The following is a 144179-nucleotide window of genomic DNA, read 5'->3' as shown; positions in this document are numbered from 1 at the left end:
AGAGGCTTCTTAATCTTTTGCTTATAAATTTTGGGAGTGGAGCAGTGTGGTGGAACTTTATAAACGGCCCCCATTAAATTAATAGCAGTCAGATAGACAGTCAGATAGCCAAATAGTCAAAAGTCCCCAGATTAGTCCTCCAGTCAGATTAGCCCCAAATTAGGCTAGTCATTCAAAATATTTTGACATTTGAATGGCGACCACGAAGGGACTTATGGCCCAATTATAATTTCTCTAAACTTATCGTTTTTCATATACTTAAAATTTTTCATAAATACAATTACATAATTTTTTCCAGATTAGATATACTTACTAATAATAATTTTTTTTTACAATCCATATGGAATGGAATGATCAAATTACATTTTATAAAGATTCTGATTGAATGAATAGGCAAAGTGTGCTCAGCAGAAACAATCCTTGCTCTTGGGAGCATTCAGGTCCTTGGTCCTTAGGTGGTCTTTAGGGGTGGCAGCAAAGCAGAGAGTTGGGCCTCTTCTTGGGTGTCATGGTCGTGAATATGACCAGAGTGGTTTTTTATGCTGAATCACTTGGCAAAGCCAAGGACTTTGGTATCAACAATGTTCGTTCTCTCTCTCTCTCTCTCTCTGTCTCTCTCTGTCTCTGTGTCTCTGTCTTTGTCCCTCTCTGTCTCTGTCTCTGTCTCTCTGTCTCTGTCTTCATTAGCTGTGGTGATTGAGGGTTGTTGAGGGTAGGGGCTGCACCATCTGAAAGGAATTTGCCAGGTATCTTCTTTACAAGGGTTATAGGCTTGTGCTGCTGGTTGTTGTCCATCTTGTCCCTGGACCCAGATGGCTCTGGAGGAGAGAGTGGGCTGGTGACCTTGCACAGCCCTGCCTCACTTCAATCGGATTCGCTGCAAGTCATGATATCACCTCCCTGATGTCATGGTCCTCTTCGAGAAGGAAGGACAAACACCAACCAAAGTTCTGTGAGGAACAGCAGAACTACTGGGGATGGAACTGGCCAGCTCCCGTCGGGGAATGCAGCTCCTTCCTTTCCCCTCTCCCATCCTGTCCTGTCCTGTCCTCTCCTCCCCTCTCTTCCCCTCTCCTGTCCTCTCCTTTCCTCTCCTCCCCTCCCCTGTCCTCTCCCTACAAGAGACTTATACCTATATCTTAGGGACTCATACCTACACCTGCGGGTGCTCTGCCCCAAGGAGTTTGCTGAAATCTCACAAGATTTCTTGGGATTTACCCTCTAGATTTCTTCTAAGGACCACTCCTTAAATCCAAATAACTGCCTCTCACTGATTGGCCAACAAGGGTCCTGGCCCAGGGTAGTGCTAGTAAATATTTAATCAATGACTCTGAAAAAAAAGAGGAGGCAAGACATATTTTTAGGTTGAATCGGCAGCATTAACATCTTCTTCATCATTTTAATTCTAGACAACGAACAAAACAATAACTCAAACGTGGATTTGCAGCATTTGCTGACTTCTCCGTTGCAAATGCTCACACTGAAAATTTAATAGTCGGTTCTCAGGAGCCAGGATGGGCCGACTCCAGCACAGCCCTGGTGTTCTCCCTGCACTAAGGCTGTGGGGAACAGGCGAGATGTAGGGCTGCTGTTCTGGGGGTGCAGATACTCCCAAGGTTCTGTCAGTGGCAGCTGGTAGGGTGATGGTCAAGGGTGATGATGGTAGAGATAGGTACAGAAGGTGGGAGCCAGGGCAGGTAATGGAGGCTAAGTACAAAAGTTTGGCATAGTCAGTCCTTTCAAACCAGTGCCCACAGTGCTAAAACTCATAAGCTGAGGCTCGTGAGGAATGCAAAGCATCACGAAAAGGTGATTTTGTTGTTTTGTTTTTTAAAGTTCTGTTTGGAAAAAGAGAGGAAGGCTGCTGCTCAGGGGAGTTGTAATGATGGTGAAAGAGGATAAAAAAAAGCAGAACTGCTCAATTTTCATTTTGCTTTGGCTTCCTTTTTTGTTTTTTGTTTCTGTGGAGCAATGAGGGTTGTGACTTGCCCAGGGTCACACAGCTAATAAGTGTCGAGTGCCTGAGGCCAGATTTGAACTCAGGTCCTTCTGAATCCAGGCTGGTGCTTTATCCACTGAGGCACCTAGCTGACCCCTGCTTTGGCTTCCTTTTTGAAGGAGACTAACGTTTGGTCTGGGAAATGTAGAACATGAACCTAGGAGAAGCAAGAGACCACCTGACTCCCTCTGAGGAGTTCACCAGACCCGGGGAAAATAGAGGAGGGCTGAGATCCACCGTGGAACCAATCTCTGCAAGAGCCGGGGAGGAGGGCTGAGAAGGGGGGCTGAGGCACAGGACAGGGGCCGGTGCTGTCCCCACCAGAGGTGGGCAGTCTGCCAGCTAGGGGAGACTGACCTTGGCTGGATTCCTGGCAGCATTTGTTAGAGGCATTGTTAATGACCACTAGAAAAGTGTCCACAGGGCTTCATCAATGCAGGTCTTGGAACCTCGACTAGGGAATTAGGGGTTTCTGAGTCTGTTCCACACACACACACACACACACCAGAGTGCCCAATAGTTGTTGTTGTTGTTTTTTTTTTGGTGAGGCAATTGGGGTTAAGTGACTTGCCCAGGGTCACACAGCTAGTAAGTGTTAAGTGTCTGAGACCGGATTTGAACTCAGGTACTCCTGACTCCAGGGCCAGTGCTCTATCCACTGTGCCACCTAGCAGCCCCCCAACAGCTCTATGATGTAGTTTTCACTCTGGAAATGCTATTCCCTCTTGGTTCCGACTTTCCTCCACAATTTCCTTTGAGATTTGAGGCTTTTTGTTCCCCTGAATGAGCTTTGCTGTTGTCTAGTTGTGTTTTTTTTTTTGGGGGGGGCGGCAATGAGGGTTAAGTGACTTGCCCAGGGTCACACAACTAGTAAGTGTCAAGTGTCTGAGGTTGGATTTGAACTCATGTCCTCCTGAATCCAGGGCCGCCACTCTATTCACTGCGCCACCTGCCTGCCCCCTTGTCCAGTTTTGTGAAGGAATCCTTTCACGGTTGGGTACAGCGTGCAGGCAGAGCTGCATTCTCGTAAATCTGCCAGTCAGCCAAGAATGCAGCCAGCGATGAGCTACTCCAGGGCAGGGGCTGTGTTGTCTTTCTCTGTCTCGCCGGGCTTCGCTTAGTGCCTGGCGCACACCAGGGGCCTCATCAATGCTTACTGACCGGCTCCCACCCTGCTCATCTCCAGAACGTGTTATCCGTCAACAGGCACATAAGAGCTGACTATGGGCCCGGCACAGTGTCGAGAACTGGGAACACAACCAGAAATGCAGTCCTACCCTCAGAGAGCTTATCTGCTGAAGAGTGGTGGGGTGTGGGGCAGCTAGGTGGCGCAGTAGATAGAGCACTGGCCCTGGAGTCAGGAGTACCTGAGTTCAAATCCGGCCTCAGACACTTGACACTTACTAGCTGTGTGACCTTGGGCAAGTCACTTAACCCTAATTGCCTCACTAAAAAAAAAAAAAAAAAAGAGTGGTGGGGTGAAGATGCTCAGGGTGGAGAGGGGGGAGGCGCGCCAGGCCTGGATGCCCTCATTAAATGGCGGTTCTGGGAGAAGCTCTCCACTCAGTGGAGGACCCCAGGGGCTGCGGGTGCTTCCAAGGGGTGAATTCCAGGCTAGTGGGAGCTGTGGGCATGGAGACGTTGCGGCGGGGAGGGCATCCAGGGGTCTTACCTGCGGCACTGTCTACCTGTCATCACTCACTTTGGCCATGTGCCCATTTGTAAATTATTAATGGTAAATTGGTATATAAATTAAGTAATTTAGGTTGTATTATCATTCTTACTGCACTGACACAGCCTATTGATGAGCAATGTGTAGCTCTCCAATTATTTGTGTTCCCATATTTCCGTAAAGTGTTTTGTAATTGTGTCTATACATACATGCATATACATAGTTATACACAGTATATATACAACATACATAATACTTGTATGTGTACACACACTATATATGTGTGCACACACATGTGTATGTAGATGTGAACACATGTATGTACCAATCTATTGTATATGTGTATATATATAATTTATAAATAGATAAATAAATAAATATGTGTGTGTGTATGGAGAGAGAGAGAGAGAGAGAGAGAGAGAGAGAGAGAGAGAGAGAGAGAGAGAGAGAGGGCATGTGCATGAGTGACCGTCCTGAGTGTGTCATACATAGTAGGTCGATTCCCAGATATGGGGAGACAAGAAGGCAGTTCCCATATATTGGAGATATTGGAGAGGCACGGGAAGACAACACAATCATACCTTGTTAGTGGAGCTATACACTAGTCTTATTATAGTGGCAAATACTTTGAAGTTATGAAATAAATCATGAAAATGTTCCTCTTCCATGATCCAGAGACCGCCTTCTGAAGCCTAGGTCACAGGGAGGTCCCCCCACAGAAAGAGTGGCCACAAGTGGAGGAAGCATCACTTAGGGTCACTGGCTCTACTGTGTGCGTCTCTCCACCCTCTACCATCTGGCTTCTAGCCCTACCATTCAATGTAGATTGCTCCCTCCCAGAAGCCCTGGGCACTGACAGGGGAGCTTCAACCGTGCCTTTCCCAGAGGCAGACCACTCACCGGCCTCCTGTTGTCTTCCCCATTACCAGGTAAGCTACCTGAGGGCAGGCATGGGCTTGCTTGTTTTCAGTGTGTCCGGTGCTATAGCAGTACTGAGTCTGCTGTGCAGTTACTGCTTCGTAAATTCTTTTCCATGCAGGCATTCATACGGTAACCTCTCCTTTACTCTTCAAGGTTATCAAGGCTCTCAGCTGCTAAATCCGGTGGGCTTTTCTCAGCACTCTCCCGTGGGCCCTCTGCGCACAGTGACGCTCTCTGAGCTGCCACAACCCCCTATTTTTGGACATCCTCCCCTCCCTGGGCATCGGGACCCTGCTCTCTCCCGCCCTTCCTCTTACTTGTCCGATGACACCTCAGTCTCCTTGGGTGGCTGCCCTGTCACCATGGGTACTTCCAAACACTTTTTTCCTGGGCCCGAGTCTTTCAGTGCCTGCACTTTCTTATAGAACTCATCCTCTGCGGCAGGTCCCATGATCCTTTCTATGTACATGACTCCCAAATCTTTCTCTCTGGCCCCCTACAACTCTAGTTATATGGTACCAGTTGCCGGTTGGAAGTTCCATAGGCCGTCCAAACCTCCCCTATTTCTGTACAATCTCCCAGGGCAGTATTTTTTTGTTTGTTTGTTTTTTGAGAGGTAATGGGGGTGAAGTGACTTGCCCAGGGTCACACAGCTAGTAAGTGTTAAGTGTCTGAGGCCGAATTTGAACTCGGGTCCTCCCGAATCCAGGGCTGGTGCTTTATCTACTGCACCACCTAGCTGCCCCCCAGGGCAGTATTACAATTCATGTTACTGGTGTGGGGGGTCAAATGAGGCAATGCATGTAAAATACTTTGTAAGCCCTTCATGTACCATATAAACATCGGTTATTATCGTCTCTACTAAATCCCTACACTAGACTTCCCACAGCACCTTCCATAGTCCCTCCTGGTCACTCAGAGTCACAACCTCCTGAGTTGTTTTTACCTCTCTCCTCTTCCCACCTCTGCATCCAATGAGCTGCCAAGTCTTACAGACTCGACCTTTTCCATGCCTCTCTGAACCTGACTGGCCCTGTGACCCTGGGAAAATCCTTTAATCTCCCCAAGTTGCAGCTTCCTTTTCCCAAAGTGGAGGGAATAATACCCGCAGCTCTTAATGCATACAGTTGTACAGGCATCCCTTCCCATTCCGACTTTCCCCATCACGGTGTCAATATATCCCCAGGTGGCATAAGAAATTAAATAGGAATTTGGGGGGAGCTTGGCAGAAGCCACTGATGACAGGTGAAGGTCGGCAGGTGACACAGAAAAAGCTTAGCATCTCGGAAATACATAAAAATGGTATTGTATACTATCAACCCAAATTTTACAATAAGCTTGTAAACACCCCATAAAAGATAAAGAAAAAGAAAAGATTCAGACTCCTTCCCTGGTACAAAGGGAGGGCCAAACATTTTTATGTGGGTTTTCCAGATGGAGGGGGTGCTGCGCCCCCACTTCCTGTGATATGGGACGGATACTACAACAGTATGAAAATCAGACAACCCTGGGCCAGTCCAGCCTTTTGTGATGTCGTGGCACAACAGAAATGCCTGCTACGATGATTAATAACTCCGCTAAAATCTTGGTCCAATGCCCTGTGACAAGGCCTTAATCCAGAGTTCTGGAAGGTCTGCCGGCTGAGCACACTTGGTGGCAGATTCTCCTACTAAGGTGAAGAGGCATGGAATGTTGGTCCAACAATGGACGGCCCGACCAGGCCACTGAGTCAGGCTTGTCACTAGACTGTGGGCAGTTGATGGATTTTTTTTTTTCCTGCAGTTATTCAAGAAGACTTATTCAAGAGGTTTGGGAGCCCACCCACGATGCTTTCCTGAGATCTCTTGGGTCTTTTGAATAAGAACAGAACTGCCCAGGCGTAGGGTACCACTGTCAGGCTGAGCACACTCATCTTGTTAGCTTTTCATAACTCAAAAGCTCACGTTAAGGGTCTTTTCAAGGACCTCAAGAACAACTGCACACAACAGAGCAATCAGCCTCGCAGCCTGCTTACCATGCATCTCCCCAGCACTTGTTGAAAATCGGCAACAACTGTGTTTGGAAGAGGAAAAGGTTCTTGGAACATCACGGGATTTTCAGAATAAGTTCTGCTCACCTAGAGAAAGCAGTGAAAACACTAGTCTATAATTATATCTGCTGAAAAATTACCAAAAGAAAAATAAGGCACATTTCAGGTCTACAGCAAAGGCCTAACGACAAGACTTTTAGCCCTTTAGAAGTATAGTGTCCCTGCTTAAAAATGTTTTCAGATTGCGTGTCTCAGTACTGGCCATCTCAGCTCTATAAAGTGAGGGAACTAGGCTAAAAGATATCCAGTATCCCTTCTGTCTCTAGCAGGCTGAGGTTCCCTCTGGACATAAGGGCTCTTCTCATTTGAATCTCCTTGGATCACAGAATTTTAAAGTTGGAAGTAAGGCTGGGCTGGTAAATGTTTAACAACATACTCTGGTTTAACAACTGGCTCTCTGGAAAAATGTATACGCAGCCCACTTTTCAGTTTGATCTGCATTATTAATCTTTCCTCCATCACTTTCTTACATCTAGATAATCAGCGTAATCACAAATCAAGCTCTGGTTGGTAAAGTTTCCTAATTTTGGAGGTAGAAATGTTCACACTTGAAAATGTTAACAATCACTTTTCTTGAGCTGGTCTGAGATGGGACCAGCCCACCCTTGGCTGGAAGGTACCCTCGAGGTCCCTGGGTACAACTTTATTTTTCTTTTTTGTCTTGTCTCTATGGGCAGCATGCACTTGACCCATGGGGAGGAGAGGCATGAGCTGGTGGCAGCCTCACCTACAAGGGTCGGGGGAAGCCGTTGGTCATCACCCCCCTGGCAGACTAGGGGACTCTGTAGGCACTAGCTCCCGTCTATGTTCCATCTGCCCAGTGAATATTTAAAACTGGATTCCCTGTCGGAATCTCAAGCTCCACTTGTTCAAAACAAATTTCTAATCCTCCCTGCCAAGTCACCCCCCCTCGCCTGCACTTCCCTTTTTTATCAAGGCCCCCCCCCCCCTCCATCTCTACAGTCAGCCGGGCTCACAGCCTTGGTGTGATTAGCCTCACAGATGCCATCAGAAGCCAAATCTGGTCCTTCCCACCCGAATGAATGAAAAGGCATTTATTAAGTGCTTCCTGTATGCCAGGCCCCATGCTGGGGATGCTAATACAATGAGATGGGTCCTGCCACCAGGGAGTTTATGTGTTAGGGCCTGGTGGTGAGGAGGACTGTGTTCTGAATGGGGAAGTCGGGGTGGGGGCGGTGAGTAGAGCCACAAGGCTCCTCCAGGATTGAGATGCTCTTGCCAGGAGGGGTGTGGATTTGATCATTGATGGAGAGCTGATTCACCAGGCGTGACAAGGCAGTGCTGAAGACAAGAGTTGGGGTCCCAGCTATGAAGGGTATGGTCGTCTCAGGCAGCACGGTGGCTCTGGGGCTATTGTTTGTCCTTCATTCTCGAAGAGGATCGTGACATCGGGGTGATGTCATGACTCGCACTGAACTGGATTTCAGTGAGGCGGGGCTGTGCAAGGTCACCAGCCTCACCCCTCCAGAGCCATCTGGGTCCAGTGGCAAGATACACATCAGGACAACAAGAGACGACCCCAGATGTTTGGGGCAATCAGGGTTAAGTGACTTACCCAGGGTCACACAGCTAGTAAATTCTGAGGCTGGATTTGAACTCAGGTCCTCCTGACTTCAGGGCAGTGTTCTATCTACTGCGCCGCCTAGCTGCGGGGCTCTGGGGATGGAGCGCTATCAGCAGGAGCAAACAGTGCCTCTCCAATCTCTCCTGCCCTTTACTCAGTCCCCCTGCCCAAGACAGTCACCACCTCTGGCCAAGAGCATCCCAACTGGCCTCCTTGCGTCGAGGCAACACAGCTGCCCACGTGTCTCCGGCAGCACAGGGAGATTGGTCTGCCTCCCAGTTGCCTCTAGGATCCAGGTAAATCCCCTTCAAAGCCCTTCCAGACTGGCCCTGACCTCCCCGTCTAGTCCTACAGTTTCCTCCGCTTGCTGCCTCCGAGGATCAGCCAAGCGCTCTTCTCCCCGCCCATTTTTAGGCCTCTGCCCTGGCTGTTTCCCAGGCCTGGAGTTCTCTCCTTACTCAGCGCCCCTTCCTAAGGTCGGCCCTGCCAACAGTGGACTTGGTGTCCCCTTTTATCTGTTCTGTTCCACTTCCCTCTCCCCACCCCCCAGTCAGAAATGCTTTCCTTTTGGACTCTGCGCCTCCAGGGCCCACCCCAGCACCTTACACATAGTAGGAGCTTATTCATGCTTGTGGATCCATTACCATATGGGTTCTATGGGTAAGTGGCCTCCCGAATGGCGATTCTGTGGGTGTTTGATTTAGAAATTAAGCCGAAACTTTGGCACATCTGAATCAGCACTAGCAGGAGCTGCATTCAATGTTTGTTTTTGTTTGTTTTGTATTAGTCGAGTCTGACTCTTCTTGACCCCAGTTGGGGTTTTCTTGACAGAGCTACTGGAGTGGTTGGCCATTTCCTTCTCCAGCCCATTTTACAGACGAGGAAACTGAGGTAAACAGGGTGAAGTGACTTGTCCAAGGTCACACAGCTAGCAAGTGTCTGAGGCTGGATTTGAACTCAGGAAGATGAGTGTTCCTGACGCCAGGTCTGGTGCTCTATCCACTGTGGCTGGATAACAAAAATGAGGGTCAATACAAATGACTCATGGATGTAACTTGTGAGTCATGACAGCCTAGCTTATTGATCTTTCTATAAATTCACATTTGTTGAAACCTCTAATTCGAATTCTACATTTGTGAATAAAAATGAAGAATGAGCTTGTCCATACTCATCTCTTGTAAGGAAACCACACAATATTGGAATAGCAGCCTAGTAAGCCTGGGTCCAGTTAGGGATACTCTAGCGATGAGGAGGACACCCTGACCATGAGAAATAATACAGTTGATGAGCTTGCTGGGGTCAGTTAGAGGGTACCCTTTCCTTGGAAAAGCAAAGCAGTTAATTAACCAGATGGTGACTGGTCAAACAGATAACTAAGCAGACATGTCATGGGCACCTTGAAATTTATAGCAGAAGCCTAATTGGGCTGGGTGTGCTTGCTGAGGAATTAGGACCAGGTAGTGACAGTAATCTCAAGTTAGGAATATGATGTATTTACTGTTTCTTGTATCCCACTCCCCAGTAGCTAGCACCCTTACTCCCCAAACAGTTCTAAGTCTGTCTCCCCACCCCTTCTATCCACTATAAAATTATCACCTTTTCCTTTGTTCAGGGAGTTGACGTTCAGACCTCTGTGTGTCAAATAAAAACTTTACCTAAACTTTGATTGGATTGTATGTGCAAGTACTTCTTTGATAGAGGGATATTTTTCAGATCCAGTCTCACTGTGTCAACACTGAACCACTGGGAAGTCAGGATCGTGTGTTTGTCTGTCTCTTTCTTTTTGGCTCACAAATAACACACAACAAATAGTGAATTATGGCCCATAAATGCTTTCCTCTCAGCAACGCTGCAAGATACTTTTGACTAACAACAAACATGGAAAAGCTATTAAAATAATGAAGGTTCTAATAATACTCATAGTATAAGGACATTATGCTATACAATAGCCGCTTGTTAGTTTCAGATGTCTCCGTGTGTGTGTGTGTGTGTGTGTGTGTGTGTGTGTACACATACTTGTTTTCAATAGGTAAAAGGATATATGGGATTTCATCTGTTTAAGTACATCCTCTCAATAAAGATCACAGTCCTTGTATGTCTCAGTGTAGCCAAAAGATTACATCATGTGGTGGTCAATCCTTTGGACCTGAGCCATCGTGAATTCAGCTGGGCTGCTTCTTGGATGACAAATACCCCTCCATCCATTGCCCAGGGGCAGCTAGGTGGTGTTGCAGTGGATTGAGCGCTGGGCCTGAAGTCATGAAGACTCATCTTTCTCACTTCAAATCTGGCCTCAGATACTTCCTAGCTGTGTGACCCTGGGCAAGTCACTTAACCCTGTTTGCCTCAGTTTTCCCATCCATAAAATGAACTGGACAAAGAAATGGCAAACCCCTCTAGTATCTGTGTCAAGAAAACCCCAAACGGGGTCACAAAGAGCCGGACACAACTGAACAATAACCCAGCCCAGCTGAGATTCAAAGCATTTCTAACTTGGTATAGGATTTGCTATAGAACTAGGTCACCTACACAGATATCCACACCAACAGGGATATGCACAGGCACACACACACCCGCTTCCCCGCAGATCTATGATTTCACTGGTGAAGACACCTTCTGATCATGAATTCTCCCCCTGCCAATATACAGCCTGGGGAAGAGAGACGTTAAGTGACCTGCCTGGGTTCAAAAAGCTGGGTCTGTACGAGGACTTGAGCCCAGGTTTTCCTGACCCATAGACCAGCTCTCTGTCCGCTGCTCTGCAGTGCCTCGAATACCCATGCACAGTAGACACGTTAATATTTGTGAAACACTTTGACACAAAAGCTAGTTATCAGTATCATGTCTGCCAGGGAGTGCATTCTTAGCCAATTTTCCAACTGAAAAGTATCCTGATTTTCCTAGAACCCGTCATTTCTTCATGTTTTTTTTTTTTTCATCCACCTAGGGTAATCGAATCAGATTCCATTTTTCAGAAGCATTCTCCAGAAAAAAGAGATACAAAAAACAGGGGAAAAGGTGAAGGGTAAGATCCAGGATTGCCCCAAATCTTTGTGGATCATTACTGTATTGTTCTCATCTCTTCAATGTTCATTTTTACAGTCAGGTTCCTGAGTATTTGTAATTGTGGTCTCTGAGGCTAGACTGCTTGTTTCTTCTCCTTCTTCTTCTCCTTCTCCTTCTCCTTCTCCTTCTTCTTCTCCTTCTCCTTCTTCTTCTTTCTTCTTCTTCCTTCTTCATTTTTTTTTTTTGTTACACTGTTTCACAGATGAATCTAAACACAGAAATCTTTTGGACATTTGATAATCGAAATAAAGTTCTTAAATAGTCTCAAAAATTCCTTACCTCGTCCAGAAATGCACATGGTAAAGTCACATCCAAGGGATTATCTGTAGCACACAAGTAAGTGATTCCATCGATAAAGAGAGTATGGTAGACGTAGCTTTGAAAAGAGATGGACATTTACATCATAATTTTGCAGAAATTAATCTACCTCCCATCTATTTAACAAATCAAATTAAGAGGAGGGCATGTAGCTTAAGCCAGTTGTCCTTGTCTAGGAAACTCTAGCCATGAAATATTTGACATTTTCCCCAGTTAACCCCAAATGGGATATGTGACTTCACACCATCTACAGCACAGAATTATTGGCTTGTCCCAAAGCATGGGTCAGAGCCTTTCCTATTTTTCTTGAAATTACCTTTTAATTTAACTGTGTATATATTGTATCTTCCCCACTATTTCTTCTCTCCCTGCCTCCCATGTAAGCTTCTTAAAGGCAGGGACTACTTATTTCATCTCTGTAGGTCCTTCACTTAGCACAGTGCCTACTAAATCTTTGTTGAAATTAAATTGAATAGATTTGACATTTGAAAATAAATCATTTGTTCTACCCCAAATGCTATCTTTTTTAAAATTTAATTTTTTTTTTTGGATGAGCAATTGGGGTTAAGTGACTTGCCTAGGGTCACACAGCTAGTAAGTATTAAGTGTTGGAGGTCGGATTTGAACTCAGTTCCTCCTGACTCCAGGGCCAGTGCTCTATCCACTCACTGTGCCACCTAGCTGCCCCAGCAAATTTTTTTTTTTTTTGTGAGTCAATTAGGGTTAAGTGACTTGCCCAGGGTCACACAGCTAGTAAGTGTCAAGTATCTGAGGCCGGATTTGAACTCAGGTCCTCCTGAATCCAGGGCCGGTGCTTTATCCACTGCGCCACCTAGCTGCCCCCCTCCCCAAATGCTATCTTAATGTAAGTATCCATTTCAGATGCTACTCATATGCCTTTTGGGTGGGGGTCACGTTTTGTTGATTGTATAGGAAACTGTTCAAAGTTCGTTTGCTTAACCATCTGTTTACTTTCGGAGGGGGAGGTCCCTAGCGCAAAGCACAGGGCTCTCACACAGTAGGTGCTTGACATGAGCTTGCGGACTTGCAGGTTACATTTTGGTACTTGTCTACTGTGGGGATGTGGGAAAACTGGAGGGAGGCCCCTTTGGCACGTCCCCACTGCCCCAGTCTACCAGGACATTCTATCTTTTAATTCCAGTCCAGTTTTTGATAGATTCCCCAGTCTAGGAGGCAGAAGGCAGCCCAGATAATTTAGGAGTAAATCTGTCAAGTCGTGGCCATCATTTTAATGAGGAGCCATTAACACTGCTCAGTCTGGTCCATGCAGGACCAAAGAAGCTGTTACCAAACTATAAATGGCTAGAGCCACATATATGGTCCAGGAGAAATGACAAACGTGTCCTTTCCATGTATAAATTCTCAGCCGTCTTTAGCATTACCGTATACAGTTATCCCTTCTACAGCATCACTTTCCCCATCCTGGTTTTGATATATCTTGGGTCAGCATACAAAATCAAATGGGAATCTGGGGGGGCAGTTTTTGGGAAGCTAAAGATGACACATGAAGATCAGCAAACAGAAAACGTTTAGAAACTCAGAAATGCATAAATAGATGTAGAGCATTGTATAATAGCAACATATCTGATTTTTTTAATACCATAAACACACAATTTCTTCTTCTCTGGTGTGAAGGGAGGGCCAACATCTTTTTCGCAGATTTCCCAGACTGAAGGGACTCCTCCCTCTTTTTTTATTTTTTAAGTGAGGCAATTGGGGTTAAGTGACTTGCCCAGGGTCACACAGCTAGTAAGTGTTAAGTGTCTGAGGCCGGATTTGAACTCAGGTCCTCCTGACTCCAGAGCTGGTGCTCTATCTACTGCGCCACCTAGCTGCCCCCAGGACTCCTCCCTCTTAAGCCCTGCAAGTAGAAGGGATAACTGTACACATGGTTCACTTAATTTTTGTAGATGGTGAATAATAACATGTTATCTTTCCCTCTAAAACATCTTTCTTTCTTTCTTTCTTTCTTTCTTTCTTTCTTTCTTTCTTTCTTTCTTTCTTTCTTCCTTCCTTCCTTCCCTCCTTCCTTTTTTTTTTTTGGCGGGGCTACGGGGGTTAAGTGACTTGCCCAGGGTCACACAGCTACTAAGTGTCAAGTGTCTGAGGCCGGATTTGAACTCAGGTCCTCCTGAATCCAGGGCCGGTGCTATATCCACTGAGCCACCTAGCTGCCCCTAGCCGTCTTTATTTCTAAATCTGGATTTTTGTTGAGAAACAAGGTTCCTAATTTTTCCAGACATCGAGGTAGTTGTTTTGTGAATAAGTGGTATGATATGGAGTAAAGAGCTTGGTAGTTCAAACTGTTTTTAGTACAACTGAGTAAAGCTACATTTAGTCTAATTAAAGTAGTTTTACAGTATCGCCTAATATGTAGCCTCTATTTTTGAGAGTAAGATCATCGAGAGCTGCTGAAAAATAATTTGTGTAGGCCACAACCCTAGGAAGACAACCCTTACCTTCCAATATGTGCTGTGGTCTTCTTCTCAGCTTTCAGAAGCACTAGTTTTAGCACTGATGAAACGGCTTCCTAAAAAGAAACGATTAATGCTCAGGCTGTTGTAGAGAAACAAATAGAAGATGTATAAATATATACTTGTTTTTCCTTAATAAATTAACTGGAGCACAGTAAGTTTAGCCTGGTTTGTGAGTAATAAATATCACATTCATTATAAATATTCATGTCCACTGGAAGAAAAAGGGATATAAATCACAGATATACAAGCCACCCAAGAAAAATCAGTCTCAGTGCATGGTAACCATGTCTTGATACACTTTCTACCACGCAAAAGACCATCTAGTCACGCTGTGGGTTTTCATCAGCACCAGTCACCAGGGGGCCAATTTAAACGGGCACATCATTTTCACAGAATTACTGTAAGACATCTCTGGCTCTCATCTCAGCCTCTCTCCCTGTCCAGACTCAAGGGCTCAGCTGAAACCAGGCAAAAAAGAATATCTATTTATGATTCATTGCTTTCTTCTAGAAAGAGGAAAGATTGTCAAGTACCCTTTCTACTTATCTTTTCTTTCTTTCTTTCTTTCTTTCTTTCTTTCTTTCTTTCTTTCTTTCTTTCTTTCTTTCTTTCTTTCTTTCTTTCTTTCTTTCTTTCTTTCTTTCTTTCTTTCTTTCTTTCTTTTTCTTTCTTTCATTTTTTGGTGGGGCAATGAGGGTTAAGTGACTTGCCCAGGGTCATACAGCTAGTAAGTGTCAAGTGTCTGAGGCCAGATTTGAACTTGAATCCAGGGCCAGTGCTTTATCCACTGCGCCACCTAGCTGCCCCAGAACTATTGTTTTTTTGTTTGTTTGTTTTTTGTTTTTAGGGCAGTGAGGGTTAAGTGACTTGCCCAGGGTCACACAGCTAGTAAGTGTTAAGTGTCCAAGGCCGGATTTGAACTCAGGTCCTCCTGAATCCAGGGCCAGTGCTTTATCCACTGCGCCACCTAGCTGCCCCCAGAACTATTGCTTTTTACAATAATAATAGCTAAGATTTATAAAGGGTTTACTACATCCCAACATAGTGCTAAGCACTTATCATAGCTAACATTTCTATACAGTTTATACGTACTAGCTCAGCACTAAACACTTTACAAACATCTCATCTAATCCTCGCAGCAACCCTGGGATGCAGGTGCTAGGATGATCCCAATTTTACAGATGAGGAAACTGAGGCAGACAGCGTAGAAGTGACTTGGCCAGGGTCACACAGCAAGTGAGTGTCTCCTAAAGTATCTTCATGATTCCTTTCCCTTTTATACCAGTTGGTAAATCCTTGCCCCGACTATGCTGTCACTCAAGGTTTACAGAAGCATAGAAGATGTCCCTCTCCCCAAATTTATTTGTGTTTTCACCTGCATGGGGAACTTCTTTTAGCAAGTCATCTTCTTACCTGCTCTAGAATATACTGTAGTCTTTTTTTTTTCCAAGTGAAAAATTATCTATATATATTTATGATTACATGTAATAATTTCTGATATTCATTAACATTTTGGGGGGGGTTCTAAACTCTCTCCTTCGCTTCCTCCTCCTTGAGAAGACAAGTGATTTGATAGAGATTATACATTATACAATAGATTGCAGTACTAGGAAGCTCCTGGGTCACTTGCAAGGGTCCCGGCCTATCCTGGGTCATGGCAGGACCCGACCTCAGGTCGGCTCTTTCTTAGGCTGCCTGTTCTACACCATAAATAGGAGGAGACTTGTGCTTTTATTCTTTTTTAGGGTCCTTCTTGGGGAGCAAACTCCCCCTAACCAGGACAAGTCCCCTTTATTCTGCAATTTATCATCTCATGAAACTGCCCAGGACACTTAGGCAGGATGGGTCAGAAGGGAGATATGAGGGGCAGCTAGGTGGGGCAGTGGACAAAGCACTGGCCCTGGATTCAGGAGGGCCTAAGTTCAAATCTGGCCTCAGACACTTGACACTTACTAGCTGTATGACCCTGGGCAAGTCACTTAACCCTCATTGCCCACAAAAAAACAAAAACAAAAACAAAAAAGCCCCACACAGATGAATAAGTGAATAATTAAATATATAGAAGGAAGATCTGAACCCCTGTCTTTCCTTCTTGGTGGAAGCTAAGCACTCTGTGGACTGAATGCTAAATGAGATACTCTCTGTAAAGTGCTGAGCCCAGTGCAGGCATACAGTGGGTGCTTAATAAATGCTTGTTTTCTTCTTCCTTTCTCCCTTCCTAATGCAGTGTCCCAGAAGCTTAAAACCGCACCTAGACTTTTGGGACATGAGAGCCTAAGGAAATACAAAGTAAGATCAAGAGCTGGGTGGATCCCATAGGTAAGCATGTTTTGGATAAAAATATACAATAAAATGTTTATTAAATATATAACTATACAATAAAATGTATATTTAATTAAAATAAATTAAGTTAGGGTCTTTTTTTTTTTTTAGGACAGGAGCTGTCAAAGGCTTGGGAGGGAAGTTAAGGGGGATTAACTTTTCCTTTGATTCAGGGGTGATTTCCCTGGCACCCCGACTTTACACTCCGGGCTCTGCGTGTAGCAACAAAGCCTTTCCGCGAAGCAGGATGAACAACCAGGGAAGAAGAGCACGCAGGTCTCAGAGGACCCCTGAAAGCAACACGTGGTGGGGCTGCAGAGTTCCGGCCTAGCAAAGAGCAAGTGGGAGGGCCCAGTGGCCTGGAGGGGTGGCTACCTGATAGGAGCCTCCGGTCAGGGCCAGTTCGGCTAGGATCACTCGGCCATTGGCAATGCAGCTGTACGTGATGGTCATAGCGGCTCTGAGCCTGCTGGCGGCACCAAGGGTGCTCAGCCTCCCCAACCGCCCTCAACGGCTCCGGAGGGAGCCTCCCGCACAGGCGCAGTGCGGCCCAGGTGGGGCCATGGGTGGGGCCAGTGAGGCCAGGAAGAGGGCGGGCCAGCGGTACGAGGGGCGTGACTGCACAGCGAGGGCCGGGCTTAGTCCAGGGCGAAACTACACAGAGTGGCTACACCGTGGGCAGGGGCGGGGCTTCATCATGAGGGGCGGGGCTGAATCAGAAGGCATAAAATTGTCGCTAGAAATGAAAAAAAAAAAATCAATAGGTCAGTTTTTGTGCGGTCTGCGTTCAGTGCCTGACACCTAAAAATCTTTTACTCATCCGCAAAATGAGGAAAATAAATAATATTTGTAAAGTGCATTGCAAACCTTAAAGCGCTATGTAAATGTCAGCCATCATTATTATTAGCTTACCAAATGTTCTGTCTTATCTCTCTATCGATTTCAATCTTTCTCTTTTTCTTTCTCCTCTCTTCTTCCTCCTCTTTTTTTTTTTTTTTTTTTTGGTGAGGCAATTGGGGTTAAGTGACTTGCCCAGGGTCACACAGGTAGTGTCAAGCGTCTGAGGCCAGATTTGAACTCACGTTCACCTGAATCCAGAGCTGGTGCTTTATCCATTGTGCCACCCACTTGTCCCCTTCCTCCTCTTTTTTTTTTTTTTTTTGCTCAGGGCAATGAGGGCTAAGTGACTTGCCCAGGGTCATGCAGCTGGTAAGTATGAAATGTCTGAGGTCATGTTTGAACTTAGGTCCTCCTGAATCCAGGGCCAGTGCTCTATCCACTGCACCACCTAGCTGTCACCTAGTTGCCACCTAGCTGCCCCCTCCTCCTCCTCTTTCTCCTCCTCCTCTTTCTTCTCTTCCTCCTCCTCTCCCTATACTATATAAATATATTTATATGGCATTTATAATATATAAATATAGGCTTATATATTATATTACATAATATGCTATATATATATATATATATATATATATATATATTTGTCCCCCTCAGACATCTCTGGTCCAGGAGTATGATCTTTATGGATTCAGAAGGAAAGTCATTTCCCTGACAGGGGGCAGCTAGGTGGTGCAGTGGATAGAGCACTGGCCCTGAAGTGGGGAGGATCTGAGTTCAAATCTCATCTCAGACACTCACTTAGCTGTGTGATCCTGGGCAAGTCACTTAACCCCCATTGCCTTAAACATCCAAGGTCATTCCCAGTTGCCACTGGGCCCAGATGGCTCTGGGGGAGAAAGTGAGGCTGGTGACTTTGCACAGCCCTCCCTCACTTAAATCCAATTCAGTGCAAGTCATGACATCACCCCATTGTCCTAGTCCTCTCCTAGAATTGAAGGATAAACAAACATTTCCCTGATGGCTCTTATGGTGGGTGTGGGGTATCTTTTACCACCAAAAACTGGTTATATAAAAGACCATCACAAGTACTGAATAGTGAGTAAATCCATTTGTCCAAGAAATGAGCAAACAGAAAGCAGAGCACTTATAGAAATTAGAATATACCAGAAAAGCAAATGAACTCTTTGGCTGAAAGCAGGGTGAAATAAATCTTGGCTCACACTAAGAGTAAAAGTCCCTGAAGTCTCTGGAATGTGGCTATAATATTCCTGGAAGTTTTCTTTTTGGGATCTCTTTCTGGAGGTAGTTGGTGGATTATTTCAATTTCTATTTTACCCTCAGCTTCTAGAATATCAGGGCAATTTTCCCTTACAATTTCTTGGAAGATGATGTCTAAGCTCTTATTTTGGTCATGGTTTTCAGGTAGTCCAATGATTTTCAAATTATCTCTCCTGGATCTATTTTCCAGGTCAGCTGTTTTTCCAAGGAGATATTTCATATCGCTTTCTGTTTTTTCATTCAATTGGATTTCCTGTACTGTGTCTTGGTTTCTATTTGTTCAATCCTAATTCTTAGGCAATTATTTTCTTCTGAGAGCTTTTCTATCTCCTTTCCCATTTGGCTTTTCAAGCTGTTAACTTTTTTCTCATGACTCTCCTGCTTTGCTCTCATTTCTCTTTCCATTCTTTCCTCTCTCTCTCTAAATCTTCCTTCTGTCTCTCCTATTTTCTCTTCAAAGTCCCTTTTGAGAGCTTCCAAGGCCTGAGACAAATTCATATTTTTCTTGGAAGCTTTGGATGTAGGAGCTTTGACTTTGTTATTATCTTCTTCTGAGGGTGTATGCTGGTCTGCCCCTCCCCCAAAGAAACTGTCTATTGTCCGCTGTTTTCTTTGCCGACTCATCTCATGCCAGAAGCAGATGTCTGATTGGAATCTGATTCTCTATGGTCAGAAGCTTGGTGTGCCTGTGCCCCTCCCTCACTGGGCTGCCACCCCTCGATTTGGCCCACTGGTTCAGAACCAGGACACTTCACCCCAACTCCAGCAGAGACTACAGCCCCTTCACCCTGACCAAACGCTGAACCCCCTCACTGGTCTATGAGCCAAGCCTCAGAAGAGGCCGTTGGCGTTGAAGACTTGGAGGCATCTGTTCCTGGGTGGGTGCAGGCTGTGTTGAGCTCCTCTTTCAGCCCGATCAGCAGGTGATCTCAATTGCCATTTTTGGCTGGAAAATAGTCTTACTCTGTTCTTATGTGAATTAGGCTGCTTTTTTTATGGCATTATTTGGGAGTGAGTAGACAGATTTGTCAGGAGCTAGAGGGAGTCACAGCCTCTCCTCTGCCATATTGAGTCCCCAAAGTCTCTAGGAAGACAAATGGAAATCATTGTTGCGTTGAGGAGATATCCTTTTCTATGTATGTACATACAACTGTCAAAGTTTTTTTTTCTCTCCCGAAGAGTCTCTGGAACCACACACACCCCTCTCCCAAGAAGCTCAGTCCACCTCCATCTTCTATGAAGGTGAGCAGTAGGACCTCTGCATTTTCTCTATCAATCTAGTGTCATGTCTCCTCAATATCAGTCACACACAAAACGCTTCAGCCTTGGTTGGGAGCGCAGTTGTATCTAAACAATAGAGGTTCATGGTTTCATATGGCACCCTTTCCTTTTCTGCAATGTACATGGAAATGCTCATTTTATTTAGTTTTTGCTGAGTTCGGAATAAAAACAAACCAAACCAAATATCTAACAAAATATGCTGGTAAATATGATTGAGAAATAAAGATCGAGAGAGGCCATAGACTTTTGGACTCCAGAGAAGACTCATGCAGATAGACGCTGAATCCTTTCTTGAAAAGCAAGAAGAGGGGCAGCTAGGTGGCACAGTGGATAGAGCACCGACCCTGGATTCAGGAGGACCTGAAATCCGGACTCAGACACTTAACACTTACTAGCTGTGTGACCCTGAGCAAGTCACTTAACCCCAATTGCCTCACCAAAAAAAAAAAAAAAGAAAGAAAGAAAGAAAGAAAGAAAGAAAGAAAGAAAGAAAGAAAGAAAGAAAGAAAGAAAGAAGGGAGGTAACCACATCATCCTGGACAGGGTGCTGGATTCGGAGTTAAGAAGTCTTGGGTTCAAATACTGCCTCTCACATGCATGATCATAGGCAAATTACTTAACTTGTCTGAACCTCAGTTTCCTTATTTAGAAAATAAAGGGGTTGGAGCGGATAACCTTTGAGGTCCATTTCAGTTCTAAATTTATGATCATATCATCCTAGGATTCAAGAAAAAGAATCAATAGATGCTAGACATGGTAAGGATGAAATAATATGATAAAAATTGAAATTGATTGTATTTTCACAGATAGAAAATGACTCATAACTAATATGAGAATCATTCCTGAGTTAGCTGGCTCCATACAGTCAATGGAAACAATTCAGTTTTAGGCCATGGTAATGTAAAATAATAATTTAAAAAGAAATATGAATACTAAATATCAACTTATGTGGAGATTAAACAGAGACATTATATTTTGGTCCTTTTTTTTGGTGGGGCAATGAGGGTTAAGTGACTTGCCCAGGGTCACACAGCTAGTAAGTGTCAAGTGTCTGAGGCCAGATTTGAACTCGGGTCCTCCTGAATCCAGGGCTGGTGCTTTATCCACTGTGCCACCTAGCTGCCCCCCAAACAGAGATATTGTGAATAACGAGTAGATCAAACAAAGTATAAAAACAATAAATAAATGTTAAAGAGTATGATAAGAATTACACACTCAAACCTGAGGAATATAGCTAAGACAGTCCTAAAGGGAAAATAATTATATCTCAAGAAACATTTTTAATACAAAATAGAAAAAGAAACGATTGGTGAACTGAGCATAAGACTAACAGATTAATGATTTCCAAATCAAAAGAAGGAAAAAATCTCGAAAATATGAAGAGATAAACTTCAAAATAAAATTAATATAGAATGGCAAAGCAAAACTTAGAGCTAGTTCCTGGAGAAAAAAACCAAAACACCTAAGACAATTGATAAACTACAGGCTAATGAGAGAAAGGAGGGGAGGGGGAGAAAGAGACAGAGATAAGAGAGACAGAAAGAGACAGAGAGACAGAGACAGAGATGTGAATGGATAGGCGAATTCACAACAGGGAGGAAATAGAGAAATTTAATGATTTAATGAGATATTGCTATGTATACTTACATGCCAGGGAGACTGAAAATTCAAAGGAAATGTATGAGATCTATAAAAATATGAAATACCAAGATTACCAAAATAGGAGACAAAGATCTTATACAACACAATGTTAGAAAAAGAAATCTATCAAACAATAAAGGTACTGCAAAATAATAATAACAAAACACCCAAATCCTGACCAGATGGATTTACAAGTGAATGTTATCAAACATTTAAAAAATAGTTAATACCTATGTGGTAAAAATTCCTCACAAAAATTTCTTAAAATGATGACACTCTACCCAGATAACTTTATGAGACAAATATGATTCTGATTTTCAAAACAGGGAGAAAGACGAGAAAGAATTCTAGGCCAATTTCAATAAAGAATATGGATACAAAAATTTAAACAAATAATTCTAGCAAGCAGACTATTGCAAGGAGAGTATAGCTAAAAAATATTTCAGCATGACCAAATTGAGGGTAGCTAGGTGATTCAGTAGATGGAGTGCCTGGTTTGGACTCAGAAAGACTCATCTTCCTGAGTTCAAATATGGCCCAGATACTTACAAGCTGTGTGACCTTGGGCAAGTCACTTAAACTCTGTTTGCTTCAGTTCCCTCATCAGTAAAATGAGCTGGAGAAGGAAATGGCAAACCACTTCAGTATCTCTGCCAAAAAACACAAAAAAACCAAAACCCAAACCCAAATAGGGTCAAGAAGAGTTGGACATGACTGAGACAACTGAACAACAATATCAGCATGACCAAATTGCAGTCATGCCAGTGATATACAAAATGGTTCAATAAGGAAAATATTTGGCAAACTTAATTGTATAAACAACAAAAACCACATGATTATTTTAATAGATTCAGAAAAGCCTTTGAGGAAATATAATATCCATTAAAAAACCCTGAAAAGCATAGGCATGGAAGGATCCTTTTTTAAATGTGCTCAAAAGCTTATATTTAAAACTAAGAGCCAACATTGATTAATTGCAATGGAGAAATACCATAAAATTTCATAGAACAAGAAGGAATAAAGTGGGGATGCCTCTCTTCTTTATTCTTTTTGACATTATTAGACATAGTTTTATAGTAATAAGAAAAGAGAAACTTACAATATAAAAATCTGCAGAAGATAGGATCATATAGATAGAAAGCCCCAGAGAATCATAAAGAAACTAATTGAAATAATTACTAGCTTAAGGAAATAGAAAATCCAGCAAAAGAAATTCATAAAATCATCAGTTTTCTTTATGGTACTAAAAAAACCCAACCTATTAATAAAAGATGAGATAAACTTCTTTCAAAACAACTCTAAGATGTAGAAAATATCTGAGTTAACCTTCCAAGATACTTATGAGATTTATATAAACATGATTTTTTAAAAAATGACAAATAAAGGACAACATATATATGGGAGATGTTCAATGCTCAGGTTTGGACAGTGACATTTTAGTAAAAATGATGATCGGGGCAGCTAGGTGGTGCAGTGGATAGAGCACCGGCCCTGGATTCAGGAGGACCTGAGTTCAAATCCGGCCTCAGACACTTGACACTTACTAGCTGTGTGACTCTGGGCAAGTCACTTAACCCCCATTGCCTAAAAAAAAAAAAATGATGATACTACCTAAATTAATTTACAGGTTTAGTACCATACTGGTCAAATTAGCAAGGGGATACTTTATAAAGTTAGCAAAATAATAACAAATTTCATTTGGAGGAACGAAATAATGAAAGGGAAATAATGGGAAAAGATTTCAAACCATCTTATAAAGCAGTCATCATCAAAATTAGAGGTGGCACAGTGGATAGAGCTCTGGGTCTGGAGTCAGGAAAACCTGAGTACAAATCAAGTTTCAGACCCTTACTATCTGTGTGACCCTGGGCAAGTCACTTAATCTCTGTTTGCCTTAATCTGTTGGAGAAGGAAATGGCAAACCACTGCAATATCATTGGCAAGAAAACCCTGTGGACAGTATGGTCCTTGGGGTCATGAAGAATCAGACACAACTGAATGATGGAACAACAAACAACACAATTATCAAAATAATTTGGTACTAGTTACTGAAAAAAAGTTTGGTAGAACATATTAGATAAGAAAAAATAAGAAGAAATGAAAAGGGGTAGCTCCATGTTTGATCAAACCCATAACATATTTCTGGGGGAAAGACTCTTTGGCAAACTTTTGCGAAAATTGGAAAACAGTTTGGAAATTAGGTTTAGAATGGTACCTTCCACCAAATGCTATAATAACTTACAAATGAATATAAGAGAGGAACATAAAATGGACATAATTAGAAAAGTATAATTTAAAATCATAATTATAATTCATAATTAGGAAAAATTAGAAAATTACAGAATGAAGAACCTTTCATAACTATGGCTAAGGGAGAATTTTCAACTAAATAAGGACAGAAGTGATTGTAAAAAACAAAATTAACAATTCAATTCAATAAATGATGTGCCAGGCATTGTGCTAAGTGCTGGGGATGCAGATAAGAAAATGAAAGATAGTCCCTGTCCTCAAGGTGCTTATAGCCTAAGGGAAGAAGATGATATCTCAAAGGAAGCTGAAAAGAAAGGGACCCAGGGAGTACCCAGAGGCCATGATGTTCCATGGGCAGTGAGGTGACAACAGTGAACAGAGAGATGGATCTGAAGTCAAAAAGACTCATCTTCCTGAGTGCAAATCTGGCCTCAGATACTAGCTGTGTGACCCTGGGCAAGTCACTTAACCCTTTTTGCTTTAGTTTCCTCATCTGTAAAATGAACTAGAGAAGGCAATGGCAAACCATTTTAGCAACTAACCCAAATGGGGGTAAGTAAATGTCTGAGGCTGGATTTGAACTTAGGTCTTCCTGTCTCCAGGCCAGGCACTCTATCTACTGTACCACTTAGCTTCCCTGGTGAGCCAGTCTTAAAGACAGAAGGACTAGTCCTGCTTTTGACACATAGTGGCTGTGTGACTCTGGCTAGCCACTTAGTTCTCAACACACTAAGTAATTCTCTAAATTTCCATATACATTGCAGAGAAGGTGCTGGCCTTCATTGATGGAAGAAATTTCTTCATCTGGCAGTTCCCTATATCAATGACATTATAGGTGTAGTCCCTTTGCAATCCCTACCCCTATGGAAGCCAAAGAGCTAGTATTTGTCTCATAGGTAAGTGGCTAAAGGATATCTTTCTTTTTTATAGTATTTTATAGTATTTTAATTTCCCCCCAATTACACGTGAAGACAATTTTCAACATTCATTTTTTGAATGGCAAAGCAATCAGGTATAGGTTATATATGTCCAATCATGTAAAATATATTTCCATATTAGTCATGTTGTGAAAGAAGAAATAAGAACAAAAAGGAAAAACCATTAAAAATAAAGAAAGTAAAAATTGTATGCTTTGATCTGCATTCAGACTCCATCAATTCTTTCTATGGATATGGAGAGCATTTTCCATTATGAATCCTTTGGAATTGTCTTGGATCATTGTATTGCTGAGAAGAGCTAAGCCAATCATAGCTGGATATCAACTATTTTCAAATGAAGAATTACAAACTATCAATGACCATATGAAAACAACAAGAGAATAATAACAAGAGAAATGCTGGTTAAAACGACCATGAGGGGGGCAGCTAGGTGGCACAGTGGATAGAGCACCGGCCCTGGATTCAGGAGTACGTGAGTTCAAATCCGGCCTCAGACACTTAACACTTACTAGCTGTGTGACCCTGGGCAAGTCACTTAACCCCAATTGCCTCACTTAAAAAAAAAAAAAGACCATGAAATTTTGTGTAAACTCTGCAAATTGGAAAAGATGGGTACACTTGGGGACAACTGAGTGGATCAAAAAAGCCTGTGGTGGCAAATGAACTTTACTCTGAAGGATGCTAGATAGTCTCTGGGCTGGGAATTATAGAAGTTAGAAGAGGTGGGAGGGCATTCCAAGCATAGGTGATGGAACTGAGATGGAATATCATGTAGAGGGAACAGCAGGTGGACCAATCTGGTGGTAACTTAGCACATACAAGGGGAAGTAATGCACAATTTATTCCAGGGAAGTGGTTTGGAGGCAAATTGTGAAGGTCTTTTAACAATAGATGAGGTGGAACAAAAGTTGCAGAGAGAGAGACAGAGAGAGACAGAGAGGCAGAGATAGAGGGAGATAGAGACAGAGACAGAGAGAGACAGAGAGGCAGAGAGAGGGAGAGACAGAGACAGAGACAGAGAGAAAGAACAGTCCTTATTTTAGGGAGATAAATACTTATTTCAAACTAAACCTGGGGCCTTGGAGTTAAAACAGCTGGGCAAAGTGGAAAGGTTAGTATTAGTATTATACTGTACAAATTCGGCAATGAATTCAAAGTTCAGATAGTCTTCAAAATAGAACAGATCTGGAAAGAACATTAGACTGTATAGGAAGAGGGGCAGGAATTCTGCTTTCTTTCCATTTTTCCTGGGTGGCCATCTGCGGCACCAGGCTTTGCAAAGAAAGCCACACTCCTCAGAGGAGGAAGAGATGTACAGGCATGCTTAGTAGGTCTTCTGGTTCAATGAATGACTGATAGTTCAATCACTCCAGCACCACCTGCTTTTTGCAGGTACAACACGTGGGGAGAGCAATTTGAAATTATGCAAAAGAAGTGATGAAACCATTCAAATTCCCTCACTCTACAATTCTACCAATGAACACAGAAGTCAAGGAGAGTGCGGCTAGGTGGCAGAGTGGATAAAGCACTGGCCCTGGATTCGGGAGGAACTGAGTTCAAATACAGCCTAAAGCACTTGACACTTAGTAGCTGTGTGACCCTGGGCAAGTCACTTAACCCTCATTGCCCTGCAAAAAAAAAAAAGTCAAGGAGAGAGATGCCATTCTGGCACATACCAATATATTCACAGCAGCACTTTCCCCCTCTTTGTGGTTGGTAGCAAAGAAGTGGAACCAAAACGAGTGCTTATTAATAAGGGAATGACTCAGCAAGCTGTGGTATGTGAACACAAGGAAACATTGTTGAGCAGTAAGAAATGATGAACAAGAGGAATCTAAATGAAACAAAAGGAGGATGGAATTAGCTAATGCAGAGGGAGCGCAGCAGAACCAGATCCATCCATGTAATAATTACAACAATGTACATTTTAAAGTCCACTAAAAGGAAGCCGAACTCTGAGTAATTAAAAAGCCATTCGGAGGTCAGTTAATGAAATATAGCACCTTCCTCTTGGTAGAGAGGCCAAGGACAGCTAGATTACAACATTGTATGCATCATCAGATATTGTTGCCGTCCTTTCAGTCATGCCTGATTCTCTGTGACTTCATTGGGGGTTTTCTTGGCAAAGATACTGGAGTGGTTTGCCATTTGCTTCCCCAGTTCATTTTTCAGATCAGGAAACTGAGGCAAGCAGAGTAAAGTGACTTGCCCTGGGTCACACAGCTATTAAGTGTCTGTGGCTGGATTTGAACTCAGGAAGATGAGTCTTCCTGATTCCAGGGCCAGCACTCTATCCACTACAGCACCACCTAGCTGCCCCATTTTCAGCTGTTGTTAGTTGTTTCTGCTTAAATATTTGTATGTGCTTCAAGGAAGATTCATTCAATCCTAGGGGGACAGGGTGAAAATATCCATAAAGGAATGTAATATAAAAACAAAAGCATCAATAAAGTTATTAATTTTTTTTAAAGTGAGGTAGTTGGGTTAAGTGACTTGCCCAGGGTCACACAGCTAGTAAGTGTTAAGTGTCTGAGGCCAGATTTGAACTCAGGTACTCCTGAATCCAAGGCCAGTGCTTTATCTACTGCGCCACCTAGCTGCCCAATAAAGTTATTTTTTAAAAAAGGTAAGTGCGTGATAGAATTACAAAACAAAATGCTATGTGGGACCCCCCCCCCCAAGGGGAAAGGAGTATTTATATGGTACCAATTATGTGTCAGAGACTCTGCTAAGTACTTTACCAATATTATTTCCTTAAATCCTCACAACCACCTTATGAACTAAGTGCTTTGATTATCTCCATTTTACAGGTGAGAACATAGAAGCAAACAGAGTTTAAGGGACTCACCCAGGGTCACACAGCTAGTAAGTACCTGAGGCTGGATTTGAACTCGGGTCTTCCTGAATCCAGGCCCAATACACTCTCCACTACGCCACCAACTGCCTCAGAAGAAAGTCTTTATCAATGAATGCACAGGAGGGCTTTATGGAAGATGTGAGATTTGACTTGGGCTCTACTGTATGGATGAAAATTAAGTAAATAAGACTGGGGGAAGGATATTCTGGACCCTGGGAACTAGATGTACAAAGACCTTGGGGCTAGAAAGCACAAAGTGAATGGGGTTGAGAAGAGGATTGACAGAGTCATCTAGTTTGAAGCATGCAATGTATGGATGGAGTAAGATGAAGCGTCAGGAAGGGTAAAATAATGGGGAAAAAGTTCAGAAATAGCTAATGCTTTTCTCATTATTCAGGTCAGTGATTATATAAAGTAATGGATTAGCAGGGAAACAGAAAACAGGAAGCTACAAAGGCTGACATGAAATTGGGAAGTCTTGGGAAGTAAAATGGAAATGACACTCAAAGGAGTGTCATTCAAAGGGCAGGTAGGAGGCACCATAGTGCATAGAGAGCTGAGCCTGGAGTCAGGAAGACTCATCTTCCTGAGTTCAAATCCAGCCTCAGACACTTCCTAGCTATATGACTTTGGGCAAGTCACTTAACCCTGTTTGCCTGAGTTTCCTCTGTAAAAATGAGTTGGAGTAGGAAATGGCAAACCACTCCTGTATCTCTGCCAAGAAAACTCTAAATGGGGTCATGGAGAGTCAGACACGACTGAACAACAACAAAAGAGTTTGAATTTCAGTTGTTAGGCACTGGATATTTTTGAGAAGAAAAATTGATCAGATGTTTGCATTAAAAAGAATATCTGGGGAGCAGCTAGGTGGCACAGTGGATAGAGCACCGGCCCTGGAGTCAGGAGTCCCTGAGTTCAAATCCAGCCTCAGACACTTAATGCTTTATTAGCTGTGTGACCCTGGGCAAGTCACTTAACCGCAATTGCCTCTCTAAAAAAAGAAAAAAAGAATATCTGGGAATAAAGCCTGGATTGAAGAGGGGAGATTATTCTGGTACAAAGGATGAGCTAGAGAGGGGAGGTGGTAGGGAGTCTGTTAGGAGGTAGTGGGAAGAGAAGAGGGAATGGATGTAAGGAATATTACAGAGAGGGAATCTACAGGACATGATGACTGAATATAAGATAAGGCAGTCTAAGATAATGCTAAGGTTATGGGCATTGAATACAGGGGAATAAGTCGATGCTACAGGGAGAATCAATGAAGTCTGAAAATAAAGGCAAGAATGAGGAGTAGAAATTAAGGTCGGTTTTGGATACATTTGCTCTGAGGGCTCAGAGGAAGGAACAGTCAGGTCGAGATGCACTGTGGGCATCCGAATCAAAAGGTCAGGACTGAAAACACAGAACTAACTGGGAGTTAATCACTCAACCGGCATTTATTAAGTGCTTATTATAGGTTCAGCTCTGTTCTGGGTCCTGGAGAGACTAGAACCAAGAATGAAACAACCCCTGCTCAATGAGCTTATACTCTTTCTAATGGAGGAAAAGCGAATATAAAATATAAAGGGAATAAATTAATGTGCTCACACATACATGTGTTTAACACAGGTTTAATACACATATATTTTGTGTAAAGACATGTATGTTTATATATTATATACATATGCACATATGTTAAATCCAAGGTAGTTTGGGAGGGAGGGCACTAGCAGTTGATAGGAATCACAAAAGGCTTTGTGCAAAAGATGATGTTTATCTCTTTGGGCTATATGCAGGGCAAAGTCATGGGGATGGGAGATGGAGTGTCCCATGTGATAAACAGAGAGAAGGCTGTTTTGACTGGATGGAAGAGCATGGGAGAAGGAGTAATGTCCAGTGGGGCTAGAAAGTTAAGTTGGGGTCAGACTGTGGAAGGCTTTAAAAGCTAAAGAGGGGGCAGCTAGGTGGCATAGTAGATAAAGCCCCGGCCCTGGATTCAGGAGGACCTGAGTTCAAAATCTGGCCTCAGACACTTGACACTTACTAGTTGTGTGACCCTGGTCAAGTCACTTAACCCTCACTGCCCCCCCCCCCCAACAAAGCTAAAGAGAAGAGCTTCTATTTTAGGAGAGTCAAAGGGTCAAATCTGGGCTTAAGGAAAATAACTTCAACAATGAAATGGGATGAAATCGAGTGGGGAGAGATTTGAGACAAGAGACCAATTACGAGGCTGCTGCAATAATGTTGGTCAGAGGTGTGAGGACCTGAACTCATGTGGTAGCTCTGTCGGTGGAGGGAAGAAGTCTGAGGTGAGAGATATAGGAAGGTAGGTTTGGCAGCTGATTATTTGATATGCTGCAAATATGTTACACTAGTCCGTTTTAATTTCCAATATGCAAAATGGTCCATATTAGGAAAATGTGTTTATGTAACATCTCAAACACAGCAATAGGTTTGAGTCTAAAAGAAAACTGAATTGCTCCTTTGGAACCAGCAGAGGGAACACAGAGCATATCTTTGAAAAAGAATAAAAAACTGACTTTTAATATCCTTGAAAATGTTTATACAAGACTAGACAGACATTTTAGAGGAGAGGAGGGCAAGTTGGGTGGGAGAGTAAGTGTATCACTTACTTCCTTAGAATTTTATTTTTCCCAAATTACATATAAAAACAAATTTTAAGATCGATTTTTAAAACTTTGTGTTCCAAATTGTCTTCCTCCCTCCCTCCCCACTCCCCTTAAGAACTCTAGCAATTCAATATAAGTTATACATGTATAGTCATGCAAAACATTTATTTATTTAGAATTTTATTTTTCCAAAAAAGTATATCACTTTTTATATCACTCTGAAGCATTTGACACTTGAAAATTTTCTGTCAGGATATTCTTCTCTCTAGCCTTTTATAACACTGCTCTCTCCGGTTCTCTTTTTTATCTGTTGGACAGCTACTCCCCCTCCCACCTCTGCCCCAGGGCAATGAGGGTAAAGTGACTTGCCCAGGGTCACAAAGCTAGTAAATGTCTGAGGTTGTATTTGAACTCAGGTCCTCCTGACTGCAGTGCTTAGCACAGTGCCTAGAAGTTAATAAATACTTATTGACTATTGACTGACTAATGACAAAGTCATTGCAAAGGCTGGACACATCCACCTAAGTAGTGTGGGTGACTAATATTAAATTAATATTAATAAAATTAATATTAAATTAAATAGCAGTAGGTAGCAACCTGCTCACCTGTCATTCGGCAAAGAAGCACAAAACCCAAGAGGCCCAGGCTCATTTGCTTCTCTTCTCCAGCTGTCACTTTGGAACACTGTTCATATGGCCACACTTGGTGGAATGGGGGAAAGCCCCCATCTCTTCCTGGGATAGACTTGAGTAACCCAGAGATGATCTGTAGGTGGGAAGAGAGCCCATGACTGAGAGTGAGAGATCTATGGAGCAAGCTGTTCTACCTGCTCAGTGTTCATTAAGGGGACTCTGTCATCTCAAAGTGCTGAGCCACATGAGGGTGTCTGGAAGCAGGCAGGGAAGCTCTGCACCTGCATGCTGGGGGTTGCTGCAATTCGACCATAATTAAAAAAACTTTTTTTTTTTTTTTTTTTTTTTTTTTTTAGTGAGGCAATTGGGGTTAAGTGACTTGCCCAGGGTCACACAGCTAGTAAGTGTTAAGTGTCTGAGGCCGGATTTGAACTCAGGTCCTCCTGAATCCAGGGCCGGTGCTTTATCCACTATTACAATATCTTTTAATCAAACCCAAACCATCAAGCTCCATTTCCTTTCTTCTGTCCTACTTATTTCTCCTTTCCTTTTCCTCAATGAATTATACTGGCTTGTCATCCTGGCCTGCTGTAAGCTAGCACCTAATCCAGAGGTGGAGCATGGAAGGAAATTTTGTAGATCTAATAGAAAAGTGGATTTCATAGAAAAGAACTTGGGGCAGGGAGATTGAATGAATTTGAGCTGGTTCTCCACTATGGAAGAAAGGAAACTAACTTGGGGATAAAGAGTTAGGAGAAAGGTATGGGGAGAAGAGGAGAATGAATCATTCTATTCTACACTTGAGAGAATGTGAAGTGACAAATGAGCACTGTCTGTAAAGTTGTTTAGAATATGAGCCTTACTTTGGAGAATGGTTTGAGGGTGGTTGGAAATGCCAATTCCCATTAAAATGTCATACATGAGAGGATTCATGGGATACTCAGAATACTCTCTGAACTCTATAGAGGTCAAATAAAGAGATTTTGGTGATCCTCAGGCAATTAGATAGTGATACCCATAAAGTACTCAATTATGTCATGTCACTCACTTAAAGACCTGCAACGATGTCCCATGACCTAGAAGATAAAGTCCAGATCCCTTATGATGACCTTCAGAGATCTCCATAATGTAACCCATATTAATCTTATCTTCCATTGTGCCACTTTTTGGTTTTTTGGCCACTCTTTTTAAATTAGGTTGATCTCACCATCTATATGGAGCCTGGGTGTGGTATAAGACCCACGTGCAAGGGCAATGTAGCCCATGGGCAAGGCTTCTGACCCCCACCCTTCTTTTTTTTTTGTTTTTGTTTTTGGGGGTTTTTTTGCGCAGGGCAATGAGGGTTAAGTGACTCGCCCAGGGTCACACAGCCAGCAAGTGTCAAATGTCTGAGGGCAGACCTGAACTCAGGTCCTCCTGAATCCAGGGCCGGCGCTCCATCCACTGCGCCACCCAGCTGCCCCCCCCCCCTTCTTTGAGAAGATTCACTTATACTGAGGAATACAGAGAAAGAGAAAGTGAGAGAGAAGAGAGACACAGAGAGATTCAGAGAGAGAGAGAGAGAGACAGACTGAGAAACACAGAGACAGAAAGACATAGAGAGAGACTTTCCTTAAAAGAAGGCAAATAGGAGTAATAAAATATCACAACAACTCAATGTTAGTCAAATTTCTTTGACTTATTCATATCATATAGGACAGTAAGAAGGCAACCAGGTATGCCTGGAAAGTTTTCTCTTCCCTCAGGGAGAAGAGGAATAAGGTAGACTGTTTTGTATACCACAGCAGGAACAGCTGAAGAGCTCTCTCAGTGGACCCAGCCGTTTTCCAGCTCATCATCAAAGCTAAACATCTCTTTCAATCAGCAGGCTTCCAGCAAAGCAGCTCGAGTCAGTTATCTCAGCTGGAAGCAGTTTCTCTCTTAGTCTTCTAAGCCTTCTGTCCCTGGCTTCTTGTGAATCCTCTGGTGCTCAGCTTACTTCTCCACTTCTTCATTTGTCAGATTCTTCCTGTAGCTTCATTTCTCTCTTCCTGTATCTTCTCTCTGGTGGAAACCAATATCTACCAATGTCTCAAATCTAGGCATCTTGATGATCAATGATTCCTATGTCCCTTATGAAGTAAAACTCAAGAAATCCACCTTTCAGTCAGGTATGTCCTTATTTAATTTTCCCACAGTTCCTAAATGGTTAGTTGATTTACTATTTCTGTCTTAAATGTCAAAACTCGAAAAGCTGTCACATACAAATGGGCTTTTGGACCATTATGCTTAGTTACTATGGTTACTTCAATCATCACTCCTTCAAACAGTTCATTTGTGGGATAGTTCTTTATCTGGTGCTCAGAACACTCAGTGTTCCTCCTCAACATTTTATATGAGAGACTTGTTTTTTTCACAGATTGATTTGATCAGTTTTGCTCACACAACTTTTTCCTCTTTTCAGCAACCAAGCTGTTTACATAGGAGAGGGGCAGTAATTACTTATAAAATACACACCTACTTTCAGACTTACTCTTTTCTCATGCTGCTCACTTACCAATCCATCCAGAATGTCTATGTTTTTTCCTTCTAATCTGTATCTGTCCAAAAATCCTTTAGTTCATCTCACTTCCTCTGTGTGATCTTCTCTGACTCCTCAGTTTACACAAATCTTTCTCTGAATATTTATAACCTTTAGTGTCTAGTCAGTGTGATTCAAGGCTATAACATGGAATCAGAGGACTTGGGTTTAAATTCTCTAATCTAATATAACACTAGTTGCTTAGGCAAATCACATCCCTTGTCTCACTTTCCTCATCTTAAGGCATAACTGGTCTCTCACACAATGACTTTGATTCAAGGAGATGTACAGGTCCTGTTCACACTTGGTTCTGATTGTTTGATCCAATCAAAATGTGTTTTAAGCTGAGAAAGGTTGTTACCTTTAAGGGGTAGGATAATCATTGGAACCTAACGATTACAATTAAAAAAAATAATCATGCAGCCAAATTTTCTCAGTAGTTGTGTTACTCTCTGATTATGAGATAATACCTAGAAAAGCTCCATTAGCTCTTTGAAGCCATTTGGTATGCTGCATTGTGTCACTACACATAGCTTCCTGTGTCATAGGGGTTATCAGGGAAGACCTCTTGCTGAACTGGAGCCCACTTGTCTGGAAGGATATGTACTCTGGCTAAGCGCTTAAGGGCTTGTGCTTTGAGATAGTACAGCAATTTCTTATTAATCCAGAGGATGCAGGAAGAAACAACTGTGCCAACAATCAAGAAGAGTCCCTGGCTCCCACTTCTCCCACTCTCATTTCCCCTCTACTGAGCATGTCAGGATTGTTTGATTCTCTCCTTTATACTTTCAGTGGGGACATGGTGGGGAGAAGGAGAATCTCTTTTCCCTCTCCACAGGGCAACAATGGTGAGATCTCAGATGCCTAGTTGTTGCTTCTGCTTTGTGTTTTGTTTTGTTCCTCCCACCCTGAGCACAGGTAACCAAACAGCAAGGCTGAAGTGGATATTTCTAGCCTGGGTGGCCACCTCCTGAGTTCCAATGGGTCCAGGTGCTGGTTGTCTAGTAGGGGGTACTTCCTATGGCTGTACCTCCTCAGAGGAGATGACCATTGATGGGATGATTAGCCACTCATGCCAAATTGGGCAGAAGACGTGAACCTTGAATAAGTTGCTTGAGCAGTACAGATCCAAGGTGAAAGTGAAATAGAACAATTGTGCCGGTTGTTCACGTGTTTCCTAGTTTCAGTGTAAACTTCTCAGAAGAATATAATAGGAATGATAAGTTATAGTTTCTGTGTTAAATATGTGCTAATTCATGCGAATGCATCTTTTATGTTTCAAGCATTTCTTTTTCAGGTCAAAGAATGTACACTGAGGATCTTTCTAGAGAGGAACTTGTTATTCTCTTTTGGGCATACCTTAGACACACTTAAACTTTGTTTAAGAGATTATAGTTTATGTTTCAAGTATGTATAAATGCCCACTTATCACCCATCACTCCCACTATATTCTACCAGAAGGTTGATAATTAAAACTTTAAAATATGAAACCCTTTGTGGGACTGCTGCAAAGATATTGTACCTGATCTCCATCTATAATGTGGCTCCCATATGTCCCAAGTTACAAACCTGAACTTCAGCTTATAAATGATCTTTGGGACATTACATAGTGTTAAGTTGGGGAGTCCCTGTATACAGGATCAGTGACTGCAAAGAAAACATTTTGAAACAGGTGTAAAACTAATCAGAAGCAGTAGTTTAATAATTACTACTTAAAGATACTTGAAAGCAGAAGTCTTTTCTATTTGTAACTCAACCTCCCCTCATCCCAAATCAATCCTGAGTGAATAATTATTTTCAAAGATATGTTAAAATGTTCTATTTTCTATTATTCTATAACTGTGGTCTCATGTTGTGGAAATTGAGAATAATTTATTATTATTATTATTATTATTTTTGGTGAGGCAATTGGGGTTAAATGACTTGCCCAGAGTCACACAGCTAGTAAGTGTTAAGTGTCTAAGGCTGGATTTGAACTCAGGCCCTCCTGACTCCAGGGCTGGTGCTCTATCTACTACGCCACCTAGCTGTCCCTTATTATTTTTTTACGTGGGCTTGCTTTTATGATCTTTGTTTACATTTGAGAATTTATCATAATGATAAGTTGCCCTTCAAATGAAGGATGGTTTCATTTATTGCCATGTTATTCTCTGGGAAAAATATTCTCACATCTGTTCTATTAATCCTAGTCTTTATGCATAGTAGAGAAGTTGTGATTTCATAGCCTTTTCCCTCTTATACTTGCTAAGAGATTTTGCTTGTCTGGTGTTTGATGGCCACTTCATAATTGAGGAAACTCAATTTTGGAGTCTGACTGTGCCTTCGGTGAGGAAGATTGTTGGTTAGCTTTGACCTTTTCCATGACGCCTCAAGGGAAATCAATAGATGGAGCATGTGTATAAATTGCTGTGTGAACAAAGTTATGAAAAATAAACAGTCACAGCCCCAAACCATGAACCACAACGTGACAAATCCCAGTGGAAAAAAAATACTTCTGCATGTATCCTCTCTCCTGGCATTTCTAAGAATGGCCAAGCTTGGGACTAAACAGATGCTCGTGGAGACAAGTGACAATGACTGAGGACATACAAAGAAGGAAAATTTAGCACCTGAAAGCATATAGTTTACTTATATGGCTAAATGACTAAGTGGTTCTCAATTAATTGATGGATAGGTAACCTCCTGAATGCTTTTAACTGGCATGACTGACAGGATTCTAGGTGAAGCATCCCCATGGTTCCAAGGGATAGATATAGAAATACTTCACCAAATTCATTTTAAAAACATTTCTAGTGTACTTTTTTTTCTCACTCCCGGAAATTGCAGGAATGAGTTGATATTAACCGGAAGAAATCTCCTATGACTCATATTTTGCTCATTTATTTGTTTATTAATTTCTTTTTTCATAAAAGTATTTTATTATTTTCCTGTTTATTAACTTCTGCTTTACCAGAGCACCCCAGGGGCCATAAGACCTTTCCCTCTGACTTGAAGCTGAAACCTTCTGTATATATTGTCTTTCTCATTAGAATATGAGCTTTTGGGGAGCAAAGACTTGCCTTACTTTTCTACATGTATCCCTAGTGCTTTGCACACAGTAAGCATTTAATCAGCATTTCATTCATTCATTATTCATTTGGGGCTTTCCCTTTACTCTATAATGGTTACTAAGTCAGCATATTTTGCCTGTCTTCTCTGTCAGAGCATTTATTGCTTTGCGTCAAGTTTATTTTTTTTAAAAGTAATGCTTGATGCTGTCAAAATGTCCTAGCATGTTGTATTTCTATGAGGTTTGGGATAATTTAGCCATTTACTTAATTGGGGCATGTGTGCCTCCCTACATGTGCTTTTATTTTATTTTTGGTTGGGCAGTGAGGGTTAAGTGACTTGCCCAAGGTCACACAGCTAGTAAGTGTCAAGTGTCTGAGGTCAAATTTGAACTCAGGTCCTCCTGACTCCAGGGCCGATGCTGTATCCACTGTGCCGCCTAGTCACCCCCTACATGTGCTTTTAGAGAAGAGGTCTTAGACTGTTTTGGAAGAGGCTGGTTTGTTGTCCACTTATGAAACTGTGATGATTGGCTATTAGAAATACATACATATACCCTTCTAGATGGCACAGTGGATAGAGCACCGGCCCTGGAGTCAGGAGTACCTGAGTTCAAATCCAGCTTCAGACACTTAACACTTACTAGCTGTGTGACCCTTTGCAAGTCACTTAAACCCAATTGCCTCACTAAAAAAAAAGGGGAGGGCAGCTAGGTGGCACAGTGGATAGAGCACCGGCCCTAGATTCAGGAGGACCTGAGTTCAAATCCGGCCTCAGACACTTAAAGCTTACTAGCTGTGTGACCCTGGGCAAGTCACTTAACCCCTATTGCCTCACAAAAAAGCCCCCCATAAAACAAAAACAAAAACAAAAAGAAATACATACATAGCTATTTTAGTACTCTGCAATACCATAGTATGAAGTGACTCATCCCCCTGAGTTAATGATTCTCTAGGTGAGTTTTTTACCTCAGGAATCACTGTCTACTATGAGGAATTTAAACAAAGAGCTTCAGCAACAATGATAATAATATTGATACTTTTATGACAATATTGATAATAGTGATAATAAAAACAATAATGATGATATTACTAGTAATAACAACAGTAATGATAATAGGATAATTGTAAAAGTAATAGTGATAGTAATAAGTGTAAGAGCATAAAAATAGTAACAACCACAACCAACAACCACAACCAACCAACAACCAACAATGGAGTGTGGTGAGAATGAAATGAGTTGACATTTATAAAATGCTTAGTATAGTGCCTACCCCATAGTGGGCACTATGTAAATACTATCTATTATTATGATTATGGTCAATTATTATTATTGCTAGAGTAATAGCTAGCACTTAAATAACACATTTATGTTTACAAAAACACTTTGCAGATATTTCATTTTATCACCACAACAACCCTGGGAGGTAAGTGCTATTATTATCTGCATTTTAGAAATAAGGAAACGGATACAGCAGTTAAGTGACTTGCCCAGGGTCACATAGCTAGTAAGTGCAAAATTTGAACTCAGAGCTTCTTGACTCTAGTCTTCAAAGCCACTCAGCAGCAATGCAAGAATGACATATTGCTGGAGTAAAGTTATTAAGTTGACATTGATTTAAAAGAAAAAAAATTATCTTTCTTCGAAATGAAGAAAAGCTCAGTTTGAGTGCTAACTCAGATGTATCCTTTATACTACTTTTTGTTCTTTAAAATAACCACTAAAATGAAAACATTTTCCCCCCAAAAGGCTGAATTCCTCCAAGATCAACTTTTTTTTCCTTATTTCATCAGGCTTTAGTCAATGCTTGGCACCCTACTGGAGACACATTATGAGTTCCATTTTTAGGACTTCTAAATCCACCAGCAGCTATCTTTATCGCTGTAGTAATCTTTGGAGCCAGGATATCCTTTTCTGTTTGAATTAAAATCTACAGGGTGCCTCCAATTATCACATCCAGATTGGAGCTCTTCCTTTCAGTAGCAAACCAAATTAACTATGGAAGAAGAGAGGAATTTTCTCCTACCTGTACCCAAAGACAGCTTTTGAAGCATCTCCTTTGTTAATAGTCAACATTACTGGTGTCTAAAATCACTGATGCAATGAGGTCATTTATATAGGGCTATAATTTTCTCTGCCAAAAAGTGCCTTAGGAAAGATGCAATGGCAGCCTCCCCAAACTCTTGTTACCAGGCCTTGTTGTGATATAGAGGTGACCTCAAGTTCAAGATTATGTCAGAGTAACATAAGTTCTGTCAGGTTGGACCATGTTAGAAAGATTTCAAGGATGGTCCAGGAGTCAGGCTGTTTATTTTCTGAGAGCCAATCTTAGCTATGAACAGACCTGCCAATCAACAAGCATTTAAGCACCTATGATGTAACAGGCACTGTGGTAAGGACTGGGGATACAAAGAAAGACAAAAGATAGTCCCAATACTTGTTTACTTGAGATAATTTGTAACTGAAAAAATTAAAAATTAATTTAAAATAGTCTATGTTCATTTAGTTTGGGCAGACTTAAATTATTCATAGAATTTCCCTAGTGCCTCATTTTTCTGCAACAGATCTTGGCATATAAGTTTGCAATTATTTTTGTAGCAATGGTTTATTCATACCTCCTGGGCATGAATTTGGGCATGGGTTGGAAGACTGCAGCAGGAGGAGGGGGATTGTATTTCACATGCAGGTGCTTGGATTTGGCTGTTTTGCAACCTCATGGTGAGGAAATGATGGTCTTCTGAACCCATTTTGGGGTTTTCTTTCTAAGCAGCTATAAATTATTGGAGGTCACCCTGTCCTACCTCTCCAAGGGTCAAGCAAAGCAGAATGATCAGAACTGATACCACTCCTGGAGCATTGTGGAGTTCTGTGCAGAGACTTGGAAAGTTATGAACCCAGAACAGGCCAGAGCTGGTTTTAGGATGTATAAGGTCCAACAAGGGGTCCATAACCCAGAGTCAAAGTGAGATTCAGCAGAGCTGGCTCCAAGACTCCCTCTCTACCTGTTCCCCTAGAGCTCTTGCTAAGGAAATATTATTTGTGAGTTCTTTTTTAAAAATTATTTATTTAGAATTTTATTTTTCCAAATTACATGTAATGACAAATTTTGACATCAATTAAAAAAAAACCTTTGTGTTCCAACTTTGTGAGTTTCAAAGAAAATGTCAGTTCATTTCCTTTTATCTGCATTGCTCCCTCCTTTCTACTGACTGTCACGGGTGGTAGAGGTGAAAAGAGAATTGAATCAAACTATAATGAACTCTGTAACTTGCTATTTGAAAGTCCCTTTATAGTTTTTTTTTTGTGTGTGTGTGTGTGTGTGTGTGTTTGTTTACATCACACCATCATTAAATGGATCTTGAGAACTTAAGAATGGGATATTGCATGGAGAGAATTCAAACACAAGATGGTGGTTCAAAGAGCAGAGATAATTTCATAGTTTTGGTAAGCTGGATGGGGTGGGGGGTACAATTCCAGATCACATCTTAAGATTTCTATTGAACCTGGCAGCCAACTCAACCATGGCGGGAACTGGGAGAGAAAACAAGTGGTGGAAGGAGAAGGGAGACTATTCAAACATAATTGGAGCACCATCTGGTGGTTAAGTAATATAGTACACCTCTTTGTTGGTGAATGAATTAATCAGGATAGCCATTAACTCACTGCAAATAGTGGAAAAAACAAATGGAACAAGCCAGGTGGGAATGGATACAGCTGTGGCAGTACCATGTGCTTGCACCCACCAAACATGCCACCAATCACCTTTGAATGGTGGTCTTTCTGTAAATGCTTCTCTACATTGCAATATATTTTATTTTATTTTTTTTTAAATTTTAAGTGAGGCAATTGGGGTTAAGTGACTTGCCCAGGGTCACACAGCTAGTAAGTGTCAAGTGTCCGAGGCTGGATTTGAACTCAGGTCCTCCTGAATCCAGGGCTGGTGCTCCATCCACTGCACCACCTAGCTGCCCCCACTATATATTCTTAAAAATAAATAAATTTGTTATTTATAGTTTTGGGTTCCAATTTTTATCCCTCCTTCCTCCCCTCCCTTCCCCCCTCCCTGAAGCAGTGAGCAATCAGATGTAGGTTATACACGTATGATTATGTAAAACATTATTACCATATTAGTCATTTTGTATAAGAAAACTCGAATAAAAGAAAATGAAAGAAAGTGAAAAATAGCATGCTTCAGTCTGTGTTCAGTCAATATTAGTTTTTTCTTTGGAGATGGATAGTATGTTTCATCATTAGTCCTTTGGGATTGTCTTGGATCATTGTATTGTTGAGATTAGTTAAGTCTTTCACAGTTCTTCATCAAACAATATTGCTGTCTCTGTGCACAATGTTCTCTTGGTTCTGCTCTCTTCACTATACATCAGTTCAGATAAGTCTTTCCAGGCCTTTCTGAAATCATCCTGCTTAGACAACTTTTTCAAGATGTTTACAACTTTTTCAAGGTTTCATAATATATTAATAAATGGCTTTATTATTTATTGTGGGAATAGCATCACTGGAAAGACTTTTGTGGAGGTGTATCATCAGTCAACAAGCATTTATTAAGCACCATTAAGAAACAGGCAGCTTGATGAACCCCAGGGAAACAAATACAAGGAAAAAGAAAGACAATCCTTGTCCTCAAAGAGTTTACATTAGCCCATAAGAGCAAGCTGAAAAACAGAGGTGAAAGGAGATGGAGACAGAATGAAGGATGGCTGGCTTGGTACCTTCCTCAAAATGGAGGTTTTTGATGTATAAAGTCATTAAGGAAATAATCAAATAAGGAACAGGGTAGAAAGAAGTCACCATATTTTGAGTGGTTTTCAAATTCTATAATTAACATATTAACAATGATTTAAAAAACATATTCAGAACCACATGTATCAACCTTCATTAGGAAGCAAGGTTAAGAAAATAAGGCTTCCTAAGCAATGATAGAATTACTGAACCATAGAATTTGAAAGTTGGAAGAGACGTCAATGGCTATCTAGTCCCATCCATACTTATTTTTCTTTTTTTGAGTGAGGCAATTGGGGTTAAGTGACTTGCCCAGGGTCACACAGCTAGTAAGTGTTTAGTGTCTGAGGCCGGATTTGAACTCAGGTCCTCCTGAATCCAGGGCTGGAGCTCTATCCACTGTGCAACCTAGCTGCCCCTAAGTCTTCCCTTTTAAGGATCAAATATCTCCTGTCCCTTCAAATGCCCTCAATACCTTTCACCATCATAGTTTCCCTCCTATGGACACTGGATACTGAATAGTTTGTAGCCCATGCTTTGGGGAAAGTAATACTCTATACTTATGATACGCACACGCTTCCAACCAAAACTCCCATCTGCAATGGAAGGCTGGTTCCCCAGGGGGTGGCTGCTACTTCTCCTCTCAGTGTTCTCGGGCAAGCAATAAGTGAGTAATTTTTCTAACAATAGCTCATAAACCCCCACCAATGTACTTTCTTCCACCAATTATCTATTGGTTTTTGGTGGATTTTTTGGTGAGGCAATTGGGGTTAAGTGACTTGCCTAGGGTCACACAGCTAGTAATTGTTAAGTGTCCGAGGCTGGATTTGAACTCAGGTTCCTCCTGAATCCAGGGCCGGTGCTCTATCTACTGTACCACCCAGCTGCCCCCAATTATCTATTGTTACCAACTAGCCAGCCAGACTTGAATTACCTTATAGGAAATGTTGTTACTAAGTTGGTACAGTGATAACAGTTGGTGCAAAACATTCCTCCCCCAAATCTAGGACGTCCTCTCTTACTGGCACATGCGGCGTCCAAGAGAAAATGAACTGAAGCTTATGATGTAGTAAAAGGGGGGGAGGGTGTGAGCTCCTGGATGTTCTTTTGCTAGAAGTCTTTTTCTCCCCAATGTGGGATCCCTATAGGTATTATTAAGCTTCCTGCTAGACTGTCAATAGTGTTGAAGCTGCCTTTCTTCAGTGTCTACTTTGTTCTTAGCTCTGGATATCATTGCCATCACTCATTACAGTTCCCAGAATGCTACTAGAATGCTGATGAGAAGTAAAAGTCACCTGACTCTGACTCTGGAGTTTACAAGGTCCTTCTCTGGTCACAAGGAGGGGAGGATGCAAAGGTTTTACTCCTCCCCTTTTCCAAGTGATTCCCTCTGAGCAGCTTGGCTGGACTTCCTTCTCCTTTCCTTTCTTGATCCTCAGGTGCTGGTTTCTGAACTGGCTTACTATTACATGGTGTGCATTAGTTTAATACCTTTTATTGGTTCATTCAGTAAAGATAGTCTGATCTGACAAAGGGTATCAGGACTAGAGTGTTTGGTTAGCTGTCTCAAATGGGAGTGAGCTGATTGAACCAATCAACTTCCGTTTTTTACATTTCATTTACCCATGTTGCCCTTCTTTCACACATACACACACCCACACAAATGTTATTTGTACATGAGAGGCAACAGGGCATAATGAGTTGAAATCTGGCCAGAGTTGGGAAGGAAGTCCTGTTTTCAAGATCCACATATTGATTATGTAACCCTGGGCAAGTCACTTAATCTCTCTCTCTCTCTCTCTCTCTCTCTCTCTCTCTCTCTCTCTTTTAGTGAGGCAATTAGGGTTAAGTGACTTGCCCAGGGTCACACAGCTAGTAAGTGTTAAGTGTCTGAGGCCGGATTTGCACTCAGTTCCTCCTGACTCCAGGGCCGGTGCTCTATCCACTGCCCACCTAACTGCCCCAAGTCACTTAATTTCTCAATGCCTGAGGAACATATAAAGAAAGGGTGACTAATCTGCTTTGGTGTAGAGAGTTTCCTCCCTGAGAGTTAGTTCTCTTTGCCATTAGGATCTCAGATGTATGTGATATATTTATTTTACACACTTGAAATTTGAATATATTTAATATTTACAGTAGCATGCTTTCCCTGCAGTTTTACCCATATATAAGCCATTCTTTCCTCTATATGCAGCATTCTGAGACTCCTATTTATTTCTTATTAAAGAATTCATCTGACTCTGCATCTCTCCCCTTCTCTGACAGGTTGTTTTCCCAGTTGTCTAAAAGTATCAATTAAGCCATCATTATGTAAGTTATCATTAAGTGATGTTTATCTATATTTTTAAAGATGATTTCCCTTGGCACTAGAGCAGTAATTTCAGAATTGAAAGAAAGGTTTGTTAATTTGTCCTCCCCAGGGTGGAGATGTCATTACATGTTAAGTTTAATTTAAAATGCAATTAGGCCTTCTGAAGGGTCCCACAGGGGAATTTCCATCGGCTGGAATTGAAACTTCTTCCCAACTCTTAACTTCATTTAGTTCAGAAGGTGGAAATTTCCAGGGATCTCTCAGCCCAAGGCAAAGTCAAGCAAACCCTGTGGCCAAATGGCCCCCTTCTTTACTAGGTGTTGGTTGGGAGAAAACAGTCATTATTACAACGAGGAACTTTAAAAGTACCACGAAGAAAAGTGGCATCTGCCATGGTGAATGAAAAGAAAATGCTGATTAGCGTATGTCACCTAAACAAAGAATTTCCCAGCCAATCCAAATGTTCTTGTTCTCCATTAAATATATTCATTGATAAGGTATCCTAAAAATCATAGTGCAGTTTACGCTATCAAAGCGTTCATTTTTGAGGGGGCGGGGCAATGAGGGTTAAGTGACTTGCTTAAGGTCACACAGCTAGTAAATGTCAAGTGTTTGAGATCGGATTTGAACTCAGGTCCTCCTGACTTCAGGGCCGGTGCTTTATCCACTGCGCCACCTAGCTGCCCCAAGCTTTAATTTTTTACTTATTACTCTTGCCTGTTAAATCTTTAATAGCTTAAAACTGCACTAAGACTTTTGAGATATCTTGTATGCACACTTACACATATGTATGTGTCTTTGCATTTATGTGTTTTCTGTATACACACATATTTCAAATATCGAAGTGTTGAAATGCTGAGCTCTGAGGTGCAGTCATTTTCATTTTAATTTTCCAGCGCCTGACTTTCTAAAGATTGTCCTTTGGGCTAAATGCTATAGTTTTGCCCAATATCAGTTTTGTACCTCACCTGAATTCACAGGCTTCCAGGCCATGACTAGTCATGTGTGATGATTACCTTCCCCCTTTAATTTCCTCTGATTTGAGCATTTCTGTCTGTGGCATAACCAATGATGCTCTCTCCCAACTTCAACATCTTGGGGTTATTTTTCAATCTTCCTTCTCCTTCACTTTACAAACTAGTTCTTGCAAATTTCATTTGTATCCCAAATCCTGAATTGATGCCTTTCTTTTGGTTCTCACAAATTCCTTGCCTGTACTCAATAGCCTCTTAGCAGGTTTTTCCAGTGTAAAAAATTAATTGTTATTCGAGGTTTTTATGCCTCAGCGCGCACTGACCTGGGGCTCTGTAAACCGCATGGTGCTCCACCCAATGGTTGTAGCCATTGCCAGGGCTCTGGCACCTCATGTCATCACCACTCGCCGACACCTTACAAGAGCCTGGCAAAATTATAATGATTGGAAGCCTAGTGAGGGCAGTCATGTGACTGTCAGAGAGGCCATCCCATTGGCTGGGGCTGTGTGGGGTGTTTCTAGGTTTGGGGGAGGAGAATTGGGCATTCTAGGTGGAAGCTGGAAAGTGACAGGCGTTCTGCTGTGTATTTTCAGCTGATTCCTGGGTAGTGGTATTTTTCAGGTATTATAATTTCCCTTTCCCCATTTTATTTCCTTTCCCTTGATCCTACTGATACTGTTTGTGTGTTGTTTTTTTTAAGCACATTCTTGTTAAAATAAATCTTGTTCTGTTTTGAGGTAGGCTGCCGGTCTCCTTCCTTGCCCCAATATTGCAGCGAGCCGCTTACTAGCACTCACCAATTAAAAATTGGTCCCCACAGTTTTGCTTCCACTCTCTTCCCCCTTTAACTCATTCTCAGGACAATTGCTAGAATATTTTCTTACACACAGATACATTGCATTTTCATTTTCTTTCATTTTTTCCTTTTAATCAAGTTTTCTTGTACAAAATGACTAATATGGTAATGTCTTACATAATTGTACATGTATAACCCATTTCTGATTGTTTGCCGCCTCTGGGAGGGGAGAGTAGAGGGAGGGAAAGAGGGATAAACATCGGAACCCCAAACTATAAATAAAAATGTTTATTATTTAAAAAAAAACCATTAGGGCAAAGGTTGAGACTAATGCTGAAGCATCACTCATTAGTCCAAATACCAAGAGCTTAAGATAGGAAGCATCTGAAAAAGGCATAAGGTTGACTTTTTTTTGGTGGGGGGGAAGTTTATATCAGTTGTAGACATTAGTATAGTAGAGAGAAGAGAGAATTTTGGGAAGCAGAAAGAAAATGGAAGCAGGCTTCTGGGAGACATTGTTGAGAGGTTCAGTCCAGCTCCAGGACTATAGCAAACAGCTGAATCTACTGGTGGCTGATTGTCAATCAACAACAAATCCACAAGCATTTATTAAACAACTACTGTGTGACAGGCAGGCAGATAGGTGGCACAGTGCCTAGAATGCCAGGGCTGCAGTCAGAAAGACTCATCTTCCTGAATTCATATCTGCCCTCAGGCTATCTATGTGACCCTGGGTAAGTCACTTAACCCTGTTTGGCTCAGTTTCCTCATCTGTAAAATGAGCTGGAGAAGGAAAAAATGGCAAACCAATCCATTGTCTTTGCCAAAAAAACCCTCAAATGGGCTCATGAAGAATTTGGACATGACTGAAATTACTGAATAGCAATAGACCTATAAAAATTTAGGGTGGCTAGGTGGTACAGTGAATAAAGCTCCAGCCCGGGAGTCAGGAGGACCTGAGTTCAAATCTGGCCGCAGACACTTACTAGCTGTGTGACCCTGAGCAGGTCACTTAACCCCATTTACCTCAGTTTACCCATCTGTAAAATAAGCTGTTAACTACTCCAGTATTTTTGCCTAGAACACCCCAAGTGGGGTCACGAAGAGTCGGATGTCCCAGTCTCCCGGGCTTACAACCTAAATGTCACCTTTGACTCCTTACTGTCTCTCATCTTTCATAGCCAATCCATTGCAAAATTCTGTCAATTTTACCTTCATGACAGTTCTGGTATATACCACCTCCTCCCCTCTGACACTGCCACCACCCTGGCAGACGCCATCATCGCCTCATTCCTGGACTATTGCAATAACCTGCTCCTTGGTCTCTCAAGTCTTTCCCCATTGCAGTTTATCTTCACGTCACTCTACCTACTGAATAAACTCTACTGGCTCCCTATTGCTTCCATCTCCCAAATGACCATTTTCTCTGACTATCTCCCATGCCCCCAACTCTCTTCTTATCTCCACCTCCTGGCTTCCTTAAAATTTCAGCTCATATGCTATCTTCTACAAAGAGCTTTTCCCAAGCCCCTTTCGTTCTTGTGACTTCTCTCTCTTCATGATTTCAGATTTTTCTTCTACAGAGCTGGCTTAATGTTGGCATATTGTCGCCCTCTTTAGACTGAGCTCCTTAAGAACCCAGTCTGTCTTTTGTATTTGTTTGCCTTTCTTTATATTGCTAGCTAGCGTTTAGCCGATGCTTGGCTTAACAAATGATTATTGGCTGGCTGGTTGAGGTCAGGTTGCTGCTCTGCTTCTGACATCGAAAGACTCGTTAGCAAAAGCAATTAGAATCTGTTACTTAGGCATGTGGCAATTCCCCATGATTTTTGTGGCATTTTTTCTCAGAAGAAGTTAGTTTGAGATCTCTCCATTGCGTTGTAGTATCTTTTTTATTTGGTGGGAATAGATTAGTAGCATCTGGTTTGGATTCACCACAGGAAAGCTGAGAATTGGTCATGCCTAGTAAAAGGTCTTTGTCAGAAAGGGACTTTTTTGGAGCTCTGCAATGGAGAGTCTATGAGGTCCCCTCCAACATCGAAGTTCTGTGAGCTGCTCACAGAATCCTTTCCATCACATTCCTAACAGATGGTGATCCAGGCTCTTCTTAAACATTTGCAATGACGTGAAAGCTCACTGCTTTCTAAATCACGCTATTGCAGTTCTCAATAGATGTAAGAAAGCACTTGCTTATAACGAGCTGAAATGTGCTTCCCTACAGCTTTTACATTTTCATTGTTCCTAGTTCTTTCTTTTGGAAACCCCATTGACTCTCAGTGGGGGAGGATTCTGTACTTAGAGATAGGGGATTTAGGTCTGGATTCTGAGTTAATTACATGGCCAGGTGTGAACCACTTAAGCTCTTACAGTCTTTTTGCTCATCTGTAAAATGGGGATTAGTGGACTTGTACCACCTCACTGGGTTATTGTGAGAAAACCCCTGTGTGACCCTTCAAGCACTGTCATAGATGAGAGATGTTATTATTTTTCCACATGACCATCCCTCAAATATTTGGATCCTTAAGTCTTCTCCCTAAATCGCTTCTAGATTTCTCATCATCCTAGCCTCCTTTCTTTGGATACTTTCTATTCTGTAAATGATGTCTTTTTAAAAGAACTGGATGCCACATTTGAGATTTGCTCCATCCAGTGAGACAGATCATAGTGTGGGAAGATTCCTCCCTTTAATCTGTAAACTACATTTCTATTCTGCCTATGATTTCATGAGTTTTTAAAAATAGTCACATCTTGTTGAGTTTAATGTCAGACAAAGTCCCCACTTTCTTCCCCATGAACTACTGTTAAGTCAGGTCAAGCCATTTTCTTTCCTTTTGATGTTTATATTTCCTTCATTTTTAATAGTTATAATGTGCCTACTATGTGACAGATGCTGTTCTAAGCTCTGAGGACTTTTGAGTCCTCAGAAAGGCAAAAACCAGTCACTGTTCTCAAGGATTTCACAGTCTAATACCTCTCATAGGTCAGAGTTGTACAAACAAACCTCATACAAGATAAATTGGAGATAATCAACAAATGGAAAACACTAGAATTATGGGGGATGGGGAAAGGCTCCTTGTATAAAGGAAGATTTTAACTGGCCCTTGAAGGAAGCCAGGAAAGTTTGACAGAGGTGGGGAGGAAGAGACTTCCAGGCCTGGGGGACAACCAGTGAAAATGCCCTGAAGTCAGAAATGGGGTGTCTTGTGTGCGGATGAACAAGAAGGTTAATGTCCCTGGTTTTCATAGTACATGGGGATGGGTGGGAGTGGGTGGGTTGTAAGGTGTAAGAAGACTGAAAAGATAGAGGGGAGCAGGTTAGTAAGGGCATTGTATGTGAAACAGAGGGTTTTATATTTAATCCTGACAGTGAAAGGGAACCACTAGAGTTTATCTAGTAGGGGATGTGGGGGTGACATGATCAGACCTGTGTCTTGGGAAGATCACACTGGCAGCTGAGTAGAAAATGCACTGGTGTAAGGAGAGACTTGTGGTGAGGATTGAATATGGGGGGGTGAGAGAGAGTAAGGAATTGAATTTGACACCTAGGTTGTGAGCCTGACTGACTGGGAGGACAAGAATAGAGAAGTTTGGAAGGAGGGAAGGTTTAGGGGGAAAGATAATAAGTTCAGTTTTAGATATGTCGAGTTTAAGATGTCTGTAGGTTTGAGATGTGTCTAATAGGCAGTTGGGGATGAGAGACGAGATCAGCAGAGAGGTTTGGACTGGATAAGTAGATCTGAGAGTCATCAGCACAGAGATGACAATTGAATTCATAAAAGCTGATGACATTGCCAAGAAACAGCATAGAGAGAGAAGTGAAGAGGCCCCAGGCCCCAGACTTATGGGACACCCATGATTAGTGGGCATGTCTTAGACAAAGATATAGCAAAGAAGAGTAAGAAGGAGTGGTTAGATGGGCAAGAAGAGAATCAGGAGAGGGTAGTGCCCCAAAAACCTAGAGATAAAAGATTTTCAAGGAAAAGAGAGTGAGCAAAAATGCCAAAGGCTGCAGAGAGATCAATCAATAAGACTGATGAAGATTGAGAAAAGTCCTATAGGGGCAGCTAGGTGGCGCAGTGGATAGAGCACCGGCCCTGGAGTCAGGAGGACCTGAGTTCAAATCCAGCCTCAGACACTTAACACTTACTAGCTGTGTGACCCTGGGCAAGTCACTTAACCCCAATTGCCTCACTAAAAAAAAAAAAAGAAAAAGAGAAAAGTCCTTTAGATATGAAAGGGATCACTAGTAACTTTGGAGAGAGAAATTTTAGTTGAATGATAAGGTCACAAATCAGACTATAGAGAGTTAAGAAGAGAATGAGAAGAAGGTGGAACCCTTAGTGTAGAAAGAGTTTTCAAGGAGTTTAACCATAAAAGGATGGTATGGATCGAGCAAAGATGAATGGATCAGTTGAGAATTTTTTGTAAACATGGCTGACATGGGCATGTTTATAGGCAGTAGGAAAGCAGCCAGTAGACAAGGACAGAAGAGGGTAATGATAGAGCTGCTGGAGAAGATGGGATGCAGTGGGATTGCTTGTACATGTAGAGAGATTAGCCTTGGCAAAGAGAAGCCACCTCTCCATACGAGTCAGAGGTGAAGGCAGAGATGATGGTATCTCACATCTTGGTGATATGAGATAAGGAGAAAGGGAGAAGAGGAAGATCTTGGAGATTTCCTCAGATTTCAGTGAAATGTAAGACAAAGTTCTCAGCTGAGAGAGTGAGGGAAGAGAGAGTAATGGGAAGATTCAGGAAAGATGAAAAAGTTGCTTTGTGAGTGACATAATAAATCAATTAGGGAGGTAGTCGAGATAATGTAACAAATCTGTAGTGAATTCAGTCAATATAGTTTCTTGATTTTTTTCCCCAATTTTGTTCAATAGCACATGAGTAGGAGTGAAGATAGCAGATGGTAGGAGTAAAAAGATTACCTATCAAAAGCCAAGAGTTGGAATTATATGTAATGGGGAATAGACTAGAGTAATTTCTAGTAAAATCAAGGGTAAAGCAAGGAGGTCCATTGTCATGACTTCTATTTTATATAGTGCTAGAAATACTTGCTATAGTATAAGATAAGAAAAAGAAATTGAGGGAATAAGCACAGACAAAGAAGACAAAGAACTATGTCTTTTTTGCTGATGATTTAGTTAGAAAACCTTGCAAACTACAGTCTGCCACCTCCTGTTTTTGTATAGTTGGTGAGTCTCTTTGAGGAAGTAACTCTTCCCTTTCTCTTTTCTGATCTCCTTTGACCACTAACCCCATTCTCATCTCCATTTTTCATTCCTTCTTATTTCTTTTTTTTCTCCCTACTTTCACTTTGTTGATGTTTTTCTTATATGCCTTTCATTTTTTTTTGGTGGGGCAATGAGGGTTAAGTGACTTGCCCAGGGTCCCAGGGTCACACAGCTAGTAAGTGTCAAGTGTTTGAGGCTAGATTTGAACTCAGGCCCTCCTGAATCCAGGGCTTTATCCACTGCACCAGCTAGCTGCCCCCTATGCCTTTCATTCTTGAAAGGGACCTATGGCATCACAAGGGTCATGTCTTGACTTGTGAGTGAATTGGATTTAGGTGAGGCAATGCTGTGCAAAATGGTCAGTTTTACTCTCTCCTCCAGTCATAGAATTCCAGTAGCAAGACAAAAGTTGAGATAACTGGTGATGGCCCAGGATGCAGTGGATGATCTTGGCATTTCTAAATTAAGGTCTTTCCCAGGTCTTAGTTTGTCTGAGAGCAACAAACGGTGAGAAGAAAGGTGACAGGAAACAATCTGTAAAGCCTTTTAAAAAGCTATGTGGTATTCATTTGCCTGCTTTGTCCTTGCAGGTGCCTATCAGGAGTTTGTATATAGCATATAAAGCATCTAATAAATATTGGATATTCATGTTATAAGTTTTCAAAATATTAATGAATGAGGTAATTGAGTTGTTAGAATGTTTGGGGAAACATGGAATAGCTGTAATAATGTCATAGCAAATAGGTGAGTGCATGTGAATTAATTCAGTGTCACTTCCAAATGCTATCCAAATAAATGTATGTATATTTGTTCCTTGAAGAGGGCTTCACATTTTCTTTATTCTTCTCTCCCTCCCTCTCTCCTTCCTTCCTTCCTTCCCTTTTCCTTCTTTCCTTCCTTTCTTCTTTCCTTTCTTTTTTCCTTCCTTCCTTCCTTCCTTCCTTCCTTCCTTCCTTCCTTCCTTCCTTCCTTCCTTCCTTCCTTCCTTCCTTCCTGCCTTCCTGCCTTCCTGCCTTCCTGCCTTCCTGCCTTCCTGCCTTCCTGCCTTCCTGCCTTCCTGCCTTCCTGCCTTCCTGCCTTCCTGCCTTCCTGCCTTCCTGCCTTCCTGCCTTTCCTAAATGCTAAGGATCACTGTGCCAGTCACTACTGGGGGCCAAAGGTTTATTTCAGTTTTTAAATGTTAGACTCTGGGCAGAAATGCTTGGCCAAGTCTGCTCTTTTGCAAAAAGTTAAAAATGTTAAAGGTGGCTTTTTAATGATATATATTTTTTCTGAATTTGAGAATTCCAGGGATTTTTGTTAATCATAGTACTTTTCCATGCAAACTTAAAGTCTAGTCTCAAATTCTATAACCACTGTGTCTTATAATCCACTTTAATGCCCTTGCCCAGTTCAGAGCCCAAGGTATTAGAGAGAACAAATCTAGTATTATACCCTATTCTTTTTATGAGTGAGGAGCTGCTTAATTGCACTCATTGTGAGTATTACAAAAGCAAAATGACTTTATATTTTCAACATTTCATTATCATTAGGATTCTGACCCCAGAAAATTATTTTTTGTTGGAGGGAAGATCCTAGTGCTGGCTCTTTGCTAACATCGAGAGTTTGGGCAGCAGTGTTTTATGTATCAAATAATTTCAAAATATTATTAATGAATGAGGTAATTGAGCTGTTAGAATGTTTGAGGAAACATGGAATAGCTGTAATAATGTCATAGCAAATAGGTGAGTGCATGTGAATTAATTCAGTGTCCTTCCCTCCCTTCCTTCCTTCCTTCCTTCCTTCCTTCCTTCCTTCCTTCCTTCCTTCCTTCCTTCCTTCCTTCCTTCCTTCCTTCCTTCCTTCCTTCCTTCCTTCCTTCCTTCCTTCCTTCCTTCCTCCCTCCCTCCCTCCCTCCCTCCCTCCCTCCCTCCCTCCCTTCCTTCCTTCCTTCCTTCCTTCCTTCCTTCCTTCCTTCCTTCCTTCCTTCCTTCCTTCCTTCCTTCCTTCCTCCTTCCATTATCTCAGCTCAACTTAGAAAAGAATGATTTTACCCGAGAAAGTTTGCTCTTTCCAGTCTCTGGGTGTAGAGGTGCTGGGAATCATGGAATATGTTGGGATGCCAGTTCTTCTCCACATGCCTCTTGGTTTATGGACCTCCTGTTTTCCATTCACAGTCTCTGCCTCCCCTCGTCTCCTTCTTTCATGCCACCTCATATGGATGTAGATCAGTAGTCCACCATATTTATCAGTTTTGGAGTAGGGCTACATCTACAAATACTTCAAGTCTTAGAGAGTTGCCTAGGGCATTGAAAGGCCAAGCAATTGTCTAAGAGTCACGTAGGCAGCAAATATCAAAGGTGCAACTTGATACCAGGTTTTCCTGGCTTTGTGCAGCCTCCACTATACCATGTTAAGATTATATGTCTCTGGTTCTCTCTCGATAGACATATCCATCCATCTATCCATCTATCTATCTATCCATCCATCCTTCCATCTATTTATCTATCTATCCATCCATCTATCCATCTATCTATCTTCTATGTATCCATCCATCCATCCATCCATCCATCCATCCATCCATCCATCCATCCATCCATCCATCCATCTGTCTGTCTACTGAGAGATATGCATACATGCATACACATATATAAATTATATATGATATATTTTATAAATACACACTTCTAAATATATAGACATATTTATATATTAATATATAATATATTTATTAATATGTACACACATCTATTTAAGTATATATCTATTTTCATACACATCTATGTTTATATAAATATTTCTACCTAGAAGAAATATATACATACACATACCCATTTCATATATGTATATATTATAGATGTATATATAGCCATTATATATTTCAGGTATTCACAGTTTCTTAGGGTTTTTTTTGATGAGGCAATTAGGGTTAAGTGACTTGCCCAAGGTCACACAGCTTGTAAATGTTAACTGTCGGGGCAGCTAGGTGGCACAGTGGATAAAGCACCGGCCCTGGATTCAGTAGTACCTGAGTTCAAATCCGGCCCCAGACACTTGACACTTACTAGCTGTGTGACCCTGGACAAGTCACATAACCCCCATTGCCCTGCAAAAAACAAAAAAAACAACAAAAAAATGTTAACTGTCTAAGGCCAAATTTGAACTCAGGTCATTCTGAATCCAGGGTTCTATCCACTGTGCCACCTAGCTGTCCCCGCAGTTTCTTATATGCTATTATTTCTTATTCTGCTATTTAAATTTGTTTGTTGATGATTAAGGTCATAGTAGAATAAAGGTAACAGAAAAGGGGACCTGGAGATGCAAGTATAGATGCCTCATTATGGCTAAAAGAGACATTTATATTAGAATCCTTTTGCAATTGTATTATATTTCTGTATTGTATTATGTTGTTTTATATTTCTGTAAGGATGCAAATACATTTAGAAAGTGTCAACCATCAACAATGTCAAAGTAGAAATGACAAGCAGGATGATTTCAGAAAAACCTGGAGAGACTCATATGAACTGATGTATAGCGAAGTGAGCAGAACCAGGAGAACATTGTGCACAGTGACAGCAATATTATTCTATGAGCAATTGTGAATGACTTAGCTACTCTCAGCAATACAATGATCCAAGACAATCCCAAAGGATTAATGATGAAGCATACTATCCACCTCCAGAGAAAGAACTGCTATTGATTGAACACACACTGAAGCATGCTATTTTGTGCTTTCTCATTTTTTTTACTTGAATCTTTAGATGTAAAATGACTAATATGGTAACGTTTTACATAAAAACAAAAACAAAACAAAACAACGTCAAAGCCCAAAGTATTTTCTCAGAAAATAGTTCTTAATATTTGTTTAGTGATGGAACTTTGGGCTGCTAGGTAGTGTAGTGGATAATAGTGCCAGGCCTGGAGTCAGGAAGACTCATCTTCCTGAGTTCAAATCTGGCCTCACATTTACTAGCTGTGTGACCCTGTGCAAGTCCTTAACCCTGTTTGCCTCAGTTTCCTTCTCTATAAAATGAGCTGGAGAAGAAATGGTAAACCATTTCAGTATCTTTGCAAAACCAAAAACCAACCAACCAAACTGAAAAAACCCAAATGGGTTCATGAAGAGTTGGGTATGACTGAACTGATGAAGCTTTGGGAAAACTTCTTCCTACCTCCCCCTCCCCCCAATTTTAGACATTTCAATGACTGCATGCTGATAGGAGCTATAAGTGGAGATAACCTAGTTAAGTACTTTTCTTAATTTTAAGACCGAAGAACTGAATGTTTCCAGGTCACATGAGCAAGAAAATGGCAGACTAGACAGTTTCTCCAATCCCTGCAACCTCTCAAACCTCTTTTTTTTTTTTTTGTGAGGCAATTGGGGTTAAGTGACTTGCCCAGGGTCACACAGCTATTAAGTGTTAAGTGTCTGAGGCTGGATTTGAACTCAGGTACTCCTGACTCCAGGGCCAGTGCTCTATCCACTGTGCCACCTAGCTGCCCCTCAAACCTCTTCAAAATAGAAATTGTGTACCAAAGATAAAGCAGCTTTAGCTGCTTCCATAGTCAAGGATACCTAGAACAGGGCTTTTTAAACTTTTCCCACTTTTTGCCCAAGAATTTTTTAGGTAACCTCATGTATATAAAATTGATATAGATAACCTTTTACTGTTGCCAAATTTTTCATAACCCCCACATTCAGTTATGGGTCATGGCCCACAGTTTAGGAAGCTTTGACCTAGAATCCAAAAGAAAGTAAGAACAAACAAACGTACAAAAAACCTCCGGTATTGACTGTCACTTCTGGTGCTAGGTCCCCGTGGATTCACATAGTTGAGGACACTGACGTTCCAGAGCCCTCTGTGGTCTTAGAACATAACGGCTGCCTCTCCTGGCTGCTACCACTTTTGTTCACTCCCACTCCTGATCGTTTCCAAGTTTCCTGAGCATCCTGGGGCTTTCTTGGGGAGACCCTCAACCCTAATTGCCTTTATATACAGTGTTTTGTAGGCTAAAAGTGTCTAGCTTGTCTTTGGTCATACTGTGAGGCTTTCAGGTTTTTTTAAATTTGTAAAAAATTTAAAAAAATATATTTATTTAAAAAAAATTTGGGGGGGGGCAATGAGGGGTTAAATGACTTGCCCAGGGTCACACAGCTAGTAAGTGTCAAGTGTCAGAGGCTGTATTTGAATTCAGGTCCTCCTGAATCCAGGGCCGGTGCTTTATCCATTGGGTCATCTAACTGCCCTGCTTTCAGCTTTTTTGCCTGAGGGTGGACATTGACTTTTAGGATAAATCCCCTTTTACCAACAGGGTTCTGGAAGAAGGCTTGCCAAGCCTCCACTTATATTGCCAGGAGTCAGATAATGCTATGCATGCTTCAAGGATTGAAGTGCTCTAACATGCATTGATGGAATAATAATTTAGGAAGGCAATTCCTATTCAGTCTTCTTTTTTGAGTTGAATAATTTAGCATACTCCGCAAATTTAATAGCTAGCATTGCCGTGACACTCTCCTTGTATTTCTTGGTCCAGTAACTGAAATCACCAGTGTGCAGAATATCTTGCCCATATATTTCTGGTGATGGATTCATTTCCTAATGACACATTTTATTCTCTTACTGTTAAACTGTTACCTTAGTTGAAAGTGTAATCTCTTCCTCTTTGAAATTCTTTTTCTTGCCCCCCCACCCCCTTTTTTTGATGGTTTCACATAATTGCCAGTGAATTACTGAAGTTTACAGATAATAAGAGTTGTGCAATGTTCTTGCTTCGGGCTAGTTTGCATAGCTTTCTGATTAAGCTATACATTGGCCTAGAGCCCTTGGTACTTCCCCTAAGATGCATGATAATTAAGATTGTGCAGTGTGCCGGCATTTGCATCTTATTAAAGTGGGGTTTTGGGTTTTTTTTTTTTTTTGCCTTGTATATTCACTTTTGGAGATATTCTTTTTTTTAAGGTTTTTTTTTTTTTTTTTTTTTTTTTTTAGTGAGGCAATTGGGGTTAAGTGACTTGCCCAGGATCACACAGCTAGTAAGTGTTAAGTGTCTGAGGCCGGATTTGAACTCAGGTACTCCTGACTCCAGGGCCGGTGCTCTATCCACTTAGCAGTGCTTTTTAAAAGCATCTCTATAATTTCCCAGTGAGTCCCTTCTTCCTAAGATATCCTCCCTTCTAACAAAGAATCAGAGTTAAACAAAACAGATTAACACATTGGTGAGGCCTAAAAAATATTCTACTCTTTTAAAAAATGTATTTTTTATTATTTTATTGTATTATTATTATTTTTTATTCCACTCTTAAAGTCTGCCAAGAGGCAAGATATTTTCTTAACACATTGGTGAGACCTGAAAACATATTCTACTCTTTTAAAAAAATTTTATTTTTTATTTAAATTTTTTTCTTTTATTATTATTATTATTATTTATTCCACTCTTAAAGTCTGCCAAGAGGCAAGATATTTTCTTTGCCACCATTTCTCCTTTGAAGGTAGTCTTGATAGTATTTTTCTAGGTGCTTATAAATGAATCCTTTATACTCTAGTAGGACTTACAGCTTTCATAAGTATCTGCACTTTAGTAGGGGAAGTGCTAATTTTTTTTCAAAGCAGGCAGAGATTTAGTCAACAGAAGTCCTTATTAAGTACTTGTTATGTGCCTGGTACTGTGTTAAGCCCCAGGAATACAGAAATATGGTCCCTACCCTCAAGAAGCTTACATTCTGAGGAAGGAAGACAACACATAAAAGAAAGCTGAAAAGTGAGAGTGGGAAAAGATAAAAATCTGGGAGAGGAGTCAGAAATGGTTGGCTTGGGCACAACTCCTTAAATGAAGGTTCGGGGAGAGCCATCCAATCCGAGGGAGAAGGTGTTTCCCTGGGAGAGTGAAGCTTCAGGATGAAGAGCTGGGGTATGGAGGAGAAAGTCCAGAATGAAACCTGGTGATTTTTTTTTTGTTGTTGTTGTTCAGAAGTCTGGCAATTATGGAAAACAAAGTCTCAACCCTCCTGGTTTCACTACATTATTATTTATTTTTTTTTTTGGCGGGGCAATGGAGGGGTTAAGCGACTTGCCCAGGGTCACACAGCTAGTAAGTGTCAAGTGTCTGAGGTCAGATCTGAACTCAGGTACTTCTGAATCCAGGGCTGGTGCTTTATCCACTGCACCACCTAGCTGCCCCCCTACATTATTGTTTAGAGGAAAAAAACTATTAAGGATACCATTATTAGCAAAGAACACTTTATTTTTATATTAGCTTATGAACAGTGTGAAGGGATCGTGGGTATGGTTCCAAGAAAGAAGACAAGCCCTCAAAGGATCACATAACATTCAGTTTATTTCTCATAGGCATGAAGCTTGCTGCTTCTCAGCTTTGCAGTCCCCCTTCCAACTCCCTGTGCATGCACTGTGGCTTGGGCATACAGTGGGTTGCGGGCCATTCCCTTACATCTGATTGTTGGTAGGAAAATTTACAGAGACTGAGGAAGGAGAATCTTAGGGACGTTCAATCAGTGGGCGGTTTGGACTATGGACCTCCCCTTATTGACATCCCTTTATTGATTCCCTCTTATTGAGGTCCTCTCTCAAGCTCAACTGCCAAGCATTCAAACTCTACTGCAGAGACTGCAGTTCAGGTGGGCTGGCCACGATGTTCAAATGCAAATGTAGACTTGCCTAAAAGACTATTTTATGGAGAACTCACAGAAGGCAAGCACTCACATGGAGGTCAGAAAAAGTGAGATAAGAACATTTTCAAGGTCTCTTTAAGAACTCTGGAATTGATGGAATGACATGGGAGACACTGACACAGGACTGCCCAGCGTGGCATGCCCTCATCAGAGAAGGTTCTGTGCTCTATGAGCAAAGTAGAATTGCAATAGCTCAAAAGAAAAGAGAGCTGGGGCAGCTAGGTAGCTCAGTGGATAAAGCACTGGCCCTGGATTCAGGACGACCTGAGTTCAAATCCGGCCTTAGACACTTAACACGTACTAGCTGTGTGACCCTGGGAAAGTCACTTAATCCCAATTGCCTCACCCCCCCCCCCCCCAAAAAAAAAAGAAAAGAAAAGGGAGCTGTGCCCGACCTGTGGTACCGAACTCATATTGGTCTGAGCAGCCATAGTTAGACACACTGTAACTGGACTCTGACATAGTGATGTCATTTTGATCTTCTTCCAAAACGAAGGACAACACCCAACCAACCCCCTTATTGATCACAAGGGCATTGTGATTTGGAAAGTTTGCTAACTTTGCATGTGTGGATTAGACAAGTTTGCTAAAATGATAATGATCAGTAGACTTGCATTCCTTGTCTAAAGGTAGATGGCTCAATCAGTACTGGGTACAAAGGAACTTCCTGGTATGTAGCTGGGTCAATCAGTGGCCAAATGTGGAGTCACTACTGTCAGCTAGGGCATAGCTTGCCTAGCAATAGTCCAATCCTCAGAGATGGATTATGGTATAAAATATAATATTATTATACTCTAAGAAATTATGTTAGGGGCTGTTTCAGAGAGTCTTGATACAATAGGGATTTGGCAAATGCCTAATCTCCTTAAAATGTCATCATTCTCTTAGAAGAGTCTAGGCACTGGCTTCTGGGAGAATAGAAGACTATCATATGCACAAACATTTTTCATTGACCTACCATGTAGCTGGGAGCAGTTCCCCCCCACCCCAATTGGCTGCATGACTAGAAGTTTTTAAAATGGTCTGACTCAGTGGTAGGAAGTCTTTATGGCATTCACATCTCAGGTGTTGGAGAAAATATTTATATGCTTATTCTTGCTATACCTTTGAAGCAAATATCTCATTGTAAAAGCTAATCCAAGGTCAAGTGATTAAATGGGACTGGGGTGCTAAGTATTGGGCTTTAAGAATGGAGATTAAACTGTCAGCGGAGTATTGGGCTGATGGAGAGAGATTATGCAACTTCTTCAAAGTATTAGAAAACCCTGAGGGGGAGTAAAATATAACATGTTTGCTTGGTCCTAAGAGAATGATACCAGTTAAGAGAAAATTTGTATTGTGACCACAAGAGGGCAGTGTAGCCCACAGGTTTGCTGTCCCATGTGGCAGCAGCACCCCACTTCTATCTCTCTCTGAGTTGACTGAATGACCCTTAACCTGTACTCACACTGACAGGTCTGCTTTTTCACCCGTGTGTGTGTGTGTGTGTGTGTGTGTGTGTGTGTGTGTTGTGGTAGCATGGCCCCACCACACATCTATGATTCCAATTTTCCCCGGGGATAACTCTGGTGTGTTGAGGGGGGTACATTTCTGCTACTTGCCTCTAGCTCCTGAGAACTAGCTCCTGAGAATCAATCAATGACCCCAATGATTCTTTTTTAAAAATAAAAGTATTTTATTATTTTCCAGTTACATGTAGAGATAGTTTTCAACATTTGTTTATATATGATTTCAAATTTCAAATTTTTCTTCCTCCCTCCCCCCCTCCCCTAGACAGCAGGTAATCTGATATAGGTTATATATACATAATAACATCAAACATATTTCTGCATTAGTCATGTTATATGAGAAGAATCAGAGCAAAAAGGAAAAACCTCAAGAAAGAAAAACAACAGCACCAAAAACAAAAGAAATAGCATGGTCTGATCAGCGTTCATATTCCACAGTTCCTTTTTTTCCCCTGGATTTGGAGAGCCTTTTCCATCATGAGGCCTTGGAACTTTCTTGTACTGTTGGATTGGAGAGAAGAATCCAGTCTATCACAGTTGATCAACACATAATGTTGATGATACTGTGTATAATGTTCTCCTGGTTCTGCTCATCTCACTCATCATCAGTTCATGCAAGTCCTTCCAGGTTTCTCTGAACTCTTCCTGTTTATCGTTTCTTACAGCACAATAGTATTCCATTACATTCATGTACCACAACTTGTTCAGCCATTCCCCAATTGATAGGCAGCCCCTCAATTTCCAATTCCTTGCCACCACAAAAAGAGTAGCTATAAGTATTTTTGTACATGTGGGTCCTTTTCCCTTTTTTATGATCTCTTTGGGAAAAAGACCCCAAAGTGACCCCAATGAGTCTTTTTTTTTTTTGGCAGGGCAATGGGGGTTAAGTGACTTGCCCAGGGTCACCCAGCTAGTAAGTATCAAGTGTCTGAGGCCGGATTTGAACTCATGTCCTCCTGAATCCAGGGCTGGTGCTTTATCCACTGCAGCACCTAGCTGCCCCTGACCCCAATGATTCTTAAACATAAAGACTTACTAAACAATAAAGATAGCAATAATAAATATAACATTTGCTCAATGGAATGAATGAATGAATGAAAAAGCATTTATCAAGAATTTATTATGTGAGGAGCACTGTGTTATAGTTATAAAGTGGGGCAGCTAGGTGGCACAGTGGATAGAGCACCGGCCCTGGAATCAGGAGTACCTGAGTTCAAATCCAGCCTCAGACACTTAACACTTACTAGCTGTGTGACCTTGGGCAAGTCACTTAACCCCAATTGCCTCACTAAAAAAAAAAAAATTAAAAAATTAAAAGAAAAAATTAAAAAATATAGTTATAAAGCACAGGGGATACAGAAAGAAAAGTATGGCATTCCTTGCTGTAAGGGGGTTGTCATTCTAATAGGGAAAGAGAACGGAGGTTTTAGCTATAAATCACATGGAAAGTTCCCACAATCTTTGGGGTGCAAGTGGCTAAAGAGATGGTTATGTACCTTCTTGAATATTATTGCCATTAATAAAACAAAACATTCTTTTTTTTTTTGTGGGGCGATGAGGGTTAAGTGACTTGCCCAGGGTCACACAGCTAATAAGTGTCAAGTGTCTGAGACAGGATTTGAACTCAGGTCCTCCTGAATCCAGGGCCAGTGCTTTAACCACTGAGCCACCTAGCTACCCAGCAATTTATTAGCATTACATTTGTTCACTGACATGCAGTTCTCTTAAGGCAAAGAACTGAAAGTCTCTTCAGGTCTCTGGGCAATGCGGAAAACCCCAGATAGTTTTCCATTCAACAAGCTGCTCCTTTCTCCAATCATCTTCCAGCAAAGCAAGCTTCTCCAATAAACATAGCTCATAGCAAAATGGATGTGAAGCCTGCCTTTCTCCCTCTAGTTCTCTCCCTGAAACCAAAGAGGAGAGTAGAGAGCAACCAGACAGCCCTGAGAAGTCCCCTCCCTCTTGGGCACTGGAGAGCACCAAACTTAGGCAATTCTTTACTTGGCAGCAAAGTTCAGCTCTACTCTAGTCATCATTGCAGCTGAAGAACTTTCTCAGCTGAAGTGACCTTCTTGTGTACTACAAACCAGCAAAGCAATACATTTCTTCCAATCAGCAAGCTCCCAGCAAATCAGCTGAAGAGCCTGATGGTCAGCAGTCAGCTGTCTCAGCTGGAAACAGCTTCTCTCATTACCTCCTATATATTTTTTCTCTCTGGTTTCTTGTGATTCCTCCAAGCTTACCTTGTTGCTGCTGCTTCTTCCATCTGTCTCTTTCTATAACTTTTTTGGCTTCTAATGCTTCGCATCAGTGCCTCCTCATAAGAAATGACTCATCTCTCACTTAGGATGTGAAAAACAACAATTTCACCTTTCTACCAGATGGTGAGTCCTTATATAACCTTCCTCTAGTTTCCAGTTACTTGATGTGTACTTTCTCAGTTATAAACTTCAAAATGCTAAAAATCAGTCACATCCCAATGAGATGATAGACTAAAATTCCCTGAAGTCATCCTCCGTCATTTGCATTCAAACAGGACCTCTCATTCCATTCAGCTGAAGGAAAGTTCTCTATCTTGTCCTTAAAAGAGAGTATTTCTTTTCAACATTTTATTTGAAAGTCTCTGTTCTTCTTCTGTCCCCTTTACATATGAAAGGGGCTGTTATGGGCTAGCCTTGGCTCAGGCTGCTCTTCTGATAATTTAAGTTTGATGGAAGTTGAAGTCATAGGTCAGCCAACAGTTAACAAAAGAGATTCTTTTAGCATTGGGAAGATATTCCACAAGGACAGGCATTGAGGACATTGGGAAGTTTATTCATCTCAGAGAAGCCCTTCTGAGTTGTCCATTGAGATCCACCAGTCAAGCCTCAGAGTGAGGCTGGAGGTTTTTGTAGTTGTTTTGTACCTAGGCAACCAGGAAGTCATGTTAGTCCCCTGAGCCAATCAAATCTCAAAGATATTCTCAATTCCTTTTCAGGAAAAAAAAAACCTAGCTTAACTTGCATGGGGGGAAGGGGTTAAAATTTTACTTTTACTGCATCATCTATATCTCGCCTTCCTTTCTCAGTCAAATCTTAGGGGAAAAACCCTAACAACTATACATATTTGTTTCTTCTTTCTCATTCTCTTTTCTCTACCTTTTGCATCTGGTTTCCAATGTCAACACTCCACTGAAATTATCCTCTGTAATCTCTTGAATGATCTCTTTTAAAAATTTTTTATTTTTTTAATGGGGCAATGAGGGTTAAGTGACTTGCCCAGCGTCATACAACTAGTAAGTATCAAGTGTCTGAGGCTGGATTTGAACTCAGGTCCTCCTGAATCCAGGGCCAGTGCTCTATCCACTGCGCCACCTAGCTGCCCTGACTCTTGTCTTCTTGAGAAATGATACCGGAGTGGTTTACCATTTCCTTCTCCAGCATGTCCCCATTTTACAGATGAAGAACTGAGTCAAATGGGGTTAAGCAACTTGCCCAGGCCCACACAGCTACTAAGTGCCTGAGCCCAGATTTGAACTCAGATCTTCCTAACTCCAGGTCCACTGTAACACCTAGCTGCTCTACTATTAGTACTTCCTTCCATATATGCCACGGGCCAGACAATCTCTCTTTATTGTTGCTCATATATTATAGTCCATCTCTACCTTTGACCTGGCTGTCTCTCATGCCTACAATGACCTCTTTTTTTCCCTTCAGTTTCTCAGAATTCTTTAGTTTCCTTCAAGCCACAAGGGCAGTGCCACTTTCTTCATGAGGACTCTATCATTCCACCCAACTCTTATTGCCTTTCCCTCAGTAGCACCTTGTATCTGATTTGTGTCTATTTTGTATAGACATTTATGAGTACATCTGGGGTTTGTGCATGCCCAGTTTATCTACCATGGAGGCACCCACGTGGGAGAGGACCTGATTCTGGGAGAAGACATCCCACATTCCCCTGCCACGTGGGCGTAAGGATGAGCAGCCTCTATCAGCTGTGTAGTTGGACCAGGCTGTGTCTTTAAAGCTGCCACATGGGCAAAGTCTTGCTTTCTCTTTCCAGAAGAGTTCAGAGGGTGACGCTTCTGTTCACCCAAGCACAGTGGCTTTGAACTAAGAAGGTGGGAAGAATAACTGCCAACTGTCCCTTCTCCCTCCCCCTCTCCCTAGTTTTAGGTCTTGTGGCTCTGAGAAATAGGCTCTCTATTCTGGTTCATTTCATCTGTCCTTTTCAGTTGTAGGTACTGGCAGTGGGGTCTTTGGACTAGGAAGCTTGAATCATGATGACCTTGGAAGCAAGATTCCAGGTTGGGTGTTGCTGCCAGTTCAGTAGGGATGCCTTAAGAAACTAGGGTGCTAGCATACAATCCCAGGGGAGGGCTGTTTTAGACTGGGAACTTGTGAGGACCATGCACTATAGGAAGAGATTTAAGCCATGAACCTGAATCTCCCTCCCCTCTCCAGAGACTGAGTCTGTGAAAGGGGAAATTATGCAATACACTGCCAGATACTTGGGGAGAGGGAATTTTTCTTCTCATTATACCTTTAAACTGGGATGCATGGGACTCCTAAATTGGAGCAACACAATTGTTGGGGGCTTAAGTCAATGATGGATAGACTGGATACCCCCCAAACCCTTTAAGGATACTGGAGAACTCCATGGGTATGTGTGTCTGTGTAACTTGTACCTATGGTCAAGCTTGGTTGGGAAGCTAATATTTTAAGCCTCATCATCAAAAAATAAAATTGTCATGAACTACTGCTAATTAGGCACTTCCCATTTCATTTGGCCACCAGGCATAGTCTGGTTAAACAGCCAAGCCTGATCTTCTTTCTAGTGACTTTTAATTCTGTTACAGTCTCTTCCTCCAGATGTCAGCCTGCCCTTGCCCTCCACTATACACCCAGCTTGCTGCTGCTTCTGCCACCAATGCCTCTCACACCTCCCAGGCCCCTCCTGACCTTTTGCAGACTGGACACTGCCATCTCAGGATTGCTTCCTCTTCAAGGAAGGAAACACAAAAGAGGCAGCTCAAACTTAGACTAGGGCTTCTTTGGTGTGGACGTGAAGTCATGGCCACCATGTAGCCAGGGAGAGGAATAGGGCCACTTTTTTGGGGGGCAGCTCAAAGGAGTCATTGCACTTGGAAGCCAAAAGGAAGAGAGAAGTAGGGGAGAAGGAATATGCTTTTTCATATTCATGAAGTTCCAGCTCCACGGGTCTCTCAGTGATCCATCATACATGACTGGAAACCTCCACCCCCCCTACCCACAAAAGCTCCCATATAGTGGATTGGAAGTAGGCAGAATACAGCTGCCTTTGCTTTGGATAAGCCCATGTTATGTTTTTCCCATACAAAATAAACAGGTGTAGGAATACCATTTTAGTACTCAACCAATCAGGTGGCGGGGTGGGGGCCATGTCCCCTCTATAGGAAAGCTCACTGGCATTCTGGGAGCAGTGGGGACATTGTCCTTCCAAGTGTTCTCTTGAACTGGCACATTGCATTAAAGAGTTTCTAAATGGTCCACATGACATGAATCCTACACAACCCCAAATTTATAAATACAATCACAATTGCCTCCCCAAACACAGCTTTTGCAAATTCAGCAAGCAAAAAAGACTAATGATTTTTCTTAGTAGGGACTGTCCCTAGCTCAAGCAAATAGAAATGAGGTGGGAAAAAGCCTGGAATAAAATAGTTAGCAGAAAGAAAGGAAGGAAGGAGGGAAGGAAGGAAGGAAAGAAGGAAGGAGGGAAGGAAGGAAGGAAGGAAGAAAGGAAGGAGGGAAGGAGGGAAGGAAGGAAGGAAGGAAGGAAGGAAGGAAGGAAGGAAGGAAGGAAGGAAGAAAGAAAAGTCAGGGCTTCCAATTTCAGGGAAAGGAGCTTGAGTCTCACTGAACTCCTAGAACATGTGGGGCTCTCCTCAGAGGGATTTGGGGTTGGTTGAAAGTCATCCCTCCCACCCCATTATCAGTAGAAACATCAAAATGTCCAGGGTGAAAATTCATCCCCGAGTCCCTGCAGCACAGAGGACTGACTGGAGGTCTGGATAAAATCTGGTGTAGGTCACATCAACATTTCTCTGGGGACATGAGAACCACTGACATTCCGTACCAGATCACCTCTTGGTCACTATTCCAAAGGACATCTGGAATTTCTCCAAAGTATCCCTGCAATGGCCCAGAGCAAACTAAATGGAGTTTGAGGCTCAGCCCACTATAGGGCAGACAGGCACAATTTAAAAACAAACAAAACCAGGGTCAGACAGCCCCAAACTTGTACCAGCCTCCCAAAGGAGATTAAGCAGTCAGGGTTCATTGAAATCAGCCCCGTGTACACTGAGATTATATGTAGGTACCCATTTCTGTAGATAGAAATAGGTTTTTCTCTCTCAGCCAGTAAGCAATTTGAGGACTGGATTGGGGTTTTTTTTGTTTTTGTTTTTAATTTTTCTTTTGTGTTTTGGCACTGCCCAGCATGGTGTCTGACACATAGTAGGTGTTTTACAAATTCGTGTTGAATGATTGATCTGAGTTTAAGTACTGGCTTCAAAGTGTGAAAATAGGCAAGTCACTTAACTTGAACCTCAGTGTCCTCACATTTAAAATAGAGATAATACTAATCCCACAGAATTATTGTGGGGGAAGTACTTATAAACAATAAGTAATAATAATAATGGCCATTTATGTAGTATCTACCATGTGTCCAGTACTCTTTATAATTATTATTTCATTTAATCCTCCCAACAGTCTTGGGAAGTAAGTTGTTATTATTATCTCCATTTTACTGATGAAGAACTGAGGCAAGTGACTTGCCAAGGGTCACCCAGCTAATAGGTCTCAGATTGGAGCTCAGGGCTTCTTGACTCCAAGGCTGGTGCTCTATCTACCCTACTACATAGGTTCAAAGTGAGGAAGAAATACTTGGGCTTAACTTCTTGCTTCTGACAAATCACAGCTGTATGTATGACTTTGGGCAAATGACTTAACTTCTCATTATGTCCAGGCAATCACTCACATGCATTTGTGTATAGGTATGCACACACATGTACATATAGGTGTATGAATGTATGTGTAAGCACATATATATGTAATATATCCGTGTGTGTGTGTGTGTGTGTGTGTGTGTGTGTGTGTGTGTGTGTGTGTGTGTGTGTGTGTAGAATGCCTGGCCTGGAGTTAGAAAGAGTAATCTTCCTGAGTTCAAATCTGGCCTCAGACACTTACTAGCTGTGACTCTGGGCTTGAGTGACTTCCTCAGCCTTATTTGCTTTGGTTTTCTCATTAGTAAAATAAGCTGGATGAGGAAATGGCAAACCACTCCAGTATCTTTGCCAAGAAAACCCCAAATGGGGCAGCTAGGTGGCATAGTGGATAAAGCACCAGCCCTGGATTCAGGAGGACCTGAGTTCAAATCTGGCCTCAGACACTCGACACTTACTAGTTGTGTGACCCCGGGCAAGTCACTTAACCCTCATTGCCCTGCAAAAGAAAGAAAGAAAGAAAGAAAGAAAGAAAGAAAGAAAGAAAGAAAGAAAGAAAGAAAGAAACCCCCCAATGGGGTCATGAAGAGTTGGACATGACTGAAAATAATTGAAAACAATATACGCATGGATTTATCTATTAGTATGTTATCACATGTTTATATATACATATAAATATGTAGAACATAATACAGTGCTGAACAACTGCTTCATCCACTTTGGTAGAGACTTTCTTCACTAGCTGTTCCCAACCGCAATGAAGTAATAGGTTTAGAGTCTTTGACACCTCTTTCCCTCTCCCAAGAGCATGGTATGTAAATATAGGCTATTTTTAGCATAGAAATTCATGTAAATTGGTTTGGAGAGAGGTGTTTCTAAGTAGATTTGATGCATTGTACAGATAGTGTGGCTCAACAGAAGATGAATATGAGCTCAAGTGAAGAATATATCATATATATGAGAAATACACAGAACTGAGTTGGCAAAACCTCCCAGCCCTGCATTTCCTGGTGGTCAGTCTACATAGTATTCTGAAACATGGTGCTGCCAGTTGGGTATACCTTATTATCTCTCTTTACTCTCAAAGAAGCTACGCACAGTGTTTAGTTCAGAAGTTTTCTTCTTCTTCTGCATGTTTTTAGGAGCTAAGGAATGGACTGCAAACTCCATCCCCCTGAGGAATCTCTTAAACCATTTTGGTCCATGGCCTTTTCTGACATGGAAATTACTGGGAGGAGTGAATGGTGCATCCTCTAGTTCTCTAAGCCAGGGGAATCTGACATGGTGGGGATTTTTGTTGCATAGCATGTGACCCTTCTGTCATTCCAGGCCCCCAATAGATGTAATTATCTCTTCTCCTGTATTTAGATTGATTGCATTCCTCGAATGCCCCAGATAAGCTAGAGAGGAGGGCGTCAAAGAGGCGGAGATTGGCAGAGCATGAGCACTGCTTTATCATAGATCTTAGATATGTCTCGAAGCACATTTCATGTCTCTTTTTGACTGACATAAGAGATTAGGCCAAAATTCCTATGAAAAGCTCTGACACATTAACTCCATAGGGCTGGGCTCCTTATGGAAGGGAGAGGCGAATACGGAACATAATTTAGAGTAAATTGCCAGCTTATCAGTATCTCAGGGAAAAGACATGCAAATTCTCTAAGAAAAAACCCATTTAAAAGACCCCACCCCCGCTTTTTGAACAGCTCTCTAAGATTAGGAGTTGTAAAGCAATGTACCTTCATTGGTAGAAGGAATATTCCTTATTATGCCAATAAAATCACAGGTTCCATTCTGGATGGATGAATGGATGGAAAGATAGATAGATAGTTAAAATTACATATAGATAGATGATTGATAATTGATCAATGATAGAATCACATATAGATGGTAGATGGAATCACAAATAAATAGAATTACACACAGATGATTGATAATTGATAGAATCACACATTTATAATAGAATCACAGATAAAATCACAGATACCATTACACACAGATGATTAATAATTGATAGAATCATAGATAAAATTATACAGAAATAGATGATTTATAACTGATAGACAACAGAATCACACATAGATGGTAGATAGAATCACAGATAGAATTACACATAGATGATTAATAATTGATAGACTCATAGATAGTTGATAGATTGATAGATAAGAGAGAGACAGAGAGAGAGAGAGAGGGGAGAGAGAGAGAGAGAGAGAGAGGGAGATATGGATGGATGGAATGATTAAAGTCAAGAGTTCAGTACCTGGATCTCAGATCCTACTTAGGATAATAATAGCTAACATTTATATAACATTTTAAGGTTTGCAAAGTGCTTTGTAACTAATATTCCATCGTATCCTCACAAAAACTCTTCAAGGTAGGTGCAATTTTTATCCCTATCATATAGATGGGGAAACTGAGTCAGAAAGAATTTTTCGGTGGGGCAGGGCAATGAGGGTTAAATGACTTGCCCAGGGTCACACAGCTAGTAAGTTCACTGAGCCACCTAGCTGCCCCCCCAGAAAGAAGTTAAGTGACTGTTGGCACAGTATCTTTTTGACTCCAGGTCAAAAGCTCTAATCATTATGCACTCTACCTTTAGAAGATGAAAGATCCCAGAGCCAAGACTTCTGATCCTCGAGTTTATGGATTCTTGGTATGTTTGTTTATTTCCCATTGAAAGTACATAGCAACATTCTAATCCAGAACTGCTGCTGAGATCAAAGCTGGAGTTGGTGAAGACCATGGCCAAGTGTCAGAACCATATGCCCAGCTTAGAGACCCTGCAGAGATCCTACACCTGCAGAGGGACTCACCCAATAAACATACTACAACCCATGAGGAGCTGTTCGGGTACCTCACAAGAGGGGCCCTGCAGTGTTGGAGGTATAACTTATCTTTGCCACATGCACTCCCTATATCTATACCTCCTTATTTAGAAACTCTACAGATCCCTTCTCCTTCCACTGACCCTGTGTATTTGTGAGGGGGCTTATAGAGTATAGCTCTAGGAATCCAGATCCACAGAGTGCCTGGATTTTGAGATAGTGTTCTCTTGAGGATCCAACCTGTGAGTACAAGTCAGGGGAAGGGGGTGGGTGGCAGCCCAAAGTAGGCACTACATAATTTTAAATCAATGTGTCCTATCCTCTTGTTAGACTCTGAACTACCTGAGGTAGGGATGACTGCTAAACTTTGGAAGACCCCTAGCATCTGCACACAATGAGCACCTACTAATGTAGGTATAATTTAATGAATGTAATTTAAATTGTAATCTGCTTCAGATTTTTTTGCATATTATGCAAGGTAAACAAAATGTCCCTACACACCTGGGCTAAAGAAAGATGCCCCCCCCCCCAAAGAAAGATGCCCAGGGAATTTTGATTCATCTCGTACAAGTCATTCTACTAGTTCCATTTACAGCAGGTGAGAGACTAGGATGGAAGAGCACCAAGACACCAAATTAGAATGTGCCTCCTCTGTACAGTATAAAAGGGCTGATGCTCAGCTAGAGGGCAAAGGATTAGTTGTACTTGGTTGCCCTGAGACAGGCAGCATTGTGCTTGATTGAGCTCTCTCTCTCTGTCTCTGTCTCTGTCTCTGTCTCTGTCTCTCTCTCAATATCTCTTGACATCTCTCTGTCTCTCTGTCTCTCTCTCCCTCCTTTGCCTCAGCCTTCCTCGCCATGCAGTAGTAGATGGAGAAATGACTTCTAATCAGTGGTGACCTGGATTCAAATTCTACACCTGACAGGTGATGGCTACATGACCTTGGGCCAGACACTTTAACCTCTCAATTCCCTAAGCTACTCTGAGACTGATAGATGCAGGGAGCACACTGGACTTCTCTGATGGAATGAGTTTCTTTCCCCTACAAATAAAATACATTCGGTCTTTATTCTTATCATTTCCTGCATAAAGTGGGGACAATTAAACTCTTTACTTCTGGTGAAAGCTGCTTTCTGATGAACCATACTGAACTATTAAAAATTATTTTTAATAAAAAAATTTAAACAAATTTTGTCTCTTATAAATACTCAAATGAATTGTAAAGGACACATGAAGAAAGATCATATCTGCATCCAGAGAAAGAACTGATAAATAGAAGTATGATATGTATAGAATAATTTTACATATCTATACCTATTTGTGTCATAGTAGCCATGGGGGGGGCAGAGAGGGGAAAAAAAATTTACATGATAATTTTGTTGTATATTTGAAAGGAAAAGCAAATTGTACATAGTAGATCTACAATTTCATATGCAATTATCTTTTTATTGTACTATGTTATGGAAATGATTGTTTAATTCCATAAATTAAAAAAAAACCCCAATACTAAAAACATACATTTTTTTTACATAAACATAACAGAACTCAGAAAGAGACTTCTATAACAAATCGTGAGTCTCCATCTCACTCCACTTACTTTTCCCCCCAAGTATATAATGAATTCAACAGGTTACTTTAAAAACTGTCCTTGTCTGGGCTTCCTTTTGAACCTCCTTCTGTTCTCTTCTTTGCATTTTCAAACACATATCAATGACCCTCATTTTATAACATATTTTTTGTACAAAGTGGGTGTAAGGTTGTGTCTTTTGCCTTTTAGAGTATTGCATTTCAAGATCTCCTCTTGTTGATAGGACAAGCTGCCAAATCTTCTGTATTTTGGATCTCCATGGCTCTCTCTGGCATCTTGGGGACAGAATATTAATGACCTCAGAGCTTGGTCTGGCCGTCCTGGTCTGAGCACTATGAGTCTGTGCTGTTTTTTATTCCCCAGTGCTCCAAGGTCTCTATCCTGAAGAATAATGGTCACTCTGGGACTTTCTCAGAAGAGCCCCCTGTTCTTGCTGCCCCCTGGTATAGAGTCTTCCAGAAAACGTGTCTGGCCATGCTGGAAGGTTACCTCTTGCTGGTGGCTGGCTCCCTTTTTCTATCACCCTTGGACTTTTGGCTGACTTTTCATGCAATTCTAGATTAGAAGCCATTGCAACATTGCTTGCTATAGTTTCTCACTGGATTTCTTAATCATTATTCAATCTGGTGTGAACTTCAGGGTTTTGCTGGAGTAATTGGCCTCCCAATCAGTCAGCCATTTTGCTTCAATGTCCCATTCTGACTTATAACTTTAGGATGGATTTAGGTGAATATGATTGAGAAGTCTGAATATCAAAATTTATAACAGAGTAAAGCTAAGGTGAATAATTTCAAACAATGTGAAACTGTTGAGAGGGAAGTAGGTATTTTTAATGATGTTACATGCAGTCACCAAGAATCCATTTTCATATCGAAATACAATATATAATTATTATATTATCTTAAATATAAAGTAATTGTATTTAATAGAATATATTTTATAAGTATCAGATATATCAGAAAATATTAATTAAAAACAGTACTTATGCTGTATTGATGTCCATTTTTGCATTTTATTGGAGAAAAGGGAAAATTCCATATAATTCTTTATATAAAGCATTAACACTATTTTTTCCATGTAATTTTGCACCAATGGAAAGCAGGCATCAATGAGATCACAGCACCATTAACACATCCATTATTACCTCCTGTTCATCCATTTTAAAAAATCAAGGTTTTATTTATTTATTTTATTTTATTTTTGGGGCAATTGGGGTTAAGTGACTTGCCCAGGGTCACACAGCTAGTTAAGTGTTAAGTATCTGAGGCCGGATTTGAACTCAGGTCCTCCTGAATCCAGGGCCGGTGCTCTATCCACTGCGCCACCTGGCTGCCCCAAGGTTTTATTAATTAACAAAATGGAATGAAATAGGCAAAGAAACAACCATAATTTTCATCTTAAAGCATGTGATGGTTTTGTCCATGCAGACAACCATTTGGATGTGACTTTTTTTTTTTTTTTTTTGCTACTCAGGTAGATCCATTTTCTTGGCTATGTGGACAAGTGCAATTGGCAATCCATTCATGCCTTTTCTTCCTGTGTGATTCTTGGGTGTAACCTCCCAACCATGCTTCATTGAGAATCTGTTCAATATGTTGGATGTCTTTCTTCTAAGTCTATTCTATTCCTGGATACTAGATAGTGCCCTTCTTATTCTGTCAAGCTCTCTTCCCAGTGCATGCAGCAAGGAGGCTTTAACCCAATGGGGTAGCAAAAGGGGATCCCAAGTCTATGCCCTCTTGTTTGTGGAGGATCCATGAGTCCTTCCTTGGTCCTGTATTTCTAACTTTTCATCTAAAATGGTGGTTCTCAACCTTTTTTGTGTGTGTCCTGGATCCCTTTGGCTCTCTTATAAAACCCATGTACCATATCACAGAACAATGTTTTTACATGAATAAGACAACATATACAGAACCACAAAAGAACCAATTATATTGAAATACACTTATTGAAATATTTTTTTTAAAAGTTTATGGACTGGGCAGGTAGGTGGCGCAGTGGATAAAGCACTGCCCCTGGATTCAGGAGGACCTGAGTTCAAATCTGGCCTCAGACACTTGACACTGGCTGTGTGACCCTGGGGAAGTCACTTAACCCTCACTGCCCTGCAAAAAAATAGTTTATAGACTTCAGGTTTAAGAACCCCTGATCTAATGACTGATCCTACTAAAAATATGTTGAGTATTAAGTGGGAATTGTATTGTATTGTCTACACTCTCTTCCCCTCTCACAAGAACAGTTTCATGGATAACCAAACAAACTGAAATGGTCTTTCCCCTAGAATTCCTGGATACCAAGTGACTCCCTGGTTTAGATATTAGGGTCATATTTATCTCATAGAGAGGCAGCTAGGTGGCACAGTAGATAGAGCATTGGGACTTCAGTCAGGAAGACCTAAGTTCAAATCTAGCCTTAGACACTTACTAGCTATGTGACATTGAGTAAATCACTTATTCTCAATCTGCCTCAGTTTCCTCATCTGTCAAGTGATGATAATAATAGCACCTACCACCCAAAGTTGTTGTATCAAAGGAGATAATAGATGCAAAGTATGTTGCAAACCTTAAAACACAATATAAATGCTAGTTACTACTACTGCATGTTTGCCTATTTCTATATGAATTGACTCCATCGTGCCAAGGTCACTGGACTAGGGCTTAGTGTAACATGATAAGTTCAAGGTAGAGGTGAGGAGGGTTCAAGAGCTGACTCTACTTTGGCAAATCCACAAACACTTCCTGACATAGAGCAGTTCCCAATATGGTGGGGCCATGTTGCCTTGGAGAGAGAGAGAGAGAGAGAGAGAGAGAGAGAGAGAGAGAGAGAGAGAGAGAGAGAGAGAGAGAGAGAGAGAAGCAAAGCTGAAGGATAGTATGCTGTTCAATCTTTGAGAACTAGAGAGGTTGGTGGGTTGGAAGCAGATACTGAAGCCAGGTTTGGCTCCTTCCTTTTAAAGAAGAAGTTGCCTGTAGCGCCACCTGGTGGTGAATTAGTGTAAGATTCGAGTTGTCCTTCCTCTTGTTCCATCACTGGTCTGCCATTTTTCCAACTCTTGTTCCATCACTGGTCTGCCATTTTTCCAATCATACATGTCCTTTATAATGTCTTTTTCATCACTTTGATACAATGTATCAATGCATCAATGGCATTAGTCCACTCATGCCCTAAATGTGTCTTTCCATTGCCCTTTGTAACATCTACAATTTTGATTCTTTTGAAATTTAAGTGTTCCATGATTTGAAACCTATCATTTCCCATCATGGGAAATATTATACCTTGAATGACCTGAAAAGAACTAATTATTTTCTCCTTTCCTTTCCCCAATGCCCTTCCCCACCCCACCCCCACCAGCCTACTCCTTTTCTAAACTTTCCCCTTATTTTGAGGAAACCATCATTTTTCTAGTCACTCAGGGTCCTCTTCCACTACACACTCTCATCCCATATATCCAGCCATATGGCAAACCTTGTTTTTATCTCCACAAAAGCTTTGCTATACTGTCCCTTCTTTCCATTCACGTAATCATCACCGCAGTTCAGGCTCTCAACCCCCCTTGCCTGGACTATTGTAATAGCTTCCTAATTGATCGGCCTACCTCAAGTCTCTCCCTTCTTCAGTTCTTATCCATCCATGCTGCTACCACAGTTACGTTCTTAAGCCCAAGACTGATCACATCATGCCCCCTGTTAAAAAAAAGTTTCAATGTCTCCTTATGGCCTTGAGGATAAAAATACATACTCCCCTGGCATTCAAAGGGCTTCCCAAGCTGGCTCTGGCTTCCCTTTCTCAACTTATTACACAATACTCCCCTTCATGCACCTTTTCTTCCACCTGGGCTGTCCTACTTATAAATCTTTGTACCTAACATTAGATCTTCTATCTTTATGCCTTTCACAGGCTGGTTCCTATGCCTCATCTAAGAGGTGGAGACCTTTTAGAAACCCTATATCTCTTCAAAGCTCAGATTCGATGCCAGGTTCTACATGAGGCCCTTTCTGTTCTCCCCCCAGTGACTAGTAGCCCTGGAAATTACATGATATCTAATTTGTATATCATTTTTATTTGTTTATATGTGCATGTATTTCTCTATGTGATAGAATACAAATCCTCTGAAGGCAAGAATAGATTTGTTTTTTGTTTGTTTCTGTATTTCTAGTCTTGCACAGTGCCTGGTACTCTTTAGGTCCTTAATAAATGCTTTTGTTTAATTAACTGATTGAAAAAAAAACTGTAAGGATAATCATGTCTGAAAAAAGAAATACTGAAAGGGAAAAAAACCATTTACAATGGATTACATTGTATTCTTACCAGATGTTAATGCCTATCTGTTCTCCCCCTTCTCTGGCTGAAATCCTTATATTTATTATAATTTCTCATCCTTGTATTTATTTCTTATATATTTTGTCTATACTCACATATCTGTCCATTGTCTTCCCCAATAAAGTAAAACCTCCTTGAGGGCAGAAATGGTTTTGTTTTTGTATCACCAGAATTTAGAATAGTCCTGGACACATAGTAGGCATTTCATAAAATGCTTATTGATTGGCTGATCAACCCCCACCCCTGCCCCGAGCAATAGTTGCGTATTTTAGTCAATCTGAGAAAACAAAAATCCCCTGAACATTATTATATTTTAGAATTTTTTTTTTGGTGGGGCAATGAGGGTTAAGTGACTTGCCCAGGGTCACACAGCTAGTAAGTGTCAAGTGTCCTGAGGTCAGATTTAAACTCAGGTCTTCCTGAGTGCAGGGCCAGTGCTTTATCCACTGTGCCACCTAGCTGCCCCCTAGAATATTTCTAATAAGTAATCCTACCCTTTTGGGTATGCAATCCCATTTGATACTTAAACTAGCCCTGTGAGATATTCAGGGTGAGCATTCTTATTTCTAGTCCAAGGTTTCAGAAAGTAGGTCTCAGAAAGTTAAGTGGCTTACTCAAAGATTCAAGGTCAGCCCACCCATCATTGACTATTTGATCTGAAAGGAATATTAGAATTTATCTAGTTCTATCTCCTTACTGTAAAGATTAATAAAATGAATAAGAGGAGAGATTAGAATCTGGATCTGGGGTTCCAATCTAGTGCTCTTTCCAGACTTCCTCTCATTAGAATTATAATTTTCTATTTGAGGAATCAAAATGCATTTGACATGTTGCCATCGACTATGTCTTATACATGTGAACAGGGCCTCTGATGGCAACTCTCTGTGAGGAAGAGGATGGAAACCTTCTTGCTTTGGGGAGAGTCACGGTGAGGGTTAGTGGGTGTAATGCCTCAGGGAGATGTTGGAGCATTCAGAGCATCTGTAGCTGGTATCAGGTGGTAAATGACAGCCTCTTGATTGACTGCAGCTGCTGAGCTGAAGGCACCTTCAAAAGGGCCTTAAGCCGCCTCAGAGTGGTCTCCTCCAGCTGTTCCCTTGGTGGGTGTCTGATCTTGGCTTTGATTTTGTTTCTCAAGGGAAGTTCCTTTGAGATCATGCTGGAAGGGGAAGAGGTTTTTGGTTTTTCCTCTGAGGCAGCATGGGGTCCCACACTCCTGTCTTGCTGTTTGTTTCAGGTGATGGAGGATGTCATCTGGAAGCTCCAACCTTGTGAGTTTCCAAAGATCAGGAGAGAGAGCCTCCCCAGGAGTCCAGCCTTTGTGCATTTCTTTGCACTAGTTCCACAGTGATGTCCCAAGCAACCAGAAGTTTTCTCATGAGTGACATTTGGAATGCAGTCCAGTGGTAGCTGAGAGAAGGATTCATTTAACAGCAATGATGAGTTTGGATTTAAACCTGGTGGGACAAATGCTATCAAGCCCATTGTCCCCAGAGATCCAGGTGCTATAGGGGAAGTGTGCCTCTAAGGTTGTTGAGTTGGGGAGACAGAGGCAATGTTTGGATTTTGTAATGGTAGATCTTTGAACTAACTATCTCTTTGTCAGCTCAAATTAATGCTAGTGATTAAATGGAACTTGACACTATTCAGTTACTAGCAACAAACAGTGGGAGGGGGGGCATAACTGTTGGGGGATTGAATTGATAGCTGTAGTTACAGTAAACTCTAAACTCCTCTGGGTCAGAACCCAGAGATATAGTAGGTTTCAGACTGGGAGGGTAAAGTCAGAGCATACTCTCTTTAGCTAGTTATGCCTGACAGCTTTTTGATATGTCCAGTCAAAAAGTCAACAAGCATTTATTAAGCACTTACTATATGCCAGACATTGTGTTTTAAAGGTTCCTTTGTAGTGCCTTCTCTTATAGTCTTTCCAAAACAGTCCAAAAAGTTATAGTAGTCCTAATGTTTAATTGAGCTAGAAATAATTGAGGAAAGTTAACAACAATCTATGTGGGGCTATCTCATAACCAGAGACTATAATTTCCTGATAATCTCTTGAACCAACTGTTTGAGATTGAATTGGAGGAGTCTATTGCTGGGTTGTTCTTTGCCGGGGTTAAAGAAATGACTCGGGGCCACTACATTTGGGAATAGCCAAACACACTTTATTACTTTTTCAAAGGAAGAACAGGGTTGTACACATGCAAAAGCAATTTTAAAGCCACATTCTTCATTTGAGGAATCTGAGTAAGGCTGAGCAATTTAAACTCACAACAGGATTGAGAAACTGAAGGACAAATTGAGGAAGGTGATGAATTGAATGACAAATGGGGAGGGCTGTGTAATAAAATAGTGGGAAATGGAAGTACAAAGTTAGGAGCCTGGTGAAGGTACAGTTAGTAGTGTTCAGTGGCTAAAGTGTGATTAGAATATGAATACACACATATATGTATATATTTACCAGTGTTGAAGAAATGACTCAATATACTACATTTTTTGGCTTAGGCAACACACTTTATTACTTGTACAAATGGAAGAACAGGATAGTGGACATGCATATAAACACACATATGTATACACCTATACACATAGATATATAATAGGTATACACATATATTTGTATACACACATATTTATATACACATACACACATGTACATGTATACCTACCTACCTATACACATATTTATGTCCACATATTTGTAGTAGAATGTATCCCAAGTTTTTGAAAGACATTTTTTTGCTCCTCTTCTTATTATATTAATTCATTAAGTACTCTTGATTGAATTAATCATGATCTCTGGTTGATTATTAAACAAATTGGCAGGGGCTGTGAACTATGGTTTTTGTTTCAGTCATTACTGATCCCATTTGGGGTTTACTTGGCAAAGATACTGAAGTGATTGGCCATTTCCTTCTCTAGCTCATTTTACAGATGAGAAAACAGGCGAATAGGATTAAGTGATTTGTCCAGGGTCACGCAGCTAGTAAGTGTCTGAAGCCAGATTTGAACTCATGAAGAAGAGTCTTCCTGACTCCAGGCTCAGCACTCTATCCTCTGTGGCACCACCTAACTGCAATAGCATGCATAGTAAATGTTAATAAATGTTGAACTGAATTTGTATGTGTGGTTGCAATGAAGAGTTAATTAAAAAAAACTGATTTCAGTTTAATTTGTGTTAGAATAACACAGGATATATTTCTCTGTGTCACTAAAATGGTAAAAACCCCTGGAAAGCTTCCCTCCTCTTTTTTCTTTTCTTTATTTCTGCAAAGGGCAGGTGTTTTGTGCTCACACAACACTGACCTGTTTCCCTATCACTTTTTCCCTTCTAGGGCTTAGGTAGCCAAAGCTGCTTGCCCTATTTTAACATGACCTAGCAAGATTGACCACCTAGCTGGGATTAGGACCACTGTCCTAACAGTCTTTACAAGGTCTTGCTCACTTTCATTATTTGTGATTTTTTTTTCAGACTGAATCTTCAGGCTGCCCAACAAAGCAACGCATTGAGATCTTATATAGCAGAGATTCTTCATCTGGGGTGCACAGATAGATTTAAGGGGTTCTTTGAGCTTGGATTTGAAAAAATATATTTCACTTATTATTTTATCATTACACATAATTTGTTTTTTTGGTAATCCTATGTATTTCTTTTTATGAATTTAAAAACATGCATCTGAGGAAGGAACCATAGGCTTTGCCAGATTATGGAAGGGTCTATGATACAAAAAATAAGATTACAAAATTGGTATATAGCTTCTGTTTTTGTGATTTAAAAAGATGTCATGTGAATGACTGTAGTGAACCACTTGGACAGAAAGATCATGCTTTTTCAAGTGCCCTCCTTTGTTCCTTGTGCTAATTCAAAAAGCTTGCCCTGTGAGCATTTTTCAGCTCCTACCCATGTCCCCGAGGACACATAAGGCAATGAAAATTGTCCTTGTCTTAGTGGGGTTCCTCTAAGCCTTTGCCTTCCTGTAGCTGCTTCTGTCATTAACTATGAAAGAGTCTTAGGCTAAACAGGATTAATAAAATGAATACTGGCCTGGTTCTCCACCAAAACTCTCATGTATCATTTATTTACAAGAAGTCTCCATTTCTGCTGATGAAATTCTTCAATCAGGGAAGTGTTTGCCATGTCTTTGCCTATACTGGGTGGTACCAATTCCATACCCAGTGCATTGTGAAAGCTTGGAAGCATCTTGGCTGGAAGGATTCTATTTAAGAAACATGGCTGGGGGAAGGGGAGGAGGGGCAGGGCAGAGCCAAGATGGTGTAGTAAAGTGAGCTGTTTTTGCTGAGCTTTTCCCAAATTTCTCTCTTAACTTTAAAATTCTAAGTAGGATAACCAATGAAAAGTCACAAGAAGTCATTTTTATACCCTAAGACAACTTAGGAGGACAGAGAGGTCTGTGGACATTGGGGTGGGGGCTGGTTGGGAGCACAGCATGGCAGAAGTGACACCAGCTTTTGGAGGTGGCCATGGTGGTGGCAAAAGCGGCAGCAATATTGGAAAGTGCTCAGTATCCAGAGATGGTAAGGAGATTGAACATCTGGTTGGAAAGAGATTATAGGGGAAGATGCTAGGACAGGTTACAGGACTGGGTACCATTTGGCAATTCCATTGCCTAGTTCTGAGCCACAGTTCCACTCAGAGAGGAATGCTTGTGGTTGCAAGGGAACAGGAGACTTACATGTGTATGGGTCACAGTTCCACAGTGGAGAAGGGTTGTGGTCCAAGAGAGTAAGGGCCATACCTGGGTAAGGACCAGAGTACAGACCAAGAGGGCAGTGACCAGATCACAGTACCTTGGAAGCACTGAAACTTACAGGCCCCTAGATATAGCTGTGAAAACAGTAGGACAAAAAAGCCTGAAGTTAGGATAGTTACAATTCTCCACTCTCAAAGGTAAGCAGAGTCCAACTCTAATAGAAAGTCCAAAGTCAAGAAATAGGTTAGAAAAATGAGCAAATAAAAAAAGAACATGACCATAAAGAACTATTATGGTGACAGGGAAGCTTGGGACAAATTCAAAAGAAGAAAATGATTAAAAAACATCTACAAGCAAAGTCTCAAAGGAAAAATGCATGTTGTATGCAAGGCCAATGAGAGTTTCCAGAAGAGCTAAAGAAAGAGATTAAAAAAGAGCAAAAAAAGATTTAAAAAATAAAATAAGAATGGCAGACGAAAACTTGGGAAAAGAATTGACATCATAATTTGAGAAATTATAAAGGAAAACTTCCCAGATACTTTTTAACTAGAGGGCAAAATTGACATTGAAAGAATCTGCTGATAACTCCCTGAAAGAGACCCCCAAATGAAAACTCCCAAGAATATTATAAACAAATTCCAGAGCTCTCAGGTCAAGAAGAAAATATTGCAAACAGCCAGAAAGAAACCACACAGGATTTAGTAGCTTCCATGTTAAAGGAGAAGAGATCTTGGTATATGATATTCCAGAAGGCAAAGGAGTTAGGATGACAACTAAGAATAATCTACCCAGCAAAACTGAATATAACCCTAAGGCAGAAAAATGAATATTTAATGAAATAGGGGACATCCAAACATTTCTGATGAAAAGACCAGACCTGAATAGAAAATCTGACATTCAAACACAAGACTTAGGAGAGGGATAGGGGGCAGCTATGTGCCACAGTGGATAAAACATCAGCCCTGGATTTAGGAGCATCTGAATTAAAATATGATCTCAGATACTTGACACTTACTAGCTGTGTGTCCCTGGGCAAGTTACTTAACCCTCATTGCCCCCCCCCCAAAAGAAACACAGACAAAAGAGAAGGATAAAAAGGTAAATTTGGTGAGAAATCATAAGGAAATTAATAAGATTAAACTGTTTACATTTGCAAATGAAAAGATGATACATGTAATCCCTAATAACTATCATTATTAGGTTAGAAGGAGTCTGCTTAGACAGAAGGCATGGATGTGAGTTTAATATGTTGGGATGATTGCAAAAGAAAAATGAAAGGATGAGAAAGAGTGATGCACTGGGAGATGGGTGAAAGTAAAGGAAGAATGGAGAGAATTATCTCACATAAAAGAGTTGTACAAGGAAGATTTTTTTATAATGGGGAAATGAAAGGGAGTGAACTCTCATATGAACTGGTTTAAAAAGAAAAGAATATACATACACATATATACACATATGCATGCATACATATGTGTATATGTGCACACATATGTGTCCATATCTATATACACATACATATATACACATACACAATTGGATTTAGAAATTTATCTTACCCAACAGTTAAGTAGGGAGAGAAGGGACTAAGAGAAAGAGGGGAGTGATAAGAGGGAGGATAGATTAAGGGAAGCAGTGTTCAGGAGCAAAACAGACTTTGGGTATGGGACAAGATCAAAAAGAGAAAGTAAATAAAAGAGAAGAGTATAGAGGGAAATACACAGTTAGCAATCGTAACTATGAATGTATATGGGATGAACTCACCCAAAAAATGGACGTAGATAGCTAACTGAATTAGAAAAAAGAATCCAACAGGATGCTGTTTACATGAAACACACTTGAAAAAGAAAAAATACACACAGTTAAAATGAGAGACTAGAGTAGAATCTATTAAGATTGAGTTGAAATAGAGAATGGAGCCAAATTTATAAAAATACAAGTCATCCTCCAAATGATAAATGGCCAAAGGATATGAACAGGCAGTTTTCAGACAAAGAAATCAAAGCTATCTATAATCATATGAGAAAATGCTCAAGATCACTATTGATCAGAGAAATGCAAACTAAAACAACTCTGAGGTATCACCACACACCTATCGGAGTGGCAAATATAACAAAAATGGAAAATATTGGCTTTTGGGGGGTGTGTGTGGGAAAGCTGGTATGCTAATCCACTGTTGGTAGAGTTGTGAAAAGATTCAACAATTCTGGAGAGCAATTTGGAACTATGCCCAAAAGGCATTTGATGACTTTGGAAGAGAGAGTAAGGCTGAGGACTTTGTGCAACTCTGCCTCCCTAAATCCAATTCACTCACAAGTCAAGACATCACCCATTCATAATGTCATTGGTTTTCTTCAAAACGGATGAACAATCACCTGGTACCACTACCATCACAACATAGTAACAGCCATATTGTAATGATAATCAGCTGTGAAAGTCTTAGGTACTCTGATCAATTACAAAGGACTCATGATGAAAAATGTCCTCCATATCCAAGGAGAGAACTGATTCAGTACAGATTGAAGCATTTTTTCCACTTTATTTTTCTTGTGTTTTTTTCCCCTTTTGCAACATGGCTAATATGGAAAAATGTTTTGTATGACTTCATATGTATAATGGCTACTGTCTTTCTTGTCTTCTCAATGGATGGGGTAGGGGGTGGAGGGAGGGAAAGAATTTGGAACTGAAAATTAAAAAAAAATTAAATGTTTCCTTCCTTCCTTCCTTCCTTCCTTCCTTCCTTCCTTCCTTCCTTCCTTCCTTCCTTCCTTCCTTCCTTCCTTCCTTCCTTCCTTCCTTCCTTCCTTCCTTCCTTCCTTCCTTCCTTCCTTCCTTCCTTCCTTCCCTCGCTCTCTCCCTCCCATCTTCCTTCCTTCCCTCCCTCCTCCTTCTCAGATCTATATATCTAATCAGAGCTCCAGTCTACCACCATCTTGCTTTTGGACATTTTGAACTGGATGTGCAATAGGTATCTCACTTAACACTTCCCATGCGTGAATCTTTCCCCGGGATCCCTCCTAAGCTACTAACTGTCCACCAGTTGTGAGACGTGAGGCAGTACAGTAGCCACTTGTAGTGCCACTTACCCTCCTGGGATACACTAGACCCTGTCCCCAGTGCAGCCACTAGGGCCAATGCCCACCCACTGAACTAGCACCTGAACAGAGCCCCTGGAAGCCCTACTGGAATTTCAGTCTTGGAGAGCTCTGAGGACTTGCTCCTTACAGAGCCAACTAAATCAATTAGCCTCCTGTAGTGGTGCCCCTTTATTCCTTTTTGGGTGGCTGAGATGTGGACTTATAGTGGCTAATCAGAGTGTATTGTGTGAATGGACATTAATAAGCTCTTGTAAGTCGATCCCTGTGTGGGCACTTCTGGCACTGTGTCTTCTGGACTTCAAAGTCCCTGCTTCCTCAGGGTTCTTTAATACAGTACGGTGAAACGATTTAGGACCTCCTCAATTAGCAGGTCTCTTTTCCCCAGGGGTGGTTTGGACAACTCTTCCCATAGAATGTGTAGGGAATTCATTGGATGAAATTGTTGGAAGGTGACCTGCTTTTTAACAATATGGGAAATGGAAAACTGTCTTGATAGAACTATGGGTGAGTATGAATTTACATGGAAGAAAAGGAGATGACTTAGCCAACTTGTTGGCAATCATGAGTCCCTGGATGAAAGTGAAAGATGGTCCTTGCCCAGCTCCTTTGGAAAGAGGGCAGCGCTTCAGTAGAGAACTTTAAGGGGGAAAAGACTTGGTTGTTATTGGTTAATCATTCAATTGTGTCTGACTCTTTGTGATCCCATGGGCACCAGTACTGCAGTCCATGGGGTTTTCTTGGCAAAGATACTGGAGTGGTTTGCCATTTCCTTTTTCAGTGGATTAAGGCAAACCAAGGTTAAGTGATTTGCCCAGGGTCACACAGCTAGTGCCTGAAGCAAGATTTGAACTCAGGTCTTCCTAATTCTAGGTCTATTGCTCTATCTACTGAACTGACTAGACTTGTTATCATCCCTGTAAGGGGCCCCCCCGGAAGGTGAAGGTTTTCATGGGGATACTGAGTGGGAGGAGGCACAAAAAGCAGAGCCTTGGTACCAGCTTCGATTCCGGGACAGGTTGCATGCAAGAGGCTTATGACAATGATGTCTCTGCCATAACTGCTGGGAAGTGTCCATGATATGGTTCTGATGTTTCTGGGGCTCCTGAGTGCCTCACACTAGAAGAAATCTGCGATGGTGTCAGAGCCATCATCTGTGCTGTGGTTCAGATGGTCCTCATGCTATTCTGATGCATCTTCACTAACTGCAAAGACTCAGCATCATCCCCTGCATCCGCCCAACCGTGAGACTTGAGAATTGGTCCTTCTGAAGGAGGAAGGAAAAGCCTAGGATCTTTGACTTTGGTTCTTTTCAGCCCCCCTTTTTTCTTTTTTTCCTTTTTTTTTGGGGGGCAATGAGGGCTAAGTGACTCGTCCAGGGTCACACAGCTACTAAGTGTCAGTGTCTGAGGTCAGATTTGAACCCAGGTCTTCCTGAATCCAGGGCTGGTGCTTTATCCACTATGCCACCTAGCTGCCTTTTCACTCCACTTTTTAACCTTTTCTTTCTAATGAAGGTAATTTCTTTGCAACTATGATAGTTTTGTGTGTGTATGTGTATGTATAGACACACATATATACATAGCCCTTGCCAAGGGGACTGTCCTTTAAAATCCCTGATAGCATTTAAATGGTGAAAGGACCCACTGAAGATCCTGGGAACCTTGTCACCAGAGGGACTTAAGTGTACCAGCATTTTCCCACAATGTGGGGTAGCTTTAGACCTCCCTTTTAGGATGGGGATTAACTTTTCCCAAAGGGAAACAAAGCAGCCCCCGGGCGTCCAATTGGCCCGTGTTTCTCTTGATGCTGACCAGATGAGTTTCCTGTAGGAAGAGGATGCATCAACCAAAGCTGTTGCTAAGGGCCTCAGTATCCTTGGTGCATAGGACAGAGTCAACCTTCTTTTTGTTAACTGTGTTGTTCAATGACCATGATTTTGTCCTCAAACTGAACTTGAACTAAGAGTGGGGCCTTAAGCCCACCTCTTCCACATATGCTCATCACATGCTGATTATATACATATACCACTTTACATCATGTAGATTTATCTTATGTGAATCATCTATTGATGCTACACATATTACATGTTGATTATGTGTATATTACCATGAAAATAACCAAGAGAAATGATGTCATAGATATTTTAGATGTATTGGGTAGTCCAAGAGAATCTTTTCAAAAAGTAAAATTGTTTGAACTTACACAGGAAAAGAAATAGATGTCATGGGAAATTAGGATTAACTAAAGACTACTGAAGAAGTAATGGTAGAACACAGTGGGGATTTGTCAACAGCTCAGAAGAAAATAAAACTACCTTCTAGCACATCAAATAGTCCAGCTTCAAAGGACAGTTTTCTAGTGGCCATCTTCCATGCCACACTATTAAACTTCATTATTATTTTAAATAATTTATATTAGTAAAAATGAGTTTGCTAACCAGCAGCCAACTCAATACCTTATGGGACAGGGGGAACCCACCAAAACACACCACATCATACACCCAACTGAAACAAACTCAGCAGACAGCTTTGGGCCAGTCTTTTCTCTGTCAATACTGATTAAGCTGAGCTTCTTGGATTATTGAGCATGGTCTTCCAATTGGAGATTTTCTTTCCTTTTTTTTTTCTTTCCCAAGTGAACAATTTTCAATGAGTTGGCATTGAGCCTTGGCATGTCCCATTAGCAGCAAATCTTCAACCCAAATAATGCGAAAGGGTGCATATAGATATACTCTCTCTCTGTGTCTCTCTTCAGGTACAAAGTGACTTATTCCCATGGAGAGTCTGAGAAAGGTGAATCACATGGCAATCCCAAAAGCTTCAGGGGATTCTGTCAAAGCTGCCCTCAGTCAGTGTCTGAGTCTCACTCAGATGACTCAATTTGTCTCCTGTGGGAAGTCTGTTCTTCCTCTGTTCTCAAATGAATGTGCTTTGTTGATTCACATAAGCCCTCCTTCAGTCGGCTGGGTTCAGGGCACCCATCACTTTCCTACCACTGGATGCTGAAAACAACAATGATGACGTGATGTGTTCCAGAAGGAACTAATACACAGCAGTGGATGGTGTTAGCTACAGCAGTGGACTTCGGCATCTCTCACATTAAGCTCTGCCTAAGAAGTTGGACCTGAAAAAGAAATAAAACCATCCGTGAGAGAATATCATGGATCATGGTGATGAGCCTGATTCACACTTGTTCTATAGCTTGCTTTTACATACTTAGATGCAGAAAGGAAAAGAAAAAACAAAAGGTCCTAGGATTTCAATTTTTGATGAGCATTCCTGAGAATGTTTGCAAGTGGTCTCCTGGAATGCACCAGATGGGATTATTTACATGCATCTGTGCTTTTCTTCCTCAGTCAAAGAAAGGACTTTGAATAGATTGGCGACATTCACGGATTGGGTGTCACACACACACACATATTCTGAACGGAAAAAAGAGGAAGGGCTCATTCTGTGGAGGAGCTGGATCTACTGGGTCAGAAGTTGTTTTCCTTTATGAGTTGAAAGGCAAATGAATTTAAATGAAGTAGAATCAGAAGGTGTATCATTAATCTAGTCATCAAGAGACTGTGCAACACCATGTTAGAAGCTGATCAGGCACAGAATTTTTCTATGATCTAAGGGGAAATAATTTTAGGGAGATGGCACCTACCCATTGAGGATAGATTAAAGAATGATGAGCTCTGATTTCTTGTCACCTAGCTTTTGGCTCTGAAAACCCAAGGCAATAATCAATAGAACTATTTTTTAAAAAGCACAATGTTAAGGAAGATGTTTTAACCTGCCTGGATTTCATAGATAAGTAGTTTATGATTTCCCATTGACTATTGACTATCACCGCCCCCCCCCCCCCCCCCCCGCCAAAAAAAAAGAGGAGAGAAAAAATACTTAAGCTGGGTCAAAGACCAGCTGATTTTGCAAAAGTTTACTCAGTGTTTTTTGTTTGTTTGTTTTTGTTTCTGTTAGGGTCCCTATATCTATTTCAATACTTCTCCTTCTGAAGTTTTCTTATAACTTCACTCCCCCACCCCAACTCTGTGCCTGTAAATCTTTCTAGTCATTTGGAAAACTCAGATGAAGTCCCTTTTAGTGTGAATTAGTCCGATGCATACCTTTCTCAAGAGTATATGTATTTTTAGGGGAAAAAATAGGTAGCCAAAGGAACAATGACATTTCATACACTGAGGCACCAGGGAAGGAGAGTTTTTTTGGGAAGAGGTGAAGCAAATGCCACTTAATCCATTGCTGCTTAAATCACATCATATAAGCAACTATCAAATAATAATCGATTACATTAACATGGCACTTTAATTTTTGCAAAGTGTTTTTTCTCATTTAAAATTCAATCTGTGCACAGGGCCAGCTTGGTGGCAATGAGCTCTGGTTGGAATTCCTTCATAAGGCTAGATGATCAAGTACCTGTCATGCTATGTTTATGGTGGAGATTCTCTTAAGGTATAGGCTGGACTAATATGGTCACTGGAGTCCCTTCCAACACCTAAATGCTGTGATTTCAAAACACTGGACTCATTCCTTTTTAGGATGTACTCTATTACCATGCTCCAAGTCACTCCAGTCCTGGAATTCACACATCTGAAGTATCCTCCTCCACTGTGGCTCTCTTCAGAACCTTCACTGATGGAGGGTGACCTCATCTCCTTCCTCTCCCCATTACACTTGGAACTTTCCCCATTAGTTTACAATGTATTTTAGCCTTTGTTTCTATCCCTCTCCCCCTTTCATACACTGTCTTCTTCCATTAGAACGTAAGCTCTTTAGGGGCAGCTAGGTGGCACAGTAGATAAAGCATTGGCCCTGGATTCAGGAGGACCTGAGTTCAAATCCGGCCTCAGACATTTGACACTTCCTAGCTGTGTGACCCTGGGCAAGTCACTTAACCCTCATTGCCCTGCCCCTCCCCAAAAGAATGTAAGCTCTTTGAGGGCAGACACTGCCTTTCTTTCTATTTGTATTTTTTATCCAACTGCTTAGCACAATGACTGGAAACTGTGAGTATTTAATAAATGCTTGTTGACTGGAACTGAGTTGGAAAACCTCGTTTAGATTCTCTGACAGTTACTTATTAGCTCTGTGGCCTTGAACAGGTCACTTAATATTACAGATAGTCCTCAGTGGCTTCATCTGTAAAATGGAAAAATAATGATTGTACTACCTTTCTCACACGGTTACGGTGCTGATCCATTGAGAATGTGCCCAACTACCATCTTTTTTTTTTTTTTAACTACCATCTTTTTCATCAGAGGAACCACAGTGGGACTTTCAAAAAGCCTTGGAGGATTTTAATACTTCTTCTTAGGAAGGAAATCAGAACCAAAAGCTTTTAAAGTCAACCAATGAGCAAAACCAGGAAAGATTCTAGTTCTGTCTTTTGTGTCTTTTCCCTATTATGTTCATGAGAATGGGCAGTTACACTGAATTTAAAATATTCCCCTGTTCCTAAGACACTGTACAAGCACAGTGCTTTACATCTTGAAAGGAGCATTAGCAGATATTTCCCTACCAAGATTAGATGACTATTGCACACCAGGCTAGTTACACCCACATAATTTCAGTCCAGTGGCCAAAGTTTCTGGGATATGTAACTGTAGAGATTGAGAGCATGAGTGATTTGGGTGTTGGATGAAGAGTGTCTAGAATGTTAGCACTAAGGAAAAGGGATAAAAAATGGGATGGCTGGTGCTAATGCTTCTGTTGCCTCCTGTAATTGGAAAATTAATTATTAAAAAATTCTTCAGAATTCTCATTGTATTTTCCAATAAGGTGAGGGATAATTCTATTATTTTTTGTCATCTTCCCAAACCCATAACACATATATTGACTTTTTAGCACCTTTCAGTGGAAAATTTTGGCAAATTCATATGAGAGCTATCTTTTATCCTGGTTCGTTCATAACTACACATCTAGCTTGAAATGGGTTTTATTAATGGTCCTCCCAAATAGGTGGATGGTAGAAGGAAGGCCAGCCCCAGGGCCTCGAAAAATCTGAATAAAAATATCCTAATGCAAAGATGAAAAATTCCTGATTAATTTTGTGCCGAGAATGAAAATACAAACAAGCTTACGTTTAGATCCTAGTGTCCCTTGAATGAGCAATTTACTAATTTTATCCCCTGAAAAAAACCCCTCTTATCTTGAGTTTGCTTGAGAAAACATTCTCACACAAATAACACAAACACAGATCACTGAATTTGAGACCTGGAAGCAATCTTGGAAATGATCTAGTCCCAAATCCTCCCTTCATTTCTACATGAAGCCATTGAAGTCTAGAGGATTGTAGCTGGACCAAGAATATAGAGTTAGCTTGGAGGGAGGGGGGAGGAGGAAATGGAAGGTGGGGGTAGAACCATCACTAGAACCCAAACGTCCTGCCTCCTTGTCCAAAGTTCATTCCACTAAACCATGGGTTTAATAATTCATTTCAGAAGATGAAAAGAGGGAAAAGGAAAAAAATTAAAACTCAGAAAGATATTTACTTACCCATCAATTTCAAAAAATGAAAAAATAAAAAATAAAGTGACAGAGGGGTACCAACCAATATCTAGGACAATAGTGAATCTACATGAGCTTTCCATGTCCTATGGGAAAGAAGGCTTCATTCAAAGTGAGGCAATATAGAGAGGAGTTCATTTTCAGGACATTGGGTAGGACCACATACAGTGTTATTGGAACACTTAGCACCCTTGGTCCCAGTTCTCAAGAAGCTACATTTTATTTTTTCTTTGATTAAGTGACTGTAGTCGGACCACCATTTTACTCAGATTTGTTGATAAACAACAACCTTTGGAATATACCTTAAAGACTTCCACCTGTCCTTTTCCGTGTTATTTTCTGGGCCTTCGCTTTCATAGGAAGCCAGGTAAAGAGCTGCAATTAGAATGAAGAGGGGTATTAGCAAGGTAGGCTGTGCTCATTGTTGATGTTCAATTACCCAGCTGTCCTACCATTTGATAAGCCACTTATGGGTGCCCAGTTCCATTAAGAACACAGGTATTGGGGGCGGCTAGGTGGCGCAGTGGATAAAGCACCGGCCCTGGATTCAGGAGTACCTGAGTTCAAATCCGGCCTCAGACACTTGACACTTACTAGCTGTGTGAACCTGGGCAAGTCACTTAACCCCCATTGCCCCGCAAAAAAAAAAAAAAAAAGAACACAGGTATCACTCACTTCTGATTATGTGATGACCGAGTCCAGATAAAAAACTCTTTCAGAACAGAGCTCATTAAAATGCTTAGGAGAGGATTTATGGTGCACGCATACCCAAAGACATCAAAGAATCAGGGCCAAGATGGAGAGAGAAAAATTATTTCTTGTTTTGTTTTTTGTAGGGCAATGAGGGTTAAGTGACTTGCCCAAGGTCACACAGCTAGTTAAGTGTCAAGTGTCTGAGGCTGGATTTGAACTCAGGTCCTCCTGAATCCAAGGCCAGTGCTTTATCCACTGTGCCACTTAGCTGCCCCTTTCTTTTTTTTGTTTTGTTTTTTACAATTATTTTTTGATATCCCCAATTTTTTTAAAACTAATAGACAAGTAACATTACTGGGCTGACTTTTCAGTCTTGTAAATTTCTTCATTCATTCCCTTACTCCACCCATCAGACATTATCCAGGCATCTCTTTTAGAGAGAGTTTGAAAGCACCAATTGAACTTGAATAACACCAATCTCAAAGTTGCTGCTCACTGATCAGAAAAAATGGAAACTAGAATATACTCTTGGTCATTCTGGAGATCACAGAGGGACTAGATAATCAGAAGGCAAGAAGAACTGAGGACCAAGTGCTGCCATTTTGACAATTCTAAGAGGAATGCCAGAGATATTTTCAATTGAACATAATGCTCACCATCCTCACTGAAGACTGGAACAGTGAGCAGATACTGCAATGTCTTCCGCTCTCTCTCAAAGGGACACTCTACTTGTTTCCATATCATAAATTCACTCACTTGTTTGGCCAGCTCCCAAAATTTCTGAAAAGGAAAGAAGGAAATGCACAAATCAGACTTGAAAGGCCCCCACTAATCTAAAATAAGTAGGAAACAATTCCTATCTCAAGTACTTTATCAATGGGAGTGTTATCATCCTTTCTTCACTTCAAAATTGTCTTGTGAGGTCTCCCATTGGTTCCTAATGCATGACTATAAAGTTTCTATCACTCTCCATAAAGAATTCTGTAAGAATTAAAGCCCTGAACTGTAAGGCTTGTCTTATATTGGTTTTTGTCACTTTGTGTTTCTACCATGCTTAACTTTCTTCCCCATCACCTTCAAGACAATCACTCATTATTTATGTAGTCCCTACAGAAAAGGGACAGCCCTTCCCATATTTGGGAAAAGTTGTAACACACGCTGTGGATATACAACACATTTTTAAAGTTTTGAGATACAATGAAACAGAGTCAGCAATAAAAGTATGCCAAAGAAAATTTCACCTTTCTTTTTAAGATTCAGAAGGCATGGAAAGAGCCTGATGTTGACATATCTCAGGGGCATTATTGTGAACATGGATATGACTTTATAGGCGAATCACATAAGTGATGGTGGATAAGATGCCACATTACCCTGCTTTTTAGTAAACTGTTTTTTTGTATACTAGGCAGCAAGGTGGTGCCATGCATTAAGCGCTTTGTACTTGGTGGTGACTCAATTAGGAGCATAAAATTAAGCAAAATGACACTTAGGGAGCTAGGTGGTTTGGTAGAGAGAGTGATGGAGTCAGGGAGACCTGAGTTCAAATCCTACCCAAGACACTTATTAGCTGTGTGACCTTGGGTAAGTCACTGAACTTTGTCTCAGAGGATAATAATAGAACCTACCTCTCAGGGTTATGAGGATAAAATGAGAAAATATCTGGAAAATGCTTAGAAAATCTTTAAGTGTTATATAAATGCCAGCTATTATTACTATTTGTAATAATAAATGAATATTTAATCTACTCACCTCAAAGTTAATATGGCCATTTGGAAGCCGATTTGCACAGCCCTCATTGAGAAAGTAGATATCTTTGATAAAGAGACTGAAGAAGGGTATCACGATCTAAAGGAAACAGAAGATCCTGGTTTTTCTTATGGAAAGAAACACGTCCAATCATGAAGAGAAATCAAGGTCTTAATTAACAGCGGTTATGAAGCAGTATTGACAATTAATCCTAGGCAATGCTACAGGGCAGAGACTTCACTGAACTGAGGCAGGTTCCTCCTTGAAGGACCCTAATGGAAGTTTTGTAGTAAAAGAGATATACCTTCCTACTCCCTGTGAAAACAGGAAAACGTCTGATGCTGATTATGTTCTCATGCAGAGGTCAGCAAACTATGGCCCAAACAACCAAGTCCAGTAACCATTCATAGCTTTTGGGCCATACAAAAACAGGTGAGGGGCAGCTAGGTGGCGCAGTGGATAGAGCACTGGCCCTGGATTCAGGAGTACCTGAGTTCAAATCTGGCCTCGGACACTTAACACTTATTGGCTGTGTGACCCTGGGCTAGTCACTTAACCCCAATTGCCTCATTTAAAAAAAAAAAAAAGGTGACCTGCAGGCCATAGTTTGCTGACCACTTCTCTTATGTGACCAAATTCAGCTGAGGTTATTGCTTTTAGCATTTTCTCTCTAACTGAGGGGGTTGATTATGAATATTCAGATTTGGGCTGATGGTCATCATATTTGGAGCTAAAACAATACAATGGGTAAATTATTACTGAATTTTTATTCAGTTCAGTCACAGAAAAATCAGGGAAACTTTATCTACATTAGCTATATGGTGCAGTAGAGTGCTGGGCCTACTAGAGTCAGGAAGACTCATCTTTATGAGTTCGAATCCAGTCTCAGATACTTACTAGCTGTGAGACCCTAGGCAAGTCACTTAACCCTGATTGCCTTAGTTCCCTCATCTGTAAAATGAGCTGGAGAAGGAAATGGCCAACCACTCCAGTCTCGTTACCAAGAAAATCCCAAATGGGATCATGAAGAGTCAGACACAACTGAAAAATGACTCAACAACAACAACAACAAAATTTCTGGCATAAATTCTATATTAATATGTTGTTGTAGACTTTTGGATAATATTTTAATCTATTCAGTTAACTATATTATAATACTATGAACTATAATATTCACTGATCAATGGTTCTTTTTCACTTCTTAGTCTCTCCCTTGTCTATCTGTGTGTTTATATGTATATATATGTACATATGTATGTATATATGTGTATTATCAAAGAAGTTTGGCAGGCTCTCCTTTTTCTACTTTTTTTTGCACATGGTTTATATAATCTAGGGATTAATTTTTAATCCTTTTCTTTTCTTTTTTTGTTGAGGATTCTTTTTCAATTTAGTTGTCTGCTCTTTCTCTTTTATCAGATGCCCATTTACCTATTTTATAATTTTTTCAAAATCAGTTTCTAGTTTAATTGATCAAATTCTTGCTTAATTTTGTTGATCTCTTTTTTGATTTTCAGAAGGGCTGTTTTAAAATTATTTTCATTGTAATGTTTCTTCAGTCTTTTATTTTTTGAAGATAACTCAATTTGCCTTTACAAGCAACACTAACAATCTGCTAAGCACCAGAAAATGCAATAATAAAAAAACCCAAATAGTCTCTACTTCCAAGGAGAAAGATAAGGTTTGGGCTATATTCTTCCATGTTCACACAGGGTTATTCATTGGGGAAACAGATGGGGCAAAACAAGGAGAGTGCATCAAAGACTTTAATGCAGCTGTCAGGGTATAGTTTACCAAGTTAACTATTAACAAAAAATAGGAAAGCTTCTCACTCATGGTCAATTTATGGTCTTATTTACTGTTCCCTCTCCTCTAATCGTATCTTTTCAGCCCGGGTATTAAAGAATGAATGTACTAGGGCTCTGCTGGTGTGCCCAAAAAGAAAAATGAGAAGCCCAATAAAAAGATCGACATTACTTTTCATTTTAGAATAAAACATATGTTCTCTCACACTAAAAAGGCTCTTGTGTCAGTCTATTTTTGCACCCTACCTTCTCTCTGCTGCTGTGAGCTGTTAAAGACCTTTGTGCAGCTGCTCGGAGAGCTGTTCGGTAATTATAAAAATTGCTTGAAGGGTCCATCTGATGCTGTAGACAGAAAAGAAGTAGCATTACTACTCAGCATCTTCTGACAACAAATGACACAAGTATATTTTATCTAGAAATGACAATTGTGAAAATAGTGAGCTAATTTCTGTGAAGGCACTCAGATTAGGGATAGGGTTTATTTTTAATGGAGAGGATAGATGATACAGCATAAATCTTTTCAGATGTCTGAAACAGATTTTACTGTTTATAGGAATTGACAAGCTTTAATGTTGACTAATTCAAATTCACAGAAAGTTAACATTTGAAAGTAAACTCAGTACTAGTAATTAATTGATTAAACAACATTAGAAAGATTCACTGAGTCATTTTTAACCAAAGTGATAGGTCTTAACCTGGGGTCCATGAATTAAAAAAAAAATGGTGACTAGTTTGATATAATTGGTTTCCTTTGTATTCCTATGTCTCTTATTTTGTTCATTCTTCTGAGAGGAGGCCCATAGGCTTCACCAGATTGCCAAAGGGGTTCATGGCACAAAAAAATTAAGAATTCCTAATCTAAAGGATAATGAGCGTGATGACGGTTATAAAAATCTAATGATACCATATCCTGCTTGCCTCTGCAGATAATCTGCTGTTTGTATGTGATAATAAATCACTAATAAACTACTGAAGGAGCAATGAAAGGAGACATATTAGAGAAATGGCTATTAAATATGAACAGTCGGAGCAGCTCAAGGGCGCAGTGGATAGAGCATCGGCCCTGGAGTCAGGAGGACCTGAGTTCAAATCCGGCCTCAGACACTTGACACTTACTAGCTGTGTGACCCTGGGCAAGTCACCTAACTCCCAATTGCCTCACCAAAACAAAGACTACTTAAGTGACTGTTCATTTTTATTTATTTATTTATTTTTGGTGAGGCAATTGGAGTTAAGTGACTTGCCCAGGGTCACACAGTTAGTAAGTGTCAAGTGTCTGAGGCCGCATTTGAACTCAGGTCCTCCTAACTCCAGGGTCAGTACTCTATCCATATTTTTTGTTTGTTTGTCTTATGTTTTTTTGCACTTAAGTAGTCTTAACAGTATTTCCTAATTCTGAGGTTTTAGGGAATGAACTCATTCGTCATCATCATTCCTAGAATAATCCAAGGTGGTTTCAGAAGGATGAGAAAATGCCTGGATAAGGAAGCAACTATTTCCCTCATGTAATTTCATGTAGTTATCTATCCATGAAAGGCAGCTGCACCAGAGTGAGTAAGAAAGCTGGTCTTGGATCCAGGAAACCTTGTATTTAAGTTGTGCCATTTGCCCATACTAGCTGTGTGACCTTGGGGAAGGCACTGAACCTTTCAGTGCCTAAGCACTAATTGAAAAGAAGGTCCTGAACCTGCATTGGTAGAGAAGATTTATTCACATGGGAGTTTCCCATATCATGAAATTACAGATCCAGTCCTTGGCCCTATCCTTATTTATTCATAAGAGGAGCAGCTCCTAATATCTGAGTAGAAGTGGAATAGATTCAAATCCTGCCCCCAATTCATACTGTCTGTAATACTGGTCAAAATGTTTCATCTCTGAGGGCCCCCTGATAACTTTCTAATGCCATAAGTTGCAGAGAAGCTGCTGACATGCATCAGTAGGAAGTTTCCCAAGCTCACACAGATCACAATTTTGCAGAGAGAGAAAGAGGGAGGGAGGGAGGGAGGGAGGGAGAGGGAGAAGAGGTAAGGGAGAAGGAGAAGAAGGAGGGGAGGGAGAGTGAGAAAGGAGGAGGGGAGGAGACGCAGAAAGAGAGGGAGAAGGGGGGAAGGAAGAGAGGGAGAGGGGGAAGAAGAAGAGGGCAAGGGAGGAGGGTACAATATGATATGGGAATGGAGCACAGCTTCTGGAGCTAAGAAACCTGGGTTTGAATTCCATTTAATACATCTGTATTCTGTGTGACTTTGGGCAAGACTGCTCAGTTTCATTTCCTATCCATAAAATGGATATGTGTGTATACATACACATATAAAATATGATATAAAATTTTATATTAAATATATTTGAATTGTATACATAATATATAATAGATTTTATAAAACAGGTTTTATTTAAATGGGTATAAAATACCCACACTACCCACTCCACAGGGCTGTTTTGAGGTGATGTGCTTGCTATAAAACCCTGAGTCATTATGACAGAATAGGGCTTTGAGGCTTACATTTATTAATAACAATATTAACTCTATGATTATGGAAAGTTGTGTGACTGTTTTCTCTTTCAAAGTCCTTGAATTTCCCAAAGTTCCTCTCCTTTACCACTAAGAGTATAATGCTGCTGTTGGGGTATGGTTTTTTTTGGGGGGGGTATGGTTTAACAAGTTAACTATATTGACAAAGATCTTTTTGAAAAAGGGAAACCTGCCCACTCGTGATCAAGCCAGGGCTTTGTCTATGGCTCCTGTCTCCTCTAACAGCATTTCTCTTTGCTCTGGGTGTCCTCAGTGTTCCAAAGCCAGATCCATCCATGAAGTGGGGGAAGTGACTTTCCATGGCGAGAGCCAAAGGATGCTGGGATCCCTTCAGAGCACTGAGTATGCTTACTTACCTCTAGAATGTCAAACTTGGCAGTCTTCACTTTGGCCCAGGTTTTCTTTAGCCGGGAGACAGGACTCATGTTCATTCCAGCTTTCCGTGGAAAATTAAAAAAGGAAGAAGACGAATCAAATGTGGAACTCCATTCTAACTCCTGATTCTAGAAATGCACCCATTATCAATAATGTTTCTGCAAATGACTACAGATTATAAACTCTAGTAACCGTGCCTTCTATTTCCTCAAAGATCCACCCCCATCCCCTTGTGCCTACTCTATTATTCCGTACACAGCAGGAGTTCAATCTACTTTTAATAAATTAAATGCAAATGTCTTTAGAATTAAATAGGAAGATTGCTCCCAATGGCCCAACTGATTTCAGCCCTCTGATAGTCACACTTTAAGAAAGAGACACAGGTTCTCTGGTACCAAGGAAGATCAATTCAATTTTTTAGCTAGGTGAAGTAGGCTATACCTGGAGTCAGGAAGACCCGAGTTCAAATTTGACCTCAGACACTTCCTAGCTGTGTGACCCTGGGTGAGTCATTTAATGTCTTTGCTTTAGTTTTTTCATCTGTAAAGTGGCACCGACCTCCCAGGGTTGTTGTGAGGATCTGATGTGATTATATTTGTAAAGCACTTAGCACAGTGTCCAGTTTGTTCCCTCTACAGCCTTAGAGGGGAATTGTGGAACTCTGAAGTTTTTTTCCTCTAAGTTTAGGGTTCTTAAGCTGCGGTCTGTAAATCTGGGATTTTGTCATATTTTAATAACTATTTCAATGTAATTGATTTATTTTATAATCCTATGGATTTTATTTCATGCATTTAAAAACATTATTCTGAGTAGGGGTCCCTAAGTTTCACCAGATTGGCATAAAAAAGATTAAAACCCCCTGCAATTTAAATGTGTGACTTGGAGTAATTTTTCTGCTTCTTTCCATTCAATTCTCGAGCCAAAGTGGCAATGAAATTTGGGTTTTTTTTATCACTAGAGGTTAAAGACTTTTTAAATGGGAGAGGGGAAGAAGAAGAAAAGGCCCAAACTATAAGATTTTTTCAATCCTCTCATTTCATTTATCTAGGCCAGCCCTATCTATACATCTTCGAAAACTACTTGGATTCTATTTTTGTTCCAGACCCCATGCCTGATACACAAAATTTCCAAACCCTTGGTAAGAAGTGGCTCCAGTGCCTTTAATTATACAAAGTCAGTCAGTAGGTATGAGGGCAGGGAGGGAAGAAAAAAAAAAAGAAAACTGTTTACATGACAACTTCATTATATTTAAAAGGAATAGTGAGTTGTACATAATGGATGCACAGTTTCATGTGCAATCATCTTCTTTATTATACCATTTTATGGAAATGCTTATTTTATTCTGTAAATTAAAAATAAAATGAATTATCATTAAGAATAAGTCGGGGGCAGCTAGGTGGAACAGTGGATAGAGCACCAGCCCTGGAGTCAGGAGGACCCGAGTTCAAATCTGGCCTCAGACACTTAACACTTACCAGCTGTGGGACCCTGGGCAAGTCACTTAACCCCAATTGCCTCACCAAAAAAAAAAAAAAAAAAAGAATAAGTCAGTTAAGGGGGCAGCTAGGTGGCACAGTAGATAAAGCACAGGCCTTGGATTCAGGAAGACCTGAGTTCAAATTCAGCCTCAGACACTTGACACTTATTAGCTGTGTGACCTTGGGCGAGTCACTTAACCCTCAATGCCCCACAAAAAATAAAATAAGAATAAGTCAGTTAACAAGTATTTATTAAGTACTTACTATGTGCCAGACACTGTTCTAAGTGATGAGAATACAGAGAAAGGCAAACTACATACAGTCTGTTTTCAAGGAGCCCATGGTCTAATGGGAGAGCAAAGCACATGCATGAATGGAACAAGACTGGTGGGGGATGACAGTAAGAAACGATGCCAAAATATCCTTACAAAAATAACAAGGAGTCTTTTGTAGTACATCGCTTCCTTTTCCTTTCCCTCCAATCACACTGCCAGCAATCTGAGGACTGCCAAGTCCCAAGACTGATTAAAGTGTCCGAGGTATCTTACAAACTTGCCCCTGTGTGACTTCAAAAGTTCTTTTATATATACTTTCTCTAAAGGGTTCTGTTCTGGAATGGAAAATAAACTGCTAGACTTATAAAACCCCCATCTTTTGCTGATTTTTTTGTTGACAGTTATTTTCCACCAGTCCCATTTCAAGGAAAATGGCATGTTTTCTCCTGCACATACTCACATATTATTGCCATCAAGGAGTTAAAGTTGCCAATGTTGAAACACTCCCGGGCTACATCAATGAAATATTCAATCATTCTTGCTCGGTGCTTTTTTTTCACAGGCTGAAAAACAAAGGTAGTGGGATGTGACCTACCAGAGGATGGATAGAAAGCCAACACAAATACTGAGCAGTCCTGCTGGAGGATAGTTGGAAGCCCAATGCAATGACTACTGAGCAGGCCTACCTGAGCATGGCTGGAAAGCCAACTCAACTACTGAACAGGTCTACTGGAGGATAGATGGAAGCCCAATGCAATGATTACTGAGCAGGTCTACCAAAGGATGAATGGAAGCCTAATGAAATGATTACTGAAAGAGCATGGATGGAAAGCCAACACAATGACCACTAAGGTCAATGAGGGCTAGTTGCTAGGGGACAGGACAGGATCTATTCTCTCACCATGCAGATTTCAGTGGCAACCAAGTAGCTGAGTCGATTAAACCATTCCACATATGCTTCAAGGTTTCGTGTCTTTTTTGGCTCATCATAACAAGTCTGAAGAGACCCAAGAAAAAGAACAGAAGTTATTATAACTAATTATCAGACAAAAGTAAGGGCAAAAATTGGAAAACCTGGAGGAAATCATACAGTAACATTTTGCTTCAACTCAGGGGCGTGCTGATAAAAGTTTAACAACTGGATCTCTAGGGAGAATAAGCACGCATGGCACATTTTGGTGAAACCAATGGATTTCTCAGATTAATCTTAAATAATTGAAAGAAATATTAAATTTCAATTAGAGGTTAGTGAAAATAATAATGTAACTGTTTTTCCCCATCCAATTTCATAGAACTTCTTAAGAAACCCCATCCTAGGATCCCTTCTAGTTCCAAATTTATGACCATATGAATCCAAAGATAATCAATAAACATTTGTTGAGTCCTTACAATGTACTCAGCACAGTGCTAAATTTTAATTAAAAGCAAAAGCAGTTCCTTTTATGAGTCAAAGACATTCTTATGGGGGAAAATAAAATGTAAATAGCAATAAAACCCCTCCCCAGTTGTTAGCATTTTCTTCTACTTTAGATTTACTCATCTGTGTAGATTTTATTCTATCTCCCTAGTTCTCCCCGAGGACAGTCAGTGTTTCACTTTTTTTTGGGGGGGGGGGGCTGGGCAATGAGGGTTAAGTGATTTGCCCAGCGTCACACAGCTAGTAAATGTCAAGTGTCTGAGGTCGGATTTGAACTCAGGTCCTCCTGAATCCAGGGCTAGTACTTTATCCACTGTGCCACCTAGCTGCCCGAAGTGTTTCACTTTTTCTTTTTTTTTTTAAGTGAGGCAATTGGGGTTAAGTGACTTGTCCAGGGTCACACAGCTAGTAAGCGTTAAGTGTCTGAGGCCGGATTTTGAACTCAGGTACTCCTGACTCCAGGGCCGGTGGTTTATCCACTGCGCCACCTAGCTGCCCCTTGCAGTGTTTCATTTTTAATCTGTTTTCCTAATACCTAATATAATGTTTAGCACACAGTATGCACTCAATAAATGTTTGCTTCGTGTTCATCAGATCATAGACAAAGAGTTCAAAGTTGTCTCAGAGGCCATGTAAACCAACCCTCTTATTTTACATATAAAGAAATGAAGGCTCCCAGATGTTAAATGACTTTTCCCAAGGTCACAGAGACAGCGGGGTACATGGATGGGATTTAATCCAGGTTGTTTGCCTCTGAAACTGTCCCATGATTCCTCTCATTGTCATCACTGTGAGGATCTCAATGTCCTCCCCATCCTTGGGACTCAATCAAAAATTAAGCAGTTTCTTGTATACCTGATGCTTTCTACATGGGAGGTATTGAAGACATGGGGTGTCCCAGAAGTCTTAGTGCAGTTTAAAGTTACAATGGCTTAAAGTCATTAAAGGGGGTGGGATACGTGTCCATATTTTAAGGTATAATAGATTAAACTTGCACCAAGGCTTTTAGGACACCCTGTCTAAAAATGTTACTGAACCAAGCACATGCTAAGTGGGGTGAGTGTGAAGGAGACACGGGAATGCTGGAATTTGTGATCTCTAAAGGAGAGTCTTCACCAAACAATCATCTGAGATCACATGGCACTTAGTTCAAAAACAAAATTCCAAGAGTCAGGTTAATTATTCTTTGTTTTCTCTCTAACAAGTCCCCTTTTAGCCTTTCATTGAAGAATTTGATCTTTAGCTCCAGTACTAAGGGAAATAGTCAGGACAGAAAGCAGCTGTTGTCCTTGCTCCCAGCGGACAATGATTTCTGGGAGAATTCAGAACGTCCAAACCGTCTGAAGGGCAAAATTGTGTCTTACAGATATCCAATGGGATTACTTTTAGAAAGAGAGGTATTCGAACACTTTATATGTCTGCTAACTTCACCCTGATAATAAATAAAGCATTTATCAAGAAGATCTAACTGAATCTTTATGGAAGAAAAAAAAATTTGTAACAGTTTTTTTGTCAGCCAGGTCAATGTCTCTACACTGTCTCTGTCTCTGTCTCTGTCTCTGTCTCTCTCTCTCTTCTAACAACAGCTGCTAAAACCACGACATTCACCTCCATCAAAACCAAGTAACAAAATCTAAAGTTCTAATTATCAAAGTTTCTCAGAAGTTTGAGAAAGGGGCAAAAAAAAAAATCAATCATAGGCTAAGACACTTAGGAGAAGCCTCCAATGCTACAAATTTTAAAAACCAAAAAACAAATCTTGTACTTTAAACTTGTTCACACAAAACTGAGGTGAGGAAGTTTCTAGAAGCCCTGAGAATCCCCTCTTGATTCTATTGTTTAGGGTTCAGTACAGTTGCCTCATGGATGCGATTTTAGCTTCTAGAAGTCATGAGAACGGTCTTTTACCTTCTCATTGTCCAAAGGGTCTTTCTGCAGAAATGCCTGGACAAATTCTTCTGGTCCAATATAATTGAGCCTCTCCTAAAAATTTTAAAAACAAAACAAATCATGGTAAATCAGCAATTCCCCCTGATATATAATTTAAAAGGATAGGCAATGTATCCAAGTGGATAGAGAACTGGCCTTGGAATCAGGATGACTGGGGGTCATATCTTTGGTACATATGGACAGGTCATCTTAGGCAAGTCACTTAGTCCTTGGTTCCCTACACAATTGTCTAACATCATAGGCTGCAGTGTGGGTGAAGACTTAGTTCAGCAGAGGGAGTTTCCTTACTTGGAAATTCCCTATCCCAAAATAATCCCTAGTCCAAAAATAAAAGCAAAATGAATGGAAAACCAGTTGTTTATTAATAAAGTACTCCCTCCATTGACTGTTGGCAACTATACTGCTTGTTAAGTTGCTGTTAAAGAAAGGCTTTCCCCCAATTATTTTGATATCTTATTTGGAAGGAATAGATTCTCTGCTCTGATGAGTTCTCTGACTTAGTCTGAGAGATCACTTTTCTAGGCATGGAATGAAGCAGCCTATATATCTGAGACTATAGCAAGAGGTAGGAATAAAGAGGGAAATGGGATAACTTCACAGTTCCTTATGGATCAGGTGTTGAAATGAAATCTCAGAATAAAAGATATGCTTATACTTGGTTGCAAATATAAAAACTAAATACAAATTTTTTTTTGAACTGGCTACCATTTTGGATTATCCATTTTTTGGATTCTCACTGTTACTTATAAACAAGCAAAAGTTGGCTGGGGGGTGGGGGGCAGCTAGGTGGCGCAGTGGATAAAGCACCAGCCCTGGATTCAGGAGTACCTGAGTTCAAATCCGGCCTCAGACACTTGACACTTACTAGCTGTGTGACCCTGGGCAAGTCACTTAACTCCCCATTGCCCCGCAAAAACAAAACAAAACAAAACAAAACCCCAAAAGTTGGCTGGGGGGCAACTAGATGGCACAGTGGATAAAGCACTGGCCCTGGATTCAGGAGTACCTGAGTTCAAATCCGGCCTTGGACACTTGACACTTACTAGCTGTGTGACCCTGGGCAAGTCACTTAACCCCCATTGCCCAGCCAAAAAAATTTTTTGCTGAAAGGCATAATGATTTAGTAAAAAATAATAACTTGTGCATGTCCTTTTAGATTGTGGGGCCCTCACTCCCCTTAGCATGGGGTCTGTCACACAATAGGTACTTAATAATGGTGGTTGACTGACTGGATGTAGAGCCAAGTGAAAATAGCAACCTTACCAGCTCTATGTGAGTCAGCTGTTGTGCCAATGTATAAGGGTCACTGCAGATGGTAATTATATCTCTTTGTATTGACTGTGGTTTGGATTTGAGAACCGTAAGTCGATCTGTAGATGTTGCGTTAATTTTTGCCAGGACCTCTTCATACTGGCCAAGAGTAGCGAGCTTTCGGATCAGACTCTGTATCATTTGCTGAACGGTCTTCCTATAAGTCTGCCATGACACAAAAGAAGAACGATCATTAAGAAGGGTTTCAGATTTTTCTTTTTAAAACATCATATAGGGGGCAGCTAGGTGGTGTAGTGGCTAAAGCACCGGCCCTGGATTCAGGAGGACCTAAGTTCAAATCTGGCCTCAGACACTTGACACTTACTAGCTGTGTGACCCTGGGCAAGTCACTTAACCCTCATTGCCCTGAAAAACAAAAAAGGAACAAAAACCAATCATATAAACTCAGTGCAACATCCGTAGTACAGGTACCTTCTGATCATCAGAGCTTATTTGGTTCTGCTCTCTAGTGATCTTAACTCAAGCTGAAGGTCCCAGGGACATGGCAGAAGGAATTCAAACTTCTCCACTATCCACCCTTGGCCCTGGGGTCTACAATGACACCTGTCAGGGAATTGTTCAATGTGGACACCCTAGGCCAACCCAGGTGTGGAACACAAAAAACACAAAACAGGTAAATTCAATTCATTTCTTAATATGCTCTAGGGCCTAGTTTCTTAAACTGTGGGTAACCGAATGTGGGGGTCACAAAAAATTTGGTAGCCACAAATTGTTATATATACTTATTTTATATACCTATATACCTGGGGTCGCATAAAAAATTTTGGGGAGAAAATGAGTCACTAATGGAAAAAGTTTAAGAAGCCCTGCTTTAGGGAACCAGTAATGTTTGCTAGAACATTTCACCAAATACTTCCATTCCCTCCCCATCACCATGGCTATCTATAGTTTCCCATGACACTAGTGGTCTATATTAAATTCCCTGTGATCCATGCAGGGTCATGATAAGGTCTGATGTGGTGGAATGAACAATGGACTTTGAGTCCAAGCACCTGAGCTGAGTTTCATTTCTAGTATAAGATGACTAGTAACATATAGGACTAGTAACCAGGACATACTCATCTCCCCTCCAAAACCAGACACTTTGCTCATCACAGCAGTTCTGGAGGAGCCAAAAAAAAAAAAAAAAGGCAAGAGAAAGAGAAAATGAATTTTTTATCCACTAGCCTGAGGTGCACAAGACAATTTTCCTCTCAATACAGAAGTTAATTTGTTTTCACATTAAAGAAACCAATTTAATCTAACAATTTACATGACTGTTTGTTCCTTCTTAAAAAAAACCAAATCCACCAAGCATTGCCTATGTAAAGAGTTTAAATGATTTTTCTAATGTTTCTGAGGGGCCCAGCCCTGCAGTGCTACCGTATTTTTCTGAGAAAATTTCTCAATTTTCTGCGTTAAAAAAAATTCATTTTGGTATTTCCTCATGGAGAGGGACTTTCTTGGGATATAGATATGGAGTGTGTGTACAAGGGCGAGTTCATCTTCTGTCTTGGGGAAGGGGAATGGCTGCCTTCTTTAAGAGATGATTCCACTCACCATCAGTCCTTTCTGGCTCATACCCCAGCCCCTGCCCACATGCAGAAATAGCTTTCTAAGACCACCAGATGGAATGGCAATTAGAATCTGAATAACCTGCCCACTGCAACTTCTCAGCAGGTCATCAGCTCAGTGTACCAGGGGACAGGCAATGGACAGCAAGAAGAAAAGAGCTGGACTCAATTAGGAATAACTCCTACTGCTTCCTTCACTCCTTATGAAGAGTAAACACACCCTAAAGGGAACTCATAGGATTAGGTACAGGATCTTTCATCTGTATGGAAAGGTCAGGGGGAGAGTCAAATCAAGGGGGGTAAAATGAAGATGGAAAAGAATGCTAATGTGCTGCTTAGAGAAAAGTAGAATATAAATGAAGAGCTGGTGAAACATATGGAGAAAGTCATCAAAGGCCATTCAGAGAACAAAGAACTAGAGAGCATTTATATTTCCATTCCTGAATAATTACAGTTCCTACAGAGCTTGGTTAGAGAAGCCTAATTCACTGTTAAATGTTTTTCTATGTTCATTTTTTTTTCACTGTCAAACATTTACCTTCCTTTTTTCCAAGATTTTAAATGTCAGTGACAGTAATGAGCTGGTAAATAAAGTCAGATCATAATATAAAGATAACTCCTATTGCCCAGAGTTATTTGTCACATAACTCCTAATATCAGCTCTGATTGGTGTTTTGGTTCCAAATAATGGGGGAAAACCCCATTAAGCCCAATTAGATAGATTTGTCCCAGTAAAATCTGTAGAGCTTGGCTCTGTTGGGGTTAATCTGGAGATGTTGTTAAAATGTACCCCCATCATTGGCAAGCAAGGAGAAGTCCCATCTCAAACCTAGGGAACAATCACACCAACTTCTAATGATTGATACATAGAATGTTCAAGCTGAAAGAGACTTCGAAACCATCTGGTCACACCTCTCATTTTATAATGAAGAAAAATGAGGTCCAGAGCAGTAAAGATCACATAGTCAGTGGCAAGGGTAGTACAAGAACAAAGCCAGGGCATTGCCTTTGTTGACTCTAAGATAACAGAGGGAGAAAATAATGAGACTATAAAATAATAATTTGATGGAGGCAAGCGTTATGGTCTTCTGCCCAATCCACCTTTCCCCCACCTATGATCCAGCTCTAACCAATAGTAAATAAGGGCAGTAGAACAACTAAGAATCAGCAAAAACCATTGAACTTAATAGCTCCTTCAGTGGTAGACAAACCCAAGAATGTAAATTTCTTCTGGCAAGAACTCTGATAAAAGTTATATTGCAGTTTGGGGGAAAAATAGGTTTAGACCAGTTTTTTATACCACATGCCACAATAGTTTCCAAATGGATACTTGAATGAAATATTAAAATTCATATAATTTTTAAAGATTGGGTAATAAAAGGAGATATCAACAAAGATGATAAGAAACGTATATAGTTGATGTTGGAGACACTGGGAAGGCTGACATCTGTCAGATGTGAGCAACATTTTGGTTGGTTTTGCTAAAGTTTTTTCTTTTTTAATCTGTTACAAATTTCAGAAAATGAATTTCCCTTAATTCCTCTGCACCCTTTGTCCAATCACTGATCACACCTTGTCCAACCCTGAATTACTCCCAACATTTATCTATTTCATTCCTATTTAAGTTCTATTGAAAGGAGCTACACCTTTTGCCTTATTTTGTATGACCAGCACTTAGGCATAGGGCCTGGCATGTAATAACCACTTAATCAAATTTCTTTTTTTTTTTACTGACTAACAACCTTTTAGTCCTCCAGGCTAATTTTTAATACTATAAGTTGTAGACAAGATGCCAACTCACAATGGTAGAAAGAGTTTCCTTACTAAGGAGTTCCCTATGCCAATGAAATTGCAGGTTCAGTACCTATACCTACAGCAATTATCCTCCACTGGATATATAAGGAAGAACTGTGTGTGACACATTTCAAGAAGTGAGGGTCAGAGAGCAAACATTTTAGAATTTCAAAGTCTAGACCCAAGGATGGGCTAGTAAATATTTAACAACCGGCTTGGTAGTGGGGGAAGGGTACATATGACACATTTTTAATTTGTATTATTAATAATTTCTCTATCACTTAAGTCTATATAATCAAGAAAACAATAAATCAAGCTCCTAATTTCTGAGGACTAAGTGCTCATACTAAAAATTTGGCTCCAGCACACCCCTGTCTACACCTTATAGTTTATCTAGTTCAACATGCTCATTGACCGCAATTTCCCACAGAGTCTATATGCCTTTGACCCAGGTGGACTAAATTAGCAAACTGGGGTCACCAACCTCCTCGACACTGGCTATTCGGTGGGTGAGGTCTTTCAAATTCCTCATCATTCTTTCATCTCGAAAATCATATGGAAATGTCTCTGTCCATTCTGTCAGGAGCTGAAGAATTTTAGGTGCGATTTTGCGAATTTGGCTCTAGAAAGGAAAAAGAAAAACCATATCATTATGGGCCACCAGAGAATGCTCCCAAGGAATAATCACATGAATAAAATTCCTGTTGACTGGGAATGTAGGTGAGGGGAAACTAAAATTAGAAGGTGAGTTTGTGTTTCCATGGTTCCCTTTGCCATCTCACTGTCAAATGGGTAATCAAATTAAGGGATACACCAGAAACAATCAAAGGCATTTTTTTCCTCCCGTGGTCTATATTAAATTCCCTGTGATCCATGCAGGGTCATGATAAGGTCTGATGTGGTGGAATGAACAATGGACTTTGAGTCCAAGCACCTGAGCTGAGTTTCATTTCTTCCTTTTACTAGCTGTGTGACTGGGCAAGGCAGCTTTCTTCTCTGTAATATAGGACAAACATTTCTGCACTACCCAACTCACAAGGTTGCTGTAAAGAAAGTACTGTGTTAATTACATAAGATGCTATTTTTGTGGGGCAATGAGGGTTAAGTGACTTGCCCAGGGTCACACAGCTAGGAAGTGTTAAGTGTCTGAGGGTGGATTTGAGCTCAGGTCTTTCTGAATCCAGGGCCAGTGCTTTATCCACTGGGCCATCTTGCTTCCCCCTAAGGTGCTATTTTAATAATTTTAATTTAATTGGGGCATCTAGGTGGACTAGTAGATAATGCTGGGTGTGGAGCCAGGAAGACCTGAGTTCAAATCCAGCTTCAGACACTTACCCTGTGACCCTGGCTAAGTTACTTAACCTCTGTTGACCTCAGTTTCCTTATCTGCAAGATGGAGATACTGAAAGCATCCACTTCCAGGGTTGTTGTGAGCATCAGTCAAAACAATATTTGCTTTTAATGGATTCTATACTATATTTACTTAGCTCAAGAACTATTCCCAAAAGTTCAGAAGGGCCATGCTGTGAGATAACAGGATTTGGCAATAAAATTGAAGTGATATCTCCAGATTTCATCCTTACCTTGTCCAAGCTGGGATCACTTAACCTCTGGGGCTCGATGCACAAATGATAAACCTTGGCCATTAGTTCAAAAGGATGCATGAACAGACGAGAACTGAGCAGAAAGGTAAATATATATGTTCTCTGTGGGCAAGAGAAAGAAAAATGGAAATACAAGTGAATACAAATTCTAGGTTCACATGCCTGCTAAAATAGGTGTCTCTTTCCCCATACTGAATTTATCGTCAACTCAGTGTTAACTTTATGTATAATTTTACAACATATTGTAATGTATATAATAATTATAGTAACAATGTAACTTAAACATCATAATATAATATGATATATCATATGACAGGATACAATATGTTATTATATATAGATATAAATATCTATCTATATCTAGCTAGTATATATTTTAAACCATACAATCAAAGCTATAATATATTATATTATATAATATCGTCAACTCAGTGTTAACTTTATATATAATTTTACAATGTATTGTAATGTATATAATAATTATAGTAACAATGTAACTTAAACATCATAATATAATATGATGATATGATATATCATATGATAGGATACAATATGTTATTATATATAGATAGAAAGATCTATATCTATAGCTAGATAGTATATATTTTAAAATATACAATCAAAGCTATAATATAATATATAATAATATATAATAAAATATCATCAACCCAGTGTTAACTTTATATATAATTTTACAATGTATTGTAATATATATAATAATTATAGTAACAATATAACTTAAACATCATAGTATAATATGATGTGATATATCATATGATAGGATACAATATGTTATTATATATAGACATAAATATCTATATCTATATCTAGATAGTATATATTTTAAACTATCCAGTCAAAGCTATAATAAGAGGTACTGTGCAGGATGGAATTAAGTATAAGTTGGCTCAAAACACGTCCTAAAGGCCTGTGTTTAAACATGAATTTTTCCTTCCCTATATATATTTAAGCAGGTTCAGGCTATTGCCCCTGATAGAATATAAGCTCCTTGAGAATGATAACAGATTTGTTCTAGTGCCTGGTATACAGTGGGTGATTAATAAACGCTCAACTGACTGATGTTCAAAAAGGAGGGGAAAGCTGAGATCCAGCTTGGCTCCTAAGGTTATCCAGCAGACATTAGTACTTGGTCTGGAAGATCAGTGAGAATAGGTAAGGTGACATCTCATCCATTCCCCCAAAGTCGCCAAACTTGTCTCAAAGAAAAATCCAACCCAAGATGCACCAGGAGCTTTAATATGTTAACTTTGCATAAACTTAAGAATAAACAACATACCCTCTGAGAAGCACACTGAAAAGAATGTTTGAGCCAGAATGTTTAAAAGCAGGTCTTTCAAGTAATCTATTTGTTTGCCCAAGAAACTGAGTTTGATTGAGTACAATATACCACTGTATGCTTTGCTGTAAACTTCTTGTCTCCTGAGAAGCCAGTAATGAGGCAAGGGTTGTTTGTTACAGTCCTTTCAGAATTTCTATGAACTAAGAAACCCCATAGAGTTTTATTTTTCCCCCGAAGCAGCTCATAAACAATTAAGGAATTGAACAAGAAATCCCTCTTACTTTTGAATATAAGTAACCATGTGGCATTATTTCTGAAAAGGCCTTATAAGAAATCATACACACACAGAGCTTAGCAACAGTCATTACAGCAAAAAGAAGGCTACTCTTTTCACTGAATCTTTTATCAGGGATTATCACATTATAAAAAGCACTGAAAATGACCAATATGTCCAATTAGTGTGGGTGGGTGCTTTTTTATGAGGACTTCACACCCCGTTCCCACAAAACACAAAGAGTTGCTCAGCAAGTCATTCCAGTTCTTTTTTTTTTTCTTTTCTTTTTTTCTTTGCAGGGCAATGGGGGTTAAGTGACTTGCCCAGGGTCACACAGCTAGTAAGTGTTAAGTGTCTGAGGCCGGATTTGAACTCAGGTACTCCTGAATCCAGGGCTGGTACTTTATCCACTGCACCACCTAGCTGCCCCCTTGTCATTCCAGTTCTAAGGATAATTCTAATTTTTAAAATTAATTAATTAAATTTTTTTTTAGTGAGGCAATTGGGGTTAAGTGACTTGCCCAGGGTCACACAGCTAGTAAGTGTTAAGTGTCTGAGGCCGGATTTGAACTCAGGTACTCCTGACTCCAGGGCCGGTGCTCCATCCACTGCACCATCTAGCTGCCCCTCTAAGGATAATTCTAAAAAAACTGATAGAGCAAGAGAAAAAAGCTGTCTGATGGCCAAACAACCACATAACCTCCAATGAGGTATGGTTTTCAGCCTGAACCTTTTAAATGCTAAACGTCACCATCTTTTCATATGATCCATTCTACCTTGTCTCCAAGCAGATATGTATCTATTATATTCCATACATAAGTGTCATAATACTAGGACTTACTGAAGAGAAATGAGAACCCAGTGATCCTATGGAGAGACAGTGAGTAGAGAGGTGTGGAGAGAAGGAGAGAGAAAAAGAGAGAGAGAGGGAGAGGGAGGAAGAGTGGGAGGGAGGGAGAGAGAGGGAGAGAGAGGGAGAGAGAGGGAGAGAGAGAGAGAGAGAGAGAGAGAGAGAGAGAGAGAGAGAGAGAGAGAGAGAAAGAGAACAAGAATACACCTTGGAATTAGGAATACCTGGATTCAAATCCCACCTGTCTCTGACACATATTGATAGTCTGACCCGGGGCAAATCATTTAACTTCTCAGTGTCCTAGGCAGCTCTCTATGATGCTTTGTACATGGATAGGGCTGTCTAACTGGAAGTTCCTTATAACAATAACATCACAAGTCTATGCTCAAAAACCCTATGATAGAGAGTATACAAGAACTAACCACATATGTATATGAGTCAGAAAGATCCTTTATTTACATGACAATAGAACTAGGGGTCTTTTATAGGCTTTAGTAAGATAACCAAATTGGAAATATAGTGATATCTGTGAAAATTTTACTGTGCTAAAAGAAATGAGGAAAAAGATGCTTTAAAGTAACATGGAAAGAGTGGGAAGAACTGATACAGAGTGAAATGAGCAAAACAAGAACACTTTATGTTATAATATTGATATTATGACTTAAATATGCTGATCAACTATATAATAAGCCATGATTCCAGAGGACTAATAAACACTGCCCACCTCATGACAGTGAAATGATGGGATTAATATTCAGAACAAGACTGTATTTTTAGATGTGACTCATGGGGGATATATGTTTTACTTTACTGTACTTTTGTGAGTCAAGGGTTCTTTGTTTCTTTCTTAGGGGTAGAGAGAGGTGGGAGGGATAAAAATGAATATTTTTGAATAATGAATAATTTTAAAAATAAAATAATACCATTAAAAAAATTAAGTCAAATAATACATCACTATCCAATTTAGCCTCAAGGTATTGAATTAGATTATCAGCAGTGAATGTGTGTTCCCAATTGGCATAATTCTCAGTCATAGGGAGACAAACTCTATTACATCTGTGTGTTTTCTCTAGCCTCCCATCTTTGGGGGAGGGGTAGAAGGGGAAAATGCCTTCAGATACTTACATCAGGATAATAGTCTATGCTGGGTACTAAGTGTTGGATGAGGGCTTCCAAGGATCCCGAGAGCAAGCTGTTGTCATGGTAACACAATCCTTCACAGCTATCTTCTTTGGACTGATACAGGGGCCGGTTATATCCACTGCTGTCAAACATCACGGCAAAGGGAGGAGTCTGAGGCATGTTCTGAGGGCAAATAGAGAGAAGGGGGGAAAACAACCATAAGCAATGTGGAATAAAGACTGAATAATAGAAGGGAGAGAGAAAGCACTTCTAAACAAAGTGTTTTAAGTTTGATAAGGGATTGGAACGAGGAAGGTAACAAATTTTTCTCTAGTTTATTAAAAAACAAGCAAACCTACATAAATGCACTTAATAAACTTAAGCTCACTAAATCAAATACAAGAAAAAGTTTTATTTAACCCAATGGAACAAATACCAATCAAAATGTATATTCCCAGCTGTGAAGTTCAATTAAAAAAAATAAATTAAAACGATTCTCTCAGCTTCTATTTGCTTGGGCAAATTAGTTGGTAAAAAAGAACCAAGTTGAGAAAATTAATTTGTCCATGCCTGCAGTGGGGCAGATGCTACATGTCTAGCAGCAAAAAGATTTAATGCCTCTGGTCTTCATCGGAAGACCAGATGCTACTCATTTTCCCTCCTTTGTGTCAAATCCTATTGGGAAGAAACTCTCTTGAAAGCCCCAGTCCTCAGTCAACACCAGCCTATGAAGGCATCTTATTTTAGGAACAAGTAGTAATGTGACATCTTGGAGATAAGTAGCTTCTCTCCATCTGTGTGCCTGAAAACTCACAAAGCACTTTGCAGAGTGAGCTCGGGGCGAATTAGGGCTATTAAGTTATTAGTTAGATTCCTAGGACATAATGCCCAGCCCAAAGAGAGCACAGAGCCCTTGCTCCTGGCAGCAGGCTTGGACAATGGAGACATTCAAAACTGCACAAGACCAGGCGATTGAGTAGGTAAACAATGTGGGGAAAGCTGTCCTCCAGAGCTGAGCCCGGCAGGGCCCAGGAGCCGGGAGGGGAGTGGAAGGGAGATTTTGGGGGGGGGAGGGTGGAAGGGAGATGGGGGTGGGGTGGGGCTGCCTTGTTGCTCCAGGGATAATACAACCTGTACCAATGCCTCCTTTCAAGATGCCAAAATATATTTGCATCAAAATGGAGAAGAGTCAAGAGACTTTGTCTGAAAATTCACTCCTTGCATCTGTTCAAGCTGCATTTGATTCCCTACAGAGAAGAAAATGAGGCCTCAGGGTGGTAAAGAGGACAGAATGATGAGACCACGTGCCAGAGCGGGAGGGAGGGGAGGGGTGCCGGGGCAGGAGGCAGAGGGCTTCTTTTTTTTGTGGCCAAAGAAGCAGATGAAAACATCCATTAGGATCGGGCCCTAGGCTTTTTCTTTTACAAAAATAAAGCAAGAGCGAAAAAAGAGAGACCAAAATTAAGCTCTTTGTCCTTCCCCACCATCCACCAACCAGGGCTTGGGAGAAACTCAACGGGAAATAATCAGCTACCGATTGCTGAGAATTGCCCCACATGGAAGAGACATGACTGGGGTCATCACTGTTGGGACAGCTGGGGATGATGCTAACAGCTGAAGGATCTGAAATCGCAAGGAATTCAAAGCACACACATGCTGCCATTGGACCAAAGGTTCTTAACCTTTTTGTGTGTTGTAGACCCCTCTTTGGCACTCTGGTGAGGCCCAAGGAGCCCTTCTCAAAATAATGTTTTTAAATGTATAAAATAAAGCGCAGAGGATTACAAAGGAAACCCAAGGTTGGGGAAAATAGAGATGTAACTGCTTCCCAATTCAAGTTCACAGACTCTGAAATCCCCCACCCCCCAGGACCCTTGGAGGGGAGGGGGTAGATGGGTCTGTGAAGCTCATTTAAATGGACCGCATGTGTAGTCTCCACTACTGCCCCCCCCCCCGCCCCACCCCCCCCCCCAAGCTTCATTTTGAATAGTATATAATGTCAAACTCCAGAATTCTCTTTTCCAATCACATTACTGGGTGTACATAGGGGCTACTGGTATTTAGTATTTACCAGTGACTAAGGGATCTCTAAGATTTTGGCAAATTCTGTGCCTTCAAGGAAAGCCAGTTCAAAAGAAACAATCCAAAAACATTTATTAAATGCCTATTATATTAGGCCCCTGGCACTGCTTAAGGCCTGGACATACAGACAAAAATGATACAGTCCCAGGTTTTAACTTCTATTGGAGGAGACAACATGTACACATACACACACACCCCTTAAAGCAGAGGGGGTCAAATATTCAGTCTCCCTGAACGTGCTCCTAAATCAATTTAAATGTAATTGGGAAATATTTAATACATATATGTATTTTAATAAATAAATATTTAATAAACAAAAATACAATAGAATATAGAATATATAATAGAACATATTTAATATTGAAGGCTACATCAGCAAGATGCTTATGTAAGGTTCAGTGGATGCTGTTTCTATTTGAGTTTGACACCAAGGCCATACGAACTACATAAATGCTATTATTATATTATTATATGATATAATAATATATGATCATATTACAATATAATATGAAAAATATATAATTATACATATGATCACATGTACTATTAATGAATGCTTTTTGTTAATATTAGCTGCTATTATAGACAAAATATGTAAGATAATTTCAGTGGAAATGCTAGCAGCTGGGGTGGGGATGGGGCCTCATGTACAAGAAGGTATTTGCCCTGAGCATTGAAGGAAAGGACAGATTCTATGAAGCAAGGGTGAGAAAGAACATTCTAGCTATGGAGGAGATCCTGGGCAAGGAATAATAACTTTCTGTCTTCTCTTTTGGGAATAATTTGAAAGACTGTGCTTATCCTGAGAAACTCAAAGGCCTGGGCACTTGGCTCTATCTTTACATAGGCGGGATAGTCAGAAGACAGGAAGGTGACAAGAGATGTCAGCTTCTTCCCAACAGTCCCTGGTAGAATCCCCTCTTACCTATATTTGACTTTGGATAGATTCAAGCCTTAAATGCTATTAATAACCAGCTATCTAAAGAGGAAGGTCACAGAATTGAAGGGATGCCTGTTGCCCTCTAGTCTAACCCATATATGAAGTGCTAAGTTGGCCTATGTGTGAAGTCCTTCTAGAAGGTCTAATGTCCATAGGGCATCCTGGGCTTCACCATCATGACTTGGCTGCCTTCTCACCCTAGAACATCCTTCTACCATGCCTGTCCCCTTCTTCCATTGCTAAGTTCCTTCTGGGAGTGTTCGCTGTATATGCCATTTCTACAGTCTTGTGTTTTTCCATCAAGGTCTTTCCAGGTTTTTATATTCCTATTTGTTGGCCTTAACTGCATTATAGTATTCTATTGGGGCAACTCGGTGGTGAAGTGGATAGAGCACTAGTCCTGAAGTTGGGAGGACCTGAGTTCAAATGTCACCTCAGACACTTATTAGCTGTGACCCTGGGCAAGTCACTTAATCCCAATTGCCTTAAACATCTGAGGCCATCTCCAATTGTCCTGATATATACCTTGCCACTGGACTCAGATGGCTCTGGAGGAGAGAGTGAGGTTGGTGACCTTGCACCGCCCTCCCTCCCTTAAATCCATTTCATTGCAAGTCATGACATCACCTTGATGGTCCTCTTTGAGAATGAAGGACAAACAACAACAAGTATTCTATTACATTAATGTGCCATGGTTTATTTCATAATTTTTCTATTGTCGGTACATCTAGGTTGCTTCTGGTTCTTTTGCAATTATAGAGGGTGTCCCCAAAGTCTTAGGTCAGTTTTAAGCACTGAGTGAATAATGCTATTAAAAACATAGGAGAGGGGGCAGCTAGGTGGCACAGTGGATAAAGCACCGGCCCTGGATTCAGGAGTACCTGAGTTCAAATCCAACCTCAGACACTTGACACTTACTAGCTGTGTGACCCTGGGCAAGTCACTTAACCCCCATTGCCCCCCACACAAAAAAATGATTTGGTATAATACCGCTTTAACTTATAGTTCATATTAATTTCTGGGTATCAAAATAAATTGAGAACAAACATTTTCTTTAGTAAAAAGCAAACATTATTAAAGGTAAATGAATTAAACATTATTTGGACCTCTGGCTCTATGGTGGCTATATGATTCCCCCTCCCCCTCTTTTTTTTGGTGGGAGGAAAGGGACTTGTAATTTCACTGGTATAGGAACTCCCTCTACTAATGGAAATGAGGACCCAATATATAATTTAACTACTTCCAGAGTTCCTTGGAACACTGGGAGGTTTGTCACTAACATATAGCCAGCCTATGTGAAAGCTGGACCTTGAATCCAGGTTTTCCATACTCAAGGCCTATCTATCTGTTCACATCATGCTGCCTCTGGGTATCTCAATAAATTTTTTGAAACCTTTCCCCAGGTGTTATGATCTCCTCTTGCCTCTTACTCTATCTATGACTAGTGCTTTCTTTTCTTAGTGTTAGCACAATCAGAGCTTTTATGGTGACAAGAAGGTGATTAAGGATAACTAGGTGAGACCTCTTTATTTTATAGCATGGGGAGTCTGGTCTGGTTTCTCCTGTGGTTGTGTGTGTCCCTGGAAAAATCTTGTATGTCGGCTTGTGTTGTTCAAGTTTTCAGGCACAGAGTACATTAGATGACTGGCAATTAGTACTGCCAAAAGGTCAGCACAGATAGATCTTTAAGAATGCTTTGTGTACTTTCTCTAGTCTCCAGGATCTGTCTGTGGTGACAAGACCAGCATGTACCCTGATGGCTGAGATTCCTTACCTCCACTGTTGCTTGTAACCTGCGGGTTCTCTTCTTACTCCTCCAAAACTCATTATCCCCTATTTTTAACTCCTATCCTTCTCTACTCCTAGTTCATCTTCAATACTGCTACTTCTTTTCCTAACCTTGGCAAAACCCACATGAGTAAAAATCTATTTAATTCTTTTTTCCCTTACAGCAAAAATCAAACCTCTTGGATTAAATCAGAGATTCCTAATTTGGGGGTGGTGGTGGTGTCATGGACACCTTTGTTAATCTTGTGAAGCATAAGAAGCCCTTCTTAGAATAATGTTTTCAAAACAAAATAAAATAATAAGATTATAGAGAAAACAATTATATTTAAATATAGTTATCAATGTATTAAAAGTTCTAGGTTCATAGATTTTTCTGAAATCTATTCATAAACCCCCAAGGAGTCTGTGGATGCCAGGTTAAGAACTCTGGGTCTCCATGACAGGATCAAATTATCAAATTAAATACTCATTTTCCACAATTGTTCAATACTCAATCTACTTTCCTAGAGAAAATGAGAATTTGTACTGTACAAATAACAAAAGATAATCTTTCATTCAGTTTACTTCCAATGTAACTCCCCTAGAGGCTACTTCTTGTACATTTAGTTCCCAAGAGATTTATAAACAAATGGATTGTGTTACAAAAGTCTGTAAACAACTTAAAACCCAGAGACCATTTTTACCACAGCTAAACAGTTTTTAAGTTCACAAGTCAGTTCACAAAACCCTACATAACATGTCATTTAGTCGAACTTCAACGTTAATAATGTATGAAGTCCCAAAAGTTGCAGTGTTGTTTTAAGCTATTAAAGCCTATATATAGTCTATCTTCATTAGGGACATTGTGAAAAGAAACAGAGAAACATCTTTCCCCCTCCCCTTCTTCCCTCACCCCGAGTTCAAAGACAATCTACACCAACAGAAAGCGAACACACCCAAGGACTCAGAGGACACTTGTTTTCAGAACTTTGGCAGGAGATAGAATCCCAGAAGAACTGAATACTAGCTGTTCACATTTCCAAGGCATTTGTAAGGTAGGATGTTAATAAAGAGAAGGTTAATAAATCCACCTAAACTCGGGGTGCCAAGACATAACCCTATCAAACAAAGAGACATGCAAGTCTCCAGGTCAAAAGGTTTGTTGAATAGAGTTCAAAGATTGGGAAACACCTTTGCCTTTTAGACAAAGGCATTAAAACTTAGAAATCTATTTGTACCAAATGGAAGCAAACCTAATATTTTTTATAAGTTAGAGTTTGTATTATTTCAAATAGTATTTTGAAAAAGAGGTGGTGAACAAGGACCCCGAATGGGATAAAGATACTCAGAACAAGAGTAAGAAAAGGTTCTCAACCCAGGAAGAGTGGATGAGATTTCAAAGGGGACACAACCTTGGATGGGGGATTGGGAATTACATCTATACCTCAATATAACTGGTTTCCTTTGTCATGAATTTTGTGTATTCGAAAACATGATTCTGAGAAGGGGTCCATAGTCTTCACCAGCCTGCCAAAGGGGTCAATGATACCAGAAAGGACTGAAATGGAAGAATACCTAAGGACCAAGCTGTGTCAACTGATAATTTTTAATTCACGAGGCAAAGAAAATAGAGACAGAAGGATGAAGATTTTTATTCGAAGTAAAATTATAGCTTGTTTTTTTGTTTTGTTTTGTTTTGTTTTTTTGCATCAATTGAAATGCTTTTTTTTTTTTTTTTAGTTTTAAGATCCCTACTACAGAGTCTGGTCTTTCTGTAAATCTCTCCTGTTGGTAACTAAAAATATTTTCCTTCTTATTAACAATGTGGTAAGTTGAGTGGAGAAATTCCTTGCCTAGGCAGATACAATATCTCAGAAGGGCAACTAATCTAGAGATAATAGATCCTGACCTTCCTGGACCCTGTTTTGCTAGGTTCAGCCTGATTGACTCAGGAGTGATGGAAGCAAACTTTTCGTGGTTCAAAGGACAGATTGATGTGAAAAGCATGCCTAATGGCTTCAGACAAGCTGAAGAACAAGATGAAAAGCCTCCTTCTTCTAAATCACTGGCTAAGCTGTTATTTATGGCCAAGCAGGTGCAGTAGAGAAAGAAAAAGGGGTTTCAGGTGGTGATTCAAATTGCAATAGAGAATGAGGAAAACAGAGCTATGGGGGCTGATTCAAAGTATCTCTTAATATCCTGTCCATATTGTCATTAGTCATATAGTATCAGTGCTAGAAGGAATGCTGGAGAGCATTTATTTTGATGAGATGCTTGTCCTTCGGACTTGGAGTCAGAAAACTTGAGTTCAAATATCAGTTCTAATATGTATTTTTGTTGTTATTGTTGTTCAGTCTTTTAGGTCTTGTCCAACTCTGTGACCCCATTGGGGGTTGTCTTGGCAGTGGTTTGCCATTTCCTTCTACAGCTCATTTTACAGATGAGGAAACTGAGACAAATGGGGTGAAGTGACTTGCCCAGGGTCACAAAGCTAATCAGTGCCTGAGGCTGTTTTTGAACTCAGGGAGATGGGTCTTCCTGAAGGTAGGCCCAGCATTCTATCGACTGAACCATTTAGCTACCCTTTCCAATAAGTATGAACATGGACAAATTACTGGACCACCCCCAACTTGAATTTCCTTATCTGTAATATGGAGATGATACCTCATAGCAATGTACTGAAGAATGTCTTTTATAAACCTCTAGCCCATTCTTTCTCTTTTAAGAATTTATTTACCTTGGGGCAGCTAGGTGGTGCAGTGGATAAAGCACTGGCCCTGGAATCAGGAGGACCTGAGTTCAAATACGGCCTCAGACACTTGACACTTACTAGATGTGTGACCCTGGGCAAGTCACTTAACCCTAATTGCCCTGCCCCCCCCAAATTATTTACTTGAAAAGTCTCAGTGAACATCAATTCAAGTCTTAATTTAAAAGAGTTTTTGGTTCTCAATTCCTCTTTTACAAAAGAGCCTCTAATCCAAAGTGTTTGAGTAGTATCAAGATAGCTTTTGATGTGAAGATCTTATCAACCAACTTGTTGGTAATCCTGTTGGAGATGTCTTTTTAGCCTTTGCAGATGCAGGTCTGGAACCCTGAAGAGGTCAAGGTTAAACATAAGAGCTTTGGAAACTGCACAGAAGGGTCAGGTAATGTTCTAGGAGTAATCCAAATGACCAAGACAGAAAGTTTAGAGCCAGCAGGGGCATCTTGGGGGACACCCACCTTAAGAAATCAGCAAGTGAGTCAGTGGAGAGAAAGAAGGACCATGAAGACGTTAAAAAAAAAAACACCTAGGAAAATGGAGGTATCCCTGAAACTAAGGAAAGAGAGTACGGAAAAGAAAAAGGTGGTCGATAGTGTTAAATTCTATAGAGAATAAAATACTAAATATAGCAAGAGTATTCTGGCTGACTAAGTAAAAAAAATGAGTGATTCTTTCCCTTTGCTTCCTTTCTCCCCTGAATGCTGAAGAATGCCAAATTCACAGGGAGGAATTGAGGACTCATCAAAAGAGACCATTTGGATTAGATGACTAAGGGCCATCTTCCTGCTCATGATATCTTGGTCCTGTATGGGTCAAGAAGAATGAGGTCTGAAAAATGTTTTGAATGTGATGAAAGAAGGTCACTGGTGACCTTTGAGAAAGCATGAATGAAAAGGAAAAAAAACCCATTTACTAAGCACCTAGTAAGGGCCAAATACTAACATTTCCCCAGGTAAGAGAACAAGAAATATGATGTCTACGATAGATGGGTATAGAGCCTAGTCTGGGTTGGATGCGAGGTACGGTCTGGTCCAGCTAGGTTTAGTGGCAGTTGAGTTTTCTATCCCCCACCAATTCGGATAGCTAGATCCCAGGGCAGAGTTCTAAAGCTGAATGGATTACCATCCCTCCCCACTCCCGATGGGGAAAGCTTGATTTCAAGGAGACACCCATTTATCCTGGACATCATATTTCCTGCTCTGTTATCTAGGGAGGATTTTAGTACCTGCCCCTAAGTATATGCTTGATAAGTGGTTTCCACCCCCATTCATGATTTCTCAAAGGTCACCAGTGAGGAAACTGAGGCAGCAATTAGAAACGACTTTCTCAAGAATTATGGCCATGAAGGAGAGGGGAGAAAAAGGGAGCAGTAGCTGAGGAAGGCTGATGTATGGGCCAAGGAAATCTTTTTTTTGTTTGTTTTTCTTTCAAGAACTGGATGCCTGAGCACTGTAGGCAGATCAGAAGGAACCAGCAGAAAGGGTCATATGGAAGATTCATGTGTGAGAGGAGCTGAGTCTACTGGTTCAAGGTCCTAAAGAAACAGCAAGGGATTGAGGGCACTCACAGAAAGGGATTAGCAAAGAGCAGATATACCTCTTCCTCTAAGATAAAGGTAGAACAGGTGATATCATGAGAACTTTGGAGAAGGGGGATTTAGGGAGCTTTTTTGTTTGTTTGTTTTGTTTTTTGTTTTTGTGGGGCAATGAGGGTTAAGTGACTTGCCCAGGGTCACACAGCTAGGAAGTGTTGAGTGTCCGAGGCTGGATTTGAACTCAGGTCCTCCCGAATCCAGGGCCAGTACTTTATCCACTGCATCACCTAGCTGCCCCCGAGGGAGCTTTTTCAGAGAGCCCTCATCTCAGTAAAAAAGGAGGCTGCTACCAGCTAATAGCTATATTAGATAATTAGCATTTATGTAGGACTTTAAGATTTATAAAGCATTTTAGATATGTTATTTTCCTTGATTCTTGCAACCTGGGAGGTGGATGTTATTTATTCTTTCTATCTGACAAATGATAGAACTGAGGATGAGAGAAATCATATGAAGAAGGAAGATGAACCTGGTTGAGTCTGACACTCACTACCCCCACACTGTGGCCTCCAAATACAGTGGGGTGGAGGAGGGAAAGGTGAAGAGATGGGGGAGTTTTCGGGAAGAGGTTTAGAACAGTCACAATGGTGAATGAGACAGGGAGTGAACAAAGTTCCAGTATCATGACTGGACTTTGAAAGCATATTTGTTTTGTGAAAGAAATCAGACCGAACATCCTGGAATTACTAGCTTCTAATTCCCTGGCTAGATTCCAAAAGGACTCTGTACCTGTGGGGGCATAGCTTAGGAAAGAGTAATAAAGAGGGCTCTTCTTTTATAGCAGCATTGCTATTTGGGCTTTTTTTTTCAGACATCTATCCTGGGTTGATGGTTGTCCAAAGGGCAATGGAGAGGTGCATGATAAGCATGAGCAGTCTGCAATATTTGGAACAGAATTAACTTAAAGGAGGTCAGAGAGATGTATTACCAAAAAAAAGGGGGTGAGCTGATCATGTGGACAAAGCCAGGGAAAACCAGTGGCTAACCCTGTGCTAGCAGCATGATGCCAAGAGATCCAAAGTAGGTCTTCCTGGGCATTGTGGGCAGACTGCGGAAAACTGATAGGAGGAGGACATGACAAGAACAGCTGAAAAGGTACAGATAGGTTGTAATTGACAACCCAATCCTTAATCTTAGTGCCTTTCTTTTTTTTGAGTGAGGCAATTAGGGTTAAGTGACTTGCCCAGGGTCACACAGCTAATGCCTTCCTTTTTAAAATTAAAAATGATTTAATATTTTATTTCCCCCAATTACATGCAAAAACAATCTTCAACAATCATTTTTTAAAAATTGAGTTTCAAATACTCTTCCCTCCATGAGGAGGTAAGTGATTTGATAAAGGTTACTCATGTAGTGCCTTTCTCCTGAGGCTCTCCCCAATTTATCCTATCTGTATCTTGTTTCCATACACTTGTTTGCATGTTACTTCCTCCATTATACTGTGAGCTCCTTGGAGCTACAGCAGTCTTTGCTTTTCTTTGTATGTTATTTGCTCACCACATAGTAGGTGCTTAATAAATGCTTGTTGACTTGACATCGGTGAGATCATATTTCTGCTGAAGTATTTTGCTGGGTGATTTTCCTCCGGGTTATACTCCCTTTTTGCCTCTGCACATCTTTATCCCCAATTAAGGATATATGGATTGCTACTTTATATCTGCTGATTGATTTTCATTAGTGGAAAACAAAGGTGAAAGTCAAATTTCTCTTTCACAGACTGCCACCATTTTATAGTAGCTAGGAACTACTGGTGGAGTCAAAAACCCTTATTTTATCGGAAGAAATTGAAGCTAAGGGAAATAAAGCAAGTTTCTCAAGGTCAAGCAGGTAGTAGATGACAGTCAAATTTGGAGGGTAGCTCTAGTGTTCTTTCCACCACACCACACTCAGTGACCAACAAAAGTTGAAGGTAGTACATTGAAAACCTTTTCAGTTCCAAAAGATACCATTTTCCTATTTTCTTTACTGCTATAACCTGTAATACTTTGTAATTCTTCGAAGAAAGAAATATACCATAATAGCAGCATAAATAATACTGAGTGGCCAAATTTTAAGCCTGACGTTCTGGGAGTTCCTCGAAATTTATGAGGGTCTTCTGAAATTTCACCCACGTTCCCAGAGAATATTGGCAGTTTCCACTGGGCATCAAAAACCTCACTGTCTTTAAGGAAAGTTTGAATTCTTTCTTGGGATTTATGTTAAAAGCTTGTGTGATTTTCAACTCTAGGCCATCATACCAGACAAAAACAAACAACTTTGCATTTATCAGCTTCAGTGGTTTCCTGTTTCCACTTTGGGAAAACAGAAGTTCCTGCTGAGTTTTTAAGCCTTTTTCACAACCTGGCCCCAAGCAGGCTTTCTAACTTCAGTGGACATTATTTCCCCTCCCACACCTCTGCAATCCAGATCAACTGACTTCTCTTGTACAAATGTCACCTTCCATCTCCCTGCAGTGGCCATACCCCATGCTTGGAACACACTCCCTTCCTCCCCATCACCTCACAATCTCTCTCCTTCTTCAAGCTCCAACTCAAGTGACATCTACAGGAGGGGTAAGGGATGCCTAGAATCCTAGTCCATGAATTTGGAAGGGAAAAATTCATCTTTATTTTCATTAAACTCTTGCTGACGCTTAGAATTTCCTTCAGTGATGAACACAGACAACAAACCACAATAGTATTAGTAATACCTGCCACTTTGTCACCAATGGCAACCACAGGTATTTTCATATTTCTACTGTAGTTTTTGCTGATATCTCAAAATATCACTTATACTTATCATTACCTCAAAATTACTGTAGTTGTTAGACCTTCCAGTAATGACATGGAATCATAGCCTTCCTCTCTATCAACTATAATTCAATATAACTGGTTTCCTTTGCAATCTTATATATTTTATTTTATGTGCTTAAAAAATTGTGCTATGCAGGGCATTATATCCCCTAGTTCACTGCACTGCCATGACAAAGAAAGGCCAAGAATCCCGCTCTGTATGAAGCCTTTCCCAATCCATACAACTGCTAGAGCTCTCCTTCCTAAACTAACTGGGATCTGACTGTTGTTGTTGAGTTGTGTCCAACTCTTCATGACCCAATTTAGGGTTTTCTTGGCAAAGATACTAGAGTGGTTGGCCATTTACTTCTGCAGCCCATTTTGAAGATGAGGAAACTGAGGCAAACAGGGATAAGTGACTTGCCCAGGGTCACACAGCTAGGAAGTATCTTACACCAGTTTTTAACTCAGGAAGATGAGCCTGGTGCTCTATCCACTGCAGCGCCACCTAGATGTCCCTGTATCTAACTACTTTTTATTTATTGATATTTGTTCTTTTCATATTGACTCTATATTTATTTATATATGTAATTGTTTCCCTCTACTCCTTGTGAGTAGGGATGCCTTCATTCTTTGTATTTGTATCCCCAATTCAAGGCCTAGCACATAGTATTTCTTGTTGTTGTTGTTCAATCAGTCATTCCCAACTCTGTGACCCTGTGTCCATGGGGTTTTCTTGGCAAAGATACAGAATAGTTTGCCATTTCCTTCTCCAGTAGATTGAAACAACCAGAGGTTAAGTGATTTGCCCAAGGTCACACAGCTAGTATCTGAAGCCACATTTGAACTCAGATCTTCCTGACTCCAGGCCACTGAATGATTTGGCTGCCTCCTAGCACACAGCATGGCTTTAGTAAATGTTTGATGATTAAGAGTTCACCAAAGTTATATATGTGGAAGAGGCAAGACTCAAACCCAGGTTTCTGCCTTCATGTAAGTGTTCTTTGCACCATGAATAGCTATGTAAGAAAGAATGAGTCCTCTATTTCAATTCAGCTAACAAGCCCTAGGAAAGGATTAAAATCTCTTAAACCATTTCAAATTCACTGCAGTACCCAGGCTCCTTCACTAGGTGGATCCTTGCCTCCTCCTCATTTCAAAATGTTGAGTTTCACTATTACAACACGCTGATTAGAAAAGCAAAAACAAGCAATTATATCTCCAGATCAAATGTTCTGGAAATTGCCTTCTGTGCCCTTAAGGAGTATTTATGAAAGGATCAAGTCACATGATATATTGTTTGGAAAGTACACTGGGTGAGGACAGTCACTACCCTTTGTTCTCACTGGATCCCCATCTCTTATAGGAGTGGAATATTCCATTTTCTCAGGAGAATTACTTATCTTCTGACTTTTCAAAAATGGATCCAAGTGTTTGGGACAACAGTAGTCAAAGCCAGTGAAAGGTTCAAGCCAGAATAGTTATGTGGAAAGAAATAAACACAATGATGATACCCTTTGATTAAAAAAAAAGTTCTTCTCTAAAGACTATTCATCACACTTGGAAAACAAAATTCAGTGATAGCTCTTGGAGGCAGGTGGAATTTTCTATTTCTACTATATTATGTAACACTTACTATGGTGACAGAACACAGAGGAACCTGTTTAAAATGCAGCTTCCAAACAAGGCTCTTGAATTAAAGATTAATCTTCCCTGTTTACTCTCCTTCAAATTTTATGCTCTCACACATTCTATAAAATTGTACAAACATCACACATTTTTCCTTTCCTAAAGAACACTGCAAAGGGATGCTTTGCCAAATGGATTCTGACTCTAAGTCACATTTCAAAGAATCTAGTGTTTTAAAAAAAAGTCCCTGTACATGGAATAGTTGAATAATATACAAATATTGGAGATACATGAAGTATATTACTGACATTTTGCTTCATATTTAAATTTAGCAACAGTGATGACTGAATGAGGGATTTAGGGTAGTTTTCTGAAGGGCACCTCAAGTTAAATGCTTCCTACATGTCATAAAGCAAAATAAAATTAGGTCCTGAAGAACTAGCCTTTTGATATTCTCTTTAAATGTATTTACAGAATGAAAAGTAGGGGTGTAAGAGGATGGAAAGCAGTTAAGAAGAGGGCAATGTTTCCCAAGTTTTATATGCTATTACTATAGTTAACTTTCATATTCAAATATTAATGTATTTGCTTTTCTCTATTCTCTTCTACTCATTTAAAACCAGAACAAATAATGCATCTACAAAGTCGATGGACATGATGTTTTCTAGTTCCTGTTGTCTTCTCTCCCTTCCACAGAAGAAATTTGGGTTCGAGTGCCTACCTCTTACTCCTCTAGTGTATGGGTTGACAATAAGGAAAATGGATCCCATTACCACAAAGTCAGAAGGGTCTATCTAATTTAGTCCAATTTTACAAAAGGCAGGGGTGGGGGGGAGGTAAATGATTTGTGCCCCAAATTCACACATTTTGTTGTTGTTGTTTAGTCATTTACTCACACAATTAGTGAGTGGCAAATGTTTCTGGATGGTTTGTTTGATTGACCTGGTCTCAGTCAGGTGGCCTGATTTTCTCAATCAGCATGGTGCTCACGCTCTCTCTCTCATTCCTGTCATGATCACCATCATTATTTAATCTATCATTTTCAGAACATCAAAACTGGGGAATATTAATCCTTTAAATGTTTGGGGGAAGGGGCAGCTAGGTGGTGCAGTGAATAAAACACTGGCCTTGGATTCAGGAGGACCTGAGTTCAAATCCTGCCTCAGACACTCAACACTTACTGGCTGTGTGACCCTGGGCAAGTTACTTAACACTCATTGCCCCGCAAAAAAAATAAATGTTTGGGGGGGGGAGGCTGTAGGAGGAGACTCTTGGATTCAACCATTAATTATATGATAGGTCATAGATTTAAAAACAAATAAAAAAGACAGGACTCATTTAACCTAAGACCCTACCAAAAACCAACCAACCAACCAACTCTTCTTTGAGGACTTCCCACTCACACTCTGAATCAAGTTACAGATTTGCCCCTTCTTAAAGCTCTGGTCTTCCCCACTACTCAAACTTTCCATTCTAGAGGTAAAAGCACTGGATTTGGAGTAAGGCCTGGGTCAAAGCAGCTCTGACACTTAGCAGCTGGGCCACTTAAGAGCTTTCTGATCACGCATATCCCACATGGTCTCCTTAGAGCTTTAGTGTCCTCCACTGTCAAATAGAAACTACCCACCCCCTCAAAATGTTGAGGAAAGGGCTCTGTAAAACGTAAAACCCTAGACAAAAGTTGAGTCATTAGAATAATTATTAATTTTTTGTCTGCTTCCAAATTCCAACACCTTCCTTTTCTTGTCCTTCAAATCCCATTTTCTATTAAAACCTCATTAGATCAGAGTTTTTTCCTCCCCTCCCCCTTCCCCTCCCCCCCCATCCTACCTGACAACAGACCCCTTCAAATGCTTAGGCACATCAACCTGTACTGTTTGTTTTTCCTGTTGTCAAGTATTAAATATTTTGTATTTTAAAGTTATGTGATTTTCTTTTTGGTCACATCAATGTAATTTGCTTATTGTCTCAAGCAACACAGACTCTTAGATAAGATCTCGTGTCCTTGGGCCCTTCTTCCAAATTCCATATGCTACTTGTCACTCCAGTGAAGCTTATACCTTTTATAATTATGATGGAAATATGCATACCATGACATTCGCATGGGATCATTGTTAAAACAGGAAAGGACATAGAAAAAAATGTGGCAGAAGGTAAATGCCAAGAAGCTAACAATATTAGTCCTGAATTAACAGAAATCCAATGTAGCTACAGAATTTACCCACCAGAAATGTCACCAGATCCAAGGGAAATAAGAGAATAAGAAGTATACTGATCAATGAGCTCTTTCCTGATCTTTGCTTTAAAACCCAAAGTCAAAGTTCTAAGACCATGCAAGGAAACATTTGCTTAACTCAATTAAAAAGCATTTCCTCAGTGCCTGCAACCAGAACTTGCTAAAAATAGAGTGAGAAATAAAGCTTAAATAGGCAGCAGGCCCCAGACTTCACAGGGCTTACAGTTTGGAACTCAAACTTGCTCTCAAACCTCTTCAGTGGCCCCAATCAAGGAAAGGAAGATACCCTATAAATTGTCCCCCAAAGTGTCCAAATTTGCCAGATTCAACTCTTTTTCATTTTATGATATAAATTCTGAAACCCAAGTCCACTGTAGAAGAACTTTGAAATAGAACTTTCCAATAATGAATAGGCTGACTCTGAGGTAGGGGTTAAGAGAGGTTAAATCCAGGCTAGAATCTAGCTAGAATCTGGTCTCTGGGTAGTTCAAGATATCCACGGAATTTATATGCAGGGTAGTGAGCTGGACTGGGGGCCTCTGGGCTCCCTTCCAACTTTATGATTCCACAAACTTGTAAATCACATTTTTACTTGTCATTTCCCTCCCAAATCACGACAATCATTTTTTCCAATATTGATGTCAATTGAGAATATTTCCCGTTTCCCTGCACGCAAATAACCCTACAGTCCAACTTCCCCAAGCTTCTGAACTAGTATGATCATCACATGCTTTGTTCTAAGCACTATTTTTGTGGAGATAGGAAAAATTACTTGGTGAAAATGTATCTGACTCCACATATCACCATCCAAAGGTGAACACGATAGCATCCCCCCACTCCTTTCCTGGTCACACACTGTACACCCCCATACAGCAATAAATCTCTGCGTGCACACACACCCTGGAGATAAGCTCCTTGGAAAGCAGGACTCCCCAGAACAGACATACGGAGCCCGTATGTATGTAATAAGTACACGTGTTCACTTAATTTTGTGCAGGTGCCAGTGGAGTCCGTAGAGATAGGTAAGTGTACACATAAGGCATAGTGAATGCATGACTCAGCTCCTTGCCCTCTCCTTCAGTCTCTGTGGATCTTAAGACTATCTTGTTGAAATCACTTCTTTTCTAAGCCCGGCAGAATCGCAGTTCACCTGAACTCACCTAGTTTTAGGTCTTAGAGGTTGGAAGGACTCCCCGTGTCCCTGGGCCCTATTCCTCTCCTCTGCCTTGCACCAGCCATTGCTTACATTGTTTTCTGCTTGCAGTCTCGGCTCTCTGCACCCTGCAGATTGGAGTTGGTGTGGCACGGTAGTAAGAGCACTAGCTCTGGAGTTAAAAAGGGATGACCTTGGGTCCAATTCTACCTCGGATGTTTACTATCTGGGTGACCTTGGTCGAGGCATTTAGTTACCTTAGTTTCCTCAAGCGTAAAATGTGATGGTGATGGTGTGTGTGTGTATGTGTGTGTGTGTGTGTGTGGGGGGTGTACGTGGGAAGGTAGGTGGCTGTTGGGGGCGGGTAAGAACTAGCTGGTTTCTGAGGTCTTTTCCAGCCCATCTTAGGGATCCATGATACCTCAAACTGTTAGATCGGCGAGAAAGATGTTCTAGGTCACAGTCAGAGATGGACGCCCTAAATTGGTTGCCCCCCCCCCAGAATCCGTAAATGAAAACGACAAAATAAATAGTTAATTCTTGGGGAAAGCACTAAGCGGTCTTCACCCCTCGCCCCAACTCCTTCGGTTCTCCACTACGTATCCATCTTCAGTGTTGTTTGTCCTACCAGATAAAGGCACTTTTACTCACCTGCCAACCACACCAAAACACCAGAGAGAGAGAGAGAGAGAGAGAGAGAGAGAGAGAGAGAGAGAGAGAGAGAGAGAGAGAGAGAGAGAGAGAGAGAGAGAGAGAGAGAAGGGAGGGAGGCAGGCAGCTGCACTGAGTGGAGGAGAGAACAGAAGAGAGGAGAGGAGAGGAAGGTCGTGCTAAAATAAAAACCAAAACAGTGCAGATGTCACAGAGACCCGAAGGGGGAGATTTTATCAAAGTGGGGGAAGGCGGGAAGATCCCAGTGGTAAACCCTAGAAAGCTGCTTTCTGCCTGGTTCAGGTCTAGGCCAGCAGTACTTGGCACCTGTTGGGATGGGGAATAGCGCAGATGGAGTTGAACCAACCTTAACCACCAGGTGAGACAGATGACTCAATTCTTGCCACTAGCAGCAAGCAACCCGCTCTCCAGTCTGCGCTCGCTTGCTGGCTCCCTCGGAGCGGGTTCTCTTCGGGGGAGGGGGCGTGACGCTCTTCACCAGTGAGAAACCAGCGCACTTCTTCGTTCCGCCTTTCCCGACCTGCTGCTGCTCCTTCTTAAGCCCTGGGAGCAGCCTGAAGCCCCCGCAATCTCACGAACTGGGCTCCCCCAGCCCTTCCATCCGCACCGGCCCTTGGGGCGCAGTGAGCAGCTGGAGCGATCGGCAGTGTCTGGATCGCACAGGCGGTCCTTCCCCTCGCTTCTCTCCTGGTGTGTGTGTGTTGGGGGGGGGGGGACGGGAAGAGGGACGACCTCTACAGAGCCGGGGTGCCGGGGCACCTGACTGGAGCGAGCCGCGGGCACTCAGAGCCACTGATCCCGAGAACAATGCGCGGAGGCGGACGCGCTAAGAGCGGTCCGGTGTCCTGGCTGCCAGACCGTCCACCAACCCCGCGGAGTCCAGACGCGCACACACACCCCCTTTCCGGTAGGTCCGCGGCTCACTCCGCCCCTCCCCGCCCCTCGGCGGAGCCGAGCCAATGGAGGGAGCCTCCCCCCTCAACACAAACACCCCCCTCCCAAACTTGCCGCCTGCAGCCCTGCCCCGGCCTTGGAGCGGGCGGGGAGACGGCTCCATCCGGGGCGCTGAGGGCTGGGCTGGATCGCTGCCGCGTCCCGAAAGCACCTCCTCTTCTGCTAGGCTTGCTAGTGAAGGTGTGCACTTCCTCTTCCAGGTACCTGCCCCGGGCTGTTTTTGCTGGCTTGGGTGTACCCGAAAAGAAGTATAGACTCCCCGAGCTGACCTGCTCAACTAGTACTGCAGTATCTGTGAGCACAGTCAGGAACCAAAGGACTGCTTTGCCTGGAACTTTTGCCTTTTTTTAGTTTAGTTTTTCCATGTAACAAGTTTTTAAAAATAAATCTGCCCCTCGCAATATTCCCCCCTCCCACGCAGAACAAATAAAACACACACACACACACACAACTATACATACATACATACATATATATATATTTTTGGAGGGTGGGGGTGGGGCAATGAGGGTTAAATGACTTGCCCAGGGTGACACAGCTAATAAGTGACAACTATACATATTAACATGATCTGGCAAAACAAATTTCCACATAAGCCATGTCCGAAAATGTGTGGCCTTTTCTGCATTTTTAAAGTTCATCACCAGTCTGTCAGGAGGGGAGTGGCGTGATTCATTGTCATTCTTTTGTGTGGATCAGCGTTCGAAAGTGTTTCAAAGTTGTTTTTCTCACCAAAGTACTTATCACGGTAGAATTCTGCTTTTGCTCACTTCCCTCTGCATCGTTTCGTAAAAGCCTTCCCGGTTTCCTCTGAAAGTGTCCATTTCATCATTTCTTATGGCCTAATGACATTACAGTACCGGTACTTAAACAAACAAACAAACAAGAAGCAAAAATAAGTCATTTGGGCATTAAATTAGGGAAATGACTTCCGATTTAGTGCGTCTTTTAATGGTTAATGCTTTGATCTTAAAAGCTTGGAAAGGCTGGATTCATCAAACCATTAAGGAACAAAGGCAAAGCGGGAGCTCTAACAAGACCCGACTCCAACACAAAAGACATTGATGAGCATTCTGATTGTTTTCAAATGGCCTTTTCCATTTGGGAAGAGTATCTTTGTGCCCGACTCTTTCCTCCCCTAGTTCTCATTTTCCTCATTCGCTTTTATTTTGTCTTTGTACCCCCAGAATCTATCACAGTTCCAAGTGCCTAATGGTCCCGAAATGCTTGTAACATAAGGGTGGAGTAGATGGTCTTTAAGGCCATCTCAACTCGAAAAGTAAACTTAAAATAAACACCAAATGGAGGGAAAATGGGCCCGAGGAATGGACCCTCTAATGTTTTTGGCCTCGCCTGTGACGTCATTGCTGTAAGCAGTTCCCAATAAGGAAGCAGATCTCTACCAATGTAGGTTGGCACCTGTTCTGCAGGTTTTGTTCTAAGAGTTGCCTGGCACACACACAGGCAGGGTGTCAGAGGTCAGCCGGGAAAGCAGGTGTTCCCAATTCCGAGGTCAGTTCTCTACATAGGATACTCATCTTGTATTTATTTTGTGTACATGTAGTATGTAAAGTTGTCTCTTCTCTGAGGAACTATTTCATCTAAATCTCCAGAGCCTTGCACTTAGTAGGTGCTTAATCAAGTCTTGTTTGACCACCTAAATGGTAAAGTGACCCCCGTTGTGTAGATAAGGGCAGTTTAGATCTATCTTGTCCAGTCTTAGTTTGCCCCTAAACTCCCCCTAGCTAAACTTCCTATTATCTTTACCTATTTTTCATCTCCATTTCTTGACTTCTCTTCCTCTTTTTTCTTTTGTTTCTCTCCCCCTTTTTTTGGAAGGTAGGGAAAAAGACTGTGGCTTCTTCCAAGTCACTAAGTCAATATATAAATGTCACAAATCAGTATCACAATTTAAGCCTAGACCAAGGATTCAGTGGTTCAATTGCTATTCAGATGCATATTTCTCTAAGCCTAGATACCTGGAAAGTGGCAGGTTGGGAGGTTTTAGAAAGAGGACAGGAGTGAGTCAGAAGACCTGGCTTCTAGGTTTGGCCTCACTTCTAAAATAAACTTGCACAAGAAATCTAGCAGTGTAGAAAAGGAAAGGGGGGGAGGGGAAAGGCTGAGCATTTATTAAGCACCTACTATATGCCCAGGCACTGTGCCAAGTGCTTTACAGATATTTTCACACTTGATCCTCCAAACAATCCTGTGAGATAGGTGAGGAAACAGCCACATTTGAAGTCAGGGGTTCAGTGTTCAAATCCTAGCTCCACCATTTAATGCATGTGTGACCTTGGGCAAATCATTTTATTGCTTTGGGCCTCAATTTCCTCATCTATAAAATATACTTGAGAACAGTTGGGTGGCCCAGTGAAGACAGTGCCAGTCTTGGAGTTAGGAAGATTCATTTTCCTGATTTCCAATCTGGCCTCAGACACTTATTAGCTGTGTGACCCTGGGCAAGTCACTTAACTCTGCCTCAGTTTCCTCATCTGTAAAATGAGCTGGAGAAGCAGATGGCAAATCCCTCTAGTATCTTTGCCAAGAAAAACCCAAAAGTGTTCACAAAGAGTCAAACATGACTGGAAAATACTGAACAAAAAAAAATGGAGTGGGATGGATTAGACTTTACTTGTTCTTTCTAGCTCTGTCATTCTCTAGTCCTAAATTACTTAAGCTTGATGGCAAGGGTTCAGATAATGAGCAGGTTTCCCCCACCTGGTGAGCCTGTGACCTTTGACTGGAAAAAAAATACATATCTATTCTCATTGATCTTTACCTGAAATCTGACATTTCCCTCAACTTTTTAAAAACATTTCTATTTAAAGTTTTGAGTTCCAAATTCTACCCCTCCCTTCTCTCTCCCTTCCCTTCTTCTTTAGAAGGTAAGAAATCAGATATAGATTATACATGTAAAACATTTCCATATTAGTCATTTTGTACATTTCCATCAACTATTTCAAAACTTTTTCTTCTAAGAAGGATAAAATCCATAGGATTGACCAGATTGGCAGAGGGATTTAGGACACAGAAAAGATTTTGTTGTTGTTTGCCATTAATTTATCTAGTTCATTTTACAGATGAGGAAACTGAGGCAAACATAGTTAAGTGACTTGCCCAGGGTCACACAGCTGGCAAGTGTCTAAGGCCAGATTTGAACTCATATTTTCTTGACTCCAGGCTCAGCTGTTTATCCACAGTGACACCTAGCTGCCCCTCCCCCAAATCTCAGTATCAATTTTTATGAAACAAAAGGGTAGGTACCCCATTATAATGCAATTTTGTTCTCTTTTATATTACACAGTGCTTGGCATTGTGTAGACGCTTAATAAATGTTTATTGTCTGACAAAGATTTCATCATCATGCTTTATGACTTCATTTAAAATAACTTGCTCTTCTAATATTTCTCTAAAGCCTGTATTTTAAAAGTGGATTTATTATAGGTCATTGAATTCCTATAGAAATCTCTTTCTGAAAAGCTCAGGGGAGAATTAATGCTATGACCTTGTCTTTCCACAAATGGATCTGTTGGTAAATTGGCTAAGCATTTTATGACTCATTTGATACCCACAACAACCCAGTGAGGTAGATGCTTCTATTAGCACATCCATTTTGCAGATTAAGGAAACTGAGCCTAACAAAGGTTGAATGATTTGGCCAAGGTTATACAGCAAATAAGTGTCAGAGTTGGGATTAGAATTTAGATTTTTGGGGGGCAGCTAGGTGGTGCAGTGGATAAAGCACTGGCCCTAGATTCGGGAGGACCTGAGTTCAAATCCAGCCTCAGACACTTGACACTTACTAGCTGTGTGATCCTGGGCAAGTCACTTAACCCTCATTGCCCAGTCACCCCCGCTCCCCCCAAAGAAAAAGAACTTAAGTTTTTCAAATTTCAAGTCCAGCCCTTTATACACTATACCACTGAGCTGGTTGCCTTTGTAGTTCTAAGCATGTGGACATCTATTCTTTCATTTGTTTTTATAATATTGCTCCGAGGCAGATAGGACAGAAAAAAAAGGAGATATATTTTTATCTTCATTTTATGAAGAGAGAACCCTACCTACAAGCCATAAAGTGGGGCAATCCAGGCTGAAACTGAAGCCTTCTGACCTCTCCTCATTCTAGCCTCAGACTAGTTCATTACTTTATAATTAATGTTACAAAATCATACCTCTCACATTTATTTAAGATGGCAGAGTGTCTTTTAAAACAAAAGCATAGAGTATTCTGACTTTTTTCCTGACTTTTAAAGGTGAATGTGACAACGTGATTGAATGTTATGAAAGTTATGTAATATAAATGTAAATGAAAGTTACAGGTTAATTTTGGAGAGCAATCTGGAATTATGCCCAAAGATTTATTAAACTAGCTATACCCTTTGAGCCAGAAATACCACGACTTGGCCATTTCTAAAGATGATTAGGGGAAAAGGAAAAGAATCTATATGTTAGAAAATGTTTATAGCAGCTCTCTTTGTGGTGGCAAAGAACCAGAAATGGCAGGGATGCCTATCAGTTGGGGAATGACTGAACAAGTTGTGGTTCATGATTGTGATGGAATACTACTGTAAGAAATGATGAGCTCGGGGCACAGTGGATAGAGCACCAGCTCTGGAGTCAGGAGTACCTGAGTTCAATTCCGACCTCAGACACTTAACACTTCCTAGCTGTGTGACCCTGGGCAAGTCAATTAACCCTAATTGCCTCACAAAAAAAAAGAAAAAAGAAAGAAAAAAGAAAAGATATGATGAACCCAATGATCTTAGAAAAATATGGAAAGACTTGTATGAAATAATGAAAGAGCAAAATGAAAAAACAACAACAAAGGGGACATTGTATATAGTAACAGCAATATTTTAAGGACAACTTTGAATGAATAACTTATTATACCCAAATTAACTATAAAGGACGTATGAAGAAAGACACTATCCGCATCCAGAGAAATAACTGGTAAATAGAAGTATATATAGAATAGTTTTACATATATAGATCTGTTTGTGTTTATCAAGAGCCATTTCTGTGGCGTGCAGGGAGGAGGAGGGAAGAAAAAAGAAATTTACAAGATAATTTTGTTGCATACTTGAAAGAAATAACAAGTTGTGCATAGTAGATTTGCAGTTTCATATATAATAATTGTTTTTATTATACTATGTCATGGAAATACTTGTTTTATTCCATAAATTAAAAATAAAATTGAAAAAAGGAAAGTTTGGGGTCATAGTGTCAATTAATTTTCTATATATTATTGTGGAATAGTCTTTACTTAACTGCATATCATCCTGCAAGTAGCCTCCCAGAAATTAATTAATTCATATTCGATATTTATTAAGCACCTACTATATGCCAAGCACTGTGCTAAGTGTTGGGGATACAAAAAGCCAAGAGACAGTCCCTGACCTGGAGAAGCTTACAATCTAATGGGAGAGACAACATGCAAATAAATATATACAAAGCAAACCATATAAATGGGAAATAATTAAGAGGGGTTAGGTAAGAGTTCCTGTAGAAGGTGGGATTGCATCCCCCACCCCCTACCTCACTTATTTTGTATCTATAATACATTAAAAGTAGTGTAAAACAAACAGCCTCCCAGACATAGATTAACTCATGGCTATAAACCTATTTTGTTATGGAGGTAGCTAGGTGGTACAGTGAATCGATCACTGGGCCCGGAGCAAGGAAGGCCTAAATTCAAATCTCACCTAAGACAATATCAGTGTGACCCTAGGCAGTCATTTAACTTCTGTCTACCTCAGTTTCCTCAACTGTAAAACAGCATTTATCTCCCAGGATTGTTGTAAAGATCAAATGAGAGAATATTTGTAAAGCACTTAGCACAATGCCTGGCACATAGTAGGCACTTCGTAAATGCTTGTTCCCTCCTTAAATATTTATAATAAATGCTTGTTTCCTTCTGGAAAATACCCAATTTAAAAGGTATAGGAATTGATCTTACTCAGACTATAGAACTCTGTTCCAGTTCAGCATGTTTCTTTTAAAATGAGCCACGAGGCTTAGTATGAGGCTACAGAGTTATAATTTAAAGGAATTAAGATTGCACATTTCTTCCCCCAAGCTTTTAAAATCCTATCATTCAAAGCTCAGGTGAAGTTGTTCTTTATCCCCCAAACCCCAGCCAGAAGTAATCCTTTCCTCTTCTGAACCCTTGTAACAACTTGTACCCTTTCTATGAATTTATAATATTCTAACTTGTATTAGACTTTGGTCTGTTTTTTTTTTTCTTTTTTACCAGTGAATGAGGGTAGGCGCTGACATATTTATCTTTAGTTCCCAAACCTACTTAGCACTGGGCCTGACATTTAATAACTATTTGCTGACTTGAATTAAGTATTAATAAATTCTGAAATGACCACCCACAGAATCACTATTATTCTTTATGTTACTGATCTTCAGCCTCATCAGAAAATCAAATTGTAAGCTCAGTTTGGGTAGGACCTCCAGCCATCCCCACTCCTCAGTCCTCATCTTTGAAAGCCCTTGAGGACCTAGCACAAGCTCTTGGGACCTGCTGAGTGAAGACATCATTGTTCTACCACTGTAAAGTGTGGGAAAGCCCATGAATTTTTCTCCAAAGGGTTGACAGGTTTTTATGTGATACATCATGCTGTGCCCACCTGTTATTCTCCAGAAAGCATAAAACAAAAAATTAAGAGGCTTAAATAATGAATTAGAGGAGGGAATTTAGAAAAAAAACATTATCTCTACATGTAACTGGAAAATAATAAAATACTTTTATGAAGAAAGAAAGAAAGAAAGGAAGAAAGAAGTATGGGGACTTAGGGAGTGTTTTAGCTCTGAGGAGTCCTCCCCGACTCCCTTCTGATATTTGCCAAAAATCTCTGGTTATTACAAAAATGAAGGGTTAGGGTAGCTCCAACGTGTTTTAGGAGATCTCTTTTGACATTTAATGACTACAGAATATCTGTTGAATAGTAAATCTCTGAGATGAATCAGTCATCAAAGTAAGTATAGCAAGCCATAACAAAAGGACGTAATTTGGAAAATTGGATGCAAGAGCCATTACGATGAGACAGGTGAAAAGGGTTTTCAAAGTCCTGCCAAAAGCCAGGCTTTTGTCAGATGCAAATGTGATCTTGGAGGACTAAATCACAATGTTGAATAATGAGATTGTAAAAAGAAAGGCATAATAGGATCATAGATTCAGAATTGTAAAGCACCTTACAAAGAGGCAGGAAAATGGAATGGACTGAATGCTGCTGGCCTTGGAGCTTCTGTCTCTGACACATAGAGGCTGTGTGACCTTGGGCAAGTCACTTAGCCCCTCAATGCTCTAGGCAATTCTCTAAGGCTAGAAGTTGCAAGGGAAAGTACTTATCTGCTTTTTTAAAGGACATTTCTTCATAGAATGTTCCTTATATCAATAAAATCACAGGTCCATTTCCTTAAGGTAACTCAGAGGTCAGCCAATCTACCCCTCTTATTTTGTAGATGCGGAAACTGATATTCAGGGAAATTGAATGACCATGTGACAAGGTCATCCTAGTGGTTTATGTGGCAAAGCCATGATTCCAACCTGGGCCTGCGATGAGAAATCCAGTGCTTTTATCCCTCTGGTAGCATTTGGTGATGAAGCCTCCATGACGTCACACAGAAAATGGTACTTAAAATCCATTTCGTGAAGATAGCAATGATAAATGATGAGTAGAACTTAAGTTACTTGAGGGTGTTCTTGGTATTCCCCAAACCTAGCACATAGTAATGTAAATGTGGAATGATGAGGCAATATTTTAGCAATACAGACCAGGAGTTGGGTCCCTGAACTATTCTTAGAAATTTAGTTTTACAGAAGTCACAGGGAAAATTAAATGCTTAATATTTGAGTATTTTGTCTGGTTTGGGTGACTTTTATAGACACGTTAAATTAATCATTGTATTTCATGATAACTCAATTAGGAACATGAAGTTCAAGAATAGAATATATTACTTAGACCTGCACGTACCAAATTTCAACTTTTTAAAAGGAAGCCCTGTGATAATAATTATATATCTGGTATTTATATAGTGTTTTTAAGATTTGCAAATATTTTCTCATTTGATCATCACAATAACCCTGTGAGGTAGGTACTATTATTATCCTTATTTTATAAATGAGGAAACTGGGCCTTGCAGAGGGTCACCCAACTAGAAAGTATCAAAGGTAAGATTTGAATTCAGGTCTTTCTGGCTTGAGAGCTAGCACTCTATCTGCTGCCCCATTGAGCTCCCTTTGAGAGAATAGATGATTAGGGGTCAGTTTACATCTAAAATCTTGTATCACATATTTAGAGCAGAAAGGGGCCTTAGAAATCTTCTAGGGGGACCCTCTCATTTAACAGGTGTGGAAACTGAAGCTTACAGAGGGTGTCACTTGCTCGGGCTCACCCAGATATTAAGTGGTAGAAGCAAGATTTTCTTTTTCTTTTTTCTTTTTTCTTTTTTTTTTGCGGGGCAATGAGGGGTTAAGTGACTTGCCCAGGGTCACACAGCTAGTAAGTGTCAAGTGTCTGAGGCCGGATTTGAACTCAGGTCTCCTGAACCCAGGGCCGGTGCTTTATCCACTGCGCCACCTAGCCGCCCCAGAAGCAAGATTTTAATCTAGGCTCTTTGGCTCCAGTCCCCTGCCCATTGTACCACACTACCTCCTTGGGGTCATCACTTGGAATGGTCAGAAAAGACTTTTTGTCTCTTCAATTAAAGGTATTTAGAAACAATTAAGAGTCTGCTATTAACCTTTGTGCTCGGTGGGAATTTAGTAACATAACGTTAACAGAACATTACTACACATGTAGGATGGTGGATAGGATGTTGGACCTGGAGTCAGGAAGGCCTGAGTTCAAATCTAGCCTCAGCTATTAACTAAGTGTGTGATCTTGGGCAAGAACCTTAACATCTCTCATGCTGTTTCCTTCTCTGTGAAATGGGGTTAATAATAACACCTCTCTTCCAGTCATTGTTATGAGGATCAAAAGAGATAAAATTTGTAAAGTGCTCTGCAAATCTTAAAGTAGAAATAGAATTAAATTAGGATATATAAAAGCATGACATAGAAATGCTATCTCTGATGATGATAATCATGTCATCCCGCCCATGATCTTGGGAATGTTAAAACCTTGGAAGTGAGTTAAAGCCCAGCTGTCTGAAATCATTTTGCAGACTCACCTAGGAAGTGAACAGACTATAACGCAACCTCAGGAGGTGCATTCCACACATCTACGTAATTCTGTGTCACTGTCTCTGCTTCTGTGGAATCTTGTTTTCCACAAAAGCAGGGAAAACAGTTCAAAATAAGGCAACTTCTATAACCTGCAAGGAGTCTCATGGGTTTTCATATATCCCTTGCAAAATCTAGAAGCTCTGCATCTATATTCATGGACACAGTGAGTTTGCATTTCAGGACAATACATCAATCACAATCATTTGCATGAATATGATGGTGCCCTTTCTGTGAGATGACCTTTTATGTTTGGACTTGGTGAAAATTATTGCTCACAATTTTCAGAGGAAGCCCTTGGAGGGGGACCAAGGATGAGAGATATAATGCCCTTGCCACCACCAAAGTGGTATTCGACATCCATCCTGATTGTGCCAACTTAATTTTTTTTGTAATGACAAAGAGTTTGGGAATGACCTTAAAAATATATGAAAACAGGGGCAGCTAGGTGGCGCAGTGGATAGAGCACCGGCCCTGGAGTCAGGAGTACCTGAGTTCAAATCCGGCCTCAGACACTTAACACTTACTAGCTGTGTGACCCTGGGCAAGTCACTTAACCCCAATTGCCTCACTAAAAAAACCAAACCAAACAAAAAAAGGGCAATCAATTACCAAATTAAGAATTTTTCCTTCATTGAACTGAATTATTCTTCCTAGTAATTCCCCTCTCCTTGCATTTCTTTTGAAAAACCTGTCATATAGAAATTAAGCAACAACTTTTGTAGTTTACCATTATCGGTCCTGGATATTTTATCAGAATGTCATTGGCAATCATCCCCAATTTAAAGTATGTGCCAACAAGGCCGGTTCTTCCTGATGTTAATGATCATTGCCAGCTTATTTCCTAAAGGATAGGGTATCAATATTTATTCCTAATCCTGTGCTCTGTAAGCAGTATTTTTGTTTGTGTAAATGCCTAACCAATTTATTCCCATTATAATGAATTCCGCATTAGTCAAATCATTTGAAAATATGAATTTGTTTGAAATACTTGGATGCTGTTTAGTTTCCATTTAATACTTCTTCTCCCAAAATGGAAACACTAAAGAGATTTCACAGAAATTGAGAGTTGGAACAGCTGTCTAGACTGACCAATATACATTAGTCTGCTGCTGTCCATTCAACCTTTGCTTTAAGACCTCCTAGGTGGTAAAGACATTTCCAGGCACCCCATTTCCCTTTGGGTTAGCTCTAATTGTTTTTCCTGACATCACCAAACCTAAACTGGCTTCTTTGCAACTTTCAGACTCCTGGCTCTACTTCCCGGGACCAAACAAAACAATGGCCAATACTTCCACACTACAGACCTTCAAATTCTTCATTTCTTGAAATATGAAGGACAGTGGTTTAAGATAGCTTAATTTCTACAATTATAGATGTTGATAGATATATCCCATATCAACCAAAGCTCTTCGGGCTCCTCAGTAATTTTTTTTTTTTGGTGAGGCAATTGGGGTTAAGTGACTTGCCCAGGGTCACACAGCTAGTAGGTGTCAAGTGTCTGAGGCTGGATTTGAACTCAGGTCCTCCTGAATCCAGGGCTGGTGCTCTATGCACTGTGCCACCTAGCTGCCCCTCCTCAGTAATTTTTAAGAGTGTAAAGGGGCGCTGACCCCATAAAGGTTGTTATTCCAATCTGGAGGATAGCAAACTTAATGGTGAAGAGTTTTGAGATCATGCCATATGACAATCAACAAAAGCATCTGGGGATATTTATCCTAGAGAGGAAAAGAAGAAAAAAAGACTTTTGTTGTTGTTGTTTAGTCTTTTTTTAAAAAAAATTATTTTATTTTGTTCTTTTTTATTCTTTTTAGCCATTTCTGACTCTTCACAAGTACATTTGGAGTCTTCTTGACAAAGATACTTAAGTGGTTTTCCATTTCCTTCTCCAACTGAGAAAAGACTTAGGGGAGACATCATAGTTATTTTTGTGTATCCAAAGAGCTAACATGTGGTAGCCAGGGAGACCTGAATTCAAATCCTTATTCTGTCATGGACTGGCTGTGTGACACAGGCAAGTCACTTAATTTCTCAATGTTCATGGACCATGAGTTGAAAGTATGGTGCTGACCTGCATTAGTAGAGGGATGTTCTTTTCTTTTCTTTTTTTTGATTACACTAATTTTTTTTTCAGGGCAATGAGGGTTAAGTGACTTGGCCAGGGTCACACAGCTAGTAAGTGTCAAGTGTCTGAGGCTGGATTTGAACTCAAGTCCTCCTGAATCCAGAGCCTGTGTTTTATACACTGCTCCACTTAGCTGCCCTGAGGGATGTTCTTTACCTGAGAGTTGCCTATATCAGTGAAATCCCAGATTTAGTCTCTATCCTGTGAAAGAGGTAAAACACTTTTTCCATTTGTTCCAGAGGTCAGAACCAGAAACAGTGGATGGTTTAATGTGCAGAGAGATTTCTAAAAATCAAACCTATATCAGAATAGAATGAATTGTCCCAGGAGGAAATAGATTCTCCCCCATGCCCTCATTAGAGATCTTTGGACAAAGTACTGAAGGTATCAGCTTTTTTAAACAGATCATTTCATTAGATTAAAATATAGTGTAGTGTGTGACTTCCTGCCTGAACTTTTAAACGTATAGAGTTAACAAGGTTTTCATTTTGCCATATGGGCAATTGCTATTTCTGCTTTAGTGCTGGAACTTCTGTATATCAATTAACCATAACGTTATGAATAAAGATAGTTTAAACCACACTTGATGCCTGTAAAAAGCACCTCAAATTATAGGTTGTTAGAGGAGGAAATGGCAGGTAGGTAGCACAGTGGATACAGCACCAGGCCTGGAGTCAGAAAGATTCATCTTCCTGAGTTCAAATCCAGCTTCAGACACTGGCTCTGTGACTCTGGACAAGTCACTTGCCTCAGTTTCTTCATCTGTAAAATGAGCCGGAGAAGGAAATGACAAACCAGTCCCACTATCTTTTCCAAGAAACTCCTAAATGGGGTCACAAAGAGTCAATTATGACTGCAAACTGACTGAACAACAACAGCAGAGATGAAAAAAGCCTTAGATATCTAAGGCAGTTAGATGAAGCAATAGATGGAGTTTACATTGGGAAAAAATGAAGAGCTGGAATAAAATTTGTTATATAGTAGGTGAATCCAGAAATACAGGAATTATAATTGTACTCTTAGACAAAGCAAAGGTAGAAATTCACAATGAGATGAAAAAGAAATAAAAATTATGATGAAAGGAGCCAAAGAAAACAAACTGATATGAATGTTAAACTCATATAAGCCAAATGACTTATTAACTAAATTCATAAAGGAAAAATGAATGTAACCACAAGTGGCCATAAGCTCTAGATAGTAATATAATGGATACTTTAATATTCCTCTTTCAGTTTTGGATAAATCTAATAGAAAGGTAAATGAAATTGAAATATACATATATACAAATATACATACACACATGCATTCATATATATATGTATATATATGTGTGTGTGTGTATAGATATAGATATATATATATACACACACACACACACATAAGGGTAGAGGCAAGATAGTAGAATAGCAGGAAAAAGTACAAATGAGCTTCCTTCCCCTCTTCCCCTCCCCTAAATCTTCCTTCCATCTAACTTTAGAAAATGCACCCAATTGAAACCTGATTGGAAATCCAAAAGAAAAATGACAATGAGTCATTCTTCTTGCCCAGATCAGTATAGGGAGCTGGATGGAAAGGTTACAGACCCAGGATAAAGGGGCCTAACCTTGTGTTGGATTCAGAAACAGGTATTGACTGGTCACTCTGTCACTTACTACTTAGTTCTGGGGTCCAGATCTAGGGTAGACTGAAGAGTGGACTTGAACCCAGGAACAGCATTAGAGGGTAAAGAATTGGTTATGGGTTCTAAACTGTGTACTGAATAAGGAGCAAATTCAGAAGCAAGCAGTGGTTGTGTAGCTCTGATATACAGTGGGGTCTGGTTTCACCCCTCAACCCTGTCTGGAGTCTGCAGAGGCATAATCAAGGCAGGAAACAAAGACCAAAGAGATGCTTTCACTTCTGTCTCTCTGAACCCACAGAGCTTTCCTAGCTGACTGATAGTGGCTGGTTCCAGCAGCAGTTTACCTGAACTCCAACCAGGGATAAGCTCACGGGTATGTTGCTCTGACCCAAATCCAGGACAGAAACTTGCAAGACCTCAGATCAGGAAGAAAGGGATCAGACCAGTTTGGGAGCACTAAGAGCTTGAAGTCTGAGCTATTCCTGAAATCTCAGAATAACACAACACACAATACTTCAAGAAATTGACAGGAAGATCAGCTGAGACACCTCTTCCAGAAATGTACAGAGCCTGGCTCTAACATAAAGTCCAAAGTCAGGAAGTAGGCTGGAAGTATGCACAAAATAAAAAAATAATTCAACCACAAAAAACTAATATGTTGATAGTGACATCAAGACAAAAACATAGAAAAAGAGAATGACTCTAAAACATCTACAAGCAACAACTCAAAAAGAAACTTAGTTTGGGCACAAATTCAACTAGAATTCTGGGAAGAGTTGAAGCAAAGGCTTTTTAAAAAAGAGTTAAAATGAGAGAATTGAGTTAATGAGGAGTAAAATGAATAAAATGTGAGCACTAGAGGGAAAAAATGAAAACGAAATGAGAT

The 144179-nt window shown here is 40.7% G+C and overlaps 1 protein-coding gene and 1 long non-coding RNA gene across 2 annotated transcripts; one reads left to right on the top strand and one right to left on the bottom strand.

The window, feature by feature from the left end:
• Positions 1 to 61942: 61942 nt before the first annotated feature.
• On the top strand, positions 61943 to 79372 carry LOC122730541. Its single transcript, XR_006353517.1, has 3 exons — positions 61943 to 62020; positions 76571 to 76793; positions 78806 to 79372. It is a non-coding gene; the product is annotated as an uncharacterized LOC122730541 (long non-coding RNA).
• A 3507-nt stretch (positions 79373 to 82879) lies between these two features.
• Positions 82880 to 130282, bottom strand: RASGEF1B (RasGEF domain family member 1B). The gene is made up of 14 exons (XM_043972641.1): positions 129705 to 130282; positions 111751 to 111930; positions 108181 to 108303; positions 107082 to 107219; positions 103182 to 103394; positions 101877 to 101951; positions 99453 to 99548; positions 99012 to 99114; positions 96780 to 96859; positions 94140 to 94235; positions 92092 to 92187; positions 90999 to 91122; positions 89952 to 90024; positions 82880 to 86263 (listed from the first exon to the last, which is right to left on the bottom strand). Exons 2-14 carry the CDS (start codon positions 111925 to 111927, stop codon positions 86239 to 86241), a joined length of 1419 nt encoding a protein of 472 aa, XP_043828576.1. The 5' UTR covers positions 111928 to 111930; positions 129705 to 130282; the 3' UTR covers positions 82880 to 86238.
• Positions 130283 to 144179: the final 13897 nt, after the last annotated feature.

This window comes from Dromiciops gliroides, chromosome 6, assembly GCF_019393635.1.
Source record: "Dromiciops gliroides isolate mDroGli1 chromosome 6, mDroGli1.pri, whole genome shotgun sequence".
NCBI lineage: Eukaryota > Metazoa > Chordata > Mammalia > Microbiotheria > Microbiotheriidae > Dromiciops > Dromiciops gliroides.
The sequence above is the reverse complement of the archived record's forward strand: the minus strand, read 5'-3'. Positions and strand labels throughout refer to the sequence as shown.

Coding starts and splice junctions, on each gene's coding strand:
- RASGEF1B (XM_043972641.1), bottom strand. CDS start 111,927: ATGCCTCAGACTCCTCCCTTTGCCGTGATGTTTGACAGCAGTGGATAT. Junction 103,395..107,081: donor GAATAGCCAGTGTCGAGGAG/GTTGGTGACCCC, acceptor GTGTCATGGCAG/ACTTATAGGAAGACCGTTCA. Junction 96,860..99,011: donor CTCCTTGATGGCAATAATAT/GTGAGTATGTGC, acceptor TTCCACGGAAAG/CTGGAATGAACATGAGTCCT.